Source organism: Copadichromis virginalis, linkage group LG7, assembly GCF_057382275.1.
Source record: "Copadichromis virginalis isolate Kocher_CV1m ecotype Utaka linkage group LG7, C_Virginalis_male_GT1.1, whole genome shotgun sequence".
NCBI lineage: Eukaryota > Metazoa > Chordata > Actinopteri > Cichliformes > Cichlidae > Copadichromis > Copadichromis virginalis.
In genome coordinates, this window is record NC_140624.1 from 16,902,878 (window position 1) to 17,027,695 (window position 124,818).

General features: G+C 40.2%; 3 protein-coding genes across 6 annotated transcripts; 2 read left to right on the plus strand and 1 right to left on the minus strand.

Annotated features, from left to right (window-relative positions):
* The first annotated feature begins 7,495 nt into the window (after window positions 1–7,495).
* LOC146704810 (cGMP-inhibited 3',5'-cyclic phosphodiesterase 3A-like) lies at window positions 7,496–93,350 on the plus strand. Of its 2 annotated transcripts, none has more exons than XM_085462199.1 (14): window positions 7,496–9,059; window positions 55,118–55,168; window positions 65,820–66,080; window positions 67,952–68,109; window positions 76,413–76,486; window positions 78,044–78,192; window positions 78,317–78,454; window positions 78,656–78,767; window positions 78,988–79,101; window positions 79,701–79,900; window positions 80,307–80,510; window positions 81,498–81,659; window positions 90,514–90,772; window positions 91,050–93,350. In XM_085462199.1, the coding sequence occupies exons 1-14, from the start codon at window positions 8,145–8,147 to the stop codon at window positions 91,352–91,354; spliced, it is 3,102 nt and encodes a 1,033-aa protein (XP_085318325.1). In that variant the 5' UTR covers window positions 7,496–8,144; the 3' UTR covers window positions 91,355–93,350. The 2 variants fall into 2 exon arrangements, with proteins under 2 accessions (XP_085318325.1, XP_085318326.1); XM_085462200.1 differs by having other exon boundaries at window positions 78,047–78,192.
* A 3,627-nt stretch (window positions 93,351–96,977) lies between these two features.
* On the plus strand, window positions 96,978–115,230 carry LOC146704811 (solute carrier organic anion transporter family member 1C1-like). 2 transcript variants are annotated; one of them, XM_085462202.1, is made up of 15 exons: window positions 96,978–97,091; window positions 101,721–101,875; window positions 104,884–105,025; window positions 105,568–105,700; window positions 105,875–105,996; window positions 106,930–107,076; window positions 109,244–109,342; window positions 109,536–109,784; window positions 110,070–110,234; window positions 110,878–111,073; window positions 111,269–111,434; window positions 111,642–111,826; window positions 112,001–112,065; window positions 112,394–112,511; window positions 114,712–115,230. In XM_085462202.1, exons 2-15 carry the CDS (start codon window positions 101,780–101,782, stop codon window positions 114,935–114,937), a joined length of 2,109 nt encoding a protein of 702 aa, XP_085318328.1. In that variant the 5' UTR covers window positions 96,978–97,091; window positions 101,721–101,779; the 3' UTR covers window positions 114,938–115,230. The 2 variants fall into 2 exon arrangements, with proteins under 2 accessions (XP_085318328.1, XP_085318327.1); XM_085462201.1 differs by lacking the exon at window positions 96,978–97,091 and adding an exon at window positions 98,586–98,807.
* Window positions 115,231–115,674: 444 nt separating this feature from the next.
* On the minus strand, window positions 115,675–120,568 carry LOC146704812 (B-cell receptor-associated protein 29-like). 2 transcript variants are annotated; one of them, XM_085462204.1, is made up of 8 exons: window positions 118,776–120,568; window positions 118,261–118,367; window positions 117,978–118,078; window positions 117,719–117,866; window positions 117,476–117,611; window positions 117,131–117,227; window positions 116,862–116,962; window positions 115,675–116,776 (listed from the first exon to the last, which is right to left on the minus strand). In XM_085462204.1, the coding sequence occupies exons 2-8, from the start codon at window positions 118,350–118,352 to the stop codon at window positions 116,741–116,743; spliced, it is 711 nt and encodes a 236-aa protein (XP_085318330.1). In that variant the 5' UTR covers window positions 118,353–118,367; window positions 118,776–120,568; the 3' UTR covers window positions 115,675–116,740. The 2 variants fall into 2 exon arrangements, with proteins under 2 accessions (XP_085318330.1, XP_085318329.1); XM_085462203.1 differs by having other exon boundaries at window positions 118,261–120,568.
* Window positions 120,569–124,818: the final 4,250 nt, after the last annotated feature.

Consider the following 124,818-nt stretch of genomic DNA (forward strand, 5'->3'; position numbering starts at 1 on the left):
TTTACATGAATCCATGAAATATGTCAAAAGAGCACATTTTGACACGCATAAAATAGTTTTTTATGTGATAGAGATGATTCCAAAAGTGCTAACTTGGCTTATCTTGGCACATTGTTCAGCATTTGCTTAAAGAAATTTGAGTAAATGGGACAAGTGGAGGACAAATGAACAAGTGGCAGTCCTAAAAGTCCACCTAGAGCAGATTGGCAAAGTCTGAAAAACATGTTCTCAAGAAACAAAAAGAATCCAGCAAGTACTTCACCCAAGACCTGACCTGAGAGATGCGTCTGACCCTTCAGCTGATCCATATCCGGTCGTTAAGTGATGACGTGACGAATCCTACTTCCGGGCCTAAAGTAGTCTGCGTTTAATATGGCTTTTGTGTTGTTAACATGTTTAATGTTATGTATTTTCTTCTATTTAATCTCAAAAAGCTCCTAAAACAGTCAGTGATCACTGTTGACCTCCCTCGGCTTTTATTACCGCTAATCATTTATTTAAGCTCAGTTTTTAAAACCTTAGGATGTAACTACAGCCCAGCCCATGCAGCAGTATATGAATGACTAACCTCGTATTGTGGATGGATTATCTCAGTTGTTCTCCTGGCTGAAGTTTGGTCCTTTCACAGCATCCTGCCATGCGATTACATTTGTTCCTGACCACCGAGAACACTCACGTTAACTTTTATCGAGTGGAAAAAAAGTTAGCTTGTTTATATTATGCTAACATAGCTGTGTTGCTAGCGGTCACGTAGCACATCATTATATACCAGCTAGCCAAACTTCAGTAACCCTGCAAACGTCACTGCTGTTTAGTTTTTCTGTCTTCATTTATGTTGGAAGTGATAGCAGAGCTGTACGTTTTAATTTGTTTCCAAAACCCCGCAGTCAGGACATGCTATATTGTATTTAGATAGAAGCTAGCGAGCTAACTCCCTGCTAACTTCTAACTCTGTTAAATGTCGTAAATTCCGTTTTCATGGATGCCTGGATGTTAAACTCAATTGTTACACCTGGTAGAGCAGAACGCTGATCATTTTATTAAAGATGAAAGACTTTAGACAGTTTTTCAACTCTCAGTAATGCCATAGTGATCATTTGATATATGGACCTGCAGCGGAGTTTAGGCCCAGACACGGCTAGTGACGTCAGACTTAACGACCGGATACTGTTCACTGGATACTCACCTGAAATGGTCTCAGTGGAAGGTTGAGTGTAAAGAAATATTCTCAAGGAAGGTAAACAGGGAGAGAAGGCTGAAGTACGCTTAAGTAAACTGGACTTTAAATCATTGGCAGGAAATCCTACGTGGTGATGAATCCAAATTTGACATCATTATTATGTATAGAAGAGGTCAGTACAGGGCTACAACAGTGTAAAACATGGCCGAGGCTCTGTTATGGTTTGGGGTTGCATATAAGCCAGTCATGTTGGTGGGTCAAAATTGATGTAATTATGAAGGCAGAAAAATACCATCAGATCTGGATCCACTGTGCAGTACCATCTGGAAAGCATCTGATTAGCAACAACTTCCTTTTTCAGCTTGGCAGTGATCCCAAACACACTGTGAATACAATAAAAGCATGCCTGGATAGAAAGAAACACACAATGCAACACTATCAGTTATGGATTGGCGTCCCCAGAGCCTGGATCTCAACATTATTGTTGCAGTGTGGGATCATCTTTACAGAGAACACAAAGACAGCCAACAGAAGAACTTTGAATGTCCTTCAAGAAGCCTCTAGAACTATTCCTGAAGACTGCTTAAAAAAATGACAAGAAAGCTGGCTTAAAGAGCTCAGTTACCAAATATTGACTGTCAAGCTGGTTAGAGTGATACAAACTTTTTGTCTCACATACTGTTTTTCCAGATATTGTTTGCATATGTTTCATTAAATAAGTGCACCTATTTCCCATTTTCCGTGCAAAACATGGAAAAATGAGGGGTCACTCAAGACACCTTTGCTTTGTTACTCAGATCCCCCCTTCATTTGCCACATTTGGTTTCAAAGTCAAGGTCCATTTTGAGGTTTCAGGGCTTCATATTGGGACCTTGCTATCTAAAGACCATCCGTACATGTCATAAGTATGACATCTACCTTTGTGATTCAAAATGGCCACGTCCATTTTAATACATAACCCTACAGCCTTAATACGATGTGAATGCGTACAGATATAAAGCTACAGAAAGACTTTAACAGCGAGTTACATTTCCCCCCTGCTTAAATGTGTTGGAGAAATACTATCTATCCATCCATCCATCCTCTGCCGCTTATCCTGGAGCCTATCCCAGCTGTCTTGGGGCGAGAGGCAGGGTACGACTCTGGATACTGTAGCTCCTGTGAAAACTAAGGTCTCAAATCAGAAGTACCTGACTCTGTGTTATAATTCTTAAACACGTAGCCTAAATCAGATGACTCGTAAGCTGGAGAGGAAATGGCGTGTCACAAATTTAGAGGATCATCATTTAGCCTGGAGAAATAGTTTGCTGCTTTATAAGAAAGCCCTCCGCAAAGCCAGAACATCTTACTATTCGTCACTGATTGAAGAAAATAAGAACAACCCCAGGTTTCTCTTCAGCACTGTAGCCAGGCTGACAAAAAGTCAGACCTCTGTTGACCCACAGATGTAATATTATCTACAGCTACTCTTAGTAAAATTGATATTAAGTTTTTCTCCAATTGATCTTTCTGAGTTAACTTCAATAATTACTTCCTCCAAACCATCAACATGTCTTTAGCATGAATGTGCAGCATTCAATACTGTTGACCATAATATCCTATTAGAGCGATTAGAGCACGCTGTAGGTATTACAGGTACTGTGCTGCAGTGGTTTGTATCATATCTATCTATTAGACTCCAATTTGTGCATGTAAATGGAGAGTCCTCTTCGCACACTGAGGTTAATTATGGAGTTCCACAGGGTTCGGTGCTAGGACCAATTCTGTTTACATTATACATGCTTCCCTTAGGCAGTATCATTAGAAGACATAGCATACATTTTCACTGCTATGCAGATGACACCCAGCTCTATCTATCTATGAAGCCAGATAACACACACCAATTAGTTAAACTGCAGGAATGTCTTAAAGACATAAAGACCTGGATGGCCGCTAACTTTCTGCTTCTTAATTCAGATAAAACTGAAGTTATTGTACTCGGTCCTGAAAATCTTAGAAATATGGTATCTAACCAGACTCTTACTCTGGATGGCATTACCTTGGCCTCCAGTAACGCTGCGAGGAACCTTGGAATCATTTTTGACCAGGACATGTCCTTCAATGCACATATTAAACAAATATGTAAGACTGCGTTCTTCCATTTGCGCAACATCTCTAAAATTAGAAATATCCTGTCTCAGAGTGACGCTGAAAAACTAGTTCATGCATTTATTACTTCCAGGCTGGACTACTGTAATTCATTATTATCAGGATGTCCAAAAAACTCCCTGAAAAGCCTTCAGCTAATCCAAAATGCTGCAGCAAGAGTCCTGACAGGGACTAGAAAGAGAGAGCATATTTCTCCTGTTTTGGCTTCCCTTCATTGGCTTCCTGTTAAATCCAGAATTGAATTCAAAATCCTGCTCCTCACATACAAGGTCTTAAATAATCAGGCCCCATCTTATCTTAATGACCTTGTAGTACCATATCACCCTATTAGAGCACTTCGCTCTGCAGGCCTACTTGTTGTTCCTAGAGTATTTAAAAGTAGAATGGGAGGGAGAGGCTTCAATTTTCAGGCCCCTCTTCTGTGGAACCAGCTTCCAGTTTGGATTTGGGGGACAGACACTATCTCTACTTTCAAGATTAGGCTTAAAACTTTCCTTTTTGCTAAAGCATATAGTTAGGGCTGGACCAGGTGATGCTGAATCCTCCCTTAGTTATGCTGCAATAGACGTAGGCTGCCGGGGGATTCCCATGATGCATTGAGTTTTTCCTTTCCAGTCATCTTTCTCACTCACTATGTGTTAATAGACCTCTCTGCATCGGATCATGTCTGTTATTAACCTCTGTCTCTCTTCCACAGCATGTCTTTATCCTGTCTTCCTTCTCTCACCCCAACCGGTCGCAGCAGATGGCCGCCCCTCCCTGAGCCTGGTTCTGCCGGAGGTTTCTTCCTGTTAAAAGGGAGTTTTTCCTTCCCACTGTCGCCAAAGTGCTTGCTCATAGGGGGTCATATGATTGTTGGGTTTTTCTCTGTATCTATGAAGCGTCTTGAGGCGACTTTTGTTGTGATTTGGCGCTATAGTCTGTCGCAGGGCCGGAGAAATACTAAAACTATAAAAAAACAACTTGTCTTGCTATAAATTCAGTGTACTTGAAAGTCAATCTACCAAATCTACATCATGTGTGTGTGTAAATATATTGGTAATAGACATCTGTTTTGGTGTGACATTTCATAACACATCCTTCTAGACACAATATGTTGCAGTCTGTGGAGAGTCAGCAGTATTATTTACAAACAATAAAAAGGTGACTTTGTTGAATGGAATCATTTATTGTAGAATTCAGATTCTAAAACACATTGATAATTAAAGTTTCCCAAAGCCCACGTGAGTTGTCTTGTTTTTGTACGTCCACATTCTTCAAATCACTTCTCAGATTTTCAGACATTTCCTGATAAATAATCTGTCGGCAGACCTCTTACTTATCGCAGATTATTTAGCGATAGAACATTGTTATAAAATTGTATCTTGTGCAATCTGATGGAAATTCGGAATATTGACTTGAAAATTCTGGCCGCTGTCGGTGTCACTGACCTAAACTGATAATAAAGTTTTTGCCCTGATTGTGCAGAAGAATCCGGCACAGACTAATTCCAGTTATGTTACGAACAGGCTCCTCTTTGCAGAGAAAGGATGCTCGCTGATTCCTCGGTTGCTCGTGCTAGAAGGCCCGTGCTCTACAGGCACTCGTGCAACTGTGTGTACGAGTGCCTGACACAAATAAAAGACTGTGTCAGGGGATGCGTGCACGTGCATGACTGTGTATATGATGGCGGTGGCATTTGTGTCTGTGTGTGTTTGTGTGTAGCGATGGGTGCCCACAGCGCCACAGTGGAAACTTGGCCACGAGCCAGCTTTTGCCCATGAGGGCTGGTAAACACACCGTGATGGATCTCGTTCTCTGCACTCAAGTGCCAAACACAATGTAAACTTGCTTCCATCACGCCACTCAGCCACTCTTCTCCTTCTGTTCTTTAGTAGTTCAACACTACATTAGGCTGCATTCGATGTGTAACGTCAAGAAACAGCTTTTTGCATCTCTTTTTAACATTTTTTGACAAAATCAAACAGACATCTGCAATTTGTGTATACTTGAAAGCTATTTACAACACAAATTGCCTGAAGTGAAACCCAAGCGTAGTATATGGCATCAGATCATGTTCATATTGGATTCATGAAGCGCAAAGAGGCTTCTGGGTCAAGTGGTTTACTGGTAAATAAGCTGGCCTTTGGATATTCACACTTCCAGAGTACACATCTTCCTGTAGCAGTCTCACAGGCCGGCGTTGGTCTGAGAAAGGTCACTTGTGAAGACTGCACCCCCATGCAACATCAAAACCAGATGTCTGATGAATTGCTCCTCATAAAAGATTCCTCTTTTACAATGGAGCGTGGCATTGCCAAATACGGTAAGACAGTTAGGTGAGCATTCCCCAGTTGTTAAAATTCCTTTGGGTAATTCAGAATAGTAGCGTTTTGGAGAGACAGTCGCAGGAACGTTTCACAATGAGCTTGCTGTAAGATTCTAGATGTAGTGCGGGATATGCTCCAGGTTTGGAGTTATTTCCTTTCATCTGCCACAAACAGTCTGAAACAGGATGTGATGCTTTTCATTGAAGAATCTATCTGACCGTTGACGGGTTTGTGCAAAACAAGGGCAGCTGTTAGCTTTAAATTTTGATAACACAGGTGGTGTCCAAAGCATCCCAACCTGGTGTGCTTCCCTTTACACAATCTATTTTTGCAACCTATCACATAATAAAATCATGTTGCATTTCATTACCACACACAGCGATTTAACGAATGCGTGTATATCCTGTATTCTGGCTGACTTCAGCTCTGCCCTCTTTTGTCTTCCTCTTATCTTCCGTGTTTGAAGAGGGAATGTTTCTGTTCCTATCACCTATGAAATAAACCATTCTGATAAGGCAACATTGTTTCAGCTCTCCCTGAGAAAACTTACCTATGGGTTCTGATAAGCTGAAAAAAAAAGTCCCAAAAAATGTGGAGCCAGCAGCTGCCTGGTGACACGCTGCACTGAAAGGACTGTCTGGCTCTCTGCGAGCGTGTGCTGAGAGGTGATGGACAAGACCCGGCCTCCTCCCTGCTCCTATCACTCCCTGTTAGCGCGTCTTCTCCTCCCCTGCTTCTAACTAATCACAGCTGACAAGGCATACACAGGGCTCTGTAATACGCCATTGGGTGGAAGGAGTTGTGCTGACCTGTCTTAATCAGGGGAGAAGGAGCAGGAGAAGGACGTTGGGCTATAAAAGTGCGACCTCGGCTTAACAGAGACAATGCTCTGTCTTCATGAGAAGACCAGATGTTAAATGTTAAACAGCTTCAGGGTTAAAAGTGTGTGCTTAAGTGTGTGTGTGAATGTGTAAGAGAGAGAGAGGGAGAGGAGGGGGGGTGGGTCAGGGTTGAGAAAGAAAAAAAAATACTAGTCCAACGTGAGGCAACTTCTTTGCACAGCATCAAATATGAGATTACCTGTGCTTGCTTTGGTGGATCTCTGTTTGCATATGGTGCATCCAATTCACGTGATAAGGATGTAATCCCACGAGATTATAGCAGGCCATGTGAGGAAACACACATATGCACCTCATGAACTGTGAACACCGTGCATTTATACACCCACAGGCTCTCTTGTGCTGAAACATTGATGCAGACCTTTCACTGTGACGTAATACTGTATATCATCACTGACACTTACAGTGGGATGATGGGATAAATATTTCAATGGAAGGGGGGTCGAGCTGGAGGACAACCACAGCACTGTTCCGGGAATTTCGCCGAACTACAGTTCGCACGCAGAGCGCCCCGTTTCTCTCATCAGCATCTGCGCATAGCCTCAATTTAAAATGAATTCATCTCGAGGCAATTTGAAGCTCTGAAGTTTGCTTGGTTCTCCTGAAAAAATAAAATAAAATTTTTGACAAAAAAATAATGTAAGAAAATGATAAATTAAAATAAACTCTTTGTGATGTAACGTGCTTTGAATTTTTGTTCCTAAAGACCCCGTAATTACGCCAAACAGAGAGAAACTCCAGGGAAATATAGGTCGTCCACATTTTTTTTAAAAAATTTTTTAAATTTTCTATCTTAAAAAAAACGTATACAAATACTCATATGCATGTATATGTTACATGGTGATGTATTAAAAATGTTTTAAAAAAATATATGTGAGGACAACGCCTGCTGGGCTGGCTGAGGAGGATTTGGGGGTTTCACTGCCGCTACAATATCTTGCTCTCTGTGTGAAGTAGGAACTCGGGGGTGTGAATGAGCTGAGACTCACGGCTGGTTAAAGAGCTGGTGACAAACACGCGAAACGCTGAGCGACAACCTGGCGGACACTCACTCGAGCGGCTTAAATTCCTCAGCGGCTTTTATCCTCGAAAGTAACCGGAGACTCTTACCGTTTGGGGAGAAACCGAAAAGTGTCGAAACAAATGGTTTAAGGCTGAATGTTCGCAGAACGGGACGGATGTTTTGCAAAGACTGCTACTGCTGCTGCTGGTGCTGCTGCACGGGCCGTGGATGTACAAAAGAACGAGAATGACAGCAGACAAAGTCAAAGAGACGGCGCGCCACAAAGGAGGGCAACGCGGGACATGTGTGTGCAAAGAAGCGGTGCCCTAGATCTGTAACACATCTGAGTAATTCTGTCGTCCATGCTTCTTTTATGTTGTTTTGGGGCAGCAGTTCCTCATCCCGCACCTGGAAAAACAAAAGAGTGCATTCCCTGGCAGTACATCTCCATGCGTAAATGGAGAGACGTGTGTGCGTATTCGCCGTGCTCTTTTCCTTTGTGCTTACAATAAATTACGCTTGTTTTGTCACTTGTGTCCTGTCCCATGACCGCACTATCATAGATGCATTATAGACTTCCTCATACTTCATATCTGCCATGAGTGATGGCGATGCCTTCAGAAGCTTGCAGTAACGGTGCGCAGAGTAGCACTTACGAAAGAAGCTTCGGCGCACCGGATCGCAATGGTTATGTGAAAACATGTGTCATTCCACTGTGGCGAGACCGACACTATGAGTCGTGGGTGAGACTGATGTTTACAAAAATATGGAGTTCGCAAAGACTCCGGAGTGCGGTGTGTGTGGGCTCGCTTTCGTTTTTTCTCGCTCTGCTGGTCAAATGTGCAGACTGGAAAGCTGATGCCAGCAGCAGCGCTGACAGCAGACTCTCGCATTCATCGTCTCCCCTTCACTTCGTTTCAGGCTGCGCAGCAGAGCTGTTGCAAACTTGCTGGAGTGTGGTTTCGCCATTGTTCACCCTTGTATGTGCCTTCTTTTGGGTCGGTGTGTACTTAATCCGCTGCGGGGTTCTAATCCAGACCGCCATCTCCCTCCTAACCTTGTGCCACCTGGGCGAAGTAGCGGCGTGGTCTCTTCTGGATGGGACAGATGAGCAGCTGTTTTCATTCACGACAGCGGCCGTTGTTGTGCTCCTCTGCGTGGCCACCGGCGCACTCATGGTAGTACGGTTGAATCAGGGCATATCGGTGATCGTTTTCATCAGCGTAGTCAGGACTATCTCACTCTTCTCTCTGCACAAAGTGCGGGCCACTTGGAGACCATACGTAGCGTACCTGGTTGGAGTGCTGGGCATCCTGCTGGCGAGGTATGCTGACAAGCTCCTTCCCAACCAAGGGAGACACAAGGAGGGCTGCACCCCTGTGACTGAGGCCAGGGAAGAGATCCCTGTATTTAAAAGGCGCAGGAGGTCCAGTTCTGTGATAGCCTCAGACATGGCACACAGTCAGTCCAACAGCAAGTCACATCGCCGGACCTCTCTGCCATGCATCCAAAGAGACCAGGTAAGAAGTTCTTGTCCCCTTGAACTTTTCTCTTTCTGCTTTGTGTCCTATGAATTTTTTTTGTTTGTTTTTGTTTTTTTGAGTGGAGCGGAGGAAAGATGGGAACAGTCTGAGCAGTGGCATCAAAACATGGACCACTGGCCCTTTATGGATCTGATCACAAATTTCAATGTTATTTTATTATTATTAGCAGGGATTTTAACAAAGCCAGACAGTGTGCAGGATCCTAATTTGAAAAGAAAAGTCAGGCATGTCACAACAGAATAACATAACAACAGAAAGTCTAATAATATGATAATACAAGTATTATTATAATTATTGTTAAGTAATGTGCTGTTTTTTGTATTTTTTTTTAACCTTGCAGTGTGGAGATTACAGTTTACTTGGGTGTGCTTTGATCTTTGATCAGATCAAATCATTTTGACAGATATCTTGTCATATTTTGTGGAGCTAATTGCAGCCACTCTCAGGCACAAATTCAATACTAACAAAGGATTTATTTTTCCTATTTACATCCACACTTAAACTGTTTAGACAAGTTATCATTACAAATACCTTTTTAAAAATCTAAACTGATAATACATCTTAAAAAACATATGAATTAATGCAGATTTTCCTCATTTTTCAAGAAATCGATGCACATTTCAAACCAGTGTAATGTTTTTGGAGTAGAAAAAAAACTTCGGCCTATGGTTTAATGTCAAGCTCACTTTTGTCATTTCAAAAATAAAGTACCAAATGTGAAGTGTTTTTGCTAAATGGAATGCTATTTTTGAGTCCGTGCCTTCGAGTACTGATGAGAAAGGGAAGCTGATCCCTGTCATCCCTAATTTTTTTTTTATCAAATGTTTTCCCCAGATAATGTCTGAGCCACTGCTTTTCTGTCTTGGACTTTAATGTCACTTGTTTCTCACCACTTTACTTGCTTGCTGTACTTAAACCTCTGGAATGTGGTTGCACTGACTTTCAAATTTTTACTGATACTGTTACACATGCATTCCTGCGTTAAAGAAGACAGGTTAGCTTCACTTAAATGAACTCATATCAACTCTTAAAGCCTTTCGAATGCAAAATCAATGAATGGGAAACTGACTTTTAGAGCCATCAAAGCTATCGTTGTGACCTATGAGTGTGGTTAGTGTGGCAGATGAGAGGCTGCACTGTCGGCCACTTGAAAGATGCCTTCAGGGCTAGTTAGTGTTGCAGTGTGCTAGTTTGTTTTTCTTTGTGGTCACACACATGCACACATATGGTGCACAATTTGGATATGAAAAGACTCTTAGATATTTTACACTTTGCACTTTTTTTTGATTTAGGAATGATTTTGCAACTGAAGCTTATTTTTGTGTATTTATTTTTTACTTTTTTTTACTTGAAGTAGGATGTTAAAGAGTTGTCCCACAAATAAAATAAATTATTTCATATTATATTTATTTACACATGAGGAAAGCAGTTCAATTTCTACATATAGTTTTTGATATCTTCTCAATTCTGCATGAAATATTCTCTAAATTTGCTCTTGTTTTCAGTGTACGCGACGATGCTTTTAAAACAATTCAGAAATCGAGTAAAGGTAAAAGTTCAGTAAAGTATATTTTTAATTTCTCCATGCCTCACCAAAGCAGTGAGACTACGCGGATACATTTGACGGCTAAACTGCAATAAGTCACAGCAATGCACCTTTACAAAGCTTGCAGATGTCAAAACACATAAAAAAGGGTGGACACCAGGTTTTACTTTTGGATTCAGGCTCCACTGAATTCAAAACAGTTGCTTAGAGCACAGTAAAAACAGACAAGTTATGATTTATGATGTTTTGTGTTTTCAGTCCCCATACCTCACTCAAAAGCAGGATGGAACCAGCTGACAAAGTAGGCAATATCATGAAAGAGTGCAGACATTTACAACATCTGTGACTCTCCTACATTGTCACCTCAGCCAGGCTGGAGCCCTCTGCTGAAAGACCGTCTCAATTACAGGTGTTTGTAGTGGGACGTAAAGACGGCAATGCAGGCACCCACAGCGCAACATGAAGAAGTTCACGACATATTAAAGCTTCTACAACAAAGGCCAAGTGATGCACCCTTCCCTTTCATCTCTGATGGTTCTGCTTAGCAGTTGACCAGTCACCGCCTGCATGTAATTGAGCCACACATGGCGTGCATATGCTGTCTTGTCTGTGTGGTCTGTAATGTGTAAACAAGCTTGCGCTGATCCACACTAGTCATCACCTTATTCCCACTGGGCTCTGGCATCCCAGGGGGTTGGTGGGGGTGAAGGGGATCAGTCACACTTTTCGGGGCCCGCGAAGCAACCGCCACATGGTGATGGGAACAGGAGAGATGCCAGACAGCAAATATATACATCTATATATTTTTTTAAAAATCCGTCTGGCAGATGAAAATATATGTATTTAGTGTTTAACAGCAACGAGGCTGTAATTTTCTAGGAGTGTCTTTGTTGTAAAGAGGCTGGTTGATGTTTTAACAGTTTGCCCTTTTGCTGTTTTCAAGAGAGTTATGATGTTTTAAAGAAGCAGCATAACAAGGAGTACATCTGCGCTGTGTTGACCCGATGATGTTTACACTAGTGCTGTGTGACTGAAGTGTTTGAAGAACAGTGTAATCCTGGATGGAGCATTACATTTGATACTTAACTTTATTTTTCTCAGGAAGCTTCTCTCAAAGACCTTTGAGTCTTATTAAAAAAAACAAAAAAAAAAGAAACAAAGCTCTTCAGATTCATAGTCACGATGTAAAAACTGTTTATTCAGAAAATAAACAGAGCAAAGAGAAATCTGTTTCTTTGCTTCATCACAAATCTCAAAGCTTCTCTACCCCCCATTCTCATCACCATCCTTCCAAAGTCACGCTTTGAGGCACTGCTCAAATTCGCACAACAGTAGATTTGATAAACAGTAATTTTCCCTTTTTTTAAACACAAATTGGCTGCCGACATCTATCAGCTCACTAAATAGATGCATTTTGCAATGCTGGGGTTGTCCCCCCCACCTCCCACCCCCATCTTTGGCTTAATAAAAGAAAGTCATTATCAGCTGATCTGATAGCAGCTAGCAGGGGCCTCTGCGGGATAGTTCTTCGTCTTGGTTTAATACGAAATGACAAGCCGGTCTTCTGTATTTCAGTTGGGGATATTGAACTGGAGAATAAGGTGTGGACTCGTGTGGATCACTTTTCACAGCATGTGAGGAAATTTGAGTCCAAGGTTGTCCTGCTGCAGACATAAGCGCCACCATAGAACTTTCTGTGCGCAGAAGCAGAGGAAAGCAGTTTTGACCTCTCCTACCTGAGCTGCAAAGTTTGGGCAGAGCTGATCAGGCCGGTAATGGGGAGTAAAGTACTACACCCTTTGCAAGGTCTTTGAAGCCACTCCCCTTTCTCTCACTAACCCTGCCCCTTTCCATAGCTATTTCTCCACTCTCTGTACTCTCTCTGACACCAGCACAAATATTATCCCAGCCAGAGGAGGAAATTCTTTCTTAACTCGGATGATGAAGATATTCTTGAAATCTATGATAATGACTTCCTGCAGAATGGGTTCCAAACACAATTACTGTTGCTCTTGTAAAGGTTTCCTCTTACTCTATTTTTACCGCACTGTCCGTAATTGAATTGTGTTTGGGATGGAGGAGGTTGTTGATAGCCTGTAGGGCAGTGATTTACCACTGCACACTCTCATCCTGAGCAGCTTGTTTGTATTCTAAACTCGTAGCCTCATGGGACATGATGCGTTTTAACTTTTTTTTTTTTCTTAAATATTTTTCAAAAACTTGAATGGCCTCTGGGTTAGGAATGGTCTCACTGAAAGCCTCCTTTTGCACTTGGAAAGGAAGCTGATATCAGCATGGGGTTCCGTGTCTTGTGATTGGGCGTTCCACTTCACACTTTCAGTCCTCATTCAGTCCCCGTGTATTAGCTGTGCTGTGCGTGTGTGAAGAGGAGGAGGCGAGGGGTGGAGGAATCGGGGTAGGAATGAAAGTAGGTCATTTGAGGTTTTGTTTAGTAGCCAGGCAAAACACCAGGCTTACTCTTACCCCCCCCCCCTGAATGGTGGAAGAGTCTTGCGTTTTACTGATGCAGAGTAGCAACTTTTAACGTGCTTATGCTCCAGATTTGTATGTGTTACCTCTGCCATGTTGGCTAACCAGCATGAAGCCACATCACTCCAGGTTTTGGTCTTGAAGTTGCCCGTCCAAGCCTCCAAAGGTTCTCTTGGAATTATGAGAACTGGGTGCTGTTTCCATAGTTTTGTCAATCACTTCAATCAAATATGTCGTCATTGTGCACACTGAAGTGATTAATATGTAGTTCAGCTGGCTTAAGTATCAGATAAATGGCTTTGACACTATGTAACCAAACCAAACAGGTTATCTATGCCAGTGGCTTTTGTTTTTTAATTTCTTTTAAATAATGTATCCAGCTGATCAACAAATAGTTTTAAACAATGCCTTTACCAAAAGCTAAGACTTTGTCCAGTGTTTTTTTCCCAGATTTTTCCACAAACTGTCAAGTTTTCAAACCGTTCCAACGTCTTCTTCTGTACATCTGTATGTCTCTCAGCTTCCATACTGGAATAGCATTCAAATGGCGGTAAAAAACCACTACGATTGTACACTTGTGTCTTCAACCAAACTACAGTTGCCATGGCGCAACGTGCCAGGTTACAAAATCAAGAGCTGCACGACTGACTGAAGTGCTACAGAGATTGTTGTGCGCGACACAGGCTTACAGGATGTGATGTCAAATTTGCCGCATGACACAGTGCTATATTTTGACAATGAGCTAATTTTCTTGTCCATAATCACTTGTTAGTGATATTACCTTGATCCTAGAGCTTAGCATTTAACTGAGCGAGAACAAAGTTATCAGTATTGATCGCAAAACAACACAAATAACGCCCAGGCTTTGATTAACCAGAATTATTCTTTAAACTTCTCTCCTGAATCACACATCTGTGTCCACTTCTTTCATTTCAGTCATTTACAGCAACAAGATCTAGCTCATTCCCTGTATCTCTGATCATTTAAGCCAACCAAACTAGAGGTCCGGGACTGAATTGAATATCCTTCCCTCTCTTCCCTAACCCTGGCACAACCACGCTCTGGTTCTCTACTGATTACCATGGAAATTGCAGACGTCTGTGTGAGCATGTGTGCACATGTGTGTGTGTGTGTATGTGGTGCCAGCAGCTTGATGGCTGCCAGCTGCTGTAGGCTGAGAGGTTGAATCCGCTCTGAGAAACATGGAGGGCCTCTAACCACAGACGCAACCCAACACAGCTGGAACGGCTAGACAGATGCAGGCCTCCAGCTCTAACACACATCACACATATTAACACCTCAGGTTCCCAGTAACTGGCTCACACTGGACTACAGCAGAATCTAAAGTGAAGTACAGATTTTTTAAACTTCTTTTTTTGCGTGAATTGAATAGTAGATTATGAACTGTACTCATTTCTCCTGTGTTCTTGACTAAGGCAACTATGTCACTCAAGTTTTCTGTGTTACCATAAGAGATGGACTATTTCTGTAATGGAGGTGAACAGAATGTTCCTGGCACAAAAGTGTTTATGAGTAGAGTATGTGGGCGTCCGTGCTTGTGCATGAGTGTGTGTCTGTGTATGTGAGACAAAGATAGAGAGAAAGTGTGCGCACGTGGTGGTGAAGAAGTGGATGTCCGTGCATACCAATAGGGCTGGATAGTGTTTGTAATACTACGTAGCCAATACTCGCGTCAGCATGTCATTACCATAACTTGTTGATTTTTTATTTTGAGAACTGTAGACATGTTTTTATTTTTCTAGAGAAAAGGTTTTTTTACTTGTTATAGCTCATTAATGTCTTTTTATCTTACTGCTAGAACAACTGAATTTGTAATGATTGTATAAATATATATATTTTTGGTCTATTTAAGACTGCACTTTTAAGAACTGGCCGGGAACAACTTTAAAAAATTAGTCTATATGGGGAAATCTGGCTTAACAGTAAGCATTATCCCTGCTAGATAGATCTAAATGCATGAAGAAATATTAGATAGCCCACTTTGTAAATGTGGTAAACTGCCCTTAAAGAAAAATAATAATACCAAAGAAACTGCAGAAGTAAAGAATATTCAGCTTTATTTGTCATTACCATAACATCGTTTATAGAAACATGCAGCCTAAAGTGATTTTAGAGCACAGACGGTGGTAAAAACATAAATAGAGATTTTATAAGATCTTAAAGTCCTCAGATCAACTAGGAGATCAGTATCTTCTTATTGATCTATTTGGTAGATATATTGATTCTTTTAAAAAGCCACAACATCGCTCTGACCCTTGAAATATGAACATAGGTCCTTTTTGGGGTGTCCTGTGATGCCTGTGGTACCAGGAGGGTGGCAGTGGTGTCTTGTGGCTTGCAGGTTGGAGCCCTGAGGGATCAAACTTAGTGTGGCACATCCTGCAGATGCTCAGACTGCAAACAATGTTTTGGTGGGTAGGCTTGTCATAGTTCATAGTTCATAGTTACCCGAGAATTTTATTCAGTTCACCTAGTCAGAGGTTTTAGTGTTGTGGCTGATCACTGTAGGTCAAATGCATGCCTGAGAGATGGTGCCAGACTACAGGGGCAATACAGGAAATATCTAGTAAAGGATTGTTCCAGGAAAAAGTCCTGCTGGTTCCACATTCCAATAACGGTTGTGGAATTTTTATGGTGGATCTTTTTTCATAATTAGGCATTGTGGTCCTTAGGCCATGGCTGCTTTCTGGCTAACATTTCTAGCATCACTGTCAGGCCTTTACAATGCATATGAAACGAGGGTATATGTTGAAAATTTACTTACAAACTTATATTAGCAAGCAAACATCTAACATCTAAAAGAGTCATAAGATAGCTTTTCCTAAATTCTGAAGTCTGAAACCGAAAAAAATTTGAATAACTTCAGTATTTTCTTGAATCCAAACATTTGTGTCTGTAACCCTGAAGCCAAGCCATTTTGCTCTCTAAGGGATGGGCAGTACATTCGTTTGGGGAAATGAATGCAATGCCTCAGGCTTTCATGTCTATTTATCATCCTAGGGGCCTTTCAATCACAAGAGGAGCCCACCTTTAAGACAGTAATCCCTTACATGAGGAGACATTCCAGCCGTTGCCCTGCTGCTATATGAATTGGAATGTGCAGGTTGAAGGGCCTGAAGGACAGGCCCACGGGCCCATTTACTCAGCCCTTTCCCTTTCTCTCCCTGCACACCGTGACCTGAGCCAACACCACCATCCCGGGCTGTCACCAGGTGTACAGCTGGCCTCTGCCGAATGAATAGATACTCTCACATTTCCCCAGGAGGTGTGTGCTCAAGTGAGCATGTGTACGTATTCAGGAGAGGGAGGTGGAAATGTAGTTCTAGACTGAAATAGCGACAGCCAGTAGAATGTGTGAAACACAGAATAAATAACTGTTCGTTTCCACTCTCTCTTTTCTTCCTTTTATATTTTGGAAAATACCTCCCCAGAAAAAAAAATTATCTAAGGACTCTTTCATCTGAGCTCAGATTGAGTAGGGGAAGGTCAGCTAATCCTCCTGTTCCAGTATCATTGTGTCTGCATTAGAAACAGAGCAGGCCACAGTTGCTGCTGTCGCTCCTGCTGCTGCTGCTGCCATGACTCATTTAGCGAGGGGGAATATTTTGAGCCCCTATGACTGAGGCTGCCCAATAAATCCAAACATAGTCAGCTATTAATTGATTATACATTTCAAGAGCATGACAAGAGAAGTGGTTTATCAGTGATGAATGACTGCATTTAGTAATCCACTGCCTGGTTTGTTTCTCAGGCTTTCAACTGTTCAGACTGTTGAGACTTTTTTGTTCAATTTAACTTGAACATGTAGTGTGAGTTGTCCCTTAAACATTGTACTGTTTCCAAAATGCCAGTGTTTATAGAGGTATTCAGATCCTTGATAACAGCTTGCATGAACACAGGAGTGGTGGAGATTCAAACTATTCAAATTCTGTCTTATAAATCCAAACAACTTGTTCTTTGAGTGTTTTGATTTCATGCCCCTTTGAGCTTCTATTGTGCATAAATTCAAACATATTTTGTGACACATTTACTTTGAGTATTGAGATTAGACAAAAAGATGACAACTTTCTAAATTGTAATTAAAAAAAGTAAAAGTTCTTCTTATAGTTTTGTGTTTTATTAATGAGAATCAAGTAAGTGCAACACTTAGCATTAAAGGAAGAGTGTATTTCCATAATTACACACACACACACACACACACACACACACACACACACACACACACACACACACACACACACACACACACACACACACACACACAGTGCTTTTTCTTTACATCCTCACAGTAATAAAATTGGCCTTTAGTTTAAATAGACTGCTCAGTCCACGATTTACGTTTGTGCTTAAATATATGTACTGTAAATATATGTAGATATAGGTACTTTGATGTCACTGCCTCAACAATGCTCTATATGGGAGTTAAATATACATTATATCATGGAATTACTATTACCTGTTCCTCAATATATAAAAATTACTTTAGGGATATATCTTGCTGAGTTTAGGCTCAATCTTTTACGTAGGTTAACTTTTTTCATCTGCACATTATAGCTGTAAACCTAATAGAATGAAATGTAGAATTTTTGTGTCTGGTATACAGTGTAGAGTGTAAGTATAAAGTACTGGAAAATTGAGATTTCAAGTAGATTAAAAGTTTGAGTGCAGCACAGTAAGTGGAGTAGACTTACTCAGCTACATTGTGCTAAAACAGTTTCAGCTTCATATCGTTAATGACAGAGTTCCCTGGTTAATAAAGTACATATCGTATCTCACTTTATTTCATTTGGTCAAGCTCTGACTGTGGAATATAATCTTTTAGACCCGAATGTAAAGCCGATTTAGTCAGCAGGCTTTATGTCTCTCCCGCTCAGTGGCGTGGTGCAAGGAACTGTGTTATTGTAACCTCTGCCTGGGGAGCCCTCCCCTTCAGTCCGGCCCACTACCTCACTGGCTCACCATGAGCCCGTCTGTCCCTGCAGCCAACAAGGCTTCTGCTGTTCCCTGCTCAATGCTATGTTTTACTCTCTAAATATGTTAGAGAAAAAAAAAATCTGTCTGTACATCTGTCTGTCAGTCGGGCTATTTCACCACTTGCAGTGGCAAGAGTCTTCGGGTTTGGGTTAGGGGTTGTTTTTTCACAGTCACTTTCAATTAACCAGATATTAAAAGTGCAATGTATAACTGTAGGTACATGCTGAACTGGCATGAAGATTAATGGTGTTGATATGATTTGTTTTGTTTTTTTTTAAAAAGAACATTTTTGGGAGCATTTTATGCCTTTCTTTTTAATAATACTATTAGAGATAGACAGGTAATGCAAGGAAACAGAGTAGGGGACATGCATGGCGACTGCTGATTCTGAAATAGCCGTAACTGTAAGTTTTGACTGTCTTTCTCTGTTAAGTTCAGGGAGAGTTTATGTTATGTTTTAATGATGTGAACACTAAAGTTTAGAGGAACTGTTTTCTTTTTGTTCAGTGTGTGTATGATAAATATTTAAATCTTTATTTTAAGTGAGTATTGTGCACTTGACATTTACTTGTTTCAAGATGCAAAGAAAGCAACCAAATGGCCCTCCGACAGACTCACACTTGCACGACTTAATTGCTCACTCAGTGCTCTCGTATTAAGTTAGAAGTGTGGGTCTGTGTCCAGTTGTTAGAAAACAGTGAGACGAAGGCAGCGCCACTGTCCTACGTCTATCATCAAATGCTTGTGCTCTTTAAGTATAATGAAGAGCACGATGAAGTACCGCTGTGCATATTTTCTGGACAATGTAACTGCCTTCCAATATACAAACGCACAAACAGATTGCAAGGTCCCATTGATTTGTTATGGCACTGCTTGGAGACACTAAGCAATGCAAAGGGCAACTTGCTTTTATGTAGATGACATCCATTTATATTCTGCCTGAGTTTATTGCGATGAACAGCAGGCTCTTCCATGTATGCATGTTTTGCCACACAATCCTGTGTAAATATTGGACTGTTGATTCCAGGCACCCCTTCCTTCCCAAGTTAGCCAATACCAACTGCTAGCTGCTTGAAGTAGCACAAGCCAAACCAATAAATGATAATGTACACTCATATGTTTAGTGCGTGTCTGTAGTCTGTGTGTTGTGAAGAGAAACGCTGAAAGCTCATACAGTAGCAATGGGACTGAGATTAGAACAGGAGTACCAGGCTTTTTGAATGGTTATTTGCCAAGGGCCACCTTAGATTTCTCTCTCCACATTCCCTCTCTCTCCATAATATTTTCCATTAGCTGCTGTTCCATTCATACTCTCTCTGGTTCCTGCATCGTCTCCTCCGGGGCCTGACAGCTTGAATGAAATCTCCATATCTATGATTATCCTTCCCTTTTCTTCTCTTCTGTTCAGATTGGAAAAAAGTTTGCCAACATAATATGTCTGTCGTGTTGCACCCCCCCACCCCTTCCCATGTGGTCAGTCACACTTCAGTATTGCCATTCAAAAATTCTGATAGGTTTGGCTGATGATTCTTTAGGGTTAGCGTTTCCATTGTAAGGATGAAGAAAGGCATGTGGTGGTTTTGGCAAAACTCCACAAACTGGAGAGGCAGAAGGACCTTTGTCGTCATCAGGAAACGTGACCCACTTCTCAAGAGGCAAGGAGCCTTGGGCTGGTTGAGCAGATGTTGCACAGATGAGCCTGCATGTGCACGTGCATATACACACGCACACACTAACACCTAGTTTTTATGCACACATTGTACTCTGTCTTTATTTTCCGTTAAAATGCCCACAGAAAGCGAATAAATGACACAAGACATTTAGGTGGGTCTCATTTGCGTTTATGGCTGTGCGCAGACGTGAACCAATGCGGTCGTCTGCTTGTGAGATATTAGTCTAAGAGTTAAAGCATCACAGAAGTGACTTAGTGAGTCACTGAGGTAATATCTGGTGGTTTTTCTCTAACAGGTGTCCGAGCGACAGGAAAAAAGGAGCCTGAAGCCGATTCTACAGTACGTCTTTTAGTTACGCCACTTTGGTTATGTAAGGTGGATGTTCAGCTCTCCAGCAGCTCCATCAATTGTCTCCTTTTCCCATCTGCCGTGATTTCAGATGTTACATAAAGCCTTTCTTCCTGGTCTGTCAGTTAGATATGTAGGCTCTCTTTATCTCACGGCTATTTGCACCTTTTCCTGAAAATGCAACTGTGCCTGTCACGTTTTTTTGTTCCAGCAGAGTGACTGCACAGTTCAAGCTGACATGCATTCCCACTGGAGAACCAAACCTGTACAGTTTTGTTACAGGTGTGACATCTGCAATCAATATTATTATGCTGAAGCTGGGTCACATGACTTGTTGTAGCTGCACTCATAGCTTAGTCACCATTATTGCCAGAATCTGCCGTTCCAGCTCCTTCGAGCGCTTTACTATGTTTTAAATCATTGTTTTGGTTTTCTAAAGAATGCTCTGTTGCATGCAGAAATCCCAATAGGAGAAGGGTCGATTGATTCTGACATCTATTGGTTCTATAACCTGAAATCACTGAACAAGGGCACACTATTGACCAGGTGTTTGGGGGTCTTTCTTTTTTAAAAAAAATCTCTTGTTCTTGTTTTTTTATGGCAAGTGACCCTAACCAGGGAAGGTTAAATCAGATTTTAATGAAAAACAATCCTTAAAAGTTGAGTCAACACAAACATTTCTGAGAGTAAAAGAAAAAATTAAACATAGAAGCCCTGCTGGAGGTTTTCCTAAACTACATTACAGATCGCTGTTGTGGTCTCACATGTATCTGATCAGTCTGTAATTAGAAGGTATTGAGTATATCTGTATATTCAATCATTTCATTGCCGTTTTAATGTCAGAATTCAACCCAGAAACACAATTATTATGGGTTTGTTTTTATTTATTACTTTCAATTTTTGTTTCTCTTTTAGCCTTTTCATGTGACATCATTTGAATCTGGACTCATTCTCCCGTGGGAGTTTCGTCTAATCAGATTTCACCCCCTAAACCTGATATGCAAATCTGCGGCGTAGCTGATCTTCTACATAGTTTGCGCTAATTTGAACAAATTTGATTACATCAAATAATGGAAACAGCATGTTTATTCACACAAGAGTTAGATGTGTAGTCTCTCTCATTCTTCCTTTGTTCATTCTTCAGCAGAGAAAAGGTGCAAGCAATTCTTTGCTGGCAGAACAGTCGGGGATTTTTATATGAACAAGTCCGTCTTATTGTCTTTGCAAACACCTCATTTCCAGGGATTTATCCCAGAATCTTTGCAAATATTTGGATTTTTAGACAAATATTTTGGATATCTATGTTGCATATACGTCACAATAATATGTTCAGCCTTTCTCCCTTGCTTCACTTTCTGGCATGCCACAGCTGGCAGTCAGTTTCCAATTTCTGAGAAAAAATTTGCTTATCCTAGATCTTAAGAAAGGCAAACATCAGTGCCTGTTGATCTCAATTAGTAGCTTGGCTGCGCAGTCGTGATAATGTTAGGTTTTTAATCCAGATCACTTTTTAGCAGCTGTGTCCTCTTTGTTAGTTATGGGAAGCATCAGAGGCATCATATTATTCCAGGCAGATGTTTGATCAGGCCTCTTCACGAACAAAATGGTTGGACCTCTAGAGGGTCCTCATACTGTTTATGACGAGCTGATTATTTCGGAAATGTCAGGGATAACGAAGATTGGTCACCTTCAAGAAGTGACCCAGTTTCTAAGATTTTTGCATTCCTCGCCAGCCCCTCTGGTTGCTGACGGACAGCGGGCTGAGACCCGAGCCAACTACATTACATGTTTATAAAGATAATTATCTGCTTCATTTTACACAAAGTGCACATGCACGCATAACACGCGCGCCCACCTGCAATAAAGGGGGCCAGAGTGCAGTGTTGCCACAGATGTAATAAGCACCCATTTATTTCCACATTGGCACAATGTTAACTCTGATTCAGGGACCGGCGGATGAAAAGGTCAGTGGGCTTGTTTTGAGTGTAAGATTTCCATCATCACATCGCACGCTCTAGCAGATCCAGTCCAAACTGCACAAACAGTGTCTCTGCAGCACTTGACAGCCTTGATTCTGCCATTAAGTCAATAATCTACCCTCACCCACTCCCTCTCCTCCTCCCTTCACAACTGACCTGCTGTTAGCTTACGTACTTCCCTTTTTACTTACCCTCAACAACTCTTATCCAAACAGCAGTATAATTTTCCCCCTTATGTGTTTCCCTTTCTCCCACCGTGTCATTTTCCACAATTCTTCCTTTGCATTTTTTTCTTCTCCCCACACTTCTCACCCAGCATCTTTTCATTGTTTCCAGACACAGCGGTGAAACATATTGAAGAGAATGTGTGGAACGTCAGAGTCTGTTTTCACAGAGAAAGGCAGGGATACGGACACACACACACACACACACACACACACACACACACACACACACACGGGGAGAGATGTTCCAGGAAAGTGGCATCTGTGCAGCCCATTAGGGAGGGATTCAGTGGACCTGTGTGGGCCTTTTACATATGGTGATCAGCTGCTGGAAAGGAACTGGAACCAAGGGTCACATCTGAGAGGAAACATTAGGGGAGATGAGACATGTTGGACAGATGCATTCCCTTCAAGGTCCTTTAGCGCTCTATATCAATGCCGTGGTAGCAGCAGACTGGTCAGGTTTTTCAGATCGGCAGGACTGTGCTGCAGGTTGCAGCAGCCAGCAATTCCATTGGCTGCAATCGAACCCTCCCACTAACTCAAACATGTGGATAAAATTCTAACACTCCTTGAATCATAATCCCTAACAAAAAGTTGTTCATTTGTTCTCAGGAAGTCTGAGGATCAAGAGTAAACGGTGCGGGAGAAACTGAACTCCGATCAGCAGTAGCACTGTTATTACCGCCGGTCCGCCCTAAAGTAACGGATGCAGAAATGGCTCTCTTGAGTGCAGGTGTACCCTCTTGCCCTTAGTAACAAGAGAAGTGAGTGAGGAAGAAAGCGTGGCAGAGGTTTTTGTTTTTTTTGGGAGGTGAAGTAATGAGGTGGCCTTCTCTTCAGACCCCGCAGCTGCAGTTCATCAGTATATTTGTGTTGCTAAGTCTGAAATGACTGGACTAGATCCCGACTGGATCCCGTCCATGTCGGGGCAAGATACTTCCTTCTTTGCCCACCCCTGTCTTTAGTAATTCAGTTTAATGCTAACTTGTAATGAAAATATTGTTTTCAATCCCCAAAATATCAGAATTCATTTTAAATATGAAATGTAACTCCTTCTATTACAAGTTGCATTAGTTCTCGGTGCTGTGTAGCTTCATCGTATGTAAAGTTTGGGGGGGGGGGGTTATTTTGGAGAAGAAAATACTTTTTAGCCAACAACACTAAGCAAATGTTCCTGACTCAAGCTTTACACAGTGTGTATTAGTGTGTAATTCCATCTTCTAACAAACTGATGTATTCCCGGAATCATAGAAGCTGCCATGTTGCCTTCCCATCTCGAATACATTGGCCAAGACGAATATTGCTGCTTGGCCCAGTACTTTTTATTTATGTGGCTAGAGACCGGGCATATTTGTAGTAGTAGAAAAGAAGTCGTAGGCATTTGCGACAACGTGACCGTCATTTGGATAAAATGTCATCCTCTTCCTCCTCACCTCAAACCTCATCGCCTGAACTATTTGGAGCTCTAACACAAAAAATGTGCATAAAAATGCTCATTTATTCCAGATCTTGTAAGAATTACTTGTTGTCGGCAGATTACAGAAGCTGACAAAAACTGGCTAAGCATCCACCTTTAGCTAGGATTAAGCACTTGAATTGAGAGGTGTTGACTGCAATATACTGACATCTAGTGGTGAGATTTTAAACTCTGTAACTTTAAAATAAGAACAATAACAAACACTAATGATGTTGAGAGTTGAATAGGAAAATGGAACAAGATTATATGCAAAATGATTACAAAGTAACTGACATTTTCCCGCTTTAGGCAATGTTTGTGACAGCCTTGCACCTTTTCAAAAGTTAGTTATAGTTAGCTAGCAAGATTTTAGAACAACATTTTAAAGTAAAACAGTTTCTTCTTAGCTGGTCACGGTGATATTACTAGAGGAACCGTCCTCTGGGAGGCTCCTGCTCACGTTGTTTTTTGAAGATGTGTTGTGTCAGAGCACCTGGTCATCAGAGCCTCAGGCGGTGGATGTGGCTGTGCATGCTGCATGAACGTGAGACTCATTAAGCCCACTGGCGTGCCAGGTGGACTGCAGCTTGTGCTTGTTTTAACACACACACACACACACACACACACACACACACACACACACACACACACACACGTGTGCGTGCGCACGTCTCCATAAGCTTATTCTGTGATGCATCAACACATATATGTGTGCTTACTAATAGGAGCACAAATAAGACACATTTACACAATTTGCAGTGACACACAGAGGTAGGGAGAGCTACTGGCCTTGTAAGCCTCTAATTAGATCATCTCAGATATGGTATCATTGTAACCAAATTAGTGATGATGCAGAGTATAGTATATCAGGTTTTGGCCAGAGCTCAGTCACATTTGTGGCAGAGAAATGACATGGAGTACTTGTCCCAAATGCAATAACTGAACTTGCGTCATGGAAATTAAGGACAGTTAAAAATACAGATACTTCAGAGGAAGGTAGATTGATGCCTGATAAAGCTCACATGTAACATCATGTTCGAGCATAAAGAGGAAAAAGAGAACATTCATCTGGCTGGATGAATACTCCTCTTGAAATCACTCAGCAGTAGTTACAATCTGTCTTATGATCGATCAGTGCTAACCTGTGTCACTTTTTCAAGAAAAAACTCCTTTGAAATGTCAATACAAAGAAACATATTTGTTGTTAAATTGTATTTTTTTAAATCATTATAACATTAAACTAAACTTGACTACTATTGCCAGCTGTCTCAAGATATTTGTTTATAATTATTGATATTTTTCTCACATGACATCATGGGGACATTTCTCAAGAGTTGTACACTATACTTGGTGTGATAAAACCACCAGTTTCTCAGGAAAAAGTGTCTATTCCCTGACTGCTTGGCAGTGGTTCCTGGAACTTTCTTGCTGTCTCTGAGTGAAATCAGTTTTAAAGTAAGGGTTGAACCCAAAAAAAAAGCAACCCCTGGTGATTGATTTGGTTGCTAGAAGATTCCCACAGTTGTCTGTGGGTTTTCATGTTGTTCGTGTTGGAAAAAAATGAAAAGAACAAGGTTCACCTTCAAAAGTAAAAGTTGGGCCTTTTTCAAAATGTACAGCTTTTACTTGGAAGGTAAACCATTTCCATTTCCAATTTGCATCACACGTTTCATAGTTTCGCTGCAGTTTGAGGGATAGCTGGACAGTGTTTGTAGACAAGTCCATCACTTCCATTCAAACCATGACTGCAGCATTATGCTAGCAACCAAAAACAATTGCAAGGAAGTTTTTGCCAACCATTTAATGATTACATGTTTTTCTCTGGTGATGGTGGTTGCCTGGAGTCACAGACTGGTCTGTAGACTTGTATGACTTCATTTTCCCAGCGACTGCCACCGACTTCAAGCAACTCTTACAACCATTTCTCCCTTCATGACTGGTGGTTGCCTGACGGTCATTTCTAAGTCTGTGTGACTGCATCTTAATCACTTGATCCTACCTCACCTACATGATTGTTACACACTCAAAATGCTGGGCAAGGTTGTTTTTCTAACCTGTCATGTCAAGCAGCTTTAGCAAGCAAAATCATGATCTGAATCCACTGTTGCACCTAAAACATTTACTTTGTGGACAAGTTAACGTCATAGTGGTCACACATCTGAAAAAACCCTCAATATGTATTATGATTTTACATTACAATAAAACAACTGGGAATAGGTGAAATACCAGATTTACCCCTTTGATGTGAAAAATCTGCTAAAACAACAATGAGCTTTAACACATTGTTTAACACAAGCACCTTTTTATGAACAATCACTCTTATTTAAAAGTTATGTCTCACTAATGTAGTTTGACCACATTTAGATTTATGACAGTCTATACTGTGTGTAGCCACATTATTGTTAAGACCACTAAACAGCATCTTGCTCATATGATTAAAAGAATTATAATATTGCAACCCAGTACCATATATAATAGACACACTGGTCCACTGTGTCGATTTCACACTTTGCCTCTCCAAAGCGTGAAAAAGACATGCATCCAGAAGTTGCAGTACTAGTTGCAGTAACAGCAGAGAAAGATATTTTATTTTATTTCAAGCCAACATGAAAAAATCACGGGATGCAACTTCTGCATGCGTGTCCAACTTTTTCCCTATCTGGTAGCATATAAACATGCATGCTCACCGCAGTGTGCCATATTTGATATATCGCCCACTCCTGGGTGAAGTGTAATTGGTACATTTTTAATAATGTTTTAATACTACTCAAACCTTATAGTGAACAGGATAGTTAAACTAGCAACTTAATTAAGTATTAGCATATTATAATGGAGTCACTTCAGGCTGGTGTATTAAGTTGTGCTTTTGTGTTCTTCTCAGTCCAGAAAATAGTAGGACGTCTCCTAAATTTTTGAGCAACCCATCTTTCATCTCATTTTTCCTGCATTCTGACATTTTAATATCTCCAGCTCCTTATGGTTACTGTTTCTACTTGTTTCGACTTGATTTTAGTAACATACATTCCCACTGTTTCCATAACCCATGAATCTTTGTTTCTGTGGGCTAACTAACATTACTGCAGCTATTAGAAAACATGAGCTGGCTAACATCAAGCTAGCAGCATTTTGAGCAAATATGCATTGTTGAATACACATTTAGCAGTTTCTGGAGTACAGCTTACGGTCTGCTGTGTCTGAATCAACTCTGGTGAGTTAAGAAGTTTAATTATTTCAGTGCAATTCAAACATTAAGGTGCAAAATTCATAAGCATTGATTGGTATTTGCAACAACACGTGCCACTTCTTTTGTGTTTATGCTAGCTGGCAGTAAAAAATAAGAAAAATGACCTCATTGGCTTTCCATGCTCTTGCCGTCCGTCTGAACTCACCTAATGGTCTTTGTGTCGGGAATGTGTAAGGCCTTTATAATAGAGTCTGCATTACATGTTTGTCTCTACATGCTCTTCTCTGATAGGCCCATTTTTCTTAATTACCAGAGTGACTGTTTATCCACTCTGTTTGCCTGGATCCTTATCAGCCCTAACAGTGTTTTAACTCCCAGTGGAGAATGTGTGGGAGAAGACGAGAGGAAGTGTGCATGCAAGTGTGTGTGTTGTGACGCACAATAGTGTACATGTAACCGTCTGTGTTTGATGTGCTTTGTCAGACACGGGTCAGAGTTTGTGGAATGCCGAACATGCAGATTCTGTCAGTGATATCCAGGTTGTGGTTGTGCTGCTGAGGTAGTGTTTTGTGTTCCTCCTGGTTGCGATGGAGAGGTGGGTTCTCTGTCTGTTGTCACCGAGTGGACACTTGTGTTGACATTTTAGAGCAAAGCGATGAGTGTTCAGGTTATTGCCTCATTCCTCAGCACTGACATTATCAAGCATACAAGGAATTTGCATGTTTTCCATGCCAAATCGGGAGCATTTGTAAAAACTGGCATTATTTTAACAAGCCTGATTGTAAAAATGTTCTTCTAGACCGTCGTCTGCAGTCTTTTTCTCATTTAAAATGGAGCCGTTTGAATGAGTTGGCCATGTGTATATGTATATGCTTTTGTTTGTGCTTTTAGTGTACGTGTGTGTGCGAGTGCACACTGAAGTATGTGTGTAACCTGAGCTCTGGCCATCTCCCTGTGTGTGAGTAATGGTCCCTGTTTTATTGGCCCACTCCTCAACAGAGTCTATGAGTAATCACATAATGCATGCTCTGACGTCAGCACTGTTTCCATGGTAACACAGTGCTCCCCACTCTGGGGAGGTGCGTTCATTTTTTTTCTTTCCCCCACATCTCGTCCTAGAGCCTTCAAAGCTCCGGCTCAGGATGGAGACATTACTCCTAAAGCTAGAATCACCTCCCCCCCAATCTATAGTTTCACAATGTGCTTGTATGATTAGCACCAAGGACTTTGCTCTATTTTACCTGCCGCTTCTCCTTTTTTAGTTCTTTTCATCCTCACGTCTCTGTGTTTCACTCTAAACCTTGTAGTCTTTCATTTGATTTGTCCCCATTTTAGTCCTCCTCTGTTTCCTTTTGCCTCCCAGCTCTCTTTCATGATTAACCCTCATTTTAATCTCTGCCCTCTCTCTTCCCTTCTTTCTTCTGCTCTCAAAAACTCCGTAATGGTGAACAAACCACCTCTCACGCCAGATGTACTCATTTCCCCCCCGTTTTCACGCACTGCTGAATTCCACTGAACGGACGACCCCTCTCTTTTCTAAAGGCTTTCCTTTTTTTGTACGATATTTTGCCTTTTCCCTTTTCCTTCCTTGTTCTGTTCAGAGGACCAGCTGTGTGTATCTGTTTCTACCAAAGATTAATATAATTCCAACCACCCGAGGGTTGCGACATTTCACTAAAGCAAGTTCAGGTACAGTTCATAACTAGATTCTGAATGGAGTATGTCTTATCTACACAGGTACTCTCTTAAATTCATTTAGCGTTAGATTTCTATCAAATAGATGCATTAAAAAACAAAATACTGCATTGCATAGTTTTTCCTGCAAAACTAAAACCCTAACTCTTACCCACTGCAAAGTTTTTCTAACTCCACTATGCCAAATCTATCAAAGTGCCACAAAGTCTAACTTTTTTCCAAGCCTGAAAACCATCAAAATGTCAATAATCAGGCCAGCCTCGATCTCTAGCTAGCAGCAGACTGTCTGTCTGGCTAGCCAAACACACAGTGAAGCCATTAATGGCTCTCTGTTTTGTCTGTTGTTAATGCACAGAGAGGCAGAGACTGAAAGCATTACGTTGCCCATTTTAACCATCTCCTTTTCCTACTGAAAGTGGAGCGTTGCTGTTGAGAAAAAGGGCATTGGGGTCGCCTAAACCTAGCAGTGATTTGCCACTGCCTTTCTGTCATTTAGATGCTCGACTCTGCTGCTCACTGTCAGGTGCGTAACTGGAGGCTAAGAGTGAAGACTGACTGGTTGTCTGGGTGACAAGGGAGCAGGACCGCTGTAATAGACTTTGTGTCTCTTGTTAATCAACAGGGCTCTGCTCACACAGGCGTCCATCTTCATTTTCCAATCAATTAGATCCAGTGCACACCACACACACACACACACACACACACACAGGTGCATGTGACTGAAGTTACTCTGTGGATGTGTGGAAAAGAGGCAAAAGAGTCAGATGGAGGAACCCCGAGGGGTAGTTATAAACATGTGTGATTCTGTGCAGTTTGCCAGTAAGGCAGTCATAAAAAAAAAAAAGCTTTACTGGTCAGCCTTGGGTTTCTGGATGACTTCGCCTTGACTTTGAGAGGCCCAGGGACACACAGAGCCACAGCCATTTGTGTATTTGTGTATTGTTGCATGTGAGTTGAGTTTTGACCAAAGACCCTGAGAGTGCAACCGAACCATAAACCAGTAAGCCCCAGTTGAGGGCTTAACCGCCCGAGGCAAGGTCTGTTCTGCCAATGCAGGTGCCTTGGTTGCTGACAGTTTAACACAGCACTGCCAGCACTGCAAAAAGATCAAGATCAAGGAAAAGGTGAACATTAGAGTCAGAGTATGGACTAAATATGAATGTAAAAAAATATATCTAAAAATTGGGAAATTTTATGAAATACAGGTATCTAAACTTGTAAATATGACACTACATTCAAGAGATGGTTAGCTAAATGTAGCATATGGAACAAAGGGATGCTGCTGCTCTCTTAATGTCTGTCATTTTCTTCCAAGCTCATACACTCTGTGATTTCTAAGCCAGTTTTGTTTTTTCTAATTTTGCTTCACCTGCTCTCAGTGTGTAAAAATTCTTGGCGCTACAATGCATAACCAAGTTATATCAATTGTTGTTTTTATGTCATTTTTTTTTCCAGGAATAGCTTTGCGATCTGAACAAGAGATTTTTGGCTTTTCTGAGGTTTTAGGTTTTTAGGTCTTGGCAATCAGGAAAGAAAAACTGTAGTTACTCACTCTATTTCACCTGAAAAATCATTTCATTCTTCTTCTGGTAATTGTATATCTGGTTAATCAGTGCTTCAGAGGAATTGCATCATCCATGTCTTTGAGCTAAGCTTAACAAAACTGTAGCTTTACTCTTGAAGGACAGATACAAGAGTGTTAAACCACATCTTCTATCATTTTACGTTGTCGATCATTGCAAATCTACTAATTACTATTCAAATGTATAAATGATTGAAATGAATTGTGACACATGGCAAATGCAGCAGCTCATTATTGTTGCTGTGATTAGTCATGTAATGTTGTAATCACCAGCAGCGACTGTTTTGGATGTGAGCGCAGGCTGGACGAGCTCTGCCCATCTTGCTTCTTCTCTTTAGGGATTTACAATGTGACTGTGTTAGAGGTGGCCAGATCTGAATTTTGCATTCACATCCGTGCCCCTCTTTTTCAGCAGGAAAAAAGGGGTACCAGATCCACTTGGCTCAGGCCAGGCGCATGTGTACTGCTCAGGTTATAAGCGGAGCGGTGATTTACTTGGGGTCTGTTTTCAATTAATGTAGTACGCACATGCAAATGATAAACATGCAGATTTTTTTAATATAAAAATTTCCATGGTTTTTAACTCCAGGGTGGCCATTTTGTATTTACAAGTCCTACACAGTACAGCCTTATCCACTGTGCAGTTGTAGTTGTTAATGGCTTGGTTTTATGATACCTATCTTCTAGTCTACCTTTCCAATTAATTGAACTACTTCCCATTATAGCGGATTATCCTTCCCAATTGGGCATTTTTTGAGCCAGGATTGTTTTTACAATGTTCGTCATTTATTCAGAGTTGCAGCAGACTTTATTTCTTTCTGCTTTTACATGGTCTATGGAAAGTACAATTAAAGCAATTACAGATGAGAATTAACACTAGCTTCAGGCTACAGACCTGCTTTGTTGGACTTATACGGGATGTGAACCTCTGCTGAACACGATCTTAAGGCTAAGGCTAATCTTTCTTTTCATTGTTTGATTAATTATCCTGCCAACATTACTGATTGACCAATTAAGAGAATAACAAATGAGCTTTTGGACCATGTAATGACTGCGCGAGGTTAAACAAAGCCTCCATCAAAATTCTCCATAACATTTTTCCTGCTTTTTTTTAAGACAGTAGCAAGATGAGCCTGCTGTTCTGTGGTGTCTTTTGAGCACGGCGTGGGGAGCAGAATGTTAAAGGCAAAGGTCTCAACAAATTGTTTCCTCAGCTGTGCTGCAAAGGGAACTGCAAAGGATAGCCTAAGAATTCAGCCCTGTTAGAGATTTGTTGTCTTAAACTTTCTCTGTTGTGAGAGTTTTCCTTGGTTTCAGCAACAGAATGCAAAATCACCTCCTGTTGTCAAGAAGAGCGAGAGGAAGTTTTTCCCAGCTCACAATACGTTCATGTTTGTGATCAAATTTACTCTGCATGTAATTGTTAACATTAGGGATGGGTATCGTTTAGGTTTTATCTGATACCGGTGCCAAATCGGTACTTTTGAAACGGTGCTGGTGCTCAAACGGTGCTCAAACCAGTGCTTAAACAATGGAAAAAATACAAACTTTGTCCAAAAACCTCTCATGTTTAGCTGTTTCCCTCTTTTTCTTTGGTCATTTTAGCCTTTTTGGCCAGGGTGAAGGGAGTATCTGCCATCAAACAAGAAGACAGCCGCATGTAGCTATGATGATGTTTGCTAGTTCACCTTACATGCATTAATGTAATAACGTGGTTAGCCTACTCAACGTAAATTACACACGAACAACATGAAGCTACTCACGCAGAGAAGAACGGCTGCTGCTGCCATCAAATACGGCGCATTTCTCGGCTTTTAAAAAAAAACCGCTATGCGTCGCCAGGTGTTTCATCGGATTCGAGGTGTTACCTCCTTTGACAGTATCACAGTATCAGCTTAAAGCACTTGTTGCAGGCTGCTGAGTTTGCATATTTTGCTGTGAAGTACAGCCAGACTTTTGACCGCTTCGCCTTGGGCATTTTTAATCTGTAGCTCTGCATAAAAGAACGTACGTACCTGGCCCCGCCTACTATCCTCGGAAACGTAAAATGATTGGCTAGAAGTGTATCACAGCTCAGGAAAAAAAAGCACTGAAATAAAGCACCGAAATGTGCGCTGCTTTTCGGTCTGGTTACTACCGTTTATGCCAGATGGCACCGGACACCGGTAACCATCCCTAGTTAACATATTAATATTCACCCTCTGTAAAAAAAAAAATCAAACATGTTTAGACTTAAAAAAATGTCACATATATTTTTTCCACACATATTTCACATTTCAGAGCTCTTTTCCCTCTTAACAAATTAAATCGTCTAATATTGAATTGGTTTGATGATCTGCAATATGAAAGTGTGACATAAGTGCAAAAATGAAGAAACTAAGAGATCACAAAGAGAGCAACTATTTTTCACAGCACGTGTAAATAAACAAAACCAGCCTTTTAACCAAAAAGAGATCTTGGTAGATAAATTACAGCATAAAAAAAATCATTGGTATGGACACTGATTAGCGGACAAATTGGAACCTAAACACAGTGTTGGTGCAGAATTTAGTAACTGCTGAATCTGTAAATGTGACAAGGTTTCCACCCATTAATGTTTAAATTACGAGTTTTTATTTGAGTTAGTGTTCAACTCATTGCTTTTTATTTTTAGTAAATACAGGGCATTATCTCTCTCTCTCTTGCTGCTTCCAGCTGCTTTATTCACCAGGGGTGGCCACAGCAGGTAGTGCCACATGTTTGATTTGTCAGATGTTTTTACGCTGGTTGGCCTTCCTCACACAATCCCAAAGGGATTTGTGTCTCCTCCTGAGACTGGACCAGGGATTTTTGCTTGTTAGGCAAATGTGTAAATGACTACACAACGGAGCCACTCAACATATCTCATAAACAAGTGAAAGATCCTGGCAAGGAAAATGTTAGTCATAGTCAGTCTACTCATCACCGTGTTTCTCTTAAAATATATTTGCTGTTGAACAGAAGCATCATTTAGGTAAACAGCATACTTCAAGTCATGCAGAGTTTGCACATTACCACTGTTCTAGTAGTATATGCCCTTGCTCTATACATTGTATATACACTCTAGAGTTACCAAATACTGTAGTCCAAAAGAAGCAGAATGCTTTTCCTGTTATGTAATGGTTGTAGTGTGGTAAGTGGTGAGTACAAGTTCCATTCCATTTACGCGATGACGTCCGGTACCCCAAGCTTTTGCTGGGTTGAGTGAGGAAGTCACGTTTCCAACATGATGCAGTGCTTCTTTGCTTTTTTAAATCAAGTTTGGCCTGAATGCTGTGAAGCTTTTCAGACCCCACTTTAACCCTGTGAAGCATGTTAATTAAATGTTAAAATGTTAAAGTTATGTAGAGTGCAGCTCATGTTTAGTACACCAGGTGCTCTCTGCTAATTTGGCATTGTGCATGCTGACTGAGGCTCAACATATACTTTAAAAGAAAAACAAATGTAGCCATCATCCTCATCTCAGAAATGGTAATTGTGATACTGAACTAGTCCAACTCCACAAAAAAACAACTGTTTGTTGTTCAGTTTTTTTGTTTTATCTATCTTTTTTAACATCTTTGCCTACATCTAAATTTGTAGCCGTGCTAGTTATCTATTTACATTGGTGTACAAATTGAAAATGAGCCAATGGAATAAGAAAAAAACACTGCAAAACCTCACAAAAACACAATAACATGACAAGCTAATATTATGTGCTAATTGCAAATCTGTATCTACAGTATTATATGAATTGTGATTAAAACACACATTACCTTGAATCCTGTTTCTTCTCAGCAAGTCTCAGTGCTTCCTTCATGTCCTAGTTTTTGTCACTTTAACTGCTTTGGTTATATTATCGTCTCCCAAAAAATACTTCTGTTTTTGTTTTATTCAACTTCTGTTGTGTTTTGTGTGCTTTTGCAGTGTTTTGTTAAGTTGAAGTCCATTTGACCTCTCAGGGCCATCGTAAAACAATGACGCAATCAAGAACAACGGGACTTTCCCATATTTTTGATATCCTAATTTCACTGTCTGCAAACTCTCTGAAAACTATGTCAGAAAAATGTGATTTATTGGTCTGTTTCCGATCCCAAAAAACAAATACACAAGACACTATTTTGCCCCTGGTTCTCATCCAGCAAAGCTCTCTGGTGTGAGGGTAAACTCATCACAGCCTCGTGTGCCTGGGTGCACAGTCAGCCAATAAAATTTGTCCCCTTAGTGATGCTGGCAACTTTTCCTTATTTGACCTGCGGTGATAATGCTGTGTGGATTGTGATCAATCAGCAGTTTCTTGTAGACAGTTTTTAATCCGAAGTTTAATCATTTGCAACTGTGCTACAAAGGACTATTTATTTATTGGAATTATTAATAAACCACAATAATTTAAAGAGTAGACTCAGTTTGTAATCTTAGTTAGAAATTCATAAAAATCAGCAAAGACATAAAACCTTTTTTTCCTTTCCCAGAAGGGAGGACGTTTGTAATTGATTCCATTTGTTTGTCTGTCTGTTTGTTAGGAGTCTAGCGTCTACCGTTTTCAGGATATCGTTTTCAAATTTTGTGTGATAGTAGGTACCAATAACAGCTTGAGCTTGATCAAGGTCACAGCAAATGAGTAAGAACTTTATATTATGCACAATTTTTTATGCATTGTCTTTATACTGCACAACAATATACTAGGCCTTGGGGGACATGATTACCTAGGTTGACTAAGAATTTGACTGTAACCTTTAATGTTAGCGTAGTGCTATGGAAAACAAAATAATTCAAGAAACCATACTGAGTAACTTTCTCTATGGAAGGGCGTGTTTTTGTTTTTTCAATATGAAAAAAATGCTTTTTGTTTTTTCAATATGATGCTCTATGACTATAGCCCTTGCCCTTCTGGGGGCTGTATAACATGAAACATAAGAAAGTCAAAGGCGCTTCCCCTTTTTTGTAGGAAACATAAAAAAGGGGGAGGGAAAGGACTTTAGCCTGCTGTTTGCATGCTGTGTCACATATAGCTAGCAACCTTATTTGAAAAAGCAGCAATTCCGTTTTTTCTATGGATGTCTAGATGCTATGGATGTGCTTTAGTGGAATTATTATATTTTTAATCTTTTGCAGCTCTCATCGGTCTCTGTGTGTTTCTTTTCTTTGGACAAGCCATCATAAGTCATACATTCTTTTACAAGTTAATTTAGTCAAGCAGTAACTTAATGCCATAACAGGAGTACCAGGAGTATTGATTGTAATGATTCAAGGATATGGACCTTTTGTACATTATCATACATACATTATTGTAGGATCCTCATTCTTCCTGTTTGATTCTTTATCACATAAGCTAGAAAAATAATAGGCTGCCCACCTAACACCCAAAAGAAAAACTAAAACTGAAGTATTCCTGCATATTTATGTGGTGAGTTATTTCTTCCATGCATCCATCTCTTGACAGCAGTTTTGCAATTATTTATGGACTTGATGTTTTAAGTGGAATAGGCTATTTTGGGCAATCCCTGTCCATGAGCTAATGAAAACAGATGGCAAACATGACGCAGTGCTTATTTATTTTATCAGGATAAGATATATATATATATATATTGCTTTTATAATGTATGATGTTTGCTACTTCTGTTCCACAGCATCTGAGACCATATCAGTGAGAACTGAGGCTCATGAATGTGTGGAATGTAAGCTGACGTCAGTGGCCCTACCGTAGCTCCAGTCACATGGCTAGGTAAACACGAGTAGCCATTTGGCCTGCTGTGCGTGGGTTGCATGAGAAGCTCTAATCAAGAGGATCTAAGATCTAAATTCCAAGTTTTTGCTCTCTGTTGTTGAGTGCGAAGAAAACCCAAATCCTCAGTGTATTTTTACTGGGATTCTTTTCATGTTTAAACAGCAGACTAACAAAGTTTTTTTTTACTACTGTTTTCCTAGCATGTGGCAAGCCTTAATACTATTCCAAGTCCTGAACACACTTGCACACTGTTACAGATATATGCTGTATATGCAATTTCAGACACAATGCAGGTATAGAGATACAATGCATGTTTATTGTAATGTACTGATAAACTAACAGACAACAGTCATGTAAACACATAAATGACCTAAGGCCAGACATGAAGGATGTTCAGATATTCAAAGGAGCTTGCAAAGAAAAGCGTCTGGACTTCTTTAAGTTGCTTGAAGACGTTTCACCTTTGCAAGCTCCTTTGACTACGATGACCTGGATGACTGAGAACCTTCACAGACAGATGTTCAGATATCATTCATTTAAGCTCAATCATGTGCTTGCACCAGTTGTGCTATATAACAAATACAAGTACATTTACTTCTTTATTTCCAATAATGCTGATTCATTCAGTTGTTTTTCCTCCATCAGACTTTTGGAGGGAACTATTGCACTTTCTACTGATATATCCAACAGTTAGCCGCAAAGAAGACACAGCTGTATCAAATAGCAAGTACCTACCATTACACCAAGCTTAAAACCCTAATAAAGTCTTAGAACTAAAGTTGTTTTTACACTTGCAGTGCACTCCTTAACTTCCCTGAGCTAACAAGTTTACAGCTAGTGAGCAGGCATCATGTGTCCTGGCTCCTGCACACTCTAGTCAGGCTGCACCTCGGACTAAACCACAGAATATCTCCAATAATGAGAGAGCAGATGACACAAAGTATCGTTTGTTGTCTACATGTGATAAAAGACAACTTCAGACTGTTTCCCCGACCTGATTTTCCTCAAATTTAAAGTTTGTAATATGTCAATGCCATGTCTGCTCAACCCTTTAGCAAGAAAAAAGAAAAAGTAAAATCCTTCTTTCACTAATGATTTAATGCATAGCGTCTGAACACCTTTAAAGCATTTGTTCTCTCAAAAAACTCTTAAAAAACAAAACAAACACCTTTGCTCCTGTAAAGACTGGTGTTGGCTCTCTCTGTGGTAGAGTATCACTTCCTGTTTCTGTTACAACATGCAGTGGTGTTTTTGTGTCTTTTATCTGCATAGCCAGTTTAATTAAAAATGTAAAGATAACGTCTTATTACGAAGTGTAATCTTAACATGCTTTATCCAAAGCACACTCTCTGTTCATTCACCTGCTAATTATATTCACAGTATTCGCTCACTGTGTCTTTAGGGATTCGCTAGCTTAACTTAGCTCGTAGCCAACTAGGGTTGCCAACTTTTTAACTATCAAATCAGGGATACTTTGATGTGCCAGAGCCACAATACACAGCCAGCTGAGCATAGTGTAAATATGCACTTTATGTTCATATTATTAAAAAAATAAAAACCAGTTCTATTTGTTGTTATACATCATCCACCTGGGTCTTACTCAAGAGTTTTTGTTTGAATTCTCAGACTTTTTATCTGATTCAGTGCTCAGCTCAGATAAAATAATTATTATGGGTGATTTTAACATCCATGCAGATACTAAAAATTACAGCCTCAACATGGCATTCATTCTATTATTAGACTCAGTTGGCTTCATTCAAAATGTAAAAGGACCCACTCAACACTTTAATCGTACTCTAGATCATGTTCTGACATATGGCATAGAAACTGAATATTTAACAGTATTTCCTGAAACCCTCTCTTGTCCGATATTTTCCTAATAACAATTTACAGCCATGGATTACACAGCAGTAGGGAATTGATTTTATCATAGTAGACGTCTTTCTGAAAGTGCTGTAACTAAGTTTAAGGATATAATTCATCCACTGTTATCTTCTTCAATGCCCTGTGCTAACACAATGCAGAGCAGCTAACTGAACCGCTATCTTGTTAATATTTTTACAACTCTGGATACTGTAGCTCATCTGAAAAAGAAAGCCTCAAATCAGAAGTGCTTGACTCCCTGGTATAGAATTCAGAATAGAATAGAATAGAATTCAACTTTATTGTCATTGAACATGTCACAAGTACAAGGCAACGAAATGCAGTTTGCATCCACCCAGAAGTGCTTTAGCCATAATATAGATATATTAAAAAATATATATTAGCAATAATATAGATATATAGATATATTACAGAAATCGGTCTATTGTAGGTATGTATGAGGGTACAAACACACCTTAAAGCAGATAAAGCTGGAGAGGCAGTGCCATCTCACTACTTTAGAAGCTCATCATTTTGTCTGGAAAGCCAGTTTGCTGCTCTATAGAAAAGCCCTCCAAAAAGCTAGAGCACCTTACTCTTCATTACTGATTGAAGGATATAAGAAAAACCCTAGGTTTCTCTTCAGCACTGTAACCATGCTGACAAAAAGCCAGAGCTCTGTTAAGCCAAACACTGCTTTAACATTAACTATTAATTTCTTTCTAAGTCTTTCTAAGTTTCTTCTTCTTAGTTGAAAACCCTTTGCTGGCAATGACACCCTGAAGTCTTGAGCTCATGGACATCACCAGATGCTGGGTTTTCCCTTTTTTAATGCTCTGCCAGGTCTTTACTGCAGCGGCTTTCAGTTGCTGTTTGTTTGTGGGCCTTTCTTTCCAAAATGTAGTCTTCAACAAGTGAAATGCATGCTCATTTGGGTTAATATCAGGTGACTGACTTGGCCTTTCAAGCATATTCCACTTCTCTTGAGTTTGTTTGGCTGTATGTTTTATGTCCATCTGTATTATGAAACACCGCCCAATCAATTTGACTGCATTTAGTTGGATTTGAGCAGACAGTATGTCTATGAAAATCTCCAAAAGTTGATTCTGTTCATCTGGACGAGAAATGTTTTCAGTGGGAGAAATGTTTCGTCACTCATCCAAGTGACTTCTTCAGTCTCAGCTGACTGCAGGTTTCCCCAACCTCAACAGTACATTTGGATAATGACTGAAACCAGCACCACTGAAGGAACAATGGGCTGGGAGGTCAGTTCCTTCATCATAATTATGCAAATCCTCATGGCCATTGATCAACAAAGGCCACTGATCAATGGCCATGAGTGCCATTCACAGAGAGTTGGGGAATGGATGTCTATGAAAACCTCAGAATTCATCCAGCTGCTTCTGTCAATCAAAAAACGCTAGTGTTTCAGTGCCACCGGCAACCATGCACGCCCAAGCCATCACACTGCCTCTGCCGTGTTTTACAGATGATCTGGTATGCTGTGGATCATGAACTGTTCCAAGACTTCTCCATACTTTCGGGAATGTTTTTCCCTCTGGTGGCTTTTTTAAACATTTTTTTTCAAATATTTTTTCTTTTAGCAATGTCCAATCTAGCTTTTCTCTTCTTCAGGCTTATGAGTGGCTTGCCCTTTGCAGTGAACCCTCTGTCTTTACTTTCATGCAGTCATCTCTTTATGGTAGACTTGGATATCAATACGCCTACCTTCTGGAGAGTGTTGTTCACTTTGTTGGCTATTTTGAAGTGGTTTCTCATCACCATGAAAATAATTCTGGGATCGTCCACCACTGTTGTCTTCTGTGGACATCCAGATCTTTTTGCGTTGCTGAATTCACCAATGCTTTCTTTCTTTCTTTCTTTCTTTCTTTCTTTCTTTCTTTCTTTCTTTCTTTCTCAGGATGTACCTGAGACCTCAGTACAGTGTTTGATACTGTAGACCATAATATTTTTATCACAGTGATTAGAGCATGCTGTAGATATTAAAGGTACAGTGCAGTGGTTTCAATCATATCTATCTAATAGACACCAATTTGTTCATGTAAATTGAGCATCTTCTTCACACTTAATTATGGAGTTCCACAGGGTTCAGTGCTAGGACCAAACCTGTTCACATTATACATGCTTCCCTTAGGCAGTATCATTAGAAGGCATAGCATACACTTTCTCTGCTATGCAGATGACACCCAAATTTATCTGTCCACAAAGCCAGATAACACACACCAATTAGTTAAACTACAGAAATGTCTTGAAGACATAAAGACCTTGATGGACTCAAGCTTTCGCCTTCTAAATTCAGGTAAACCCGAGGTTACAGAAATGTGGTTTCTAGCCAGATTCTTACTCTGCGTGGGAGCCAAGTTAATATAGTTCATATATATTAGTATTTATATTTCGCTGTTGTTAAACTTGTTTGTGCAATTAATAATTTAAATAGTAAATGCATGTTTATGGTGGAACTAAAATTATTTTATTGCTGTGTTGGCTTGGTTACGTAGTACCGTGAATACATGTGTCTTAAAGGCTTGTGTTTATAGTTACAGTTTTTCTCAAATGTTAAAACACAAAAGCCAATCCTGTAACCCAAATGACCAGTAGTCTAAACACATTTACTAAATGTAGCCACCATATTCCAGTACCATAAACACATGTCACATGAAGACACAATTCACAAAACACAACCCTCTGTACTCATAAATCTAAACACATTTTTCCTTGCTAAAACACATGTTGCAAAACAACTCTGCTCATATCCTCAAATGAAAGCCCATGTGATGCAAAATGCTTGCCACAGTCACCAATCTTTGAACACAGGGAACACACCTGGTGTCATTCACTACACACAATGACTCAAAATTGAAGACACTTGTTGCTAATGCTGTACCCACATGTAAAAGCAAGTTCAGAGTGCACAGTATGCTGAAGGTTCCAAACAAACACAATGGATGAAGGCAGAGTCAGGGGAAGAGGAATTTGATGCAGAGGAGGGAGATAAGATAAGATAAGATAAGATAACCTTTATTAGTCCCACACGTGGGAAATTTGTTTTGAGAAGAGCTGGAAGAAGAGGAGCAGGCCAATGAGGAAGAGGAGTTCAAATGAGAGGAGGAAGAGGAGCGACCAACGAGGAAGAGGAGAAGGCCAACATGGGAGAGGAGAAGGTCCAGGAGGGAGAGCAAGACAACCTCGCACCATCATTACGGACGAGATGCGAGCAACAGCTCAGCGACATGATGCCGCACAGTGATTGTGGTGTGTGTGTGGTGTGAATAACGTAAATAAAAAAAACTTCACACCCTGTTCATGTTTTCAAGATTACTGTTGTGTGCAATAGATTCTGTTTTTGCATTGAGTTGTGTTACAGTAGTGTACGTACATGCAGGATTTTCTATAGATTTATACTACTCATATGAAACTCACAAATCTAAATGCCTAATCCTCTGCAGAGATCTACGACGATCCGTTACTGTATAGTTTCTAAAATATGCATTGGCAGTTATGGAACAAAGAACCTTCTCACAAATTGAGCATTGTGTTTTCAATTGTTTTGCTGTAGTGTGTAATGCTGTGTATAGTGTTTATAGTTTTGACAGCTTCGAGCTGCTCTCTTGGTGTGGGAGTTTGAGTTTTGCAGTGGGAAGGTGTGGTTGTGTTTATGTAGCTTTAGAGAAGGGTGTTGTGTTTGGACATTGGGGGACCTGGTGGTAACGTTTGTGAAATGTGTTTTAGCATTTGAGAAAAACTGTAAATCCGGACGTCATGGATGTATGCAAATGAGCGCATGCGGTGCGGGAGGGGGGAGAGAGAGAAAAAAAGTTAATACGCGGGAGCTGGGGAGAACAGAGCCACACGGTTTTCCTTCTGTAGTAGGTTTTTTTTGTTGAGGATAAGTTAAACCTGACCGCTCCTGTAAGATGACCAGCAAACTGTGGAATACATTTTTTGTTACATCTTTTCATGTCGGAGTCCCGTGGAGTTCTTTTTCCTCTTCAAACTAACGTACACGAGTGAAGCACGGGAAAACTGGTCTCATGGCTATACACTCTGGATGACATTGCCCTGGACTTCTGGGAACACTGAGGAATCTTAGAGTCGTTTTTGAATTTAGCAGAATTGAATTTAAAATCCTGTTCCTCACATACAAGGTCTTGAATAATCATGCCTCATCTTAACTTAATGACCTAGTACTGTATCACCCCAATTGAACTCGCAGAGTATTTAAAAGTAGAATGGAACGCAGTTTCTTCTGCTTTCAATCCCCTCTTCCAGTTCAGATTTAGGAGGCAGACACCATCTACCTTGAAGATTAGGCTTAAAACTTTCATTTTTGACAAAGCATATAGTTAGGGCTAAATCAGATGACCCCCGAATCCTCCCTTAGTTACGCTGCAATAGGCCTAGGTTGCTACGGGGATTCCTCTATACATGGAGTGTTTCTTCTTCAGTCACCTTTTTCACTCTCTGTGTGTTTATAGTCTGTGACGGTAGGCTTCTGGGACGAGCTCATATGCCTGCAACACAGTCTTCTTCATGACATCATAATCCAGGCCATCTTCAATTGATAAACTGGTACACACCTCCTGGGCTCACCAAAATAAAGTCAAAATAAAGACAGAGTCTGACCTCCTTAACCAACTCAAAAACAGGAGAAAACGGGTGATCAAAATAAACGGCAGCTCACCCCTACCCACTCCACTTCCACAATTTTCGCACGTATACTGCAGCCAGCGGCTACCACAGGACTACTGCTGGGTGATGAGGAGAAATGCGAGGACCTCTCCCGCTGTAGCACTCCAGCCTCCTTTTATTGGGCGGGTCCTCCAGCTGGATCCAATCACGCCGGGGCAGTAAGTCCACGCACCAATCGGAACAGGGCCCTGGCACAGCTAAATTAACATAGACAAAAACACAGCACCTGCACAAACAAACACACGGACATACAAGTTCGTAACACAAAGCATATAGTTAGGGCTAAATCAGATGACCCCCGAATCCTCCCTTAGTTACGCTGCAATAGGCCTAGGTTGCTACGGGGATTCCTCTATACATGGAGTGTTTCTTCTTCAGTCACCTTTTTCACTCTCTGTGTGTTTATAAACCTCTCTGCATTTAATTATTATTATTTTTGTTATTTAATCTCTGGCTCTCTTCCACAGCAAGTCTTTTGTCCTGTCTTCATCGACTCACCCCCAACCAGTCGCAGCAGATGGCTGCACCTCCCTAAGCCTGGTTTTGCTGCAGGTTTCTTCCTGTTAAAAAGGAGTTTTTCCTTCCCACTGTTGCCAATGTGCTTCCTTATTGGGGGTCCTATGATTGTTGTTTTTTTTTTCTATGTTTTCTTTCTATTATTGTAGGGTCTTTAGCTTACAATATAAAGCACCTTGAGAAAACTGTCATTGTTATTTGGCACTATATAAATAAAACTCAAGTGAATTGAATTGAATAATCACTCTGGGTGGTCAAGTCATAGAACCTACTGTCACTTTTCACCTGAGCTCTATTATCACCATGCTTTATGTGGTAGCTTTGCCAAAGGCGAAACTGCTACACAGCAGAGTGACAGCATATCATTACTTCATTATGTGTCTTTTTTTAACACATCATATATCACATTGGCAAACAAGACAGGGAGCTTTAAGGTAGTATGTATTGTTTATTGCTTGCTAAGCCTCAGTGAGCTCCACTGAGGGTGTGATTGAAGAAGATGGCTTTCTGTCACTCAAAGAGCCTGCAGCTTATTTCCCCAGAGGACAGCCGGCATCTCCCCTGACTTATGCCACTGTTTGCTTTCCACTAAGCCAGGTTTCCAGGATAGGCATTAGCATGATGGGTCATTCTTAATGGCCGCATGTTTTGTCTTGTTAAGAAAAAAAAAAGGCTCAGCAGAGACCTGTACCATCATTGTCTCCTTTAGTTCACGCTATACATGGAACTAGAGCCCAGTACCCCATGGGAATTTCATTGACAAAGCAACTATTTTACAAGCTAATTGTGAAAAACCTGCCAGTGGGGTTGACGTGAGCCTTTTCTACCTGAGCGGGCTACCTGCAAAAAAGAGGAAGCAAAGATTTATTTCCCCATGCAGACATACACACTGTTTATCTGAGCCTGGCATTTAAACACTTTCATGCACACACACACATGTTTAGTTAGTACAAGGGGGCTGTCCCGACTGCACGTTTATGTTTGAACACTGGTGATTTATGAAGGATGTAGGGATGTGATTTAAAGGCATTTAAAGGATTTAAAATGCTTCAGCGGACAATTGCTGTCTGTTTGTTTACTGAAGTCCTGTGGGAATCTTGATGGGACTGGAAATTAGGGATGGGTATCGTTTAGGTTTTATCCGATACCAGTACCAAACCGGTACTTTTGAAACGGTGCCGGTGCTTAAACGGTGCTCGAACCGGTGCTTAAAGAATGGAGAACACAAAATTGGTCCAAAAACCTCTCATGTTCAGCTGTTTTTTTGTAAAAAGATAACAATGTTAGCCTTTTCTGCAGCTATAGGGCATATATGGTATCACTCTTGGCTGGAAGCAGTGCTTAATCAATGGAAAAAACACAAACTTTGTCCAAAAACCTCTCATGTTTAACTGTTTTCCACTTTTTCTTTGGTCATTTTAGCCTTTTTGGCCAGGGTGAAGGGTAGGGCTGAACGATTATGGAAAATAATCTAATTGCGATTTTTTGCCCCAATATTGCGATTGCGATGCGATTATTTTTTAAGGTCTTTGTCTTCTGTATTATTAAACAAAGACAAGCAATACATCTTATAGTATGGCCAATACTATATTACATTAATTTTAAACTGTTCTTTCCTGGAAGACAGACCTCTGTTATGATGACATGAGGTGATGCATGAATTGATGACTGACATTTTTATTTAACTTCTTCAATCACAACAGTATATTTGAACATACACAATAGTTTATTTTTAGCTTACAAACATCTGAGCATAAAGTGCTGACAAGGAACCCTGGTGTAAACATTAAAATGAAAGTCAGTGCAATGTGCAGATTGCAGAAATATACATAAAAAAATCGGTGGCTTTACCACACTCAGTTTTTCGACATCTGTGAACTACTAGACAGTCATTCAATTAAAAAATAATATTAAATAAATAAAACTAATAAATAAAAAATACACACATCTTACTGATCTCTGCAGTCAGTAACATTACACATAAAGTGCAAACATAATAGCAATTGTATAAACACACACACAAACACGCCTTTAAATTAAAACTGGCTGAACATCTTGATTATCTGCAGTAAGTAACAGCAACACAGCACAAACTAAAGTGCACAATGAGTATGGCTCAGCTAGCCATAATCATCCTAGCTCACAGGTTTTTTGCTAGGAAGACCAGCATATCTACTTTTGCTGGCTTTAAGGATGAGCGAGTGCAGGTCACTATATTCCCTCCAGTGCTGAACAGACGCTCTGAGGGGGCACTTGTGGCTGGCACACACAGATATTTGCGGGCCATCTTGCACAGTCGTGGAAAGTGAATGTTGTGCACCTTCCACCAGGCTAAGGGATCATCCTCTCCGTCAATGACAGGGGTCAACAGGTAACTATTCAACTCTGCCTCCACGACATCTTCAAGTGGCAGAGGCAAAGCTGAAGAGGCCGCACTGGTCCTCAGACGGTCGGGTAGGCCGGATGTAAACGGCCGTGAAATTGGACGGTCTAGCCTTCTGATTAGCGTCACCGCTGTCTCGGTGGAGTTTAATAAACTCGGCCGTCTGCTTCATGCTATCTAAAATATAACCAGACACTGGTGTAAATTCTCGACTGTCTCATACTTCTGTTTAATAAGTTTTCTGTTTGACGTTTAGTCAGCTGTGTGAAAACCAAGGAGGAACCCACCCGGGGGATTAATAAAGTTTTATTTTATCTAATCTAATAACTTTAATCTCAGCCAAACCGATTTACTCACGAACAAACAAAACACTGAAAAAAGCCCAACAATAACATTTTTAGGTTGTCTAAGTGACTTATATATTACGTTTAACCCGAGCAGCGAAACTCCGCGGTGATCTGAAAATGATGTGCCGGGAGTTGTGCTGTTCTCGGCCGCATCAGTAACCCTCGAGCTCCCGGCTAGCTATCGAGCTGGTGGGTAGCAGACGCCTCCGAAAACGTCGAAGCACTTTTGCAAATATGCGATATCTTGATAAACCGAGCAGATATTTGATGTTTACACAACTACTTTCTCGCCTGAAAATATGTTAAAAGTTTATTTTGTGACCCAGAAAGATTAGTATGAGTAATTTTAAAACTTAGTAGCGGCCGCCATTGTTGGAAACTGGAGTTTGGCTGGGCCGTGCTATGAATTCTGGAATATGGTAGGCCACGAAGGACACACCCGACCCATCCTTCAAATTCGGGGAAAAGGAGGACGCATTTGTCGGCTACATTCGGAGGAGTCTACGAATTTGGACAGCCTTCGGCGCGTCGCTGTGACGTAATCGGTCTACAAATGCGGCCTCAGGAGGATGCAGCCCATGAATTTGGACATGTCCAGAGTATAATCGCAGCCTTTGCGGTTAGAAAATTGCACTTGATCATGTCGCGATATTATCGCAAATGCGATATATCGTTCAGCCCTAGTGAAGGGAGTATCTGCCATCAAACAAGAAGACAGCCGCATGTAACTACGACAGTGTTTGCTAGTTCACCTTACATGCATTAATGTAATAACGTGGTTAGCCTACTCAACGTAAATTACACACGGACAACATTATGCTACTCACGCAGAGAAGAACGGCTGCTGCTGCCATCATCATCCTTCATCATTTCTGCTACACTGGCAGGGCTAGGGGCCAGGACTCTCCTCTTCGGGTTTTTGGGGGATGTTGCAAACTCCGGGTCCGATAACAGGCAACCCACCCGCAGTAGATGTGCCCGGTGTGAGGTCTCGCAGCAAGCTATCAAATACGGCACATTTCTCGGTTTTTAACAAAATGCTATACGTCGCCAGGTGTTTCATTAGATTCGAGGTGTTACCTCCTTTGACAGTATCACAGTATCAGCTTAAAGCACTTGTTGCAGGCTGCTGAGTTTGTATCTTTTGCTGTGAAGTACAGCCAGACTTTTGACCGCTTCGCCTTGGGCATTTTTAACCTGTAGCTCTGCTCTAAAAGAACGTACGTACAGGTACCTGGGCCCGCCTACTGCGCTTGCAAAGGTAAAATGATTGGCTAGAATCCAAAGTGTATGACATCTCAGGAAAAAAAAGCACCGAAATAAAGCACCGAAATATGCGCTGCTTTTCGGTCTGGTTACTACCGTTTATGCCATAATGGCACCGGATACCGGTACCCATCCCTACTGGAAATGCTGAAACTGTTTCTGTGCCTGTGAAAGTGTCTATGTGTGTGTGTGTGTGTGTGTGTGTGTTTGTGTGTGTGTGTGTGTGTTTGTCTGTGTGTTTCAGTGGTCCCCTCTCTGATGAGTAAAGACAGAACACAGAATACAGGCCTTGCTGAGTCAGACCTGTGAATAAAAGATGAAATAATGTATGCTCTGGAGGCACAATGCAGGCATGCATGCAAAAAAATCCCTTAGTGTTTTCATAACATGCATTTCCCCAATCTGAAATTATCTTGCAGCAAAGCTTAATTTGTATTCTCGAGCCAGATAAGAGTCATTTCAAAGAGTACAGTTCCACGCATCGCTATTTAGCCAAAAATAACCCTGTTAAGAAATTCTGTGGGGTTTTCTTTGGTTTTCATGTAAAGGTCAGGTCGGAATAGGTTTGTTATTCATCTGTTCATTAACTTTGAAAATCCTGCTTGACATACTTTGCGTCTTCCAAAAGAAATATTGCCTCTTGTCCCAGTCAGACTTATGGCTTCATAAAAAGGTTTTACAGTGGAACACTGTAACACCCACTCCTGCTGTTGTCTGAGACCATTTTTCATGGCTTAAAAAACACCACTGAGCAACAAAATAGAGCAAGCTGGATTAACTCTTCTCATTTGCTGACATTTTTTGTCATCTGGCCTTTCATACACAAATGTGTAATTCACATATGCTTCATTATATATGCAAATTATTTTGCAAGACAAAGTAGAAATGTACAGTTTCTATTCTCTAATGAAAGTTCAGATCATGTAAGAAGCATGTAAGAGAGAATATCTTTCTGGTTAGCTGTTCAATACGCAGGTGTAGTCACCTTTGGGGAAAATACCCCACAGCCATGGCTTTATTTATCTGTATGGTAAATGAAAGTATTTAAATGAATTTTAATGTCGTAACTGATTTTGTTTGACATAAGCCTTCAAAAAAAGTGTGCTGTTTCCTGAGCACAGCTACCGTTGTTGACGTACTGTACACTGTTCAAATCAGTTGGGAATTAAACCGCACAAAGCCCACTGGCACCTTGCAAACCGAACAGAGTAAAGGCTTGTAAAACAAACAAACAAGTGGGGCTGCGCTCCCTTCTCAGCTCTCCAGGACCCAGCAGCAATCCTGACTGTACTATTATACACTAATGGCTTTGGCATGCTGTTTTTGGTATAGGCTGCCAGGTCTGCCCAGCCAGATCCCCTCTTTTTCACCCCGTTGCCTGTGTGCAGCTGGGAGCTCATAAGCAAGGAAAAACAGTGTAATGTTAGCAAAAATAAGTAAATAGGTGTCAATTTTACTCATGAAACACGTCTGTAAAGTCGGTATCAATAATGTAGGCCTTCACGAACAGATTTTCACTGTCTGTCTGACATATTTCATATCATTGTCTTTGAAACCTTTTAGCTCAGAATATAGGGTACCCGCACTGAGGTTTTCTCTGGGTCACGGCATCCTTGTCGTGTGTGCTTTCACCCTCAGAGACTGACAGATCTATCTCTGGCAAAGATTCATACAGTGGGTTTCTTCTAGGATCAGCCAAAGTCTCTCCCAGGAAACATAAAGAGGATAAATCCCATTAGCCGCACGTTTGAAATTATAAGCGTCTGAGTAAGAACATGTCACAGGCAAGAGAGGGGAGAGGGAAAAGCCAGTGTGCACATGCAGGACTAATGTGAGAAATATGTCACGGATCACGCTTGAGCTTGTAAGCTTTTTAAAAAAAAATTTTTTGGTGATTTTCTTCATTAATTGAGTGCTTTGCAGGAAAATGAATGTGTGCGAGAGAGTGTGTGCACACATTTAGATGTACATGTGCTAATAAAGTATGTTCCTCATTCCCCGCACACAGCCCCCTCCTCTGCCCTTGGCAGCCCACCTCAATAGTTCCCTTCCCTCTAGCGATGACGCAAATGACCCACGATGACTGACCCCCACGGTAAAACCTGTAAATCATTAGCCAGCATGAATAGGAATGACTCTCCATGCACTCAACTCAGCCTTCAGGCAGAGAAGGATTTATAAGAGTCCTCCCCAACTGCTACACTTGGGACGGATGTGGCAGAGGAGAAGGTGGGGTGAGGTTTTTGCAGTCACCTGGACAAGGAGCCACACAGTTTGGATCGCAATTTTTTTGTGCGTCTGCCTAAACAGGCTGTAGTTTCGCATTAAACTTTAGCATACACATACCGTTCAAACTATCACCCTTTAATTTTGGTTTTTATCCTTTTGAAAGTAGCTTGTGTCAAGACACATTCATTAAAGTTTACAAAGACATGTTTAAGTCATATGATAGCTTGCTTAACGAAAAAGACAGTAGAGATTACAATACAGGGTAAAAAGAAAACCTTAATGATCACACTTGTGCACCATTATGATTACTTTTATCATTAACATGGGTCCAATTCTCCGAGCTAAATGGACTTTATCTGTCTAGATTTCAGGGCCAGGAAATTATAACAAGACCCTGGTAAACCAAGCAGATCGATCATGTGTCCAGAGTGTAGCTGGTAGATAACTAAGATATTAAAGTTTATCCTGAGAAAACCCCTATATGATTTGGTCTAAATTCTGTGTTATATTCCAAATGCTACCATTATTAAATCCTGATATTATTGCATATTTGTTATCACAATATACTTATTTTCTAAAATGTCTCTAAAACTCATAAAACAAACAAACAAAACTTTTCAAAGGGCGTCCCAGGAGAAACCGTACTCGTGACACTAATCATGAGAATACCTCCACCTGCAGGTGTAAAACAAGACTACACCTCGTTGTCAAAGGTAGGGCGAGCAAAGTAGAGTTTTACTGTGGTTCTAACACCCATGAAAGGGAGAATAAAGTTCTTTGATTGTTGCCTTGATGGTGTCCTTAGGGCTAAGCCGCTATAATTTCTGAAGCTTTCATATAGAAAGACTTAGTAGAATCTGACCTACTTTCTTTATGTCAGCTAGAGTGAAAGCGAGTGCAGGGATGTCTGAGTCAAACACTACAGACATCAGAATATCTTTGACACAGTGCACAGATAAAAGAACAAAGGAAAATAAAGAAAGGAAATACTCAGAGACCTCGAGGCGGTGGGTGTGTGCTCATGTATGAACGAGTTCGCGTGCGTGTGTAACGGACATATGTGTGAATTCATGACTTTGCAGACCTAACCGTAAGTGAGAGTTTAATTGGACACAGAGGTGCTTCATTAAACCTTTGGGTCAAGCTCACTGGAAATCCTGCAGACTGATCTTTTGGCCTCACAACAGCACCTTAATTAACCCGACCATACTGAAAGACCTGGACACAGCTCTTTTTCTCCCTCCCTCTTCTCTAACAGGGTGATCGGCTGGCACCGACTTCTCATCCCAGCTTCTAACAGCCCTATGTATATATATATATATATATATATATATATATATATATATATATATATATATATATATATATATACACACATATATATATATATATATATATATATATACACACATATATATATATATATATATATATATATACACACACACACATATATATATATATATGTGTGTGTATATATATATATATATATATATATATATATATACACACATATATATATATATATATACACACATATATATATATATATATATATATATATATATATACACATATATATATATATATATATATATACACACATATATATATATATATATATATATATATATATATATATATATATATATATATATACAGGATATTACGTAATACACTATTATATAAATATGCAGAACATAATGAAAAAAAAGAAAGGAAATAACCCATATCGTTGTTCAAAATAATTCATCTTGTTTAACTTGATAACAGTGGGAAGTGTTTACTGTGAGGCTTCTGGTTAGTCACAGTAAAAGTGGTGCTATAGGTGCTGCTGCTGCAGCTCCCACCACTTCACAGCCACAGAGATGTGGTTCTCAGCTGGATATTGGCGGGAGCAAGTGAAACAACAAGCATATTCCAGTAGTTTGTTTGTGCTTTGACACCATGGTGTTTGCCCAGCACCTCAGAGGCACGGCAGCGTGCCATGGTGGTAGAAAGGTCATTTTCTGTATACTGGAATCCACACAGCTGCCCTCTTAACACTCTATGCTTGAGGACGGTTGGGAGTTTACTTGGCTGGTACTGTTTGAGCCATGAGATCACAGCTTGGTTGGGATATTGTGCCTGGCTGATCCCCATTACAGTGTAAGAGCATCCTTATTCATTCTTGTAATGCGTTATGATGCAAATCCTGCTGCGCTACATTTTACAGTCAAATGTGATCAGTTATTTACGCGAGATAATTAGAAATAAAACTAAAATAGCTGAGACGCGAGCATATAAATTGGTTAGTGTGGTTTTATTTATCAGTGCTGTGTACTTTAAATAGCACTCACACCATTTCTCTCTCTGGCTGCAGATTTTACTTTTGTGTTCATGCCATGCTGCTCTGCACCATGCAGACCGATGTCCTTAAAGAGCTTCTTTACGCTTTATTTCCACCTATTGTTGGCGTGCTTCACTGTGATTGGTGCACTTCCTTCAGAGCAACGAGACCAGAGATGTGACTGGTTAAGAGTCACTTTACTGACCACCTCACCCTTTTGGTTTAAATTCACCTTCAGCCAGTCCTTTGAACTTTATGTGCAGCTGCAAATAAAGGAACCAAAATAGCAGGTCCTGTGGGTCAGGCAGATAGACAGTGTCAGCTTTTTGTCACAACTGAAAATATTGCCTTCCCACTCCAATTGGCAAGTAGTATAAATGCAAGAAGGACTGAATGTATAGTGTAATGTGGTTACTTGTTCCTGTTACTTATTTCCATCTTATTTTACGGAAGGAGCCTCAGTCTGGCTGCATCTTATAAAGTGAAGTAATCTGCTATTACTATTACCATTAGACCTGGCTTATTCTGACTTATGGCCCGGAATAATGAATCAGAGGGTGAAACAAAGGGCACAACTTCTACAAAGTTGTTATTTTTCCCAGTAGGTGTACTGGAGCTTTAGAACAAAAACAAGTCCATTTGAAAGTTTTACTGCTTCAGCTGTGTTATGCTGTCTGGACAGTGTCCACGAAAACCAGGAGATATCTAAGAAATCATTCATGTGTGGTTTTACCTCTTCAGAAATGATACTGGCAGTGACCTTTCATGTGTTTTAAGTATTATCTTTGACCACTCTCCTCGATCCCTTCGAAGCAAAGCAAACATAAAGCAAAACCAAGACTTACTTTCTTTCTTCTAGTTGCTGTAGATTGTATACACTGATGTTTAGTCATCTAGTTCTTTTTCTTATAGACTCATATTGTTGCTTTTTGCCTCTTTAAAACAGATGATGTGTGTGCATTTGTTTGCTTATTGTTTATTCTAGCACTGGCAGCTTGTATTTAAAAGCATAAGTGATTTTCCATCTGTGGTTAAACGCACACACACATACTGGCATCCAACTGCACCCACCGTTTGAGAAGAGCAGCTACTGTACATGCACATGTATTAACTTTTTTTTTTTGAGTACTCTCAGAAAAAATAAACTTCTATGGCCGGGGAAGTCACTCTGCGCAAGAGGCTATCGGCACGACTCAAATGTTGTGCTCAGCTTAGGTATTGTGTGTGGGGTTTTTTTTTGGCACATCAAAGGCAGCGTGTAGACTTCTGTATAGTCTATGTCCGTCTCTCAGAGCAAGGAGATGAAAGGTTGGGTTATATAAGATTGTCAAACAGAAAGGCTGTTTACTCGTGTGCGCCTGGAGAGACTCACTGATACTAGGACTTTCTAATGGAGTTCGACTCTAGCGCAACTGTAGAGTAGCCTACTGCCAGCTCCATACTGTAAGAAAAGCTGTCATTAGAGCTGTAAAGAATAAGACAAATAGCACTGACTGGGTAATACTATTGTCTACAGTGATTTACATCCACTGCATGAACATACGCCTTTTACACATTTGATTGTTGACTTCCTTTTGTACTCTATCGAGTATAGCTCTGTTAGTGCATGAGACAGTATGTTCAAGCTCGAAGGAGTTTAAAGCAACTCACAGATGTTATCGTGCATACAGTCATTGCCAAAGCACAAGAGTATGTTTTGGGTAAACCCTTCACATTGTGTTTTATTCAACATCCTAACTGTAAAACTGTGGCACGTCAGCTGCACCTAAAGAGCGATTTACATTATATAGCAGTGACCTTGTTTGCTCTCTGTCACGGTCACCACATTTTGTGCTGCAGTACCCATTGTTGTGAAAACCTTGACTAAAAGGATGAGCGATACAATAACTGTCCCACAAACTTAACAGCAGATTGCACTTTACATTTTGCCACAAAATATGTCGAAGCTGTTGCTTATTAAAGCAATTTAAAGCTGCTGTGACTCCTAAATTCAAGACCTTAAAAACTGTTTCCCCTCACTGCTAAACAACCTACTACTTCTGACTATGAGCGATGGATCCTGTGCGACTTTCTCCCAAATTTGGAGCTGCTTCTGTTTTCTCACATGAGAAGTTTCTGTCTTTGCTTCTTCTTCTTTTTTCACAATTTAGAAGTAGGTAGAGCTCAGATGGAAAAAAGGATTTGCTGGATTTTAGCAATACTTGACTTCAAGTGTGGTGACAGCTGGAGGGTTGTTTGCTTATTTTGGCCACTGTCAATCACGTGTGATTAAACGGTGCCCACGCAGTGCAGATGAAGTGTGAAACTGTTCATAGATAATACCCAGAAGCTTTATTACCAAAACTTTATTTTTGATTGCTGCTTATTGAGTATTAATTATTTAATGTTAAAGACACATACTTTAGATTTGAAGTACCCAGTAACAAAAACAATAACCTGCTTAATTTTTTTCAGTGATTTTGTACACCTGGCCGTAAACCGAGGCATTTTTTCCCAATTGTAAAAAATGACACTTAAAATTAACAAATTTTTTTGAATAAAAATTTAAATGCTGTGAATAAAAAAGCAAATTTTCTGTTGGCCTCCAAAGTGTAGTGGGGGTAAAATCCCAGTTTATTAAGAAGGTACAATCCCAGTTCATTAATGGGTACAAGAAGGCAAAAAAATATATAAAACTAAATTACCCTAATTGGGCAGCAGTAACAATAACTCTAAAATTGCATTTGTTTAAAACAAAGCAGCACTGTGGGGGAAAAAAAGCTAAACAACAGCGCTGCCCACACAAGCCCACACAAGCCCACAGCACCGGCAAATGAAAACCCACTGTTTTCCTAATGTTTTTACTCACAGCATGACACAACTCAATGACCTACACTGACACAGTAAATTACACCTGAATTATCAAATTGGCTCTTATGCTGGAGCCTCTTGCCTCAGTGTGTGCAGCAGCAATTTGTCAAAGCAGCCTGCTGGGGTTCTCAGGACTTCTCACTTATGGGGCAGAAAGCCCTAACAGAGCCAGTTGGGCAGAGGGGTGGCTAACGTTGACTTGGCTCTGCAGTGTGCCCACCAACCATCAGTGACAGTCGCTGCACTCCTGCATTTAGTTACTCCCAAGAAGGTGGAAAACGGGTTTACAAGGCCTGTGGGAGGACACAGTGGCTGGTAATTAAACAGCGTAAAAATCCTCAGCCTTCAACAGCCCCTTAGGCGGTGAATAAGAGCTAAAGTAAACCAAACCTGACTGTGAAATTGCATTAGACGTCTGTGCTTAATGGAAAGTGAAAAAAATAGACAAAACCCATTTTTGCTTTTATGAGCGTTTCCATTTCCCCCACACTTCTTCCACTTCTTTGCTTCTTTTTCCTTTCTATTCTGCTTGAGCAGAGTTTATCTGCATTATGGTGGCGCTGCTGCTGTTGTAGGAAGCGAACAGAAACAGGATGTGCAGGACTGTGGTTTGAACATGTTTCTGTTTTTGTTTCCCACAGATGCTCCCCCGTTCGGATTGGGACCACAAGAGAGGCTCCCGAGGATCACAGGTTAGCAGTGTCCACAAGAAAAAGAAAAAGAGAGACAGAGAGAAGAGAGAACAGGATCTACATCCCCGATCTCTAGTATTCGCCTACATGCACCTTATAAATGACGCAAACACCATAAACCCTACCGCTAACTGGCCTGTTCACACCCACTTATTTTAGTAGTGCTTAAACAGCATTTCTCTTCCCACCAGTGTCCTTGTTGCACTGTTAGTTTAAAGGACGCGTGCATGTGAGTTGGCTCTGAGGAGCTGCGAAAGCCACCAAAGATCAAGGGAATAGTTCAGTGTAGGGGACGCAGCTTGTAGAGGGCAGGCACAGCCACATCCTCGACATTACTGTACCATCTCCATCTTTGTGTGCGCATGTGTGTGTTTAAATTTATGTATTGAGTTGCTACAGTGCCACAGGGCAGGACTCTGGAGGACACGGATAACAAACAATGCCCTTGGCACTGGCGTGGCCGTATACACTATGCGTGTGTCCTGTACTGCATGGTCTCCTATCAGGAGGATATCCTTTGGAAATAAATAGACGCTGTGTCTTTGCTGACGATGTATGCTTGAGTAGCAACAGATGTTGCAAAAGCTGTAGTTCAGGGTAAGGCAGAGTGGGGGGATAGTGTCAAAAACTGTACAGAGCAGGATTAGACTTGAAAATTACAGCATATAATTTAACAAGAGATACAGCTAATGCAGTTTTGCTAAAATCAGCCTTACAGTAAAATCCCGCTCCCCTCACGGAGAAGAAATTTTCAATCGCATGCTACCCTCTTAAAATATTGTCCGAGGCCAGCGAGCACATATTTTTTGATTGATGCATTCCCTTAGCTGCCATTTAGATTCAGTGGTCAGTTCTGTCTTTTTTATTTGGACTAGTGCAGTGCATTCGTCAGTGGAATCCTGTAATAGTCCAAGGACTGACAAGACATGTAAGAAGTCGGGGCTTATGTTGGCATCTCTCTCCATCTTGTGGCTATTTTCCCTTGGCTCCGCTGTCTTGGACCACGTTGTCGGTCAGAGAGGCCGGTTGCACTTCACTATAGCACCTCATAGCGTGTGTAAATCACACAGAGAGAACCGGAGCGCTTGATTGATCTCCACTGCGTCACATTCGCCAACATGCACACATTAGCAGGCTCATTTTCCAAACCACATCTTCTTCTTCTTCTTTTTTTTCTTTTCCCCCGTGCAAAGCTTGCGGTGGATGTTTTAGCTTAGGAATTGACAGTGAAGTTATGTATGGAAAAGAGCTTTTTAAATATTTGTATTCAACTTGGAGATACATCGGTTTTGGAATATTACCCGAGGAGATTATCGGAGAAAAGAGTACTTGTAGGCCCAGATTTTGTGGATGTTATTCTAAATTACAGCATGACATCGCAGTCATGTAGAAGATTTTTCAGAAATCGCTGTGAGCGCTTCAAACACTGATCAACATTTTTGAAACTGCAAGTTTGGAAGTTGGAAAATTTCTCTGACGTCTTTGTGGTTGGTCCCATAATAAGAATCTAGTAGATTATTTTCTCTCACGCAGTGTCCTGTGGCAAGAGTGAATTTAAGGGTGATATAGAATGAAAACACTGAACTACTTGTGCTTTTGACTATCCAATGCCTGAAAAAAATAAATAAAAAATGGAATAATATAGATGAATTGCCACTTTTAAGACTTAGTTTTTTCAAATTACTTTTAATTTTAGTATATCTGCTCATATTCTCTAAACACATGAGTGTGTGCACTGATGTGCTCATGATGAATACATTAACCTCTGGTTTTACACACACACACACACACACACACATATATATATATATATATCCTTTTTTTAGCTTCTGCCTCTACCACTCTGTCTCACAGCTTCTGTTTTTTGCATATTAGCTATATTAGTGGGCTCCTTTGCTGGAATTATACACAATGAAATATGTGGAAGAGAAATGTGAAGGGTCAGTGGGCTTGACCTTTCCCAGTAAATCATAAATGAGGCAGTTATGCTTTTTTGTTTTGTTTTGACACCTCGTACAACCTCCCAGACGAGCCACGTTTTAATAAAATATATAATAGCGTGTAATTGTACCCTGGCTGCAGAGCCGGGACCTGGCTCAGTCAGTCGGAAGGTTTGTGAGGAGAGTTGGGTCGCAGTGGGGCCGAGCGTTGGTCTGAAAGTGAGAAGGGTAGTGCTGCTTCACGAGCTTTGGCTGGGATTTCGGAGCGTCTCAGTGGAGTTTTGTGTTACCCTTATGCTGTGATTCATACTGTATCACTCCTCTGTTATTCTAGAGAACATCGTCGTCTCCCTAGCTTCTGTTCGCCTAATCCAACCCGACAGATGCAATCAAGGCCATTACATTAGCTGCGCTACCGCTGAAACTGAAAACTGCATGGTAATGATTATTTCAAAGGTGGTCAAAGTTTTGGGTAAATAAAGTCAAAGTAAGGAACACACTAAATTATTTTCAGATATATTCCCCAGCTTCTTGCTCAGAACATTCTTGCCCTTCCCATTTTTCTTTTTTTTCTTTATTTTTTTTTTTGCGTGGGGTTAATTGCAAAATAAGCTCTGCAGTATATGTACCTTATGAAAAAGCAGAGTTGCTTACATTATTGCCGGACCTTCAGCTTCCCTCTGGGACACATTATATTCTCACCATTGCACAATTTTCAGAGGCCCACATATCACTGTTACTTTACTAGAGGCTCAGATGACTGTATGTTTAGATGAGTGAGCCGAGAGGTTAAAGGTGCATCAAGTGGACTCTCTCAAAAATTACAAATATGTGACCTTCCTGTCTGTGTATTCCATTAATAATCATCATTAGACAGAAGGATTAGGATTTTGTTTGTTGCACCGAGTATATTTCATCTGTCATCCTCAAAGTTTTTGGCAAAAGACATGGGGACACAGCAGGAACACCAGTAATCATATTTCCACTGTTCTGGGTGGTTGCACTGGTCAGCAATGTTGTTTGTAACAGCTAATTCTCCAAAATGTACAGTTTGTGCATATATTTAAAATTAATTAAACATAGTGTCATAGGCCTTTAAATTAACTGTTTATCGTGAGGTCAGGTCATCTTCAGGTTAACCCCTACTAAGAAGCATCCGCTAATAACACATTGTATTTTGCGGTACATTTCTACAGCTAAACCTACCTACACAATTGCGTATAGGCCATATATTAGTACAGAGGAAAAAAAACAGACTCTCACTCTTCAGGAATGATTGCTGGTTTGTTTTGAATGGCCCTCAGTTTAGTTTATATGAACTGCTGCTCGGGTGCTAATCTATGGCATGGCTATTGATGTACGGTTCTAAAGTGTGTTCACATAAACAATTAAGACCATTGATCATGTGCACTGCTGTTATTCATTGTACAATGTCATAACAGACTGTTCATGCATGGTTTAGTATATGACTTAGCTTTTTGAGCAGTCATAAATTCTGTTTATTGATGATGGTAGTCAGGTTTACCTAATGTAGCATGTCAACCCCCTAACAGTTCGGAGTGTGTGACTAATAGGGCACACATTTCTGGTAATTTTGTGATCAAACTAGGAGGATAAATTGGTGGTTAAGATCAGCAAGCTTTTTGTAAAAGGTTAATGCAAAACATGCTTTATAGCTACAAGCAGGAGTGTAGCCACGTTTGTCAAGCCTGGAGGCAACTGTTGTTGTGATTAAATTGAACTTTTCTGTTTATTTTTAAACAACTATCGAGTCAGCAAAATTAACTTAGTTAACATAGACTGTAAATAAAAGATGAGCTTAACCAGCACAAGGCCTCCCACTGTTTTTTGGACTTTTAAATAATTATGGCTGACAGGATCTTTTGAGAGCTGGGAGTAGCCATATTTAGACGAGAGTGGAGTGCAAAGTAATTGGCTAACTTCAGCAAACTTCGTTAGCAAGCTGCATTTACAGTCATGGTTAAAAAAATATTACACCTTCTTTATGGTTTTGCATAGCAGGACATAATTTAAAAAAATCTGCAAAAAAGAAAGTCTTTAGCGGGTCTTAAAATGAGATAAATACAGCCTCAAATCAACTCCAAAACACAGCATACTACACCGTCTCATTATTTATTCAACAAAAATCAACTGAATTAGTTAACACAATGCCATAAGTGGACATCCTAGCAAAGGCGTGAACGTCCCAGCAAATCCATCCCAAGATCAGACCCTGCAACGCTTGGAGAAACTCTATGTTAGTAAATACAAATCGTTATTATTCTTAGTAAGGATTTTATTTGACATATTAAAAGATTTGTGTTCAAATTACTAAGGCAGCCAGGCTGTGATATGTATGCTCAATGATTCCAAGCAGAGCAGCAAATCTACAACAGAATGGCAGAAAAAGAGAAGAATCGAGGTGTTGCAACGGTCCAGTCAAAGTCCAGACCTCAACCTGATTGAAATGCTGACCTTAAGAGAGCTATGTGTAAACAAATACCCGTAAACCTCACTAAACTGAAACAACACTGTGAAAAATAATGGGCCAAAATTCCTCCACAACCGTGAGAGACTGATAAAGTCATATAGAAAATGATTACTTTAAGTTATTGCAGCTTGTAAAAGCGGTTAGACAAACTACTGAATCATGGGGCGCACTTATTTTTTCACACAGTGCTTCTGCTTTTTGGCTCAGTGTTGTTAAATAATTAATAACACCATGTACCTTCTTGTTGATCTCTTAGCAAGTGCGCAAACTTTTCTAAATTTCAAACTTTTAATAATTGTGAAGGAGAATAGCATAAGTTCTTTTTTAAAGGAATAACCATATGTACGATGTACTATTCCTAAATGTTAAAACCCATTGTTTGAATATATTTGATCATTATTTAGTTTACAAACACGCATGTGTCTAAGTGAAGAAAGGTCTATTTTGTAGCGGTCACATCTGTCTCCAAGTGAAGCCTGCCTATGAATTAGACCAAACATCTAACCTTTACACAAAGTGCTTATATAATTTTTGGATATTACATAACTCACTTACAATGTCATCTATTCCAGGACATCCATTGATGATTCTCAAGTGTTATGTTGCAGACTGTTGAAACATTGGGAACATCGGGAGGTATTTTCTGGGCAAGACGCATCTTTTGAGGCATAAGTAAAAGCTGAAAGGCAGGGATAGTTGGGATTTCACATTCTTTATGTTTCCTACAATGTGCTTTTAATAGCTCAAAGTTTAAACTCCTCATGTCTAAATTTTATATAGGTCTCACAGAGCAAGGGAATGGCTTAAGTGTTATCCGGTTGTTCAGTGATGACGCGACGAATCCTACTTCCGGGTCTAAAGTAGTCTGATTTTAATATGGCTTTTGTGTTGTTAACATGTTTAATGTTATGTATTTTCTTCTATTTGATCTCAAAAAGCTCCTAAAACAGTCAGCGATCCCTGTTGACCTCCCTCGGCTTTTATTACCGCTAATCATTTATTTAAGCTCAGTTTTTAAAACCTTAGGATGTAACTACAGCCCAGCCCATGCAGCAGTATATGAATGACTAACCTCGTATTGTGGATGGATTATCTCAGTTGTTCTCCTGGCTGAAGTTTGGTCCTTTTACAGCATCCTGCCATGCGATTACATTTGTTCCTGACCACCGAGAACACTCACGTTAACTTTTATCGAGTGGAAAAAAAAGTTAGCTTGTTTATATTATGCTAACATAGCTGTTTCGCTAGCAGTCACGTAGCACATCATTATATACCAGCTAGCCCAACTTCAGTAACCCTACAAACGTCACTGCTGTTTAGTTTTCTGTCTTCATTTATGTTGGAAGTGATAGCAGAGCTGTACGTTTTAATTTGTTTCCAAAACCCCGCAGTCAGGACATGCTATATTGTATTTAGATAGAAGCTAGCGAGCTAACTCCCTGCTAACTTCTAACTCCGTTAAATGTCATAAATTCCGTTTTCATGGATGCCTTGATGCCAAACTCAATTGTTACACCTGGTAGAGCAGAACGCTGATCATTTTATTAAAGATGAAAGACTTTAGACAGTTTTTCAACTCTCAGTAATGCCATAGTGATCGTTTGATATATGGACCTGCAGCGGAGTTTAGACCCAGACACGGCTAGTGACGTCAGACTGAACAACCGGATAGCAGACAGGCTTCGCTAGCTTTTCGAGTAATAGAAATACTACGAATTCCACTGTGTCCAAAAACTCCCACCTCAAACACTAACCCAGCACCTGGAGTCTTTCACTACGCTTGAATGTTCATGTCCTGCTCTTAGCTTTAAGTTGCTTACTCTAAGTTCAGTTTCAGACCCGGTGCTTTCATCATTAACATCCTCTTATGGCCACTTAGTCATGCAGTGTTCATATTCCTTACCGAGTGTTCATCTGTCCTTGCATTGCATGCTTAAAATGATGCCCTCTCTGTATTCACTTATCAGACTTTAGTGCCTTCTTTATGTTTTCACTTCGCTTCGGAGTTGCGGCTGTCGCGTGAAAACAAAAGACAGAGTTTGCAGAAGTAGCAGATGAGTTTGCGTGTGTACGTGCATGTGCGTTTGGAGCCACTGAGACCCCCTAAGGATCACTGTTGTTTTTGTCCAGCCAGATGTTTTTCAGCCACCATACTTTTGTTTAACCCCCTATTTAGCGAACTCTTAAATCAGGCAATAAATGAGCTGAAAGACAGGTGTTTACATCTCATGCTCGCAGTGTAAAGTAAAAGAGTATAGGAAATGTGAGCGGGACAACAGAGGGCAGCGGGGATAAACGATGATCTGTCCAGAAGTGTTCCATTCGCCTTTTAGAGGATGTCTGCGTGTCATCATGCGTGGGTCACCCTATGTGGAGGACTTTGCTTAAACTCAGAGAACACATGCCTTTTGTATTCTTGCAGACCAACAGGAAAACGTGTATAAATACACCAACTTATCTGATAGGATACTAGGAAAACAAAATGCGAGACCTTCTCTGTTCCCACAAGAGGAGACGAATGAAAGGTATACACACGTGTTGTTAACGTCAACCGCTTGCTACTTAGCCAGTGTAAATAAAATAAATCTGGGTGCCCGGCAGCTGGTGTCAAAGTGAATGGGACACTGGGGGGAGAAAAAAATCTGATAACATTCTTTGGGGGGAAAAGGGAACTCGTGGGCTTATTAGATAAATTAGCTGGCAGCCAGGACTGACCTGTGTTTAGCTGTGGTTGTTCAACTGCTCAAGGCACAGCAATTAAGAGTGGGTTGTGAACTTTTCACTTTACCCTGTGAAAACAAGGCTGACTCGCGCAGCGCCGATGCCTTGAAAGCTGTGCAGCAGACGGTCAGAAACAGACGATGGCTGTTGGCCATCTGAGAGGTCAGGAGTGAGGAGGCCAAAGGTCAGATTCTATTTGAGACACTGCTAATGAGTCCATTCAACAAGGATCAAGTAATCCACATCTGTGCTGAACGTGTTTCAAACTTATGTTGTTATGCGGATAGTTAACAGGCTGCTAGAATATCGAGGTCTACTACTGTGAAGTACATCGCTGTACTCCTCCTTCTCATGTTTTAAAAAGAGCCATATAAGGCAAAAATAAAGACTTTGATCTATGAGTGGATGTAAGTTTGCGTGTTTGTATGTGTGCCTGTGTAACACCACAGCTATAAAACAAACCCTGGCAAAGTCTAACACTACTACTGAATATATTTCTATACTTAATAGTGGCACAAAAAGGACTATTTCTTGTTTTTATATCTTTATGTGTTGGGTTTGGATCTTGTTTATTTATGCGATTGGCTACTTAGCATTTGTATAATTTGTTTTCTGATGTTGTTGTTTTTTCCTGAACTAAATGCACATTTCAAGGGATTTCGCAGCGTCACTCTACATAAAAGATATGCTGTAAAAGTTGAACAAAGCAATTGATGACTTTGAACTTTTTAATAATTTTTTTTAATGATTATATGCACAGACACCACTGGAAAGCAGGAAAATCAAGATCTGTATATTTTTAATGCTTAAGATTTTATTCATAGATTGTTGTCTCATTTAATTTTTCAGTCATGTTTTAATGCCCCGTAGAAAGACAGCATTGAATTAAAATGCATAATCCTGAATATATACTTAATCCCAAATTTCTATTTAGTCACTTCTGAAACACACACACAAGCCACCAACACTGCATTTACATATACCATACAGTAACATCATGACATGAATTCAATTCATATCAAATCAATTCAACTCGGTTTTATTTATGTAGCGCCAAATCAACCGTTGCCTCAAGGCGCTTTATATTGTAATGTAAAGACCCTACAACAAAACAGAGAAAACCCCAACAATTACATGACGCATATGAGCAAATGCCTTGGAGACAGTGGGAAGGAAAAACTCCCTTTTAACAGGAAGAAACCTGCAGAAGAACTAGGCTCAGGGAGGGTGGCTATCTGCAGAGGAGAGGATGACAGGACAAAGACACAATGGAAGAGAGCCAAAGATTAATGTTGTCTAATGACCAGAGATGGGCAGTAACGCGTTACTTGTAACTCGTTGCTGTAATCCGATTACTTTTTTCAAGTAACGAGTAAAGTAAGGGATTACTATTGCAAAAACGGTAATTAGATTACCGTTACTTTCCCGTAGGAACGCTGCGTTACTGCGTTACTAAAACCGTGATTTTTTTGCAGAATGTCTCATGACAGTGACGTAAGCGAGTGCGCTATTCGTGGCAACAGCTGTGTGCAGATCAACAATGGATCACATATCGAGTGCAGGAGAGAGTATGAGCGTGCAGCGTTTAAAGCGTGGAAGTACTGACCTTACTTTAAGTTTGATTCCATAAAAAGTGACAAAAACATTAGCGTCCATTAGCGTTGTGCGTGGGAAGAAAACTTCTTTTTACAGTGAAAAAAAACCCCCTAAACTTCCAAGCAAGCACCGAGTGCGCTACCACGTAATGGGAAATTCACAGAGAAACTCGCGGATTCTTCAACTAACCGCTGCAGCACACCTGCACCAGTGTAAACCTCCGCCTACGCCACTCCTGCTTTACAGGTGAAAATAGAGCAACAGGACCGCTGAGTCTTTGACTTTATTTATTTTCTGCTGTGTTTTACTTGCATCTATTTGAAAGAGTGAGTGTAAACGCAAAAAAAAAAAAATTATATGTGCTGGAATGTGCAGAAAATAGGTTTAAATGTTAAACAAATATCTTCCAGTCAGAGAATGTTGCATATAATTAAATGTTTGCTTGATGCATAAAGTTAAAAGATTAAAACTAATAAAACAAGTTTTAAAAAGGGACTTTTCCATTTGATTACATTTTGTATGATGGATTATGCACAAAAAGCAGAATTGGGCTGAAAGATCTATCGCTTTATCACCTATTCAGGTTGTAAATCGTGTTTTTAAAAAGTAACTAAGTAACTAAGTAATTAATTACTTTTGAAAATAAGTAACCAGTAAAGTAACGGGGTTACTTTTTTGGGGAAGTAATCAGTAATTGGTTACTGATTACTTTTTTCAAGTAACTTGACTACTAGCAGAGTGCTGTATAAAGACGTGCCATTCATATATTCCAAACTGTTTATTTAAAAGTTCAAATTCTTAAGGATGCACTGGAATTCAAGACTGAAAATCAACAGATACCACAGCATAAATTGCTAGAATAACAACTTGTACAACGATCTGACCACCACCAGTAGGCAACATGGGGTTAGTATCTTGCCCAAGGATATTTGGCATGCAGCCAGGAGGTAGCCTGGGATCGAACCACCAACCTTCTGATTATTGGCTGACCGGCTCTGCCACCTGAGCTACAGCCACCCAGATAAATATTAGCCACTGACACTGGCAGGCCAAATAACATCCAGTGATTATTTGGCATGTCAATGGATTCCCTTTGATTCTAGGACTTACAGGTCTTATAGTTTTTAAAGGTTTTATAACCCCAACTCCGAAAAAAGTTTTAGGGCACTGTGTAAAATGCCGTAATTTGCAAATCTTATAAACTCACATTTTATTCACAATGGAACATAGAAAATGTTTATATGTAATGTTTATGTTTAAACTGAGACAATTTACCATTTTAAGAAAAAATGTTAGATTTTTCATCTCATAAAATGTCTTCACTTGGTGAAAGATTTATGTGTGCTTTAGTATTGTCTTGCTGAAATATGAAAGGCCTTCCTTAAAAAGACTGCTCCCTTTCCAGATGAGCTAGCTGAATAGGCACTAATACACCCCCCATGCCACCAGACATGAAGGCTTTTGAAGTGTGTTTTGGCCAGAAAAACAGTGTTTCTGAATCATGTTCACATATGGTCTCATCTTTGTGACTTGTGTTCACAGACAATGATTTCTGGAAGTGTTTTTTCTCAGTCCATGAATTCCATGACAGAATGTTCCAGTTTATCCTAAAAGTAGTCACTAAAAAAGAAATTGTCTTAATGTAAAAACACCATCTAACCTTCAGCATAGTTTGACTACCAGTTCTTTAGCATAAACAACAAAAGAAATTCAGGTGTCACAGTTAACCACATTATATACTCAGAAAGGAGCTGCTGACATAGTTTACACACCCGCTCTTCATGCCTGCCATCGAGAAGCGGAACACGGCCGCTATCAGACTCAGCCGTTAATTAGCATCAGCTCACATCAGCTACTGTTGCAATGATGATTAACTCTTCGTTGTCTCCTTGTCATCCTACAGTCATCAGGCACAACTGTCATGGTGGACATAGCAGTGATGGGAGAAGCCCATGGACTAATTACAGACCTGCTGGCTGACCCCTCTCTCCCACCCAACACCTGCACGTCGCTGCGGGCCGTCAGCAACATGCTTACCACCCAGCTCACTTTCCAGCCCCTGCACCGGCCACGCCCTGCCCCCCTGCATAACCCCAGCGATGTCTACACCTGCTCTGACTCAGAGGAGGTACCTGAGAAAGGAGAGAAGACATCCATCCACAAGGTAACAAAATGAGTTAACACAAAGAAATGTAGCCCTTGGAACCAAAGATGAAAGAAGGGATATTTTTCATCCTTAAAAGAAAAGTCAAACGTGTTAATCAGAAGTAGTCAAGAGGCTGAAACAAAATAATTTTATTTGGAAACAGTGAAATATTCCTTGGATGGAAATGTGGTCCACCTTATTAAGGCCAAATGATTTATATACCACACAGCACTCCCCACACATGTTAATCTTTTAGCCCATGTTTCAGCTAATGAGTGCTTCCTGCTCTCAGAACTTTTAGCATCAAATGAAGGAGTATTTTTGTAGAGTTGAGTGAAGAAAAATAGAGCGCTTGGAGCACTGTTCTTCCCTTCATAGCTGCAGCTGTGTCAACATGACAGATGTGCAGAGCCATACAGAGTGTGTGCGCACGAATGTGAGGAGCGGAGTAGAAGAGGAGAGGCGACATGGAGGTGAATGTATTCCTCTAAAGGCTGCAAAGACCGACAAGCGTGTAAGCAAACCTGGACCTCCTCCATGACCGTCCAGCTATGCGATACCTGTTCTGGCCGTTGTGGAAAGTGTTGTCACGTCGCTGGTCTGACAGGTGCACGTTTACATCATCTGAACTGTGGAAAAGTAGTCAAGATGAACTGCACCTGTGGAGTAGCCTGCGAAACTGTGCTCATTAAGACTTTCCTCCCCCGAGGGACAATGTGCCCAGTTCTGCCTGCCCAGGAGGAGAATAACAGGAGTGAAGGTTTTCCAAGCTCATTTTCTGTCCAACACAGGCATGTTCTCTGTCTCCATTGCAAAATGGCAACTCCATTGAAAGGGCTACAAAAAAAAACCATGAATGACAAAACAAATAACTACTTGTTAAATGTTGAAACTCACTCTGCCCTCTTAAACGGTTATACAAATGATGAAATGTCGACACTGCTGTGTGTGTTTCTGTGCCATGTATTTCTGTTTTTGGTTTTAACGTGATAGGGCTTTCTTTATGGAAATTTAAAATTACAGCCTTGCACAATTTTACCATTGGAAAAACATAGATTTTTGATGATAGAAAAAATGGTAAATATGGTTGTATTCATAGCAGAAACAAGATTTTCTTTTAAATTTGTGTGAATGGAACTAAGGTTACATCAAAGCTCTAAAGGTAATGTAAGTGAGATACATGGCTCCTAATGCTGTACATGAGTTTGTGTGTCCTAGCACTCAGCATATGAAGCCTTGTTGTGAATGGGCTCATTCAGGATTCTAAGGCAATCTTTAGTAGGTCACTCTGCAGAGGACGGAGAAAGAGAGTCTGCCATGTTTAGAGCTGCTGTGCCAAATGACTGCATGGCACAGAGCAGATGGAGGCATTGCACGGGCACAGACTGGGAATCCCAGGGAAGGAAGAATAGAGAGAATAGACATAGAAAGCCTGTGACTGACAGAACAAGACAAAAGAGACTTACAGAGAGAATAAGAAGCAGAGAGGCTAAAGCCTATATGATGAAAGGCATCTGCACAGTGCTATATAGAGCCACAGCTGCCTGCTAATGTCCGATGCGGGGTTTATTCTCCTTGGATCCAGCGAGGCAGATTGTGAAAAATGTTCCAGGTTATCACCAGCGTCATTTGTTTCAGATTGGCCAAGTGCAGAAAAAACAACAATCTCATCCAGATGATTTATTTGCCTGGAGACAAAGCAAACAAGCATTAACTTTATCTTACAGGTGGGAGTATTTTTAAAGCTTTTATCTATTTAATACAAAAGCAAATAGTCATGTTTTCTGACCCTGCGGCCACTCACTGATTTCGATTTTTATTAAACAACAAGTGATAAGATAGGTTTCCGGGGTGGTTAACTGTGTATCTGTACTGTGCATTTTGTGCAGCGTCTGAGGCGGAGCCTCCACCCCGGCCTTCTGAGGAGGATCTCTTCCACGTGGACCACCACCACCTCTGCCACAGGACTTCCCACAATTGAGCCGGGACCCGTGCGAAGGGACCGCAGCGCCAGCATCAAACCCTATCATGAAGCACTCACGTGCAGGTACCTGAGCCACAGCTGTTTCACATGCACCTCCTGTATTTTTAGACCCCAGGTTTTAGTCACTTTGGTTACTTTGTTCAAGATTTGGCAGATGTAGTTCCACTTACACCTTATGGCTTGCTTTTTCAAATCCCTGTTGGGAATTTTGTTAGATTTTTAAATAAAGGAATAGGAATAGAATAAGTCCTATTGTACTATAGATATACACGACTGAGGCACAAACACACTAAGGAGGGCTCCTACAATGCGAATCACTCTGAAGGATATTGGGTTTTTCAGCATTATGGCTGTAGTCATACTAAAGCCATCAGTGTCAGTGAAAAGCAGTGGCACAGTTCAGAAAAGGATGTGTGTGCAGTGGGAGCCAGAATGGAAATATGCCCCACAGGCGAACGCATTAACCTGAATAACTAAGACGCACATCAACCCTGAGCACATTAGTGCTGAAGATAGCACAAGGCTCACGCTACACAGAAGTATCATGGCTCCAAAGTCGATCTGTGAGCCTTTCATAGAATAGACAGTGTGTGGTTTTATGGAGGTGTTTTCAAGCTTTTTGTACTTTTTAGGAGAAATATGATGCAGGATGGAGAAAGTTAGAGGTTACATAAGTCCTGATAAGCATTTGTTTGCATACAGTACTAAAGCAGATGCAGTGAATCTGATGGGAAGTGCTAGGTTTTTCTGTTTTTTTCCTCTTGGTTTTTTTCCCCCACTAAATCACATTGTTGCATCAAATCTTGAATAAACACAGGATCCACATGTATTAAAGCTGTTGTGGTTACTAAGTGAATTGTTTAAGCACAATTTACTGTGATCAGTGCAGAGATAGCATTCCTTACAATTACTTTGTGATTACTGTAACATTATGTTTGGATTATCTTAGAGCAGCACAGGGGAAATTATGCTTTTTTCATGAATTTCAAAGGAGTTTCAGCTTGAAATTTTTCAGCTGTGCATGCTCGCATGAGTTTTCATGCATACAGTATTTCTGTGACGCAAAAGCAGCACTAGACAGCACATACGCTCTGATTTTAAAATATTAAATATGCCTCAACAAGAAAGAGTCTATTAGTGTTTCATCCACCTTATTCAGTCTCTTCCCATCCAGTTTGTGGCGTTTGTCTGCAAGTACCAAAGCTTCCGGGTGTCCCTGGATTTCAAAGCAGTCTCAGTTTCCTGTAGTGTACCAACCAACGGGGAAAGTAGGGTTTATGTATATGCAATTCTCAAATGCTGCATAAGAACATTTGTCTGATCTAATATCTGAAATATTAATAAGTGGGAGAATTTACGACAGCTACGTCTGATGATTCTAAGATTCACTGAAAACTGCCAGCATAGATTCAGAGAATACAACTTCAGCTCAGGATAACCTTTGCATTGTTCATTAGCATTCATTAGCCCGTGTTAAAAATAAAGAGCAGCGGTAAATGTATCTCTATGTATTTATGGCTCGTATTCTAACAAAACCCCAAATTAATACATGAAGATTTTTTTTTCCAAAATTACAGCTTCCAAGTGCAGAGATTTGAATCAGCTCACTTACATACTTACAGTCAGCAAAGCTTCAGGTAAAAGCGACCTCGCTACTTCTGCGAACTCCCTCAAAACCTATTTTAACAATTGTTTGGACTAAATGTTGCAGATGTAAAATGAGGCATGACTCTGCAACTGCATGGCCTATTTCACTCGCAGATGAATTTAGAAACTCATTTTGTGTGGATGGTTAAAAAAAATATGCTTTCAGAAGAGCTCCAATGGTCTTTGAGATATATATATATATATATATATATATATATATATATATATATATATATATATATATATATATATATAACTAGCAGCTGGTTCATTTGTGCTGCTAACCAGCTGCTAGTTAACGAGAGACACCCGGAATGGCTAACTGAAGGCCGGACGGTCCTGATCCCCAAGGACCCCAAGAAGGGACCGGTACCCTCCAACTACCGACCAATAACCTGCCTCAGTACTACATGGAAGCTCCTGTCAGGCATCATATCGGCTAAGATGAACAGGCACATGGGTCAATACATGAGCGGGACACAGAAAGGAATTGGCAAGAATACCAGAGGCGCAAAACACCAGCTACTGGTAGACAGAACAATCAGCCGAGACTGCAAGACCAGACTGACCAACCTGTGCACTGCCTGGATTGATTACAAGAAGGCCTATGACTCAATGCCCCACAGCTGGATACTGGAATGCCTAGAATTGTACAAGATCAATGGGACCCTAAGAGCCTTCATCAGGAACTCAATGGGGATGTGGCGTACAACACTAGAGGCCAACTCCAAGCCCATAGCACAAGTCACCATCAAGTGCGGGATCTACCAAGGAGATGCTCTGTCCCCACTGCTGTTCTGCATAGGCCTGAACCCCCTCAGTGAGATCATTAACAAGACTGGCTACGGATACCGACTACGGAACGGAGCAGTTGTCAGCCACCTCCTGTACATGGATGACATCAAGCTGTATGCCAAGAGTGAACGAGACATCGATTCACTGATCCACACTACCAGGCTATACAGCAATGACATTGGAATGTCGTTCGGACTGGAGAAGTGTAGTCGGATGGTATCAAAGAGAGGGAAGGTAGTCATAACTGAGGGGATTGAACTACCAGAAGGCAACATTGCAGACATAGAGGACAGTTACAAGTACCTGGGGATCCCGCAGGCAAATGGGAACCATGAAGAGGCTGCTAGAAAGGCTGCAACCACCAAGTACCTGCAGAGGGTCAGGCAAGTCCTGAGGAGTCAGCTGAATGGTAAGAACAAGATCCGGGCCATCAACACGTACGCCCTGCCCGTGATCAGGTACCCTGCTGGGGTAATAGGCTGGCCAAAGGAGGAGATAGAAGCCACTGACATAAAGACAAGAAAGCTCCTTACCATGCATGGAGGGTTTCACCCCAAGTCCAGCACCCTGAGGCTGTACGCTAAGAGGAAGGAAGGGGGCCGGGGACTGGTGAGTGTCAGCACCACAGTCCAGGATGAGACAACGAACATCCAAGAATACATTGGGAAGATGGCCCCAACTGACCGAGTGCTCAGTGAATACCTCAGGCAGCAGAAACCCAAGAAAGAGGAGGGAAACGAGGAACCATCATGGAAGGACAGGCCCCTGCACGGTATGTACCACCGGCAGATAGAGGAGGTGGCTGATATCCAGAAATCCTACCAGTGGCTGGACAAAGCTGGACTGAAAGACAGCACAGAGGCACTAATCATGGCAGCACAAGAACAAGCTCTGAGTACAAGATCCATAGAGGCTGGGGTCTATCACACCAGGCAAGACCCCAGGTGCAGGCTGTGTAAAGATGCCCCAGAGACAATCCAGCACATAACAGCAGGGTGCAAGATGCTAGCAGGCAAGGCATACATGGAACGCCATAACCAAGTGGCCGGCATAGTGTACAGGAACATCTGTGCCGAGTATAACCTGGAAGTCCCGAGGTCAAAATGGGAGATGCCCCCAAGGGTGGTGGAGAATGACCGAGCTAAGATCCTGTGGGACTTCCAGATACAGACGGACAAAATGGTGGTGGCTAACCAACCGGACATAGTGGTGGTAGACAAACAGAAGAAGACGGCCGTAGTGATCGATGTAGCGGTTCCGAATGACAGCAATATCAGGAAGAAGGAACACGAGAAGCTGAAGAAATACCAAGGGCTCAGAGAAGAGCTCGAGAGGATGTGGAGGGTGAAGGTAACGGTGGTCCCCGTGGTAATCGGAGCACTAGGTGCGGTGACTCCCAAGCTAGGCGAGTGGCTCCAGCAGATCCCGGGAACAACATCGGAGATCTCTGTCCAGAAGAGCGCAGTCCTGGGAACAGCTAAGATACTGCGCAGGACCCTCAAGCTCCCAGGCCTCTGGTAGAGGACCCGAGCTTGAAGGATAAACCGCCCGCAGGGGCGTGCTGGGTGTTTTTATATATATATATATACATATATATATATTTTAGAGTAGCATGAAACAATAGCAATCACAGGGCATCGATGTTCAATCAGGTGTACAAGTCGTGGCTAATGAGGGCAGGTACCCTGGCTCAAGTGATTTCATCCATGTTGTCGTTAGCAAGTGATACCAGCCAGACTTTAGTTGTGTATTGTTAAGTTTTTTGCTTTAAGATTTGTTAAGTGAAGCTATCTAATGATAATGGTCGTACTGTAAAAGTAAGCGTTTTCCATAAAAACCACATGTGTGCTGTTTCCAAGGTAGTTTTTTACATTTTTTTATACCTTGGAGAAAAAGTCTAGTCGGCAATGCTGTGTCTTCACCTCGTGGTAAACAAACCCACAGTTTTTATTTCAGTTTGTGGTCGTTAAACTCATGTTCCATGACCAAACTGGCTTTCTTTACTTACTTACTTAATTAATTCCAACAGAGATCCCATTAGAAATTCTTTGCCAAAGACCCATAAGTATTCCCGAAATTATATTCAGGACTATGTCTAAAAATTACTGTAATACCTTAAAGGTAAATTTTTGTTAAACTCCTTGAATTAAAGCTGAAACTCTGCACTTCAATCACACCTTAAAATCCACTGCGATGGTGGAAGGAGGCAAAAACAGTTAAAATTGTGTTGTTGTCCAAGTTCCATACTCTTATGGAAAGACTTTGCAAAGGAGTCCTGGCTGATATGGTGTCAGAGTGATGCTCATAGTATTTAGGGTTAGATGTTGTATTGTGTATATTTTTCTACAAAAATGAACCTTGTGCCTCTTTTTAAAAGCTCTAACAAAAGTCTGAGTGGAGGCTTATTGTAATAATCAATCTATATTAGAAAGCCTTAAGTTCTTTTTTTACTGCATTAAACTCTTTGCACTGCTTTCTTTTGTGCCTTCAGCCCTCCAAAGACCTGCGTAGCCTGCGCCTGCCAGCGTCGTGTTTGGTCCTGTTTGCACAGTGACAGTGTGATACTTGAACACAAAGCTTCTGTACACAAAGCCCCGTTGCCTGGTCTTATATCTTAGCGCAGCCCAGCAGCATGCCCCAGCTAAGGCCACTTACTGAGTGTAAACAAATACCTGGTTCTCTCCCCAGTCACGAGAACACCACAATTAACTCACACACTCGCACTCTTAGATACAGCTGCTTCTTCTGGCTTACACGGTCCGGAAACAATGGGAAAACACAGAGATTTTCCAGGTTTCGTTCACAGCAGTGGAGAGGGCTCTTTTCTGAGCAGCACTTCAGTTAAATGCATTGTAGGCATCTAGCTCTTATCCAGATGCCTGAAATAATCAAACAGGGCTGGTAAGGCTTCGGTGTTTAGCTGAAAGACACTTAACCAGAGCCCATGCTGACTGAAAACAACTTGCTGTGTTTGGGATCCGACCTTTGATGGTCTCTTAGCAAGCAGCAACCTGCCAACACGTCATTTCTCAAGTAGGCTTTGACACCTAAATCACACATGTTAGGGAGTAATAAGGAGTGTTTTTGGTAATTTATGTACTCTAAACTGTATTTGTTAGAGTGTCTGGCCAAGACCAGAAGCCTATGAATTTCCTTTCACATCACTGACACACCACCACTAATCATTCCTGATACATCCTCACACAGAGTGTTGGGAAAGAGGGAAGGCGAGAGAGAGCGAACACATGGAAGGGAGGTTGGGCGAAAATGAACACATGGCTTCAATTGCCTTCTCTCTACTCCATCATCAAATCTGCACAATCTTAATTAGGACATTAGGCTTCTTTTTTTCCCCCTCCCTCGTTTTTCCATCATGTCAGCCTTCAATGACGTACACTGTTAAGAAGGAATAACACCAACTTCAAAGCTACATTATCACCTTTTTTTTTTTTTTTATCAGATAGACCCTGTTTAAAGGGCCCAATTGAATGCCTTCCATTTCCCTCAGCCCCAGCCACTGTGTTGTTATCTTCTTCACGTCATCTGGCTCGAGAGTAGGTAGATTACTGGAAGCAGAAATAATAGCTGCGGTGTTTATCGTGGCTTTGGCACTGTCCGTCGTGGCTCTGAACCAAAGGTAATCTGTCAACCTGCTGCAAGTGGCTGAGTAAAAAATCTGCAGCGGAAAGGTTAGCAGGCTGAGGCCAGCCGGAGCTTACGGCACGGCTCAGGCCATACAAGAAGAAGTCCTCAAAAATGAGGAAAAGCAGGCAGGGCTGCAATTTAAACTGAATTACATTTGCTTGATTAAGCATCATAGTTACAGAGTGAGTGCCAAGTGCCTTTTGGTTTAGAGATGAAGAGCAATTTTTTTTTTTTTTTATGACTTTGAAAATTATGTATGTTATAAGGCAAGAAACCAACCTTGACCTTGATGATGAGACAAAACTGCGCCTGATCCATAAAACTGATTTTAGAGCACAATGACATAATGAAAAAAGGACACGAGCAGTTGTACTAAGAAGAACCAAAAGAAGTTGTGTGGTTAGTTGATTGAAATATAGCGCGTGTCATTTTTTAAATCTAAAATTCACTGTATGATGCATGTTAAATTTCCTGTTTTTTGAAAACAGGGGAGATATTTTGGAAAAACTGTATTTCTTTTTTGTTCTTACCAACAATGAGCTTGTGTAGAATAATCATTTACACACTACCACATATTGAAATTGATTTGAAGCCCTCGGTGCGTTTATTTTTCTGTAAGACTCATCGCTCTACACAGAAATATTTTTCAATCTTTAGGTGGTTAAGGTTACAGAATTGCAGATAGCGACATTGTTGTATTAGAGAAACCGCAACCTTAAAACCTTTGGCTAAATGTAACTAAATTCCACTTTGAATTCCTCAATAAAACCACACTATAGGATGGTGTCTGTTGACTCCACACAGCAAATGTGTTTACAGCTGACAGTTGCGTTCTCCCAAAAGGCAAAGTAAATTCTTACTACTGGTATATAAATGTTATTTCTAGCATAGAACATGATAGCAAAATGAAAGTGGAGTGTGTATCATGTGTACATAGTTTCTGCGTGAGTGAGAGAGCGAGAGATAAAAGCAGAGCCACTTGATATATGATTGGCAGATTCCTCGACTGAAAATGACCGGCCTCCTTATTTACATTTTGTGCTCAAGGCTCAATGTCAGTAGCCGAGGTTATTCTGCTGCATTAGCAGAATAGGAAAAGTGTCTGCCAGTTCTTCAACTTTCATTAAAAGTAAACCTTTTAAGCCAAGTGCTGCTGCCTGCCCAGACCCCCCTGACAATAATGTACTAACTGTTCAACCGCCAAACTATCAAACTATTTTATATTCCACACCTGCTAGGCATTAGACACAGTGGTCCAACCTGGCCGTACAAACACAACAGAACTCCCTTTGTTGGGGCCTTAGGAGCATTATGCTGGGTGGGTACAGCTCAAAAGTGTTCCAGAAACACTTTATCAGGAGGAGATAGACACACTACAGGCCTTTGTGCTCCCTGTGACACCATGCTCTAACGGCAGGCATTTCCTGCTCCGAGTAGGCAGGTTTTACAACATTTAGGGAGAGGTATTTTAATTGGAACCACCTACAGCCTGACAGTGGCCTCAGTGGAGAAACACGGAAAATCTGTTGGGAAAAGTCTGGGAGGCTCCCCGTGGTGTCACACAGCTAACTGACCAGTAAAGGCCAGTTCTTTCCACAGAAGATAACATTTGCTGTTTGATTTATAAAGCCAGTCATCAGATGGGAATGTTTTCATCTGAGACTGAGAAAGTGAGTTGTTGTTGAGGCCGACACTGGTCTGTCATAAATCTCAAAGAGGGTGGGCTCAGTTTCTAATGAATCATTCATAACAATGCCAGCGTTTGGAGTTTGCTTTGTTGTTTATTCCAGTTGCATTGTGTTAATGTGCGCATCCATTAGATTCATTACTACGTATTTTCTTGAAGCAAGTGTGCAACGGCTGTTTTCGTGTGGGGGCTGCACAGTAGGAACCCCATTAAGTTCTTTTTTTTCCCTACTTGACAACTTCTTCTGACTGTTTACACATCGAAGACAGATGTGGCGAACGGCGATATTCACACTTCTTTAGCAGAGCCGCAGATAGACTAATACATATATTCTGTATTTATCTTCCATGTGTTTTGCCTGTTAACTTTGAACTGCTGTGAATGGTGTGGAATTATTTGCATTCTGATAATAATCAAATAATTAAATCAAAGGAATAAAAATTTCATGTTATCGTCATCTGCTCAAAAAGATACAGGTCACTAGAGTGTGATTGTAACTCAAGTATATCCACACGCAGTAGTTAGGAATGCACATCTGAGATAAATAGAAACTCTTTTATTTAACTAACAGTGAATCCCCTCTTTTCTACAGTTGTGGGAGACCATACATCAGACTGAACCACGGTGAGGGCTCTTTAGACAAGGGAGACAGGATACCACGTTCAGGTATGCCCCCAGTCTTTCTAGCATTCCCGCAAAGCAGCATGGGAAGAGTGTTTGTGTTACGTTTGCTGGCATAAACACTGAATCGCTTTTGTTTCTCTCTCTTTGAGACTGTTTGTTTCCATTGCACTCAGCTGATATGGGAGATTGATATATATAGTAAACACGCACAGAAAACCCCAAACAAATGACTCGAGTAATGAGTTTGTGTTGATGATAAAGGAACACTACCTCTGCAGTATCTCATACAGTTAGTTGCCTCTCTACACCATCACAGTGGTTTTGAATTCAAACAGTCACAATGTGATAGAAGTGCAAACTTCAGCATTAATTCAAGGGGTTTAACAACCACTTTTCATCAACTGTTTAATAATTACAGCTATTTTCACACACAGTCTGCATTTTAAGAAGCTCAAAATTAACTCGACAAATTAACATAATTTTATACATTAATGGATGCATAAAGTCTAAAACACATTGTCATCGCCAAATTCTTGCTTCCCTCATTGAGAACACCTGGTGCTTCTTATTTGTGGATCTTCCTGCATCAAGTTTTGTATTTGACAACTGAAAAGCATGCTCCGTTGGGCTGAGATCAGGTGACTGACTTGGCCAATGACTGACTTGGGGGTTTTTTTGCCTATAGAAACTCTTGGGTTGCTTTTGCACAGTGAAGAGCTGTCCAATCAGTTTGGCTGAATCTATATAGCTCCCTACACATCAGAATTCCTCCTGCTGCTCGTATCAGCAGTCACATCATCATCAACGATGAGTGACCCGGTTCCACTGGCAGCTATAAATGCCCAAGCCATAACACTGCCTCCACCATGTTTGACATATACCTCGGTTTGCTTCAAATCACGAGCTGTTTCTCTCGACCATATTTTTATCCTCCCATCATTAATCTTGGGTTCATCTGAAATTCTTGTTCTTGAGCATAACCAGTGGTTTTTACTTTGTTGTAAACCCTCTGTATTTATGAAGGCGTCTCTTGGTTGTAGACCTTGATTGTAGACGATGATACGCCTACCTCATTGAGAGTGCTCTCAACTCGGTTAAATGCTGTGAAATAGTTTTTTCTAACTATGGAAATAATTCTGTCATCGTGCATTTTTTGTCTTCTGTGGTCTTTCGGCTCTTTTGTTGTTGCTGAGCTGGTTCATTCTTGTTAAAAATGTACTACAATGTTGTTTATTCTACTGCTCCTAAAGTTTGTGAGCAGCACTCAACATGAGCACATATAAGTTTCTGTAGAAAGAACTAAGTGTGCTGCTTTATAAAGTAGCACCTCCAAGCAGACTCACTATTAAAACTTGCTTTCAGTCACGTGAGAGGCAGCAATCGGGGATCTTTGAGTGTTAATGAAGGCAGCAGTGACTTTCTATGGGACCTGCAGAAAATAACCTATTACAACAAGCCAGGATTAAAGGAAGTGGATATAGAGAAGACGTAAATCCACATACTCCAAGAAACCTAGTGATATGCATCAGTTTAAGAAGATTAACAGTGGATTTTCTCCCGAGGCCGCAGTGTGACATCTCTTTGTTTTTCTTACACCAGCAGAGGACCAAGTGGTTGTGTCATCAGACTATGACAGCACCCACGAAGCCAACCACAGTGACAGCAGTGATGTAGCACATACAGAGGACGATGCAGAAGAAGGAAAAAACTCCCAGAATGTCATCCTCCATGCACTAATACCTCCGGAGGTAAGGCGGGCCAAAGCAGCTGTCTCAGTCACATTAGTACTGCTAATAAAACAGGAACATGTACTCCTTATGTAATATTTTCCTTATTGTTTTCACGTCTTTTGACCATTTGTTACTCACGCAGGACAAACCAATCTTGGCACCAGAGCCTTTAATAATGGAGGGCCTGGAACCTCTGATGAGTCAGCTGAACAATTGGAACTTCCCCATCTTCACCTTGATAGAGAAGACCAATGGGAAATGTGGACGAATCCTCAGTCAGGTCCGCCAGAGTGTCAAAGTGACAAATTATTTTATATTACAAAACAGTAGCATACTTTACTATTTATAACACTGTCTTTTAATTTTTTTCATTACATTTTTCAGTTTTACACATTTATTGAACACTTTTGTTATATTTAATATATCTGGATCTGGTGATGTCCATGGGGTCTGATATATATATATATATTTTATCTTTCAGGTATCATATAGGCTCTTTGAGGACACTGGCCTGTTTCAGACTTTTAAGATCCCCGTAAAAGAATTCATGAACTACTTCCATGCCCTTGAGAATGGTTACAGAGACATACCATGTAAGCTCGAGCATCTTCCTGCTTTTGTTTTTCACTTTGCTTCAGATTACTCGTTGCAAGGATGAAAGCAGCCACTAGATGGAAATGTTGAGCAATCTATGCAGCATTAGTACTCTGCACTGCCTTGAAGTTTAATTGAACAGACATTAGCAGCCCAACACTGCACCCTGGTGGAGACGATCACACACACTGAGCAGACTTGTTATCTTCTCTAATCCAGATCACAACAGGGTCCATGCCACAGATGTGCTTCACGCAGTCTGGTACCTCACCACGCAGCCTGTGCCTGGCCTGCCCAGCCTCATGACTGACCACGGCTCTGCCAGTGACTCAGGTATGTCCATCAGTGCATGCATGCTGACAGCTGATGTCCTGACAGGTGTGTATGTGTATCCATCAGTCCATAAAAGTATGCAAAACTTGTTGTCAAGTTTTTAAATAAGAACAATATTTGCTCTACTGTACTTTTTGGCGCTTAAGATTTTCTATATGTAGGTCATTTTTTTTTTATCCTGAATTTTTTCACATCCCCTGCAGCCATCTCATTAATGTCAAAGTATCAAACCTGCAGGAGTGTGTGTTCTTATCCCACTCAAAGTTGGTCTTATCTTACTCAGGCTTTTGGCACTTGCATACCAAACACTATTTGAAGTCTAGAACAGCATGAAATTGCAGGCAGATTAGAGTTCCCTCTTACCCATATTTCCATAACCTCATTTGTATGCCTTACTTGGGCCATCCCTTTGATCCACATATAAGTGGATTTGAACGTTAAAGTATGTGTGTGTGCTTCTGTGTGTTGTGCTCCAGAGCACGTGCGTGCGCGTGTTTAGGTGTGTGCAGATGAAGGTACTGTACAGTTGTGTGTGTCTTGTGTAAATTCTGACACCTTTCTCTTCAGCCTCCTCACTTTGTCTTCTCCCCCGTGGCTAGACTCCGACAGTGGAATAACACACAGTCACATGGGCTTCCTGGTTTCAAAGACCTACACTGTGTCAGAAGATGGTTATGGCTGCCTGTCAGGCCTCATACCTGCTCTGGAGCTCATGGCTCTTTACGTGGCTGCCGCCATGCACGATTATGATCACCCAGGGCGGACAAACGCTTTCCTCGTGGCCACCAGCGCCCCACAGGTGCTCATGCTATTCAGCCTACAGCATGGTCAACAGTATGTGATTAAATAAAAGTTTGTTTACTTGATTTACTGTCACACCCTTGTTTTTCTTTTTCACCTGAATTATGATTTGATAGATTATTTGTCTATTTCACTGTCAGCCTGCTTCAAAAAACAAACAAATCAACAGTTAGAATACCTGTTTACAGGTTACCAGGTAGAAATGTTACTGTTTGGTCTAGTTCTACATTGTGTTATCAATAAAAAGAAATCATAGAAATTATTGTATTAAGTAAATTACCCAATTTTGAGCAATGATGACATAATGATACTGAAAGAGTAGCTTGCCTATCAGAGAGCAATAATGTAGGCTTTAATTTCCCTGTCAGTAGTGTCTAACAATTATGGTTTGTTTTGTTTGACAGGCGGTGCTCTACAACGACCGCTCAGTTTTGGAAAACCACCACGCTGCCGCAGCCTGGAACCTCTTCCTGTCACAGCCAGAGTACAACTTCCTGGTCAATCTGGACCATGTGGAGTTCAAACGCTTCCGTTTCCTGGTCATTGAGGCCATACTGGCCACTGATCTGAAGAAGCATTTTGACTTCCTAGCTGAGTTCAATGCCAAGGTATTCTAAAAACATCCCTGTTCAATGTTTCACATTCATTTGACAAATTAAAGAACTCTTCAGAGGTAGTTTATCCTTTTAAGCCAGTGTAAACATTGAGTTGAGCATATCTGTTTTCAAATATAACATGAAAAGCTTACAATTGATTTTTTTTTTGGTTATTGTTAAAATTAAATAGCCAAGTAATAAATTGCTTGGAAAAGTTGGGGTCAAACATATTCTGTAGACATGCTTTCCTAACAGATCAGTTCTTTTAAAAACTGGGACAACGCTTCAGGAAAAGGAAGCTGTCAAGTGGTCTTCAAGGAGCAGATCTGTTTGTGCAATACATTGCAGTGCTCTCAATGTAAGTCAACAACACAAAGTACCCCATAGCCTTCAAGAACTCACTGGAGTGCAGACACAGTGTTGGCTTTCGATTTGAGGGTCCGCATTCCTCTCATTGTGAGTTCTACTACAGCGTTGCTGCTCGATGGCCAAGGCCTGTCAGCTAACATTGAGGTTGCTGGTTTGGCAGCAGAAGTAACAATAAGGTCTCTCAGAGTCCCTGCTCTGCTCTTCCTGGACGCGAATTAGCTTTGGGTGAAGTAGCCGTCAAGCTTTCCTGTTTCCTGAGCCTCTTTAGATCCGAAGCTCATTAAGCTTAACTAGAAATAATCGATTCATTCAAAAAGTGCTGAGATCAACTTTATATATGATTGAGTCCTGCTTTTCTTAGAAATATGTTCAAGCTCTGTATAGGCTAAAGCACCTTATTGAAGCATTGTTTATATAGTAAGTAGCTTTGACAACAAGAATTGGGTTATGTCAGTATTAGCTTAACTACATAATCCTAAGTCTTATATATGTTTGTTTCGTCCTCAGTCCAATGAACTGATGCTGTAAACTATAGCTTAACAGAAAACATTTCAGCAGAAGATTATAGCTGTGGTTACATAACATGTTTGAATATGCTAATGCTGTCATGGCTGTCTGTCAATCCCTCAGGTAGGTGATGATCCATCTACAGGTATCGACTGGTCTAACGAGAATGACAGGTTGCTAGTCTGCCAGATGTGCATCAAACTCGCTGATATAAATGGGCCTCTGAAGTGCAAGGAGCTACATCTGCAATGGACAGAGGGCATTGTCAATGAGTTCTATGAACAGGTGTGTGAACAATCTTTTATGGGACCTAAGAACTCAGCTAAGCTAAAGGTCAGGGTGCACCTGCACACCAACATGACACCACACAGTACAGTATAGTACTGTCGCATAACACTAATCATACCAGTGTCAGTGTAACTTTTTAGCCATGACCTTTTTAGTAATATTCGGGTGGTTTATGCATTAATATGTATTATTTGTATAATAACAATAATGTGTAAATAACTGATTATGATTTCATAGACTGAAATAACATTGCTGAAGCAATGCTAGCAACAATTTAGCTTTTATTTCTATGTAATTTACAGGATATACTTAGAGGTAGTAGAATTAGACTACCTCTAATGTCATGACATGCAACACATACAATAAGATTTGTTGTCTTTAACAAGAGAAAGTTGCATTTTACACATGCCCAATAAAGCTGTAAAAACAAAACAAAATAAAAAAGTAATAAAAAATGCAATACTATAGAAATCCAATCTATAAAGCAATGTACTTAAAAGATAAAAATAAAATAAAAAAGTGCTATTTCTGTGCAACTAGTGACTTAGAGCTATTGGAAAGATACTGGGAGGGGAAAACTGAGTTCATTTTTGGCTGTTGGATAGAAACGGTTCCCGGATCTGGAAATGCAGGTTTTTAAAGTCCTACAAACAGAGGAGAAACAGAGAAACAGAAACAGAGGAGATATTTTAAGCGAGAACTGAACTCTAACTAATCTTGAGTTGAAATGAATGGCTTGAATTCTGCAACAGCAAAGGTAGAGGGACGATGTGATGGGAAAGATTTTAAATTTGATTCTGGAGCCATTGATAATAATATGGGAGAAATATGCTCTCTCTTTCTAGTCCCTGTCAGTATTCTTACTGCAGCATTTTGGATCAAGTGAAGGGAGTTTTTAGGACAGCCTGATAAGAACGAATTACAGTCTACAAGTAATAGATGCATGAACTAGTTTTTCAGCTTCACTCTGAGAAAGGATGTTTCTAATTTTAGAGATATTGAAGAACATACAACGACTTCAAGATTGCTCACAGTGTTATTGGAGGCCAAGGTAATGGAGGATGGAGGCTCACTGGCTCACAGAAGGCAGGCAGAAAGATGATTGGACTACAGCAGTGATGTCAGCAATGAGTCTGACAACATGAGAAAGTGGAAATTATGCAAAAAATAAACCAGCAGTCAAACAGCCAGGAAAGCCGGCTGGATTAGCATACAGTAACATACTCTTTCTTCAAAAAGATTCCTTCTGATTTACAATTAAATAGCAATCTATTTCCAGGATAGCACTGTATCAAAGAACCATGAAAGAAAACATAACCCTGTTAGACAGAAAATAAATAAATACATGTAATATTTGTAAAAATTGGCCCTAAGAAAAGCACAGCATGTATGTTGTGTGTGACGTCTTCCCGGATATGAATGAATAACAGCTATAGCAAGGATTCCTAGTTGCCTTGGTAACCAACCCCAAGTGTCATACTGTACACTATAGACTAGAAAGCCTCTGTTCCCACAGAGCAGAAAGAATGAGTTTTATAAAACGACTGGATCTCAGACAGATCTTCAATTTGATGGAATTTATTAACAGTTGGACTCACATAAAAGAGGATACAACGAGGGGAGGAGGAGCTCTGAGATCCGGTTTTCCCTGTCATTACAGTAGCCTAAACAGAAGCGTTATATAATGACAGTGAGCAGATGCTGTCTAAATTAATACAAACTCATGGCTGGAAGAAAATTTCATTAACTGCCTCCTCATGTAGGCGCCTGTTATTTTCATTTATCCCAACTTCCCTTTGATGACACTTTTGTGCTCTGTTTAGTTTGTAAAAGTTGAGGCGTTCCCCATGCAGTGGCACAGTATTTATAATACTGTAGATTTATATCTGTACATTGTGTAGAAGTCGTTCTTTGCTGTTCTTTGTTTCACATCTAGGGCCTTTGGTCCATCTCCTTTATGAACTTCAGTCTTACCTGGGGCATACACACCAATCTATTATATTGCCAGATGCTCTCCAAGAAGTCAGCTTTTGTTGTTAGTTTTGGCAAGCATCCATCCATCCATTTCTTTTGCTTATCTAACTCGGCTGTCCCAGGGGCCTGGAGCCTGTCCCAGCCATCATAGGGGGAGAGGCAGGGTACATCCTGGACAGGTCCCCAGTCTATTGCAAGACTGTTACATAGAGACAGACAACCATTTACTCTCACATTTACACCTACAGGGGGGTTAGAAAGCACACACTAAAAGATACATATAAAGGTAGGAGAAGCTGACAGGAAACCAAGAGTATTTACCTGTGGCCTCTGCCAACTCCCTGAATACTTGTGACAACTTGTAATACTTCACCAGCGGATTGAGTAGACTGATAAAGAGCCATAACAGACAAGACTGGAGGCCTATAAGAAAAGAAAAAGTAAAAGAAAATGAAGTTGGGGAAAAAGTTAACAGAAGGAGCAGAAGGGAGAGAAAAATAGAGTAGAAGAGCAGGGCCCACGCCTATGAGGTGCCGTAAGGGACATTATTACTGAAACGCTCTCACACACACTACTGAAATTTTAGCTCTCACACACACTACTGAAACGCTCTCACACACACTACTGAAACGCTCTCACACACACTACTGAAACGCTCTCACACACACTACTGAAACGCTCTCACACACACTACTGAAATGCTCTCACACACACACTACTGAAATTTTAGCTCTCACACACACTACTGAAACGCTCTCACACACACTACTGAAGCTCACACACACTACTGAAACGCTCTCACACACACTACTGAAATTTTAGCTCTCACACACACTACTGAAACGCTCTCACACACACTACTGAAACGCTCTCACACACACTACTGAAATTTTAGCTCTCACACACACTACTGAAATTTTAGCTCTCACACACACTACTGAAACGCTCTCACACACACAACTGAAACGCTCTCACACACACAACTGAAACGCTCTCACACACACTACTGAAACGCTCTCACACACTACTGAAATTTTAGCTCTCACACACACTACTGAAACGCTCTCACACACTACTGAAATTTTAGCTCTCACACACACTACTGAAACGCTCTCACACACACAACTGAAACGCTCTCACACACACAACTGAAACGCTCTCACACACACAACTGAAACGCTCTCACACACACACTACTGAAATTTTAGCTCTCACACACACTACTGAAAAACCAAGTCATTTCAGTTGAACAGGAAGGCATTTCAGTTGAACAGGAAGGCATTTCAGTTAAACAGGAAGTTAATTCTTGACAAGGAAACTGAAGGAAAAAGTGTTAGATTTCAAACAAACCACTACACAGATGTCTACTCAGCAACCTGTTAGTTAGGGGTGGGTTTTTATAATCGATTTATTGATTAAAATCGATTCTGGCTTGGATAACGTGAAATCGATTCATTAAAATCCTGAATCGATTTTTTAATATAAATTTATTTTACCCGAAATGCCAGAATCTCTGGTGAAACCTCACAAAATTTCAACAACCACCAAACAGCTAAGACAGTAAATGAGAGCAGGTACGGCTTCTGCACAAAGACGTAAACACACAGCGCGGACCCGCGGATCAGAATCAGTGAGATGTCGCCTTTCTCACCCGACAGCACGGACACGGTCGGGGCTGAAAGCCGACAGCTCGCTGACTCTGATCTGTCGGCAGGTCCGCGCTTTGTTTTCACGCCGTTTTTGCGCCAATTCTAAAGCTGTTAGTTTGATCTCTCTCCAAACAATATTGACTGAACCAGCAGCAAAAGAAGATCCAAACTGCGCTTCACATAAACATCGTCATGAATTCCCTCACTGTTTTGCTTCCACCACGATAAAATCGCACGTCATGCACAGCCCTCTCTCTCTCTTTCTCTCTCTCTGTACTTCAAGAACAGTTTCCCGTCTAAAAATCTGTTTTCTGTATTATTCGCTTGCTTGTTATGCACAAGTCTACTGTTGTTTACAGCGCAGTCGGCCGCTGTTTTTTTTTTTTTTTTCATTTTACATACTTCCGAAAAGAAAACCTAATTTCTGCCGTTCAATACTGAATAAATTTAAACTTTTTTAAATTATGCAAAATGCAAAACGTTAGCCGTGTCTCTAATAAAACCGCTGTAACGTCAGAGGTAACGTTCATATGTTGATTAATGGTTTTCTTTCGTTTTTGATGTACTGCAGAATATTTTTTATAAAATCCCAGGCCAGGAAAACCACCTTCATGTTTTTATGTGTTTTATCTTCAGCTACTTTGACACAAAGGCATCTGCTGTGATGCTCACACCTTTGATAAAGTCTTGCGTGTGTCAGCTTCCTTTTTTTAAATACAAAAATATGTAAATGTACTGATCTGAATTATAATATTTCTGACTGTCAAAATTCCCCATAATCAAATCGAATTGAATTGAATCGAATCGTGGAACAAATCGATTCTGGACCTTAGTGAGACAGCTGCATTACTTAACAATATATTAGCCTCAGCATAAGTCAAAATTTAGAATAGCGGGAGACGTGCATTATCCTGGTTATTTTTTTGGCATATGTGCTTTTTGTCTTTTTTAGCAAAGAAAAATATCTTAAAATCATCAATAAAACCAGGGAGAGAAGGCTTAGCGTTCCTCCATTTAGCACAATGGATATGATATTTACTCAAAAGTATGATGATGTTAATAATGTCTGAGACATCCAATGCTAGATGATCCATATAAAAAAAATTATGATGTAATTCAAACAGTGGCACATCATTAATATTTAGGGAAATCCAATTTTTTAAGTTGCACCAAATACATTGTCTGATAGGGCATAGGGAAAAAAAAGATGTTCTAGGGTTTCATTTTCATCAGTACAAAAAGAACACTGAACCACCTCAAAGCCAAATCTCTTTTTTTAGAAATTCTGCCACAGTATTAGTTTTGTTTAAAGTGTGTTTCTTTAACTTTAGGTAGAATAGGCTATTTCATAAATTTTTAGTATGCTTTATCCAGTGTATATGAAATAACTAAATTAGAACCATGCCATGTAACCATTCTGTTGTAACTATGAAATATTTTGTCTTTGAAGAAACTACTAACAAATTTCTTATTGCATTTTTATCAAACAGCTGACATTGCCCTAGCAATAAATTTGGGAGCACTGATGAGAAATTATTGTATATCATAAAAATTTTAATCAAATGAAGCAGAGGCAGTGGGACCAGTTCACAAAATTTGTTATATTCTCTTTGAGAACAGTTTAGACAATATTTTTCTGAAAAGTCTGTGTAACTTAGAATGACACCGTTATCATCCAACAAATCTGTTATGAATATAATATTTTTGTTCAAACCAGTCACTCTTGAAAATTGATTTTTGATTAAGTGTTATTACCCTATTATTCCATAAGGTTGAATTATGGGGAGAAGTTGTGGGTAAATCTCATTTTCCCAAAAATGCAACGTCTGTTTTATAAAGTTTGATATCTTTATGGGGATTTTATTTGCCGCAAAATCACATTTCGAATAAATTCTAATCCTGTATACTATTTTATTAAACAAGAATCATGGGATGTGGAGCTAAGTAGAGTCTGGCTGTGACAGACAAGAGTTTAACCATTTAATTCGAAGGGTGCCAACCATAAATTCCAATTCTGGAGTTTTGATACCACCTTTATTGTATCCCTTCACAAGCTGAGATCTTTCTATGTAATGGGTTTTATTCCTCCACAAAAATTCGAACACATTTCTATTTATGGTTTTCATGGTATTTATCGTTTTTTTATTTTTATATCGTTTACGTGGCGCAAAAAAGGTTGGGGACTGCTGTACTAGCAGGTTGCTGAGTAGAAATCCTTGTAGTGTTTTGAAATATACCACTTTTTCCATCAGTTTCCTTGTCAGGAAACAACTTCCTGTTCAGCAGAAATGCCTCTGGTTTCAGTGGTGTGTGTGAGAGCGTTTCAGTAGTGTGTGTGAGAGCGTTTCAGTAGTGTGTGTGAGAGTGTTTCAGTAGTGTGTGTGAGAGCATTTCAGTTGTGTGTGTGAGAGCTAAAATTTCAGTAGTGTGTGTGAGAGCGTTTCAGTAGTGTGTGTGAGAGCGTTTCAGTAGTGTGTGTGAGAGCGTTTCAGTAGTGTGTGTGAGAGCGTTTCAGTAGTGTGTGTGAGAGCATTTCAGTTGTGTGTGTGAGAGCTAAAATTTCAGGTGGTTGACTTTTTCCATCAGTTTCCTTGTCAGGAAACAACTTCCTGTTCAGCAGAAATGCCTCTGGTTTCAGTGGTGTGTGTGAGAGCGTTTCAGTAGTGTGTGTGAGAGCGTTTCAGTAGTGTGTGTGAGAGTGTTTCAGTAGTGTGTGTGAGAGCATTTCAGTTGTGTGTGTGAGAGCTAAAATTTCAGTAGTGTGTGTGAGAGCGTTTCAGTAGTGTGTGTGAGAGCGTTTCAGTAGTGTGTGTGAGAGCGTTTCAGTAGTGTGTGTGAGAGCGTTTCAGTAGTGTGTGTGAGAGCATTTCAGTTGTGTGTGTGAGAGCTAAAATTTCAGTAGTGTGTGTGAGAGCGTTTCAGTAGTGTGTGTGAGAGCGTTTCAGTAGTGTGTGTGAGAGCGTTTCAGTAGTGTGTGTGAGAGCGTTTCAGTTGTGTGTGTGAGAGCTAAAATTTCAGTTGTGTGTGTGAGAGCGTTTCAGTAGTGTGTGTGAGAGCGTTTCAGTAGTGTGTGTGAGAGCATTTCAGTTGTGTGTGTGAGAGCTAAAATTTCAGTAGTGTGTGTGAGAGCGTTTCAGTAGTGTGTGTGAGAGCATTTCAGTTGTGTGTGTGAGAGCTAAAATTTCAGTAGTGTGTGTGAGAGCGTTTCAGTAGTGTGTGTGAGAGCTAAAATTTCAGTAGTGTGTGTGAGAGCGTTTCAGTAGTGTGTGTGAGAGCTAAAATTTCAGTAGTGTGTGTGAGAGCGTTTCAGTAGTGTGTGTGAGAGCTAAAATTTCAGTAGTGTGTGTGAGAGCGTTTCAGTAATAATGTCCCTTACGGCACCTCATACACGCCCCGCAAAGCAGCCGCCAGGAGCGAGCCAGTACACACCGGAGTATCCAGCCCCAGACACCGAGAACCAGCAATTCACTGGTGGGGGCACCAGCCACTGGCAGGGAGTGTGTCGCGGGTAAATAGGCCCCAAACCTGGTCGAGCTTGAGCTTTTCTCAGAGAGAGGGGGAGTTTAAAACTGACCTGACAAATAGACATAGACAAACAGGCACACACTGACACACATCCTGCTTTAAAAACACTTGAGTGTTTGAGCCCGTTTGAGCCTGGTGGTTGACTCTGTTGGCTCACAGCAAGAAAGTCCTGGGTTTTAATCTACCGTCTGGGCCTTTCTGTGTGGAGTTTTGCATGTTCAGGATCTCTCCAGGTACTCCAGCTTCCTTCCACAGTGCAAAGACATGCAGTTAGTGGGGTCAGGTTAATTAGCGATTCTAAATTGGCTGTAGATGTGAGCTTAATGGTTGTCTCTCTCTCTCTGTTAGCCGTGCAACAGCTTAGCAACTATGTCCAGGGTGTAACCCTCTACCTCTCGCTCTGTGACAGCTGGAAAGTATTGAGATGTATTGTTTTGCTGGTTATTTTCTCTTTCTTTCTTTTCTTTTATGGAGTTGAAATTTCAGGTGAAACCAAAAATTGATCTGACGTGAATTGCAGCTGTGCTAGCATCACCGCATACAAAACAACTAAAAGGACAGTGCTGCTAGACGTGGTGATGAACGCAAATATCCTGTAGAGCTTTTGCTCTATGTGCCTCTCCTCCCAAAAAATTCAGAGGCACATAATGCCCAGGGTGTGTCGTCACCTAGTAACCGTAGTCAAGATAAGGGCTTGAGCATATTCTTCTTGACCCAGAAGCAATTAGCTGAGGTGTGTGCCAAGCCTAAATACTGTAACAAAAATTCACTGTGGGTGGGTTTAGACTAAAGGCAAAAACAGATTCTGTTTGGTACTGCAGGACCAAAAAAAAAATAGGCCATGATTACATATGATATTATTACAATGACAACGAAGCCAAGCATACATAAGGCCTACAGCATATATGAATCATTAGTTGTTGTTTTTTAAACAAAGCTATAAGATACCCCAGCTGTCTCCACTGTTCTTCTCTTATATGTAGATACAATGTAAAATTAAAATGTACAATATGTGACTGAAAAGATACAATAGTCCTGTCATGGAGTTATGACAGCTCCTTACACAATAGCAGCTCTCAGAAGGAGCACTTCCATTACTTTCTCAATATGTCAGAGGGATTAAATGAAGGAGGAATTAAGGGGAGCAAAAAATCAATCATGCCTGAAATCCAGAAGTCTACGTACAGGAAAAAAATACAGAAGAGGGCGACTATGTTTCAGTATTAGTACTTTCTCTTCTTTGATTGGCATATGACCTGGACAAAAACAAATGATATGAATCTTAAGCAGCCGGCCTTCGCAGTCATTGAGGCGACTTATGTTGTGATTTGGCGCTATATAAATAAAATTGAATTGAATTGAATTAACAGATGACTAAAAACATCTCTTATTGCAAAACAAAAAATCTATGGCAGCGGTTTTCAAATTTTGTCTTGCATATCAGAAGCTGAAGTGGGATAAATATATTAATTATGGCCGGATTCCATTTAGGAGAGATCCTGCTCTTGTGTGTGACAGGTCACTGTTATGGTGTACTGGAAAATTTGACCTCTGCCATCAGTTTTTCCACCTGGTTTCCCTTCAGTCAAACCCAATCTCAGAATCAACTATGCTTATGCTAACCACAATTACTCATTTCCTGTAAAACAATATGAAATTAACTGGCGATAATTTTATATCTAAATGGCTTGTACTTTGTGTAGGGTGATGAGGAGTCAAGCCTTGGCCTTCCTGTCAGCCCTTTCATGGATCGAGCAGCCCCACAGCTTGCCAAACTCCAGGAATCCTTCATCACCCACATCGTTGGACCCCTGTGTAACTCCTATGACTCGGCCAGCCTCATGCCTGGACGATGGGTGGAACCCAACCCGGAGGAGGAGGGGCCAGAGGTTGGAGAGAATGAGGAGGAGGATGAGGAGGATACTGCAGAAGAAGACACGTCCACCTGCTCGGAAGCGTCCCGTAAGTATTCAAATGTAAATCTGCAATAATGATAACAGTATTTATATTTGAATGTCTATCTAAAAAGAGAAATTTATTTGTTTAGAATAATTTGTTTGTGCATTCATGGGCAGCATTTTTTGATTAACAAAAAGAAAAGAAGAACTTAGATTCCTGTAAAAGATGAGACGTTTGGGGAGGCATTTCCTCCCACTCGTAAGTTTTTACCCCTGCCAAAGATGTCTGATCACAGAGAACGACGGACGTATTAATTCACGGAGGTGTTTGTTTTCTCCAGAGAAAGCAACTCCCAAGAAGAGGAGGAAAGTCTTCTGCCAGATCACGCAGCACCTGCTGGAGAACCACGAGATGTGGAAAAAGGTGATTGCAGAAGAGAACCAAAAACAGGCACAAGGAGCGGAGCCTGTCCATTTAAACAATGTAGCTGAACCTATTCTGGCTATTCATGAAGAGGAAGAGGAGTCAGGTAGCAGAGAGGAGCTGATAGAAGGAGAGGATCCAGAGGAGGAACCAGAATGGCCTGTAGCTCTGAGGGAAGACTCTAAACCTCAAGAGCAACTAGAGGAGGGGGACCCACAATGAAACAACACAGGGGAAATATGGCATCATTCAGGACAAGGACATGAAGAAGTGTTACTTGGTTTTCTATTAACTGACTCCTGTTTTTGCCAGCACATCACTTAGACACAACACTGTAGATGTTTGGGAAATGTGTGCCTATAAAGAAAAAAAACAGGGTGGCAAAATATGTGCTTTACACATGTTATCTGAATATTTGATTTCACCAAACATATAAAGCTTTCCATATTGCAATACGGGACTATTCCTATACTTTGGGATAAAAACTCTTTTGCTACTGTCAAAAGAAGAAGAAGCCTGGTGGCACAAGCTTCAGCCCTTTGTGGTAACGCAGGACTCCAGAAATTTGCTGCCAGTTTATATATAATTACTTCCTGAGTGCATATATATATAAATATATATATGAACTTGTGTTTCAATTTTAGCATTTTTGAGCTCTCCCACTGGCTGTGTGTTATTTCTTTTGTTTTTGTTTTCTATACATGGATTATAAAGGGGGTCAAAAAAATGAGGAACATTGGTGTTTGCCAAAATAAATGACTCACCCTTGGGAATTAGCATACAATATCAACTATTTACACATTTTATGTTTTCCATTTGTTGCCATTTTAGTTTCACACAGAGACCCGAGGCTCGTCACGCTATGCATATGTGCCCATTTGTGCGTGCCTGCATGTTTAAATGAATGCGCTCATGTGCACAATTCCTCTGCAGATGACATAGATGAATTCAGAAGGTTTCTTGTTATTTGTAATACATTACTGTCCCAGATATTGTATTCAAAGGACCTGCACCGGCAGCAATCATGCATTCAAACAGAACCAGAAAACAGATCCTTTTACCACTTAAGAAAACTTAACGCCATCTCAAAAAAGGTGACATTTAATTCAAATTCATTTGTGTCCCCTCAAGTATTGTTTAAAAATCGCCTTTTGACAGGAAGTCCTTTTTTCTTCTTGTCATCATCATTTTAATACTCATGCAGCTGGACTCAGTGTGTCGTGCAATCTATAATTAGTGTTGCTTAAAATCTGTAAACGATGCTGACCTTGAACCCTCAGGAAACCCTCCCCAGCTGTTGAAATTCAACGTGAACATCACATAACAGGACATTACGTGAAAAACACACCAGAAATCTAAACTTTAACTCTGTTCATAAAATAAGGCTTAGTTTATGTCACAGCTGCTGACTTTGATTTTTTCATGGTGACTCTCTCTGAATCCCATCCTGGCACCTCAGGGAGTTAATTCTTCTCTTCAAGTTCAGTGCAGGCAGAGTGCATCAGCTGGTGGATGAAGTTTCGCAAAGAATATTGATTACATCAGTTTGCATGATAATACACGAAGGGAATGTTTCCCCTGTCATTTCAAATTTAGATGATCATAATCTGTCTGTTTTTTTAACATCACATGACTTTCTCTCACGTCAGTCTTCTCACACTGGCGGTGCAGCAGCATTGGAGCCAAAGCAATTCTCTCTGTTTATGTAACAATTGCAGCTGTTTGGAGTTTGCGCTTTATTTAATGAAACCAATGTTCAGCAGATAAATGCTGGGAACCGTTTTTATGATTTCACCCGGGTCAAGATAACAGCACTGCAGCGTGTAATGTTTTATCAATTTCACCTTTCGTCACATCAGCTTCTTTCCATGTGATTTGTGTCCCGACTGTCTCCCGTTTCTTTGTGATGGTGGGAAGTATTTATGAGTAACATTGTAAAAACTGTGAAATTTCACAGGAATTATTTTAGCAGCCAGACATTCACCAACAATTCTGACAGTTAAATGTTAAGTCACATTTTTCAACTGAAATAAAGCCATAAGTGTAAATAACCAAGTACATACAGAAGCTTGAATAAGATACAAAATCTAATGAATATCCAACTTAATTTGAATCACTGACATTTACACACAAACTAAAAAAATGAATGCATTGAATTGAATAAGTGCTCTATTTAGAATCAGCAGTTCAAATTTCTGTTACGGATGCAGTCAGCAAGCATCTCTGTCATAATCTGATTTCTTTAAACTGATCTTTGGAAAGGTGGACGGCAGATATACGAGTCTGTACACATGACACGAGAGGTGAAATTACACTGTAACACACGGCTGTGTCAACGCATTGTATTCTAGCATATCCTGCGTTGACGTAGCGTCACACAATATGTCCAGCTGTGCTGAATAGAGCGCCGCATCCACAATGGGCCGTTCTGCTTTTTCTGCCTCTCCTCTGCAGTTTGTCTTACACAGGGAGGAGCGCACGCACAAGCTCAATAATTGGTTGACCTACTGATTAGTAGGTCATCTCAGATTTACGAAACCCTTTATCAGGCCAGAATTGTTACAAGCCATTGAATCGGGACAATGTTAGTTCTTTGGGCCTCAAATGACCATGGGTTGCTGGGTGCATTGTGTCTTGTAAATGCATGCTCTTTTCTGTATGCTGATGCATTTCATGCCCAATGAGCTATAATCATCATTACCTGCACAATGGACACATTTTATTTCGCTTTGGAAAAGCCCCGTGAGTATTCATCAATGTTATGTAGGAAAGCTGTTCAGTGTATCTAAGCTTAAGTGGTGCAGAATTGGAAAAACATACATTCTGTCTATGACTCATTGTAACTTCCACTTCCAGGCTGTACAATTACACAATTGCATCACCTCAAACACTCTAGAAATCCTTCCTTTTTGAATGTATATATACATTATTTAGTGTATCTGCGAGAGCAAAACAGTGTGTGTTTGCTTCTATGTCTATTCTTCCATTGACCCCTCTAATGTGACTCCGTCCTGTATTTAATTATCTTGTACTGTTGGGGAGAAGGGGATAGAGATTGTGAAGTAATGAAGGGCAAAGCGATGCTGTGAGTAGTTCTTCAATTCTTCACGGATACTCAGATGAAATTATTATTCACAGAAAGTCCTATAGGATATTTCTCCTCGCGCTTCCTCTTTGATCTGCGTACTCTTAGCCTCACAGACATAAGCACTAGAGCATTCATCACGCAACATCTTTAAAGGCCAGCGGACCGTGTCCACTGTGTTTATTTCCTGGTGATTGCAAGTGTAACGCGTGCGCATTTTGCCCCACAGTCACATCAAGTCAATACTTGCATTTGAGTGGATACCACCGTATATCAGTTTTAATCGTGTATATTTTGTGTCGTCATTTGTTTTAGTTGATTGCCATGCTTATTCACACATGTAGAATAATTGTAACCAAGAGAACCAAACAAGTTTTACAATTACGTAAACAAAAGGAGATGATGTATTTTTATATAGTTGACACATAATTAACGAATTAATTGCTTTCTTCTCACAAGTACCTTGCACTTACCACATGTACTAAAGAAGAATATGTCCAAATACATAGTATTTGTGAAAGTAAAATAATTGATTTCCTTGCAGGTCGATGCTCCATTTTGTACAAAATACATACATGCTGTACAGTGAAGAAATTTTAAAACTACAAAAACTCTTTTAGATATACATTATTTATTTTTACCATTTTGTAATTTAGACACTATACTGTAGCTTCAATATTGCCAGACTTACTGGAAGTGCCTATATTGGTATTATGTATTATACAGTGAATATATTTGAAGATCAGTAGACGTCACAAACTGAACCATGTGGATGTTGTAATGTGAATACATTGAATTACAAGATTACAGTTTCTGTGGTATGCTTGTGTCGATGTGTCGCATCTTCTTTGTATTTAATTCTATAAACGCGTACATGATAACACAATTTCCTGATCACTTCAAAGTGCCATGTTTTATTAAACCATCTTTGAGCTCTGATTGCATTTAGAGTTTAACCATTTCTCTAAGTATGGGTACGTTTCTTTAAAAAGGCACCTCTAATCAAATATATACTATGCTACTGTATATACTTGAGTTGATATATTTGAGCCTGTGTATATAATTTCGGGATTTAGCTGTGATTATAGCTAATATACTGTCAAGTCTTAAAACAAATCTTAAGAATTAAAGTAATGTGGCATGTAGCTGCTATTCATACTTGCTGATATTAAAAAGGATGTTTATGTTCATGCAGGTAAACCATGCTTAGGTCACAGCTTCTAATTGTTCAAGATCCAAGAAGAAGAAGAAGCAAGTGCATAAAGTGCAAATTCACTGTGTTTGAACAAAATGCATCAATATGTGACAAATACTGAGTACTGTAATAAAACAAAGGCACAAAAGGAAGCTGGGGAAGATGGCATATGAAGATATTACTACTGAATGCTGCCATATGTAGACAAAAATGCTTCTAATTTACAGCTATTAGCTTTTCATTAAATATTTTATTATTAGCTGGGATAGGCTCCAGCCCCTCCCGCACCCCCAAATTTAATGGATGGATGAATGTATGTACCTTGATATGGTACAAACCATGAATTCTGTTCTACCATGTTTTCCGTAAAAATCCTTTTTACTTCTTAAAAAAGAAACAACAGCAGGAAAAATGGTTTTACAGTATATCTCAGTGTAGAACATCATGTTCTAATAAAAATAAAAAGATTATGGCTTAGGTTATGGTTATGGCTACTTACTGTCTATGTATGTAACTAATAGGTTCTATTAAGTGCTACTAAATCCATATTCTAATTTATTTTAGGACAGTGGGGGATCTTCAGCCATGGTCAGTCTCCTGTCTGTTAATTTATTTATTATCATTTCATGAAATTTGGTTAGGTAATATAATCTTGTTGACAGACTGACAAGAATTTGATACATATGTGAGGAACAGCGTTGCATAATGGGCACAGAGAATAAGCACACCATTCCCACCTGACAGCAGCTGTAAGAACTGGAAGCACATTAGATTCGATTACAGGCAGAATTATAGAATATTTTTAAACCTTCGCTACATAATTTTCACGTTATACTAACAATGAAGCTATATGGGGCGTTTTTGACATATTCAGTAAAAGCTACATAGGCCAGGTGTCCCCATGGCAACAGAGGAATTTAAGAGATTAGGTCCCTCCTGTGTTGATAGGCACAGTGAGGAAATCATGACTTAATTTATTGATTTTTAATTATTTTTTATCAAGGGGACAAACACTGAAAGCACATTTGAACCTTTGTTGTTTGTGCAGACTTTTACTTTTGTCTAAATTAGTTTGCCTGTTTGTTACAGAGCATGCATTTTTTTTTCTGAGGCCAGTAAGAAAAGCAGTCTGAAGTTGAACTGACATTTTATCCTACATCTTATCCTATTCACGTGATACATGTCTAGGGTCAAGGCAAGTTCACTGAAATGTCCAATTAGTTTTCAAGCAAAGAACTGAATCTCGATCGAAAACTTGATTGAATATTCACTGTTGCTGGCCTACTTTTAACAGAACTGACTTTTCCAGGATTCACTAAGTTTCACTGGATAGAAAAGTATACAAGATTTGTCCAGTGCTACCATGAACACCAGACCTTAAATAGCCAGACTCACTATAACTGAGTAATAGTGATGGGTCGTTCGCGAACGAAATGGCTCTTAGAGCCAGCTCTTTGACGTGAACGACGCGAGCCGGCTCCTTATCGCGAGCCGTCACGTGGGTTTTCTTTTTTTTTTTCTTTCTCTCAGCCTCTCTCGCACTTTTTTTCCGCTTCACTCTGCACGCGAGCCTTGTGCTTTACGCTGGGCAGAGGGGGGAGGGGCGGTAGTTACACTCAGTAGCACAGGAACAGAGCCAGAGAGAGAGAAAGAGAGGCAGGGACAACAACATTAGAAAGGTATAGTAATCATCCACAACTATTTTCAGTTGCAGATGATAAAGGATTGAGAAAGTTTATTCATGCAGGTCCATATGACAGAGAATATGCATGTTCTTTTAGTTTTCATATTATAATTTATATTTAATTGTGTTGTGGTTTGCAGTGTTTTGTGTTCTTTTCACTTTAAATTTGTGAAAGGAAAAAGCTGAAAATTTAAATAGTTAAAACTTGAAATGTGAATAGTTGATTTTTGTATTATATGATTTATTTATTACATTTTATGTGGAGTGAATAAATAAAAGTATATTTACGGTGGCCCCTAGAGACAAAGCACATACAAACTTCAAATCACGTACGAACTCTGAAGCATGTACAAACTCCAAAACACGTAAAAACACGTACAAACTCCAAAACACGTAAAAACTCCAAAACACGTAAAAACACGTACAAACTCCGAAGCTCGTAAAAACTCAGAAGCACATAAAAACTCAAAACACGTACAAAAGACAACAGAAGTGCTCCAGGATGCTGGGCGCAGTGTTGAGCCTTTGTTATCTTGTGGCTACACAAGCCAGCAAGTACCAACGACCGGATTTGGTGTGTGGTAATAACAGGTAAATGAACTTTTTTTTAAATTATTTGAATATATATATGAGTGCCTGTGTATAAATACACAAACAATACACACATGCTTTCAATTGTGTAATTTAAGTGATCTAGTAGCTCGGCTTTGGAAGTTCAGTTCATGCTAGAAATGTGTTTTGGAGTTTGTACGTGTTTTGTCTCTAGGGCCACCGCATATATTTATATATAAACATATATAAATAAAACCACTTGTTTTTACGTTAGTAATTCCTTTTGTGCATAATTTTATATTATTGTTAATAATAAATTAATTAAAGCAACAAAACAACCTGAAGAGCCGGTTCGGAGCCGAAAGAGCCGGCTCTTTTTAGTGAGCCGAACCGAAAGATCTCTAAAAAGAGCCGGAAATCCCATCACTACTGAGTAACACAGTCATGGTTTGATCAACAAATGCGCAGTGAAAACTGCTGCATTATTTAGTATCTGCTGTAATTACAAGTAAGAACTACGCCATCAGACTATTATCAGCTTAATGACAGTATTATGCACTTCATTTGCATTTGTCTGTGAACGTCGAATTGTTCACCTTTAGTGTCTTCACCCCTTGAAAGCTGTAAACACTGCATACTGTTCAGCGACTGGAAGCCACTGGCAAATAATCCATGCACTATTTGAGCGGAATTATGTGAAAAGCAGAGCGGCTATTGCATTTTTTTGCGCCAAATTTGCGTCACAACAGGTCTAATCTATTAGATAATCAACGCAGAAATTCACGACTTAGTTATTTGGGTTGCTTGACCTACCTGCACTCATGCACCCATATGTAACGTTTGACAGCCTGCAGATTACTAGGGCTCAATGAAACGCAGGCTGGGCATAGTTTTGCTCCCCCCCCCCCCCCCACTCTGTTCAGGGTATATGCGTGCTCCACCGAAGATCGTGCTCAGTGTCTACCGTGTCCAGCGAAACACGCTGTTCTCCCTTCATAGCCTAAGAGCACACCGTGTGAGTGTAGGCGACTTAATGAGGAGAGACTGAAGATTTTCTTTTAAACCACTGGATGTCATTTCATCTCCTCTTTGTGTGCTGAATAAGAAGTAGCCTCAAATACGTCGTTAGGAGAGAAAGCTTTGAAGCCCCCACAGTTGGGTAAGTATCATGATGTTCTTTCGAGTTATTATCCCCAGTCATTCATGAGAATGAGAATATTCCTTTCTTGACGTATGTGTGTATTTAGTGGATAATCAGCGGTATAATAATAGCTGTAGATTCAAGTGACAAGAAAAAAAAAGCCCCAACAGAAAACTGTCAGTGAAGCTTCAACTGTGCATCATCAAACACTTAAATGGTGCAGTGCACACAGCTGTCTGCAAGAACAGCAGGTGATTTGGAGAATTCGGTGAAAGCTTACTGAGTACACAGTGATTAATCAACCTGCACGCACTGCCACCGATGGATAATTAAACAGGGGTCACGTGCTTACCATCATTTGAAGTTTCTCGGTGTTTTGAGCTCAGCTTGATTAAAAGTGTTTGCTTTTCGCTCGGTGATCATTTGTCTTGCGCAACTGAAAGCGCAAAAGATCCTGGCGTGTTTTTCCACAGTGAAACTGTAACAGAGCAAAGAGCCTCACACATTCATATCACTGATATTTGTAGCATCAGAAATGCAATTTCTGTAGGTGTGTAACCATTAATCACTGAGATTCAATAAAGGACCTGCCAACAGATGGCACTTGGATTCACCAGGACCTTTAGAGAGAAGGCGGTATGATTGTACAAAAGGAATGCTTCCTATCAACATCTCTATCGGAGGAAACTTAAACAGGCTTCAAGCCAAACATATGAAATGTTTGGGGGATTTTGTGGATGTTTATGCACACTAATGATTGAGAAACCTTTCATTACACACAGGGGGATCTTTGTTGTGTGTGCAACCTTAATTGGTCGAGGTTTTATAAAGAAAATGTAGCTTTGCCAGTGCAAAACATGAGTGTGGGCATTTGTATAGTTTCCAGACTAGCTGTGTCAAAAGAAACTGCTGCTCCACTGAATGTCTGTCCTTGTTGAGTGAGTGTTTAAGCCTTTACATCTTCAGCCCTCTCAGCTTTTTTTTCTGTAAGACAGAAAGGAGTAGTTCAAAGCCATGCTATGGTTCAGTGCACTCAGTGAGAAGTTCACATCACTGAACAAGCATCCTGGCCCTGCTGTCTCTCATTCTGTGTCATTTGTAACACTAGACCACATGCCACACACAAGGTTTTTTCTTTATATTTTTATATCACCAAGTTGTTGCTTCTTCGTCTCCCCAGGATGAAATAGCCAATTTGGTGTATTTACTGAGCTGCCCTTCATCCATAAATCAGCTGCTTGTATTTTCCATTAGCTTCATGAATGAGCTGTTGTTCCTGCTGACGTGAATGCAGTTATATGCTGTCATATAGTGCTCGCATTATGAAAACACTGCTTCTTTTTTTGCATCATGAAATCATTAACATAATGTCCCCAGTGTTTAAGAACGAGTGCTGCTCTTCTGCTTGACTTACTCTAAATATTATTTGCAGTCTGTTTTGAAGACTGTCAGATGAATTCGCTATGCTTACCTAACGGCGACATTTGGAGAGTGGCTCACACATTCATTGTCTTTATCCGCTTTTTTAAAAAACAAGGGTGTGGGGATTTTTTCCCCTTTGAAATACCATTCAAGGAATTGCACTAGTCATTCTTGTAGTTCAAAAAGCTAACAATCGTGAATAAGAACAATTAACTGAAAGCAGATTTGATTGAAATCTGGTGTACAAATTTGACAAAAATTGATTGACTAGATCTAACTAATAGTCACATTTATACCACACACACATTAATTTATCGGTTCTGGAGATTTTGTAGATCTTGTAAGTCTCGTGTTGATCAAGGAAGAATTTAAGCATAAAAATGTGGAAACTTAGAAGTGGTATTGTTTAACAAATTCTTAATTTGATGCCAGCATCAAGTCTCAAAAAAGGGCATATAGGGCTGTGCCCTACATTTTTCATAGCAGGCTTGTACAAGTCATTTTATGAGTATTTCTTTAAGTTATGAAAGCTACTTTCATCTGCTTCCTTATTCATAAGACGTCACCCCAGCAGGTTGTTCCACATGATGTAAGCCCGAAGGGATTTGTGTCTCCTTCCAGGATTGAACCAGGGACTCTGCAAATGCTGTTATCCACTTATTTCCTTAAGCTATAATAACCCTTAACAATAAATATTCCTGGACAGGGCATATATTACTAATATAACTGCTAAAATAGGAAATGGTATTTCTATAGTTAAATGCCATGCAAGGTCTTTGGCACCAAAATCCATGCAATTAATCCAAGCATTGATATTTTCTAATCTTGATTATTGCCCAGTAGTATGGTCGGGTGGTACAATGGAACGGATTAAGAAATTGCAAATGTTACAAAACAAGGCAGCAAAAATGATTTGAATGGTTGTCAGCGTAGAACAAATATTGTAAGAATGCATAAATGTCTTAAGTCAGTTAATTGTAAAATTTAGATTTCTTTATTCTTTACTTGTATTTATTAGAAATATTATTGTTACAAAGGTAGTAATTCATTTGTATAAACACTGTATTTCAGTATAGACAGAATATGCTACTAGTTAGGTTAGTTAGATTTTTGTTACCCAAACCAAGAACTAGTTCAATCAAAAGAACAGTTTTGTATAAGGCTATGGAAGAACTGAATTTGTTACCAATGCAGATAATACAAGAAACCAGTAAAACTGGATTAAATAATTGGAACTGGATTTGGTCTGACTTTTGACCAGTGTTAAAAATGGCAACATGAATTTGAAATATTGTCTGTGCACTGTAGTAATGATGGTAAATCAGTCTTATCTGTGCAAAGGTTAGGTGATCAATGCTTACCCTGATACGAGACCTTTGCATTATCAAAATGTAAAGCTGCGTTGCAGCAGCTGATGGGGATCTTAATAAACTAAACTAGACTAAACTGGTTGTTGTTGCACAATAGTGGCTTGGTATGTAATCTCTAAATCTGACTTCATTCCAATAGGCCCAAGTGAGAACAGCTACAGTAAGTCATCAAAAGAGAAACCACAGTAGGAGGCTGCTATGAAGAAAATGGACAACACAGCCACAGACAGCTGGATTGTGGACAACAACCCTGACTCCTCCACAGTGAAAAACTCCTGTCACCCAAATCTGAAGGTAGTCTACTTTCTCCCTCTTACCGAAAACAATCTTAAGTGAGTTAATATTCACAAAAAACTGGCATCATGTATTTTTAATTTCTAAATATTAAAAAATATATATAATTCTTTTGTTCTCATTCTTAAAAAGTCCAAACATCAAACTGGGAGGACCTTCCTTTCTACGTTTCTTTTATAAAGCCTGTAATTACACATGAGACCAGCCAACGGAGACGGTTATGTTTACCAGAGAAAAGTCATATGAACACGTAGAAATCATTTCAGCCAAAATGGACAAAGGCCCCACATGTTTGTCATTTTCCCAAGTCATCTGACTGGCCTAGAGGGTGCACACAAATCTCTCTCTCTTCCTATCAAGTGGGGTCACGTGTGTCTAAAAGACACAGAGTAGATTCATTAGTTGGCGGCACTCATTTATGTGCTTTCATGTGTAAAAATGGTAAATGGTAAATGGCCTGTATTTATATAGCGCTTTTACTAGTCCCTAAGGACCCCAAAGCGCTTTACATATCCAGTCATCCACCCATTCACACACACATTCACACACTGTGTAAGTAAATGCTACTACTCGAGATAACTCTTCAGCCAGTTTGTGTAAAAACACTTTATCACACTTTTTTCTCTGTGTTGACGAATCTATCAAACACCTACTTAAAATCTGAGTTAAGTGTAGGGCATGTAAGCCTTGTTAATGACCATGCGAGGTCTAGTGCAACAGCTCACGGTGCCCTTTGGACTTGGTATTAAGTCGCTGTGAAAAATTTCTTAGACAAAGTTTGTGCTTTTGTAAAAGAGGTCTGAAAGGAGGTTTTGTACCTCTTTATTGGATTATGAGGCACACTGAGCAATAATTAAAAAGCTGCTTAGTGAACTGCTTAGGTAACTACAAGAAACAGTTACATGGAATTCCAGTAATGCTGCTTTTTTCCTCTGTGTGTGCTTTCCATTTCTGCATAGTAAAGCTATAACAAACCTCTCAGCTGGTTCTACTGATACAAGCGGTCTGCATACTTTTGATCTGAGCAGTCTCCATGCTTGTTAATCTCAGATTAGGCTTGTCCTATGTGCATGTGTTCTATGTCACTTGCAAACACTCTGAATATTCCAGTTGACTTTGCATGAAACTCTCGTTTAGATTCTTGTTGAAATGTGTTTCATTTGTCTAGTAATGATTTACAGAGACAAGCCACCAGAGATTTGGCTTTAGTTTTGTGGAGAAATTTCAGTGCTTGTCCAAATTTCAGCGTTTTCTTTTTAAATTAGTGTTAAGATTTTCTTTATGTGAAACGTTACCTTTTCTTCAATGTACAAAACAAAAATGTTTCTGTAAGCATATTATCTGTTTTTAATAGAGGTTTCAATAAATGTTAAATGGTAAAATTTAATGTGTTATTAAAAAATATAGGTTAAAAAAATTCTTGAAGAAATTAATACAGAAAATTCCTTCATTTTTAAAATGTACATTGTACCATATTTATACAGATTTCTTTTTACTGTGTTGGTATATATAAGCTCACGGCTGATGGTCAGTTCCTATAGAAAAGTGTTAATGGTGAAAATTGATTCGTTTGAATCAATTCGTTTTCTTTTGCTATAAAAGGAAAAGTCCAGAGTTCATTATTTTTCACAGTGTGCAATACAAAGGGAAGCATATGAAATGGAAGTAAGTAAGTAAAGTAAAGTAAGTCTGGATTGAGTGCTGCTGCTCAAATGTGGATATAGTGACAAAGCAATATGATATCCTCAATGCCTTCAATAGAGGAACGAGAGTCTGCTAATTATTAGGGCCGAGGTCACTGTAAAAGAAAAAGAACAAGTACGCTGGCAGGGCCCTTGGATGTGGATGGTTTCCTTAAGGATCTAGCTTGGGTTTGCAGAGACTTGTGGAGGTTTTTTACTGAATGATACACGTCTGTAACGTCATGTAGCAGGGGTACTAAAGAAGAGAGTTTATGCAATAGTTGACCTTTGGAGGAACAATGCAGTTTTCACTGTGGCCATGGATCACTGGGCTGGCACTGTCTCGGAGATATTCGAACGTGTATGGGAGTTTGTCCAGCTTGTGTTTTGCGCATTTATTGTGGTGTCCTGTATGGGGTGTGAATAATGATCCTATTTATGATAATTTTGTCAGTTATGCAATCATTATGTTTTGAAATTAAACTTTAAATTGTAAGAAAAAAACAAAGTGAAAAGAATTTGATATTTCTGGACAAGTAGGTTATATTGACATATTTATTATAATGCATTTATAATGCATTGCAGTTTGTTGTTTGGAAGCAGTCTCTTCTGCTTTCACTATTTTAATCCCTTACAGTGCAGGCTATGGTTACCGCACACCTGTTTCCAATTATGTGTCCAAGGATGTGTCTGTGTCCTTGTGGGATTGGCTTCTCTAATCCTCCCTTTGTGACTGACTGTCAGTGTCCACAGGCGGCTGAGCAGAAGAAGGAGGCTGCTCAATACACTCTCTGGCCCAGCGCATATTGCCAGCTGCCCTTTTATAAAGATGTATCTGAACTGCAAATTCATGTCATACACACACACATGTATCCTCAAAGAAATGCATTCACGTGCACTGCTGTAGCTCACTGGGTTCAGCATGCAACCCATATCCCATATGCCCATATAAGACTATTGCAGAGGCCCGGGTTTAAATCCACCCCCAGCAGTTTACTTTGTCTTCCCTCACTCTTTCTTCTAGCTTTTCTCTCCACTGCTCTGTCATAATAAAGCCTTAAAACCCCCGTATAAAAGAAATACATTCACTAAGTCTTGTGATAGGTTTAAGGTTAATTAGTGCAGGCTTGTGTTTTTGCTTGTTAGTCGAACTTCATTCAGAAATTCATTTTTATTTTGTAGTTGTATTTGAATCTGCGCCTGAAAAATGAAAGAAGGAAATTATGAGATGTTTGGACTGCAGTCAAAATCAAAAACAATCATATATCCATATCAGAGCCAGTGTGCCTGACATTGTATTGTTTTTTTCTTTTTGTGTCTCTGCAGATGTTCCTTGCAGCCTTGTCCTTTGCTTACTTTGCCAAGGCTTTATCTGGCAGCTACATGAAGAGCACAATTACACAGCTAGAAAGGCGATTTGATATCCCCAGCTATCTGATTGGCATCATAGACGGCAGCTTTGAAATAGGTGAGTTTCTCAGGCTCTTTCTGTACATTTCTGTATTTGGTGGCTGTATTTGTTTATTCTCTATTTATTGTATTTTTATGATACTAATGCTACAGCGAGACTGCTTAAAGGAGGCTTAAAAGTAGAGACGGGTGACAAAGCTTATAGTTAGAACTGGATCAGGTGACTCTAAACCATTCCTTAGTTATGCTGTGGAATACTGTGAGGTCTTGAACCAGGAATATTATGACGGCATGTTAATATTCCCAATACCATTGCATACTTCCATCTCATTTAAGCTTTGAATAGTGCCTTGTTGCATACCTAACTGACTATTGAAGAGTGAAAAATAGTTTTAAGCCACAGTATGCAGACTTGGAGTAATGGTTTATGTAGTTAGTTACAGACTTGTGGATCAGAATCAGTGCTTATCAAAGATAACACATCATGTGTATGATGTAGTTAGTGAGACTTTTCATGATTTATGATTCTGAGCAGTACATCTCATGTTTGGTGCCTCTGACTCCTCTCCATCTTCTTTTCTGATCATCTTAACCCTGTAGGGAATTTGCTGGTAATTGCGTTTGTGAGTTATTTTTGTGCCAAGCTCCACCGACCCAAGATCATAGCAGTCGGGTGTATTTTGATGTCTTTTGGAACCTTCCTGATCGCCATGCCTCATTTCATCATTGGCCGGTAGGCAAAGCGCAGTGTCTGAATGCATGCATCGCTGTTCATAAATTCCATTCACATATTACTTTGATCTCTGTAGTCTCTGATGTATTTGTGCTTCACATTGTGAATATCTAACAATACCTGGTGCTTTCTCCCTTCCCTTGTTTAACAGTCACATTGGTATTTTATACGCAGCTATAAGATCGAAACGTCAATTAGATCTTCAGTGAATTCGACCAATAACCTCTCTCCATGTCCGGCAAGCTCACCTGAGTCCCTGAGGGCAGGTGACAGACCCTCTATACTGCCTTCTAGAGGTAAGACAAAAAACATTTATGTTGTTTATGACAACATGTGATTAAGGTTGAACTTTGTTTTTGCAGATACTGTTCGTGCTAGCATCGTTGCTAGGTCAGCACATGCGTGTTTATGTTTTAAGTCATTTTTGATGATGAATTGTGATAACTTGCACATATCCATGCTATAGTACTAAATGAGTAGGCTATTCATTCTGTTGGCTGTGAAATAAAAATGATACAGTACTTTTTAGAAGGTGCTATAGGTACATAAATGCAAAAAAGGTCATTTTAGCCCATTATAGGGAAGTTTCTAGGAAATGTGATGGTGTTATATCATACAAAGGCCAGCTTTTTTGAATATATATGCAGATATGAAAAGTTATCGTCATGAAATTAAAATGACTTGATACTTACGTAAAGCTTTGTAGGTGCATGAGGGCCAAAAATAGGTCCTTTTAGCCTGTTGCTTGGTAGTTTCTAAATGTTGATGTCAAAATATCTAATGCTGATAAGAACCTTCAGGGGCCTAAGATTAACCAAGTGTGTGGCCAACTTCTGATAGTGCAGGCAAAGTTGGGGGACAAAGAAACAAACATACAGACAAACAGAGAGAGATTGCGGGGATTATAGTAAGATGTGTTGACTTATTGTGATAATAGAATATTTTTCATCAATGTTTTGTTAGTGTAAATCATAATGTATAGTTTCGGCCCATCTGGCAGATGGCGAGGCCGTTCATAGTTCACACAAGTCTTCCTATTGTATTGTTCAGAATTCAACCAATCTTACACATAACAATCACCATGTGTGTCATAATCCAAACTGTTCTCAAGGTCAAGCTCAAGTTCACAGTTGTTGTTTTATGGCCAGTAACCTGCGAAATTGAGATGGATCATGAGCTGCATAAGGCTCTATGCCATTGACATTCTGACTGCTGTTTTTAAACTGCAGGCTGTGAAAAAGAGTCCAGTGTTTCCATGTGGATCTATGTCCTGGTGGGAAATATCCTGCGTGGGATTGGAGAGACTCCAGTGCAGCCTTTGGGAATCTCCTATATTGATGACTACGCACAGTCCGATAATGCTGCTCTCTATATTGGTAATCCACCTTTGTTACAGCTGATAGCTTTGATAGGAATTGGGGTTTTTTTTAGAAATTTTTTGAAAGGTTATTTTGAAACTAGAAAATTAGATACTACTAAAGATGAGTTAACCTTCTATAGATTTCTGTAATAGGAATATTCTTGTTTCACTGTGCTTTCATGTTAGGGAATATTGGATGTCTTTAAAAGAAATAAAAAAAAAACAAAAGTGCTGTCAACAGGCAGAAAAACAAAAAGTTTTGTAATGTTGTTTAAGTTGCACTTAAACAATAATATACTGCAGGGACTGTACAGGTAGGCGAACATCTGCTTATTACAGATGAGAGCAGGTTCACCCTGAGCTCATGTGACAGATGAAAAGTGGTTCTGGAGAAGCTGTGGAGAACATTATACAGCCTGTAACACTGTTCAGCATGAGTTTGATGGTGGGTCAGTGATGATCTGGGGAGGTATATCCATGGAGGGATGCACAGACCTCTACAGGCTATGCAAAATAACCATGACTGCCATTAGTCATAAGGATGAAATCCTTGGCCCTACTATCAGACTCTAGTGCAGTCAGTCCTGGGTTCCTCCTGGTGCACAACAATACCCGGCCTCATGTGGTGAGTGTGCAGGAAGTTCCTGGAGGATGAAGGACTTGATACCACTGACTGCCCCCCTCACACACCTGAGCTAAATCCAATAAAAAAAATCTAGGAGCTATTATGCTTCGGTTCATCCAATGTTGCCAGGTTGCACCTGGCCGTCTCATTAGGAGCATGCATTAGTATTGTCCTGCAAGCACGGTGGGGCCATACAAACTACTGAGCACCATTATGAGCTGAAATTTTGGCAAAATGGGCGATCGTGGCTCAAGAGTTGGCAGTTCGTCTTGTAATTGGAAGATCGCCGGTTCGAGCTCCGGCTCTGACAGTCCTTGGGCAAGACACTTCACCCGTTGCCTACTGGTGGTGGTCAGAGGGCCTGGTGGCGCCGGTGTCCGGCAGCCTCGCCTCTGTCAGTGCGCCCCAGGGCAGCTGTGGCTACAATGTAGCTTGCCATCACCAGTGCGTGAATGGGTGGATGACTGAATGTGTAAAGCGCTTTGGGGTCCTTAGGGACTAGTAAAGCGCTATACAAATACAGGCCATTTACTAAAATGGACGAGCCTCATGCATCATTTTGTCACTCTGAAAATAGCTCTTTTCCATGAAGCAATTTGGCATATTTCTTTTTTGGTAACCTATTACCTGGTCCATATCAGTATAGAGATCCAGATTATTTTTTCCCCCAATGAGATCTGACATGTTTTCGAAGTGTTCCTTTAATTTTTTGAGCAGTGTATTTGAGCCATTCCTATTGTATAAATAATATAAATATAAATAAAATTGAGGGCAGCACGGTGGCACGGTGGTTAGCACTGTTGCCGCACAGCAAGAAGGTCCTGAGTTCAATTCCACCATCAGGCCGGGGTCTTTCTGTGTGGAGTTTGCATGTTCTCCCCGTGTTTGCGTGGGTTCCCTCCGGGTACTCCGGCTTCCTCCCACCGTCCAAAGACATGCAGCTTGTGGGGATAGGTTAATTGGACAATCCAAATTGTCACTAGGTGTGAATGTGCGAATGAATGTGAGTGCAAATGGTTGTTTGTCCTTGTGTGTTGGCCCTGCGACAGACTGGCGACCTGTCCAGGGTGTACCCCGCCTCTCGCCCTATGACAGCTGGGATAGGCTCCAGCGCCCCCCGCGACCCTGAAAAGGATAAGCGGAAGCGAATGGATGGATGGATAAATAAAATTGGAACGTTTGTTGTATGTAAGCACAACCAAAGCAAAGATGTCAAGTTCAGAGTATGAGGGGAAAGAAAGCCCATTTTGAGAAAATAACCTTTAAAAAAACTTAATGCATCTTTATTAGAAAACACTAAATATCATCATACAGCTGCTCCATCATACAACTAACGGTGTCTGACTACAGTTACACTGTTTTTGCCTGTAGTGGCTCTCTTCATTTTCAGTTTTCAGAAGTTTTAAGAAGATTTACTAAACTATCCAGTACAGTTTGATTTCTTTTTGTTTATAGGACATAATGTAATCCATTATGATTATGATTATGATTTTTTAACGATACAGAGATTAACCCAATATATATTAGGCTATAAGTAGGTGTTTTTTGTGTGTCTCAGGTTGTGTCCAGACAATATCAATAATTGGTCCTGTCTTTGGGTACCTGCTGGGGTCCCTGTGTGCCAAAATCTATGTCGACATTGGATATGTGGACATGGGTGAGTAACATGTCATCTAACCATCAACTACATCTTTAAGAATTTGAAAAGGTAATCAGTAAAAGTAAAAAGTGATCGTTTTTGCTTCAACTCAAGTGATTAAGGAGCATGTGACTTTAGTAAATACATAATTGTGGTTAATTACAACCATAAAAGAATGAACAGCGCCAATAATGTGCTTCTATCTTTACAGAAACTATCACTATTACTCCTGGCGATGCCCGCTGGGTGGGCGCATGGTGGCTGGGCTATCTCATTGCTGGTGCCATCACCCTCATGTCGGCCGTTCCTTTCTGGTTCCTGCCAAAATCACTGCCGATGCCTGTGGAAAAGCATGACACCAACTGCACACCAGAGCAAACCAGATTTATTAAAGATTCCCCAGGCTTGAAGCACATGTTCAGACCCGAGGAGCCAGCTAATTTACATCTGATGGCCAGTGGTAGGATAGTGATCACAGTGTGCTTTATGAAAGAATGTTGATTTTCCATTTTAACCGTATTATTAAACTGACTGTGTGCAATTAATGGAATCTTAACGGCTCTAAGATCTGTTTTACTGCTATAGTATATATAATACTGTCATTTCTGTCGACAGTAAACACAAATAGAAGTTTATTCCTTCTTGTCAATGTGAGAAAATCAAAATAGTTTTAATGATAAATCAAAATAAAAGGCTGAGGTTACTTCAAGAAGTGAAAATCACTCATTTAAACATCCTTTCACAGAATTCGTCCCCACATTGAAGAGTCTCCTTGGAAATCCTGTGTACACCATCTACTTATGTGTGACCATTGTTCAGTTCAACTCTCTCATTGGTATGGTCACCTACAAGCCCAAATACATTGAGCAACACTACGGCCAGTCAGCTTCAAAAGCCAATTTTCTCATGGGTGAGCAAGATATTATACTAATTTATATTGTTTACCTCATTTGGATTATTTTGTTCTTTTATCTTTGTAAGTGAGATCTTTGTAGAGCTAAAAGCTTGCTTAGAACCACTGCTGTTTGGCTGAAAAGTACCTATTTAAGGATGCAAAGTGATGTGAGCTGGATGGTAATCATAAGAGTTTCATGAGCTGGCTTTTGATCAATTTTTTATACCCCGACTCCCACTTCCCTCTTAAGTAAATGCTGCAAATTCAAGATGACAACCTGGTTTACCTCAGTCCTTGGGCATTTGACAGACAAACGACAGACATTGATTTAAAAGCACTTGAGGCAATCAGACCAATTAACATGTCTCCCTGATGCGAATGGAGACAACGTTGCCTTTTTTGTCCCCTGTAACCGAGTGGGTTAAGAGTACATCGGCTGATGAGAAATACGTCCCAGATCCTCTGAACCACCATAACTTATTTTCATCTTTCGCAACATGACTTAAGTAAAATATAAATGAGAGTGCTTTGATGTACATGAGTGTTCTGACTTTGATCCCTTCTGGCGAGTGATGTTGCTGCCTGATATCGCCTGTTTAAGTTCTTTCTCGATTCTCCATCCATTTAAGGATACGCTGTATTCTGCGGTGTTTCATAGGCATGATCAACATACCTGCAGTGGCCCTTGGGATGTTCTCCGGAGGGGTTGTGATGAAAAAGTACAAGCTGTCTATCATGGGAGCAGCTAAATTTGCCTTTGGGACCTCTCTGCTGGGCTACTTTCTGTCACTCCTATTCTTTGCCATGGGCTGTGAGAACGCTAAGGTCGCAGGCATCACAGTTTCATATAGTGGGTATGTAATACCTTTGTATATTTTCCTTAGTGGACTTGATAGTCATCAAACCAGGAAGTAGATTCAGAGAAAAAGGGATTGGGGTTTTATTTATTTAATCTGCCACTGTTTTTAATTCCATGGCTCGTTTTTCTTGTCTGATCGATGTTTTAAAAGGGCTGACAATCACATGCCTTTTTTTTGTGTCACATGCAGACTGGGGGGCTTATCTTATCAGGAGCAGTCTCTCATCTCTGACTGTAATTCGGATTGCTCGTGCACAAGCAGAGAGTGGGATCCAGTGTGTGGAGAGAACGGGATCACCTACGTGTCCCCGTGTTTGGCTGGATGCAACTCCTCCACTGGCTCTGGCAAGAACACGGTCAGACACACACCACTGCCCTCGTGAAACTTGCATGCTTTTCAGTAAACGCAGCATGATATTCAGGCTTGATTCTCAATTTTCATTCATATCGTACCGCAGAGAAGCATGTGACATTTCCGTGATTATTTACAGACAGAACAAGTGTTTCCTGCTGTGCCGCAGCTCATTTATCACTGAGTCACACCTTGTTTTCTTTTCTGTCAGGTGTTCAACAATTGCAAGTGTCTCGCGGTGGCTAATACCCAACCAGGCAACTTGACAGCCAGCCTGGGTCAGTGTCCACACAGGGACAGCTGTGAGAAAGTCTTTCCATACTTCCTGGCTATGTCTGTCCTCAGTTCCTTCATCATCTCTCTTGGGGGTACACCTGGCTTCATGCTGCTTGTCAGGTCTGTCATATTCTGCTTTTGTGCCTTAAAGCCACTTTTTGCTGTAATGTTGTTTGTATTGTTCTGAAACGTCTCCCTCTAAGAAATACAAACGTCATTCTTTCATTGTCATTCTTTAAGTGTTGCCAGGTTAAAAGTTGAGTCCTGTCTAATACCACAGTGTTGTTTCTAAAGGTGCATTAAACCTGAGCTGAAGTCTCTCGCTCTTGGAATCCACACCTTGGCCACTCGTACCCTTGGTGAGAACCACCTTTGCTGTTCTTGGCATACATCACTGTCTATTTCATTTACATTTCAGGCTCACAGACATTTCCCTCAAGCTGACTTTCAGCATAATATATATAGTGAGCACAGTTATTGGGAGATCACCAATAAAAATTACTTTTTATGTTAAATTAACCCAAAGTATTTAGCTTAGTACGGCTAATTATCAGTTTAGCTGTATAATTATTAATATTCAAAGTTATTGTAAGGAAGTCTGACTTGTTTAGATTGTAACGTGAGTTCAGGCGAACCGTGATTTGACTTGAAATTCTGACATAAGTTACTTTATATGTTGTAACTCAGCTGGAATACCTGCCCCTATATACTTTGGAGCCATAATTGATACGACCTGCCTCAAATGGGGATACAAGATGTGTGGAGGAAGAGGAGCTTGCAGAATATATGACACTTCAGCTTACAGGTACTTGTAAGATGCCTTTATTTTAACTTTGCATGTGATTTCTATGGGATTGGCTATCCTTCAAACTCTTGATTTAGTGACCCTGTAATCAAGTTATGTGCAAGTTATTACGCACAGCCATGAGTTATGGTTGATTTATTTAAAATGCTGAACCCATAGCAGATCTTAAATGTACCGCTGGAGGAACAGTGCATTCAAAATAAAAAGTGAAGAACAATTGTTAACAACTGTCAGACCAGTGATTTTAAACACTTTCTGGCATTGATTTCTTTTTCTTTGTCTCAGCTTCAGACACCAAAACAAGCGCATGTTCATTTTTTTTTAATCACTAATGATAAAAAGGGATTCAAGTTCAATTCTACCTAAGTAAGGATTAGCATCAGAATTCTATCAGACATTTTCATTACAAAATAATATTGATTCATTCCCCCCCCCCCCCCCCCCCCCCCCCCCCCACTGCACCAAACTACTGTTGGGGCTCTGCCCATAATCTGAAAACCACTGAACTGCACGCTGTCAGCAGTGAACTGATGGTGTTAGGCACACTAGGGAAACTATTGGTTAGAGACTTCTGCACAACAGAATTATAGCAACCATGTTTAATGACCTCCTTGCACTTGAAATGGTTGCTTCAAAGATGGAAACAAGGTCCAAGACCACTTCAGTCAGTTTTCATCTTCAGACCGACTTTGGTGAGTCAAGACCACGAAAAAAGGGCAACAGGATGGATTCAGTCAAGTATCAGTTTGTCACTGAATGGAGTCAAGTTGGCAATGACAAACAATTTGCTTGTTTACTGTGAAAAATCATTGAAAATGACAAACCTGGTTCTGTCTGTCTACATGTTTTCGTATTACTCTTACACTTTACTCTTAATGTTTTTTTCAGGGTGGAGTGATTGTACGGGATAGGTTTTTAATACATTTAAAAAAGAAAACTTGGGTGCACTCGTTTAAATTTAGTTAAATCATTCACTTAAATCTTTTAATAAGTGGCTCTACAAAACCTTTTAACTTGACGAGGCCAAGTCCTGTTAACTTCTTGTTAATGATCAAGATTGGCTACAACTGGTAGTTTCTTTTTGAACTCCTAACCACAAGTGTGCATTGAGAGTCTGCCCAGAACCTCACAGAATTAAAACAGAAATTCAGAATTTCCTCCACAAATAGTGATGTAGTTGCTGAGGAACAGCAATTTAACCACAAAGTGGCACGGGCGCTCAGCAACCCTGCTTTTATATTTCTGTCTCTCTTCCACAGCATGCCTTTTAGCCTGTCTTCCTTCTCTCTCCCCAACCGATCGCGGCAGATGGCCGCCCCTCTCTGCCGGAGGTTTCTTCCTGTTAAAAGGGAGTTTTTCATTCCCACTGTTACCAAAGTGCTTGCTCATAGGGGGTCGTTGATGGTTGGGTCGTTCTCTGTATGTATTATTGTAGGGTCTACCTTACAATACAAAGCGCCTCGAGGCGCCTGTTGGTGCTGTATAAATAAAATTGAATTGAATATAGGAACTACAGTATAATCACTTGGCAGGCAGTTGGGTCAAGCCCCCTACTGGAAAGAAATGCATTGCAGGCAAGTATTCTTCACTTGTGATCACAACATGTTGGAAGTGTGTCTGCGTTCAGCAGCAGCTGTTTGGAAACTTTCACTCGTCTTTCTGAGACTGATTGCAGTCGGTCCAAATTGAACTGCAATTCTTTGACAGGTTGCTTCCCACCAGGTGACCGGTGCAATCGCTTTGTGACAGAAGGTGGTCATCCTAGACGTTGAGGGTGTTGCCCACCCTCTGGGCAACCAGCTGCAGTAGTTACTGCAACTACATGCAAAATGCAAAAATAGTTCAGTAACATCCCTGGGCTATTACAGATTTGACCTTGTCACAGTCAGGTTTACTGCTGTGTTTTAACGGTAGTGCCTGAGAGATTGCAGTTTTGGACCAAAGTATTTTGACTGTAATAAATAAAAAGAGCAGTAATTTTACCTTTTCTTAATTTCAAGTCCTGTCTTTAGTAGAGAGCTAAGATTGTGGCATTACAACATCTTCCAAAAGGACTAGAAGAAAATGCTATTTATACAACTTTGAATGGGAAAAAGTCCAGTAGTGACTAACCTTTAGGGATTTGTAGCTTCACTTAGAGCTGGCCTAAACCGTGACGGAGCAGTTCGTACTCTTAACTGTTGCTTTTTTTTTTGTACAGGAGAGTCTACCTGGGTCTGACTTTGGGCTTGAGAACAGTCTCCTTCTTCCTTTGTATTTTGGGATTTGCTCTAATCAAAAGACATATTAGGAAAGAAGAAAAACATGTGCTGACCAATGGGAGTGCAGAGTTGGAAACACTGAGGAAAGAGGAGAACAGCTCTATACATTGTGAGCAGTTTGTACTGGCCTTGGACTGCAATCCCGACAGAGAAACTCGCTTGTGAGCCTCGGCGCATCTTCTTTTCTTCTGACTCAGCCCGACGAGCACCTCACCTCACATCTACTGAGGAAGACACACTGTGGACATTTTTCATAGCACACAGAGTATATATATTTGTAAAGGATTTGCGTAGATGTACGGTATCTGAAATTAGTCATTTTATAAAACAGTCTGATATTTCTGGAATGTGTATGTGTTTGTGTTTTTCATGAATGGAAGACTTTCATAGAAAAAAAAAGATTGTAATTGTGTTGTACTTTCTGTTCTTCATTTTTATGATTAAATGTGATAAAATCAGATTTTGCATTTTAACATTTAAGATGCCTGAATATGATGGTTTAACATACCTGTTTGTGCTGTGCTCATGGCTTTGCTTTTAGTTCATGCATGCACAGGTCTGTCTAGTGTCTCTCACACCTGCATCGCGTTTCTACTTGTGAATGAAACAATTGGTCAAGGGGTAGATCAAAGCTTGAGCAACAGGAGTAGCTCCTTGAAAGGGTATCTCCTTTCCATACAGGGTAAAACCCATCACTTCCTGTACAGATATAAGGGGATGTATTCAGTGACCTAACTGTGCCTTACAGTATGAAATTAAATAGCACAAATTCCACAGCTGTTTTATTTTTGACGTATAGTGGCTTTCAAAGCACCTTTTCTAGGTGATTATACAATCATCTACTACAAATATACAACACTGGGCCTCTTAATCACACTGATCATAGCAACAAGTTCAGGAAATATTATTAATTATTATGAAAGTTTATTTTTCATACTCATATTTATACCATCAAACTGTCACCAGAGTATGATACAGTATGTCAAGATTAGGTTTGCCCTCCTAAAGTCAGTTCAGTTAGAGCCACTAGCTTAAAAGAAGATTATTATTTCCATCTTCCATATTTTATACTTGAAGATATGGGTCTTACAACCCAAGCCTTCCCCAGAGGCAGACGAGGCAGGCAGAGAACGAGTAGAGCTCCTCATACAGAATAAAGTGGAGGTGCTATTCAAATCGGCTTCCAATTTGGCAGTAAATAGCATAGATTATATGAGATTTGTTGATAATCAGCCATCAGCTGATGGCTCACAGACATCTGGTGAAATGGCATTTGTGAGCAGCTTATATATATGTGTATGTATATGTTTTTACAGGAATCTGTGCAGGTTTCTGGAAAACTAAGTACACCATTAATGCTTTCATAGGAATTACTATAAGAGGGTAAGTAGCAGTCAGGAGCTGCTAATCAAATGCACATGATTAACTGATCAGCAAGCTTGACTAGCTCTATAAGCAGTTCTGTCAGTTTGCTGGTCTGGAGCATTCAGGTGTATGCAAAATAATGCAACAGGCTGTGAATCCCCCACAAATTAACCTCAAAGTGACACCTTCTATTGTTCACAGAAATAGGAAAAACCTAAGAGCAACATCTCAAATTACACAGCTCTCCATTCACATGTGAAATGTTCAAGTTCATGACAGCACATCCCATTACAGTGTATAGTTTATAGTGTGCATCCCATTGATGTACAATATAAAAGTCATTACAGTAACACTAACACTTTGTGTTTATAACACAGCTTAGCAGTCAGTAAAAAAAGAAACAATGCATATTCATAATGAAGAGTTACTGTAAGTTAATAGCAAGATTTGTCTATTGCACTCAGTTCAAACTTTAAACAACAATGAAGATTCAAAGACAATAAAAACAGGTCGGGTAGCAAACTAGATACAGCACACAATCGAGAGGTATAAGGAAAAAAATGTCCATGGAAGGAAGTAAGAGCTGATACTGTGTTTTAATGTTCACCAATCCTTTTTGTCTTCAGCGCTCTGAAGATTCTGTCAATTAAAAACAGGATCAATGTGGGATTAGCAGTGTGAATATACAGGAGATATTCTGTGATGTGTGTTTGTCATGTATTACCTGGAGCTGATGGTGTTCTCTGAGCAGTCTGTCATACTCCTGAGCCAGACCTTTGGCTTGTCTCCTCATTGCCTCAATATCAGCATCAGACTTACGAACAGCTACACACACATACACGCACTTAATGATTACAAATTTGGACTACATATCATAAATGCTTTTCAAAATGTATCTATTGTACAACCATATGACCAAGAGACCTCTTTGTCTACATGCTCTGCAAACGTAGGTGCAGCTTTCCATTAACGTATTTAAATTAGGTCGCTCACCCTCCTCGGCAGTCTTCAGCTGACCCGCCAGCTTTTCCACCTCCAGCTTCAGCTGCTGCTTTGCTGCTGACATGGATTTTTCCTTTTCCAGGAAAGACTAAGCACAAAGGATTCTCCTTAGTTACTGAGCTTAAGCTGATTATTTAAACAGCAGATGACAGAGCACATGTTAAGTAGAAAGCATAGGAAAATGAAATCACAGCATGGTGTGTGCCTACAGTATGCTAATGCGTGGGCATGACCCAGAAACAAACAAACAAAAAAAAGCAAAGTAATTTTTATTATGTTACTTGACAAAAAAAAAGAAAAAGAATTAAAAAAAAAAAAATTAACTCTGTTTCTCACTTGCTTGAGGGTCAGTTTGTCCTCCTGCTGCTGCTTAGCTGCTCTCACAGCATTGTCTATTTGTGACTGAAGACCTGCGCTGTCCTCCATGGTGACAGCAACCTGGTTTAGCAAAGTGGCAACCCGACGCATCATACTGTGTTGAAGTCACAAGACAGAAAAAACACAACAAAATAAGACAGTACTTCAACACGTGTGAAGGGTGTGCAGATGGAGCAAAGTAAGTGACAAAATTCCACTAACAGCCAGAGAAAGAGAGAGAAGCCAGATATGTAGAGGTTCCTCTGGGCTCTGAAAAGCTTCATGTGGACGTGGTCGTACACATTTGGGTTCACTTTAGCATCTTGCATGGGCTCAGGACCGGAATACTTCTGCACCTCGCGTAAAGCGTCTGGAAGGGTGGACAGAAACACGACCAAGTGGGATTTGAATACACTTGCTATTATTTTTTAATATCTGTCACACAAAGGAGATTATGTCTGACTCAAAAAAGCTCGCTTACCCAGGAAAAGAACAATAAGGACCATTATTATTGTAAAAAAGCATTTATTCCAGTAAGGAGATAACCAGCTCCATATTCGCCACCTGAAAATCAAACGCCACCTGCAATGTAAAGGTATAGACGGTCTGCTGGGGAAGGATTTGAATGCACTCTACTGGCTATTTGTGTGAACTGCCCGTTTGGGATGATATATCTTTTTAATTATTTCAGAAATTGTGCTCCTTAAAGCAAGTATCTAAATAAGCTTTTGATGACTTATGATATGCTTTTAAAATTGCCTTACCGCTGTGCTGATATTAAAGGCACACACAAAATAAGGTTGACTGTGATCTCTGCATACAGGAAGAAAGCCACCACCGTCCACTGGAGAGTCATTGCCACTGTGATTCTCTGCAGAGATAAGCACATTGATCTATGGGTAGTGTTTTATACTTGTGGAAATCTGTTTTGCCTCCATTGACGAGAGCATTTGTCTGATAGATACTAGCTTTTAGATTAAATTACTCTATTAAACAAGCGGAAGTGGGTGTGAAAGTGGCCAAGTATTCCTCTATTTTGATCTAAATTTCGTCTAGGAAACCAGGCACCACGCACGAGTTTCTGAGCATGCATATAAATGTGTCTACAGGCCTACAAAGCAGGCCAACAGTAGCAGCTATTCGGCTGTTTTCTCTATATGGGACATTTATATCAACATTTATACCAAGTCATTCATCACCGGCTGTTCTGAATGCTGAGCTGGAGCCTACAGCGAAATATAAATCTATGCAAAGCAAAAATATAAAGTTGTTGGCTTACCGGACAAAGTTGTATGGTGCAAAGTAGGCTACTGGAAAGTCCAGACGAGCACACATGCGCGCACACATTCACGACAGCTGCTGGGGAGCCTCAGAGCACCCACAGCCCTAAATAAAACTCTGCCGGATGGCCTCATTAGGGAGTCCCCTTTGGATTGCATCAAAACCCTTAAAGTGATCAAAAGATTAGTTTTTAGTGACAGAATGATTTCAAGAAGTTGTTTTTGTTTGCCTTCATAATGTTACTGTACAAAAGAACTAGGGGAGACCGGGGATAGTTGTAACGTGGGTCAGTTGTAACACTTCCAATTTCTCCAATCAGGGCTAAGTTTCAAATGATGTGACTCATCCTGTGCATGCCCAATTCAGTTCTGCTATCACATGTGAAAAATCAGCACATTTTGTCAAACACAGACAATTTAACACGAAAAAATGTAATTTGTATGCCAAAAAGTAAGTTTTTCTACTGTATTTCAATGTTTAATAGCATTATCTGCTTTACAGTTAAACTCATCAAATTTAAATTATGTTATTTGTATGTCTATGGGGATATATTCTGTGTAGGTCTTTAGAGCTAGTGTTTTAGCCGTTGGCTGTAATGTTAGCTAGTTCATGGCTATAGGAGTCTGGGTCAGTTGTAACAATAATGCAGATGTTACAACTTACCACACTATTACTTTAACTTATATTAAACAAGTTGGGGCAACGACATCAGCAGAGAGAGGTTCACTGGTTGCTTTTGTATATGTGGTTAATGCCATTGGCAACACAATTCCTCCACTGTTTGTGTTCCCACACATAAATTATGCAGACCTCTGTGTCAGAGATGGACCAGTAGGAAGTACTGGTAGTGGAAATAAATCAGGATGGGTGCAAGAAACAGATTTCCTCATCTTTCTGAGGCACTTTGCAAACCACACCAAGGTAAGCCATGATAAAAAGTAATGGAATTGCGATGCTGGTGAACAAATACATTTTTTCAGCTTCATTGTTATGTTTAAAATTGGTGCAAGAGTTGTAGGTTATAATGCCCACTGAGCCAATGAGGCCAAACTCAAGGAAGACCAACCAAAATTAATGAAATATTCAGTTGCAGAAAATTCCATAATTTGTCTTTTTTGGGGGGGTTGGAATATGTTCAAAAGCTAGATTTCTGCATTCTGTCACACACACACACAGCTACATAAATGGCTCTAAGTGCATTCATGTGTTGAATAAATAAAGATTACATGTTAATATTTTGTCAGTACCCTTATTTCATTGTGTTACATTTCACCCCAGGATATGTTACAACTAACCCAGACTATGGGGTTAATTGTAACATTTCACTCTTTGTGTTTGAGGCCATACCATGCAATGGGTAATTGTGCTGCAGAGAAAATAGCTGCACTATTTAATAGCCGAGACATGTAAATACTTTGCATTACATTTTGAATCCACTACCTTAAACGAGCTCCAATTTACAGACAGAAATGTCAAAAATGTTACAACTATCCCCGGTCTCCCCTACCCAGTGATCATTATATGATTATAGCAAATCATTAAAGCAAATATAACTGATGTTTTTCCCAGATATTATAATGAAAATAAACGGAATTCATATTTGCACTTCGGGTATAAATATGTTGGCTTTTCTAAATGATTTTTCTTTTCATTGAAGACTAGAAGGCCGTCCAGAAGGGGGCGATGTTGATTAAAGTTAGCTGTTGCAGAGGCGCCTGGAGGAGGACGACTTGGATATCTTTTGCAAATACTGCATTAAACTCACTCCAACACAATTCCTCATGTGATAATCAAATATAAGCACATTGAAAAGTGTGGATAAACGGTTCTATTTACAAACCAACATAATGTAAGTGTCAGTAAAATAAGGAAATACGAGCTCATTACAAAAGCAAATTGATTTCTTAGTTGATAGAATTGCTCTTATTGTGTAACCTTTAAAAAGGCTTCAGATGAGGGTTTTTTTTTGGACATTTCTTCCTCTCAAATGTACTCAGCTTGCAAAGTGTATTCACATGGGCTTCCTCTGTGAAAGAGATGGGCTGCTATCCTTTTTGACTGCATTTCTCAGGAGGGCTGAGGAGCAAAATCTTTACAGCTGCACCCTGTGATAGCTTTTGGAGAGCGGGTAAATGAGTATGACAGAACTGAATGTGCTTTGATTGCGCTCCTCTCCACATCATGTTAGAGGCTACACCCACTGTTTGTACTCATAATACATCTACAGGGAGGCATCCATAAACATGAAATTATGTACACACACCAAACATTTTATTAGAAACACCTGTACACCTACTTATTCATATAGTTATCCCATCAGTCAATAATGCGGCAGCAGTGCAGAGCATAAAGTTGTTCAACTACAGATCAGGAGCAAACCATCCATGTGGACAAAAAGAAACAAAAACACGATGGAAACAAAAACAAGCAATTACAGACATGATTCTGCAGGTTGGGCAGGTTTAAATATTTCAGGAACTCACAATAGAAATAGAAAATACTTGAAAAGAAAAATGGGAGTGAATGGCAGTTCAGTGGATGAAAATGCTTCGTTCAAGAGCGAGGTCAGCCGAGAACAACCAGACCGGTTTTAGCTGACAGAAAGGTGGTATTGGTTCAGATAACCACTCGGGAAAAGAGCATTTCAGTGTGCACAATCCACCTCGAGGTACAAATAAATAGGGTGATTTGTAACACGATTGTACAGATTACAAATACATAAGCTGAGAGTAAAAGGGGGAAAAAACTCATTTGTAAATTGACAGTTTGGACTCAAGTGGTTTATTCACTCAAATTGTCCCACTTCAGCATTTACTTACAGATGAATGTCAATGCTTCACATTTCTCTTGCTAGAAATATGATTAAGCAGTCTTTATTAACAGGCTACGTACCACAGGCTTTTAAGGTGGCAGTAGCTAAACCATTACTTAAAAAGCCCTTAACTGATCCATCTGTCTTAGTTAATAGACAGTTAGTTATTATATTCTTTTAGTAGTCTTCACAGAGTTAGCTTATTATTTGCCAAGAACTGGTTTATTTGAAGAGCTTCAGTCAGGATTTAGTGCAACAATGTACAGAAACAGCATTAGTGATGGGTACTGATAAATCTTCTTACAGTATCTGACAGTGGACTCATCTCTGAGCCTGTTAGACCTCAGTGCAACATTCAACACCAATGACCACAATTTTTTTACTACAGATATTAGAAAACATAGTTGGTATTGTAGGAATGTTTAGCTGATTTAGAGTGGGGTCGCCTCTATAAAGCTGGCTGTAACTAACAAAGGGGTGAAGATTTTGCAGAGAGTCACACCGGCCTCGCCTTCCCTTCTAGAAGTGCATGCTTAAATGAAGATGAATAAAGATGAATAAAGGTTTTGTGAAATAACTACTGAGTTCCGGTGCCATCTCTGGAAGTTTCGACGAATAAAAGGACCGGGGTGAAACTGATTTCGTAACAGTATTAAAGGAACTTCACACTGTGATTTGTAATATATATATTTGATAGATGTAAATGGTCCTTCCCTTATATATTAATCATGGAGTTCCACAGGGTACTGTGTGGGGACCAGTTCTATTTACATTACACAGCTTCCAATAGGCAAAATTATTAGATAAATTCTGTATGCATTTTCATTGCTATATTGATGACACCCAGCTTTATCTATCTAAGAAGCAAGATGATACAAATCTATTACTTAAACTGTAAGCATGTCTTTAAGCTATAAAGGCCTAGATGACCTGTAATGCTAAATTAAGACAAAACTGAGGTTATTGTCCCGATCCTAAAAATCTAAGAAACATGACACTTAACTTTTATTTTATAGAGCAGTACCTTAGCCTCCAGTACGACTGCAAGGAATCCTGGAGCCATTTCTTGATCAAGAAATGCACATTAAACAAATCAGTAGGACTGCCTTGATTCATTTGTGAAATATCTCTAAAATTAGAAACTTCCTGTCACATTAAACGTGATGCTGAAAAACTAGTTCATGCATTTATTATTTCTAGGCTGAACTACTTTTACTTCATTATTATCAGACTGCTCTAAAAGTAGTAGAAGAAAAGGCTTCAGTTGATACAGCATGCTGCAGCAAGAAAGAGACCATATTTCTCCCATATTAGCTTGTGTTTACTGGCTCCTTGATAAATTCAGACTTCAATTTAAAATGATTTTCCTCACACACAAAAGCTTGAATAATTAGACGGTCATATTTGAAAGACCTCATACTATCTTATTTTCTTAACCGAGCACTTTAGTTGTGGCGGCCTTACTTGTGGTTCCTAGAGTTTTCAAAGGTAGAATGGGAGGCAGAGCCTTCACTTATTGAGGCTCTTTCCTGTGGAACCGGCTCCCAGCTTAGATTTAGGAGACAGACACTCTCTATCTTGAAGATGAGGTATACAACATTTTCATATAGCTTACATTGAGGGCTGGATCAAGTATTTACCTTGCAAGATAAATCTCCTAGAGGCAACTGTTTTTGTGAATCAGCAGTATATATTAATAAAATTGAGTTTATGAATAGCATCAAAATATGCACCTTTTACCTTCTTTCTGACATTTTCATGTGACAAACATATGCAATATATCTTGTTTCTCTGACATTTCAAATCAAAGCTAACTACAAACAGCTAACTTGCTAAGCTTCCAGTCCCCGGCTATGCACAGCATGCGTCAGTGAATGTCAGGGAAGGCTGCCTGACATATGAGGCCCTCATAAATTTCCAAACTGATATATTTGAAAAACAGAATTGTTATTAAGCTGTAATAAAGAGACAAATATGTCCATAGTTTTACTTTCAGTTGCAGGTAGACTTACCCATATTGTAAATGGTTATGGAAGGTCACAAATGTGTTTGTATTCACTGCCGTTCACTGACTTTGGTGACTTCTTGGCAAAATTGTTCTGTGGTTGGTTACAGTTGTTATCAAGCTGATGATTTCAGCTCTCTCTGAGATTGCTTTGTTAAATGGGACATGTTGAGAGTCATTGATGCAATATTGAAGAGCCACGCCAGCCTCACAAAATCCAGGGTATTGTCTCCCCCAGCTCTGTGTCCTTACACAAGGACGTGTCATTTGGGCTTTAGATTTCCTTAAAAGTGTACTTTCCTGCCTCAATTTCCTGTCATCCCAAGCCAAAGTCAGCATTTCCTTACCTTTGCTGAAAAACAATTCTGAGGCACATTTCGCACAGCTCCTGAGAGCTTTTGCTTTGGGAACTACAAAGATTTTTATTTTTCCCCGGTACACTGCTTTCTAGACTAACAGCCACAGTTAGTGTGATGTTCATCTTTCTGTTCTCAGGTGTAGTAAGCACACGGGTTTTCAGTACATTACAACCATAATAATTTCTTAGCTAGCCTATTGTCATCAATAACAAATCACAACTGATTAAATCAACTTAATTGCAACATCAACATTTAGCCTACATTTGCAGGTGTAGAAATCTCACTGCAGTCAAAAGCCTCGAGTTATTTTGGGGGACTCCCAGAGCTTTTACTTGCCTTCTGTTGTGTTTGCTTTAGACTTAGGTATTTTAAAGACACGGAACTGTGGTCTCATTTGCATACACCTATGCAAGTGCCAAAGTCACAATCTGAACTATTATGAGCACTGAATGTGAAAGACTCCACTAAGCTAAGGACTCAGGTCACTGTCTCTGCCTTGGTTCAAAGCTACAATCTTTATATTTATAGTTAAATATAAATGTTTGTGCAACCTGATTGAAATGATGTAAAAATACACAAAAAAAACATACATGCCTTTATCCACACAACAATGTAGAGAGAAAATGAGCATTAGTGACACATAGGATAATTCAACCATGCATGCACACAATTTCAAGCCTGATCTGGAAATGAAAAATAAGGTGATGCATAATTTAACAAAAACAAAACAGACAATTTCACAGAGCATGCATCTTGTGTTATTTTTTGTAACATTTTTTTCCCTTCACATATTGACCCAAACTCAAAAGGTGTGATTTGATAGATTTAATGTAACGTTCCTAAAGATCAAATCCAAAACATTTTG

Excerpts from the sequence above, each read along its gene's own strand:
- LOC146704810 (XM_085462199.1), top strand. The coding sequence starts at position 8,145 with ATGGCGATGCCTTCAGAAGCTTGCAGTAACGGTGCGCAGAGTAGCACT. Across the intron at positions 55,169-65,819 it reads GAGGCTCCCGAGGATCACAG|TCATCAGGCACAACTGTCAT; the intron begins GTTAGCAGTGTC and ends GTCATCCTACAG. Across the intron at positions 78,193-78,316 it reads ATGCACTAATACCTCCGGAG|GACAAACCAATCTTGGCACC; the intron begins GTAAGGCGGGCC and ends TTACTCACGCAG.
- LOC146704811 (XM_085462202.1), top strand. The coding sequence starts at position 101,780 with ATGAAGAAAATGGACAACACAGCCACAGACAGCTGGATTGTGGACAAC. Across the intron at positions 110,235-110,877 it reads AAAAGCCAATTTTCTCATGG|GCATGATCAACATACCTGCA; the intron begins GTGAGCAAGATA and ends GGTGTTTCATAG. Across the intron at positions 112,512-114,711 it reads TATGACACTTCAGCTTACAG|GAGAGTCTACCTGGGTCTGA; the intron begins GTACTTGTAAGA and ends TTTTTTGTACAG.
- LOC146704812 (XM_085462203.1), bottom strand. The coding sequence starts at position 118,385 with ATGTGCTTATCTCTGCAGAGAATCACAGTGGCAATGACTCTCCAGTGG. Across the intron at positions 117,612-117,718 it reads TTCTCTCTCTTTCTCTGGCT|TATGATGCGTCGGGTTGCCA; the intron begins GTTAGTGGAATT and ends ACTTCAACACAG. Across the intron at positions 117,228-117,475 it reads ACAAACTGACCCTCAAGCAA|TCTTTCCTGGAAAAGGAAAA; the intron begins GTGAGAAACAGA and ends CTTTGTGCTTAG.